Source organism: Apostichopus japonicus, chromosome 5, assembly GCF_037975245.1.
Source record: "Apostichopus japonicus isolate 1M-3 chromosome 5, ASM3797524v1, whole genome shotgun sequence".
NCBI lineage: Eukaryota > Metazoa > Echinodermata > Holothuroidea > Aspidochirotida > Stichopodidae > Apostichopus > Apostichopus japonicus.
In genome coordinates this window covers 10,958,273-11,096,617 of record NC_092565.1, presented here as the reverse complement: position 1 = coordinate 11,096,617, position 138,345 = coordinate 10,958,273, and the positions used below count along the sequence as shown (strand labels likewise).

General features: G+C 38.0%; 2 protein-coding genes, 1 long non-coding RNA gene and 8 pseudogenes across 8 annotated transcripts in view; 1 reads left to right on the top strand and 10 right to left on the bottom strand.

Annotated features, from left to right (window-relative positions):
• Nucleotides 1–29,300: 29,300 nt before the first annotated feature.
• LOC139967640 (uncharacterized) lies at nucleotides 29,301–57,077 on the bottom strand. Its single transcript, XR_011793061.1, has 9 exons — nucleotides 56,714–57,077; nucleotides 53,076–53,167; nucleotides 50,063–50,154; nucleotides 46,293–46,384; nucleotides 42,559–42,650; nucleotides 39,299–39,390; nucleotides 36,394–36,485; nucleotides 32,246–32,337; nucleotides 29,301–29,593 (listed from the first exon to the last, which is right to left on the bottom strand). It is a non-coding gene; the product is annotated as an uncharacterized lncRNA (long non-coding RNA).
• On the bottom strand, nucleotides 30,574–30,663 carry LOC139968280 (U2 spliceosomal RNA; annotated as a pseudogene).
• Nucleotides 33,318–33,407, bottom strand: LOC139968279 (U2 spliceosomal RNA; annotated as a pseudogene).
• On the bottom strand, nucleotides 37,465–37,554 carry LOC139968278 (U2 spliceosomal RNA; annotated as a pseudogene).
• LOC139968281 (U2 spliceosomal RNA) lies at nucleotides 40,371–40,460 on the bottom strand (annotated as a pseudogene).
• Nucleotides 43,631–43,720, bottom strand: LOC139968277 (U2 spliceosomal RNA; annotated as a pseudogene).
• On the bottom strand, nucleotides 47,365–47,454 carry LOC139968276 (U2 spliceosomal RNA; annotated as a pseudogene).
• Nucleotides 51,135–51,224, bottom strand: LOC139968275 (U2 spliceosomal RNA; annotated as a pseudogene).
• Nucleotides 54,148–54,237, bottom strand: LOC139968274 (U2 spliceosomal RNA; annotated as a pseudogene).
• A 2,948-nt stretch (nucleotides 57,078–60,025) lies between the features above and the next one.
• On the bottom strand, nucleotides 60,026–132,222 carry LOC139967631 (dedicator of cytokinesis protein 1-like). Of its 6 annotated transcripts, none has more exons than XM_071971601.1 (48): nucleotides 132,052–132,222; nucleotides 119,353–119,436; nucleotides 117,320–117,360; nucleotides 115,643–115,698; nucleotides 112,286–112,379; nucleotides 110,695–110,843; nucleotides 109,365–109,491; nucleotides 108,490–108,638; nucleotides 106,761–106,842; nucleotides 105,464–105,527; nucleotides 104,424–104,583; nucleotides 101,737–101,857; nucleotides 100,630–100,711; nucleotides 100,087–100,211; nucleotides 99,551–99,649; nucleotides 98,879–98,957; nucleotides 98,333–98,436; nucleotides 97,846–98,017; nucleotides 96,869–96,966; nucleotides 96,101–96,190; nucleotides 94,412–94,512; nucleotides 93,558–93,707; nucleotides 92,513–92,624; nucleotides 91,972–92,149; nucleotides 91,079–91,206; nucleotides 90,819–90,917; nucleotides 90,012–90,205; nucleotides 89,158–89,337; nucleotides 88,062–88,272; nucleotides 87,377–87,462; nucleotides 86,475–86,631; nucleotides 85,776–85,907; nucleotides 84,662–84,775; nucleotides 83,952–84,146; nucleotides 83,302–83,443; nucleotides 82,663–82,744; nucleotides 82,214–82,298; nucleotides 81,277–81,363; nucleotides 80,234–80,410; nucleotides 79,531–79,614; nucleotides 77,352–77,483; nucleotides 76,064–76,242; nucleotides 75,250–75,342; nucleotides 68,765–68,948; nucleotides 66,677–66,715; nucleotides 65,509–65,608; nucleotides 64,796–65,004; nucleotides 60,026–64,506 (listed from the first exon to the last, which is right to left on the bottom strand). In XM_071971601.1, exons 1-48 carry the CDS (start codon nucleotides 132,092–132,094, stop codon nucleotides 64,414–64,416), a joined length of 5,742 nt encoding a protein of 1,913 aa, XP_071827702.1. In that variant the 5' UTR covers nucleotides 132,095–132,222; the 3' UTR covers nucleotides 60,026–64,413. The 6 variants fall into 6 exon arrangements, with proteins under 6 accessions (XP_071827702.1, XP_071827705.1, XP_071827703.1 ...); XM_071971604.1 differs by having other exon boundaries at nucleotides 75,295–75,342; XM_071971602.1 differs by having other exon boundaries at nucleotides 75,250–75,339.
• Nucleotides 132,223–134,702: 2,480 nt separating this feature from the next.
• The window catches only part of LOC139967638 (BLOC-1-related complex subunit 7-like), a 4,557-nt gene continuing 914 nt past the window's right edge, over nucleotides 134,703–138,345 (top strand). The window contains exons 1-4 of the mRNA XM_071971618.1: nucleotides 134,703–134,858; nucleotides 136,227–136,289; nucleotides 137,135–137,178; nucleotides 137,772–137,792. Coding sequence (XP_071827719.1) covers nucleotides 134,727–134,858; nucleotides 136,227–136,289; nucleotides 137,135–137,178; nucleotides 137,772–137,792 — 260 coding nt within the window. The 5' untranslated portion in view covers nucleotides 134,703–134,726. The remainder of the gene's footprint in view (nucleotides 134,859–136,226; nucleotides 136,290–137,134; nucleotides 137,179–137,771; nucleotides 137,793–138,345) is intronic.

The following is a 138,345-nucleotide window of genomic DNA, read 5'->3' as shown; positions in this document are numbered from 1 at the left end:
ATCGATTTAGCCCAAAAGACGTAATAGGGAGTAATCGATGCTCAGGAGCCCAAATCTGCAACTCCCAGGTCCATATCTGCTTCCGTTCGGGAGATACGTGGTCCCAAAGTACAAGATAGAAATACCTGTTCTTTTATAAGTGCACCATTTGGAAAACCCCCTCTTTTCAGCCCCCTCTCTTGTCCTCTCTGAAACACCCATCGACATTAAAATTAGACGTGGAGTAGAAGACACCCTTGTCTTTGTTATACACCAATTTCGTGTAATTATATGACCGGGAAAGGGTTTTTGTACATATTATTTCTATTTGCACCAAAAATAGGTGTTTTGTCTTGAAAAGTTAAAAAAGTACCTCTTTTTGGTACCCAATTCGAAAATAAACTTCAGATTCGTAATCAGCGTGTCACGAACTACCAGAAAAGATACACATTTATCGCCTTTGCGCCCTCTTATGACACTTTTACCGCTCAGTTTGCAACTTCATAGGGACAATAGAAAAGCGAAAAACTTTTAGGGACAACAAAAGATTTTAATCCTTTGTTCGTCGTAAAAGTTTTTCGGTCTTACTTTTTTTGAGATGAAAAAACTTGTAGTCGCAAAGGCGATAAATGTGTATCTTTTCTGGTAGTTCGCGACACGCTGATTACGAATCTGAAATTTATTTCCGAATTGGGTGTTGTGTGAGGTCGTGGGAGGCAAAAAACCTGATTTAAAAAAACCCGTAAGGGTACCTATCCCTTGCAATTTTTGCCAAAATTGACCCAAACTCGATTTCGCCCAAATTACGTAACAGGAGTTAATCGATGCTCAGGAGCCCAAATCTGCAACTCCCAGGTCCATATCTGCTTCCGTTCGGGAGATACGTGGTCCCAAAGTTCAAGATAGAAATACGTGTTCTTTATAAGTGCACAATTTGGAAAACCCCCTCTTTTCAGTCCCTCTCTTGTCCTCTCTGAAACACCCATCGACATTAAAATTAGACGTGGAGTAGAAGACACCCTTGTCTTTGTTATACACCAACAGACAAACACATTGTCATGAGTTCGATCCCCAGACAACATTTTGATATTTTGCAATTTCCTACTTCCATTCTGAAGTTGAAATATTAGAAACGAGCATTATTTCTCAACAGTTGCTGTGGTGCAGTGGTTAGTGCTCTGGACTGAGAGAGACAGACAAACGCACAGTCATGAGTTCGATCCCCAGACAACATTTTGATCTTTTGCAATTTCCTCCATCCATTCTGAGGTTGAAATATTAGAAACGAGCATTATTTCTCAACAGTTGCTGTGGTGCAGTGGTTAGTGCTCTGGACTGAGAGAGACAGACAAACGCACTGTCATGAGTTCGATCCCCAAACAACATTTTGATCTTTTGCAATTTCCTACTTCCATTCTGAAGTTGAAATATTAGAAACAAGCAGTATTTCTCAACAGTTGCTGTGGTGCAGTGGTTAGTGCTCTGGACTGAGAGAGACAGACAAACACACAGTCATGAGTTCGATCCCCAGACAACATTTTGATCTTTTGCAATTTCCTCCATCCATTCTGAGGTTGAAATATTAGAAACGAGCATTATTTCTCAACAGTTGCTGTGGTGCAGTGGTTAGTGCTCTGGACTGAGAGAGACAGACAAACGTACAGTCATGAGTTCGATCCCCAGACAACATTTTGATCTTTTGCAATTTCCTACTTCCATTCTGAAGTTGAAATATTAGAAACGAGCAGTATTTCTCAACAGTTGCTGTGGTGCAGTGGTTAGTGCTCTGGACTGAGAGAGACAGACAAACGCACTGTCATGAGTTCGATCCCCAAACAACATTTTGATCTTTTGCAATTTCCTACTTCCATTCTGAAGTTGAAATATTAGAAACGAGCATTATTTCTCAACAGTTGCTGTGGTGCAGTGGTTAGTGCTCTGGACTGAGAGAGACAGACAAACACACTGTCATGAGTTCAAGACCCAACCAGAGCCTTTTACTTTTCTGTTCTTTGGAGCAGGTGGAAGTATAAAGGTAAGAAACAAAGGTTATTTCATTGGGAACCAAAATGGTGTAATGGGTAGTGTCGTCTGCAATGGTACTGAGCAGCTCGGTTCAAGCCCTGGATGGGCGAGTGAGTGAATTCTGTAAAAGGAGTTTGCCGGCACCCCTCCCCCTGACAAGGTTCCCAAGCAGCCTTGGAGCTGCACAGCCTCCCTCTATCTGACAAGGTTCCCAAGCAGTACCCGAGTTGGCTGCCACCCCTCTCCCTGACAAGGTTCCCAAGCGGGTGAAGCGAGTTGGCTACTACCTCTCTCCCTGACAAGGTTCAGTGGAGGAGAAAATATTTTATAAAACACCTAAGTCCCAACAACTGGATCTTTATATATTTGGAATGCATCTTGCTGAAGCATCTCACCATATGGTCTAGTGGTAGATAAAAAAAATTAGGCATTACAAGGTTCCTGGTTCAATTTCAACTCATGTTCTCTTTTTATTCTTCCAGTGAAAGCACAAGTAAAAAAAAAAAAACTTACCACCGATTTTTCACATTTTCTTTTAATACTTTAATAGCTTTAAATGCTTTAATACAAGTAAAAAAAACTTAACCAAAACTTACAAATAAACAAAATATGTCCACTTAGTGCCAACCAAATATTGCATATACATCAAACCACCCAAAGAATGGAGTTTTAGCATTCTCTAGACAGGGGGCAAAGAATAGTGATTCCTTGCAATATAATTTGCATAAAATCCCACTTGACTATCTGACTGATGTAGAGTCTAGTGAGTTAACATTTGTTCAAGAAATTAAGTGATAACCAGAAATGTTCAGACATTCCAAACTCCCTAGACCACAACAAGTGTACTAACGCACTCTTTGGACATCAACCTATTCAGTCACTGATAACGTTTTTACAGTACATAAGTTTTATGGCCAAAAAAGGTTTAAAATCCAGAAAGAACAGTCTTCCTTTTATGTGAAATATAGACCCATAGATGTTGAATATGTATGAGCAAATGGACATGACCTTTTACCTTTTTTTGAGCTAGCAAATCAGCTCTGCCACCAACCTACCCCTTCAATAAACTAACATATTTTTAAAACCAAAGCCATCTAGTATATATGGACTACACAGAAGAAGGCAACTTTTCAGACAACCTGTTTACCACCTTGAGACTCAACTAGTGACAACTGCCAGGGATCACTTGAGGTGTGTTTTCAGACCATCCAACACATGATTATCACTTCTGAAGCAGATATCATTTACCTGATTGATTGTTTATGCATTGTTTTAGGTTACTTCAGACCTATCTGTAAATTGGGCCACTTCACAAACTAAAACTGAAGTTGACCAAATTATGTTCACCAAAAGGAAATGATTGCAATGGAGAACTCGCAGTGGGGGCACCATCATACCAGGTGTGCGATTCATCCAACCTTAACTTTTGGAGTTATCAAGGTGGTCAGAATTTGACCTTAAGTAACCTTTGACCTCTTCCTAGAACATTCAGTTCTTGTACATTTCTGAGCATGAGGATAATCGCAGCTTTGATTTTGAAGCTATGTCGACAAGGATTTCAGGCTTTTGGCAGCTGATGACTCCAATTAACATTTGACCTCTTAACAGAACTGCTCAAAGTGTAATGCTCAGTGAGGGAGACCTACCACCTAACTATGACATTTTACCGATGCTACAGATGCCGCTGATGACCTCAATTGACTTTTGACTCCGCTCAATAACTGGAGCAGCCAAAGAATTCAGTGCTGTAAATTTACATCCTAATTTTCACGAAATTAATGCAAGATATGCTTGGTGAGTCATCCCATTTACAAGTTGGAACATCACATATACATACGTTTACCTGCATACATACACGCCTAGATTCCTTTTGCACTTTGGCTAGAATCAATCGAAGATTCCCGGCATAGAATACTTATGAATTCCTCTCTTCTGAATTTACAGACTCTTTATGCATTAGATTATCTTTTAGCACATCACATGACCATCCTTAACGAAAAAACTTTCATACATTCCATCTGTAAATCTGAGAAAATTTTCAACACAATACCCTTGTGAAGAGCACTTTGAAAGCATGCAAGAGAGAAAAAAACACCGGTATTTTCAGGTGCAGGGCAGAGATGGTCTTATGGTATTGCAGAAGTATTCAAGACTATGCATGAAATGTAGATAGATTTCACCAGAAAAAATCTGCCAAAATGTTCCTTAAATTTAGGAAAGCAATTTTTCAAGCGTTTTAAGTACAGCTTTCATAACAGTATTCTCCATTTTAGCTCTTGCTATTTCAAGGAAAAAAACTGCATATCATATATACATATATACATATATCACTTTCCGATTCTTCTTCAACTTTAGTCCTATTTCTAATGCCTTTGGAGGAAACTTCCATCGGCTTGTCTCTTTGGATTGATGAAGCGTTCGGCACGTCGCTACCAGAATTGGAACGAACTTTTCTGTCTTCTTCAGCCTTCAGGAGGTTATCGCATAGTAAGCCTTTCCTGATCTGGTTCGAGTGAGACCGTACTTTACTCGCAGATGAGATGGAGGATTTCAAGTCCATAATGAGACTAGAGAAGGGATCTGAATTGGCTAAAGGGGCTTGGGATTCCAATTTATTGTCTCTGTCTGATGTTTCGTCATCTTCCAAAGTCTCTTCCAAATTTAAGTCTTCTGGAGGTCTCTCGGGGAGCTGTTCCATGGTGCACACCATAGGTGGTTCTGTCAAAAAAAGAGTATGAGAGAAAATTACTAGATAGGAATACACAAGCCATGTAGAAAAAGTACTCTGCATAAAGTGTAGATCATGCATATTACATTTGAAGACTCGAATGAGTCAATTTAACCAATAATTTTAAGGGCGAACACGGACTGCTTTGGGTGAAGGGAGGGGGTGGGGGGAGTAACACTTTCTTGGTGGGAGGGGGTCAGAGCCACAGAAAGATATGTAAGAACATTTAATGATTTCCCTAACTTATGTTTTGTCAGAAATGTCAATATTTTTTCTTCATTTATAACCCATCTACTAGTAAAATGTCTAGTATTGTTGTATCAACTACAGTAGCTACAGAATATTATTATAAAATGTAAAAATAAAAATCTAAAAAAAAAGAAGGAATATATTAAAACATGAAGGCCAAAAGTATTTGATTTGCAATAGATTTAAAAGCTATATTACAATGGAAAGACATGAAGGAAAACTTTATAAAAAAGATGAGGTTAATTTGTTGTGAACTGTTGAAAAACAGTGTTTACAGGCCAGGCTGGATTTTTTATGCCCCTCTTAATTTTGAGGGAATGACCCTTTTATTTGCCGAGGTTCATGTTCAGGTTTAGAGTGACAAGACTATTTAGTCTAATACTTTAACCATTTAGCTCAGTTCCTCAGATCCAACACAAGATCACTAATATAGTTTTACCTGTCTCAAATGACATGTTTACAGTGGTAGTACAAATTTGTCAACTTTTGAACAGATGGTGTTTGTCAACTTTTGAACAGATGGTGTTTAATTTTCATTCAATGGGTGCAAGGGTGTTGTTGTTTTAATATCAAGTTAAAGGAACATGCTTTGGTTGAATGAGTTATTAGAATTTATGTAAAGCAATGGGTTAACATTAACATTAAAGCCTGTACTAGAAGAGCTGATAACATCATCAAGTTAGCCTTTAAAGGAACATACCAGAGGTTTAGCATATTTTAAAGGTGAATAGCTTGAAACTGGATCAGCAGTGTATGAGTATAAAACCTCAAATTAACCTTGTTCTGGTGGACTACGACATAATTGTGTCTAAAATTCAGCCTACATTTGTCATTTAGGTAGATACTGAAGATGTGAGGGATATGAAGTCATGCTGTCGAAGAAGGAAACATTTCTTTTACAATTTTATTAATTCTGATTCTCATATCATTATCTGACAATAACACGGATGGAGAAATGTACTACATCTCACATCTGACCATAATCAGAAAGCAAAGCAAGAATATTAAAGTGGAGAGTGGAGTGGAGGCAATAAGTGTTTACTATTTTGAATACATGTGCTGAAAGTTTCTCCATTTTGTTTATCATTATATTGATGATAATACTAGAGTTTCTGTTAATTGGAAAAAAAAGGGCCAAATATCTTTGCACCTGTGTAGCAAGTCAGTCAATTTCATAGCAAGATTCTCTCAGGTAAATGGAGCAACAGAGTTCGGAGTGGGTTTAGTGGTACTGGATATGTGTTTTAGTGGGGATACAGACTAAATCTAATAGATGGGGAATCTAGGTCCCACCGCTGGCTGCATCCAAAACAGCAATATACTAAGTAACTGGGTGTTTATTTACAAATAAATTACAGGTCTTTAATTGAGATGGAGAACAACACACAATAACTACAATGTCCCTAAATATTCCACCAAGATCCCCCCCCCCTCTCCTATCCTCCCTGACCAATTCTCTCCTAGTCTCTTTATGTGTAGGGTTTCCAGAAAGATCTGACCCGACCCGACGATAATATTGTTACACCAGCCTTTTCAAGATTTTCCTCTAAAAAAATTAAAATAATTCAGTTTCATATGGCAAAACTAATGGCAGGTAAAATATTGTTTCCAATACACTAGTAACTGCACAGCTAATTTCATGATGGGTAAAAGAGCAATTTTGCTTTGCGTTAATACTTATTCAATTCTAGGAAAAAAGGAACAAGCTTGTTATCCTTACAATATTCACCAAATGTATTTTACACTGAATCTGAGGACGAAGGAAATAAACTTGATGTATTCTTTAACGTTCGGAAAATTCCACTCTCCTCAACTCTGTTGTACTCCATCGCCTTCGGTAAGCCTGAATATGACTAAGTGATATTTCATCACAGTTAGGGATACTTCTTTCCAGGAGTGGGGTGGGGGTGGGACATAACATTTAACAACTGCACTCATTCAATACAAATGTTTGTCTCACATTATGTGACTTGATTAAAATGTGTGCAGCCCCCATTGTATAACATTATGTAACCCGATTAAAATGTTTGCAGCCCCCATTGTATCACATTATGTGACTTGATTAAAGTGTGTGAAGCCCCCATTGTATCACATTATGTGACTTTATTAAAATGTGTGCAGCCCCCATTGTATTACATTATGTAACTTGATTTGAATGTGTGCAGCCCCATTGTGTTACATTATGTGACTTGATTACAATATGTGCAGACCCCATTGTATTACATTATGTGGCTTGATTCAAAAATGTGTGCAGCCCCCATTGTATTAAATTAGGTGACTTGATTAAAATGTGTGCAGACCCCACTGTATAACATTATCTGACTTGATTAAAATGTGTGCAAACCCCATTGTATCACATTATGTGATTTGATGTGTGCAGCCCCCATTGTATCACATTATGTGACTTGATTATAATGTGTGCAGCCCCCATTGTATCACATTATGTAACTCGATTAAAATGTGTGCAGCCCCCATTGTATTACATTATGTAACTTGATTTGAATGTGTGCAGACCCCATTGTATTACATTATGTGACTTGATTCAAATGTGTGCAGCCCCCCTTGTATTAAATTATGTGACTTGATTAAAATGTGTGCAGACCCCATTGTATAACATTTTGTGACTTGAATGTGCAGCCCCCACTATATCACATTATGTGACTTGATTATAATGTGTGCAGCCCCCATTGTATTACATTATGTAACTTGATTAAAATGTGTGCAGCCCCCATTGTATTACATTATGTAACTTGATTTGAATGTGTGCAGACCCCATTGTATTACATTATGTGACTTGATTCAAATGTGTGCAGCCCCCCTTGTATTAAATTATGTGACTTGATTAAAATGTGTGCAGACCCCATTGTATAACATTATCTGACTTGATTGTGCAGCCCCCATTGTATCACATTATGTGACTTGATTATAATGTGTGCAGCCCCCATTGTATTACATTATGTAACTTGATTAAAATGTGTGCAGCCCCCATTGTATTACATTATGTAACTTGATTTGAATGTGTGCAGACCCCATTGTATTACATTATGTGACTTGATTCAAATGTGTGCAGCCCCCCTTGTATTAAATTACGTGACTTGATTAAAATGTGTGCAGACCCCATTGTATAACATTATCTGACTTGATTAAAATGTGTGCAAACCCCATTGTATCACATTATGTGACTTGATTGTGCAGCCCCCACTGTATCACATTATGTGACTTGATTATAATGTGTGCAGCCCCCATTGTATTACATTATGTAACTCGATTAAAATGTGTGCAGCCCCCATTGTATTACATTATGTAACTTGATTTGAATGTGTGCAGACCCCATTGTATTACATTATGTGACTTGATTCAAATGTGTGCAGCCCCCCTTGTATTAAATTATGTGACCTGATTAAAATGTGTGCAGACCCCATTGTATAACATTATCTTACTTGATTAAAATGTGTGCAGACCCCATTGTATCACATTATGTGACTTTATTAAAATGTGTGCAGCCCCCATTGTATTACATTATGTAACTTGATTTGAATGTGTGCAGCCCCCATTGTATTACATTATGTGACTTGATTAAAATATGTGCAGACCCCATTGTATTACATTATGTGGCTTGATTCAAAAATGTGCAGCCCCCGTTGTATTAAATTATGTGACTTGATTAAAATGTGTGCAGACCCCATTGTATAACATTATGTGACTTGATTAAAATGTGTGCAGACCCCATTGAATCACATTATGTCACTTGATTATAATGTGTGCAGACCCCATTGTATCACATTATGTGATTTGATTATGTGTGCAGCCCCCATTGTATCACATTATGTGATTTGATTATAATGTGTGCAGCCCCCATTGTATTACATTATGTGATTTGATTATAATGTGTGCAGCCCCCATTGTATTACATTATGTGACTTGATTAAAATGTGTGCAGCCCCCATTGTATTACATTATGTGACTTGATTAAAATGTGTGCAGCCCCCATTGTATCACATTATGTGACCTGATTAAAATGTGTGCAGACCCCATTGTATAACATTATCTTACTTGATTAAAATGTGTGCAGACCCCATTGTATCACATTATGTGACTTTATTAAAATGTGTGCAGCCCCCATTGTATTACATTATGTAACTTGATTTGAATGTGTGCAGCCCCCATTGTATTACATTATGTGACTTGATTATAATGTGTGCAGACCCCATTGTATTACATTATGTGGCTTGATTCAAAAATGTGCAGCCCCCGTTGTATTAAATTATGTGACTTGATTAAAATGTGTGCAGACCCCATTGTATAACATTATCTGACTTGATTAAAATGTGTGCAGACCCCATTGAATCACATTATGTCACTTGATTATAATGTGTGCAGACCCCATTGTATCACATTATGTGATTTGATTATGTGTGCAGCCCCCATTGTATCACATTATGTGATTTGATTATAATGTGTGCAGCCCCCATTGTATTACATTATGTGATTTGATTATAATGTGTGCAGCCCCCATTGTATTACATTATGTGACTTGATTAAAATGTGTGCAGCCCCCATTGTATTACATTATGTGACTTGATTAAAATGTGTGCAGCCCCCATTGTATCACATTATGTGATTTGATTATAATGTGTGCAGCCCCCATTGTATTACATTATGTGATTTGATTATAATGTGTGCAGCCCCCATTGTATTACATTATGTGACTTGATTAAAATGTGTGCAGCCTCCACTGTATCACATTATGTGACTTGATTAAAATATGTGCAGCCCCCGTTGTATTACATTATGTGATTTGATTATAATGTGTGCAGCCCCCATTGTATTACATTATGTGACTTGATTAAAATGTGTGCAGCCTCCACTGTATCACATTATGTGACTTGATTAAAATATGTGCAGCTCCCATTGTATCACATTATGTGACTTGATTAAAATGTGTGCAGCCCCCACTGTATCACATTATGTGTCTTGATTATAATGTGTGCAGCCCCCATTGTATCACATTATGTGACTTGATTAAAATATGTGCAGCTCCCATTGTATCACATTATGTGATTTGATTAAAATGTGTGCAGCCCCCATTGTATTACATTATGTGACTTGATTAAAATATGTGCAGCTCCCATTGTATCAGATTATGTGACTTGATTAAAATGTGTGCAGCTCCCATTGTATCACATTATGTGACTTGATTATAATGTGTGCAGCCCCCATTGTATCACATGTGACTTGATTATAATGTGTGCAGCTCCCATTGTATCACATTATGTGACTTGATTATAATGTGTGCAGCCTCCATTGTATCACATGTGACTTGATTATAATGTGTGCAGCCCCCATTGTATTATATTATGTGACTTGATCTTTCACCAGCTTTAATAGGATTTGGTATACCAAGTATGACTTTCATCCAAATGGTTTGCAATCTTTCAATATCAACAGATGGCATTTTTCTTTAATTACTGAACTACAAAAGTTACCTTGTATCGTCCAAGTCCCTCACTCTCTTCAATGACGTCTTTCAGGTCCTCATCACTAGCATATGAAGCATCGTCAGGCTCCATGATATCAATGTCATCTGACATATATCTAGAATTAAATGAACCAAGACAAACATAACAATTTTTGTAACTATTCACTATAGAAAAAGGTTTTTGCTTTCACAACAGTTAATTGGGTTTCCAAAATAAGTTTGTAACATTGTGGTCTTGCTAGATTTTTGAAATGGCCTACATTTCACTTGCCTTAGTCATATCACCATCATATTTTAGTTCATTTGTTACTGATCATCATTACCCAATCAACCTAGTTTTGAATTCTTTCCTTAACATAGAGCTGTAGAACATGTTATTAGTATTCACAGTCACATCAGAATTCTAAAACTTTCACAATAGAAATTGAAAAATCCTCTCCTCCTGGTGGGGGGGGGGGGGGAGAGAGAGGGGTGGCTGGCTGGCATAGAAGTTGTGCATCGCTTCAGCTGGGACATTTGAATTATTTTTGTGTGAAAGTAAATACTCTGGAAGGACATCTGGAAATTCTGATGTTTTGTATCAAAATGACCATTCCGTATATTTGAGGAAATTTCAACCCCCCCCCCCTCCCTTACATTTTCCTACCCATAAACTCCCAACATATCTAATATTGGTGTACTTAATGGACATGATTAGCCATTAAAAGGTTTAGTTTTCCACACCCTCCACAATGATTAATAATCACATAATTGTCAGTCACCTCATGACTTTATCATGCACCGCTATACCAGATGAACTTTACTTGGATTTATATATGAGATAAAAGCACAACATGTAGTCAAACATTTAGACATGCACCATTGATGTAGACCAGTGCATAAAGGATTCATTAGATGTCTTTATTAATTAGTAGTCAAACACCTTTTAGACATGCACCGTTGATGTAGACCAGTGTATTTCGAATTCACTTCATTAAGTAGTAGTCAAACATTTTACACTCTCAATCCTGGGCATTGGTAGTTTTTTTTATACTCATATCTGGACTAGGAACCTTCCAGAGTTATTGCATCTACTTATTTAGTAATACTTACCTGTCAGCAGAAATCACTGATGAAGATGTGTATGGCCCTGGCATCTGGTTTACACCACTGTCAATTTAAAGATATTTAAATTAGTCATATGATAGATCTCAAACATCACAGGCCCTTAAAGCCCACAGATTTTGACAAACATTATTTAAACAACTTAAAATAAGATGGTTTCATTCTTCGTTTAATATTCTGTTTACTATTTCTGTATTGCAATTACTACATAATGTACAATTTGTCCAGGAGCATACATGAAAATGTGAATTAAAGCAGCATTTTGCGTCCTTTTCTATGATTTTTCTCAACCTCACTGACTCCACTATGCCATAACGACATACATAACTAGCTTATCTATTTAAATTTTACTTCAAATGGTGGCATAAAATTCGAAAAATTTGCAACTTTCAACTTTGTTGTTCTCCAAGATATTTTCCGTTGGGATCCCAATAAACCTCGCCCATCATATGAATATTTAAACACTACGAACGTCATTGACAAATACGTAATATAACACCACGCTTGATTTGTGTACAGTCTATATGACAGTTGTACCAGGGAGTTGCATAACAACTCCCTGGTTGTACCAACGCAAAGTCTTGAATCTATTTTTAGCAATGACTCATAACTAAACCTGCATCTCTGATTGGTGAATTCAAACTAGTGGGTTTGGGGGAACTGAATGCGATTAATTTTGTATGTGGAATTTGTCGTGGACACTCTTCTCATTATCTGCAAATATCCTTAATTACTCGCCAATTAACGTTGTTGGCAGGGAAAAACTTGGCTAATATCTTAGTTTGCTGTTTTGTGATTGATATATGTAAAAAACTTGCTGGACATGTCAAAAAAGTAGAAAACGGCGACCAAACGCAAAATGCTGCTTTAATGAGGAAACTAATTTGCAATTAGTGACAAGGTTTATGCAATGCTACATCTTTTTGACTGCCAACAAAAATAGAAATGTTTTTTTTTCTAGTCAATGTGGGACATACATGTGCTACAACGGAGGTCCATCACAGTTACCATTCTTAAAATAAATGTTAACACTATTTGCAGACTTTGACCTCAAATGACCTTGACCTTCATGATGAACAATAGATATCTCCTAAATCTGGTGCAGCCATGTGTCAAAAATTGCAGCAAACCTTCTTGAGATATCTCGTGTATAAGATTTTTAGGCCTTAACTCTGCTGACCTTAAGTGACCTTTGACCTCTACAGAATCAGAATATTTTTCTAATCATAGTGCATCCACATGAAAGAAGTAAAAGCTTCCCTCCTTGAGATTTTTCTGCAATTTTTTAACCATATCAATGTACATGTTTTGAAGCTTTACAGTCAGAGAAAGAATAATAATAAAGAAATATTTTGATTTCAAGACCTAGACAATTTAGGGTAAGTATCTTTATTCCAAGGTAGAGTATATAAATGATGGTTGTTCCAATGAAACTGTTGCACCAGTGAGGGAAAATATGTGGTGTAAACGCGCTCACACGATGTGTTGTTTGTGTATTGTTACGAAGTGTGCGTCATGTAAAGTTGCAGTGCTACTGCGCGTGTGCGTGTTTGTGCGAGTGTGCGTGCGTGCGTGAGTATGTGTTTGAAATTTGTTGTTTTCGTTGGTTCTGTCTTTACGTTCATTTACCGTAATTTGAGTTCAGTCGATATCAAGAACGTATTGAAGCAAGAAGTATTTTCCAGTGTTAAACCAAAGATTTTATGTAAGTTGTGTTTTTATTGATATAACGTTGTATATTTGTTGCATACATGATTATTTATTCTGTATGATTTGGATTTATGTATTTATTCTTCAATAATTGACTTATTCATTAATCGATTTCCTGATTGTTTAAATACAAACGTATGTTTCGTTTTTATTTATTTAGTTACCAGACTGACAGATTAACAGACTGACAGATTGACAGATTAGCAGATTAACAGATTAAAAGATTACCAGATAGTTACAAGATATCAAAGCTAATAAACCACGAATCGACTCAACATTTCTTCTGCGTTGAATAATCTTTGGATTACAGGAATACGGCATAAAGAAATCTATATTAATTTACAGTAAATAAAATCTATAATTGAAGATGTCAACAGACGAGGCCCTTACGATGAAGACGCTGTTAATACGGCGCAGGAATAAGAAGGGGATCTTGACTAGAGCAATTAATTCTATTTCTACTCTCATTAGAGAGGACGCAGGAATAGACTCTGTGAAGGAACTCTTAGAGAAAGCGAATACAAATTTAGAAGCAATAGAAGAGGCCCACCAAGCTGTGATTGAAAAGCTTTTGGAAGAAGATAAGTTTATTTTGGAAGAAGAATGGATGGCGGACGTAGTCAGCAAGTTCATCACCGTAAAGATCGAAGTCGAGAGGTATGTAGACCTCAGCAGAAAAGGGCCCGAGAGGATCTCAGAAGCTCCCGAAGGCGACGAGGAAAAGAGGTTAACCGACAATGATGATAACGGTATTTTTACTAAGCATAGTAACGTTAGTCATTGTGTTAGCTCTAAGGAAGTTAATGATATTACCGATGGTAATAATAGTAACGTAGACATGAAGAATGGTGAAGGTCTTCCACATTTAAGTTCAAATAGGTATAGTTCTAGTTGTGATTCCAACTATGTATTCGGGTTTAACGAACTCAAATTGGCATTAGAGTTACCGAAGGCTGAGGTATTTGTGTTTAATGGAGACCCCACAGATTATTGGTACTTCATAACCAATTTCGAAGTTAACGTGGCAAGTAAATTGAGCGGTGATGCCGCGCGTTTGCAGTATTTGCTGCAGCTATGTAAAGGTAAAGCGCGTTTCTGCATCGAAAGTTGCGCGCTTCTAGGTGACGAAGGTTACGAAAGCGCGAAGGCAATTTTGAAACGTCAATTTGGTCAACCGCATCTGATTCTGAATTCTTTGATGAGTAAATTGGTTAGTCGCAAATCGATTAAGGCTAATGACGGAGAAAGCTTGTGGAAGCTCATATCCGAAATGCAGAGGTGTTACGTTACCTTAACTCAGATGGGGTATGTAAATGACCTAAATTCAACAAGTAACCTTCTTAAGATTCACAGTTTGTTACCTGTTTATCTTCAAACTGGGTGGGCAAATGTCGCCCAAAAGATACATGAGAGTAGAGAACCAGAATTTAATGACCTTCTATCGTATCTGACAGGTCAAGCTGAAATTTCGTCTAACATGTTTGGTAGGAATATAGGCAAGTCGAGTAGCGTAGTGAGTGACGAGAAACCTCGCGTGAAATCTAATTTTATGAAAGGTAGATCTCTTAAGTGTTTTGCCTGTGATGATGATCATAGGATTTTTGACTGTGAGTCGTTCTGCAACATGAGTTACAACCAGAGGCTAGACATTGTTAGGACAAAGAGGTTGTGTTTTAGGTGTCTATTTCCTGGTCATTCGGTGGCTAAATGTAGAAGGGATACCGTTTGCACTTTTTGTCAGTCTAACAAACACAATGATCTACTTCATCCTCCACCCAATCAAGAGAATATCTCTGTTATGTCAAACACTGCTGTTTGTGGTAGTAACGTTTTCTTGAGAATTCTGCCGGTTACAGTGACCGGTAACAATGGTAATCGGGTGCATACCCTGGCTATTTTGGACAGTGGGTCAGACACTACTCTGTGTTCAGAATCCCTTAGGAAGAAGTTGGGTGTTAAGGGTAAACCGACGTCTTACACGTCTTCGACGGTTAACGGAGTCGAACCTAAGATCGGTTCAACATTTGATATTAGCGTCAAAGGGGAGAATGAAAGTAACGATTTGTCAATAACTGCTCTTTCTGTTCCAAAACTACCCAATAGTGATGATAGTGTCCCCTCTGCTCGTGACCTCAACCGGTGGCAACATTTGAAACTTATTCCCTGGGGGGATATCTCAAGATACAACCTTGAGCTACTAATAGGGGCGGATGTTCCCGAAGCATTTTGGGTTATGGATGAGAGGCGTGGTGGAACGGGGGATCCGTATGGAGTAAAGACACCCCTTGGTTGGTCTGTTATGGGTCCTACAGGTTTCAGTGGTCGTAGCGATAGAAAGAACATCCATCGTATATCTTGTTGCTCGAATGGAAAGATCTTAAGTTTACTTAAAAGTTCTTGGTCTGTAGACGATGCGAGTATTGGTGAAGGTGATTCTGTCCAAGACAAGAGAGCCAAAGGTATATTAGAATCTACTGCCTCACTTACTAGTGAAGGTCACTACCAGATAGGACTTTTGTGGAAGGACGATTACCATTTCTTGCCTTCCAATAAACCGTTAGCTGAATCACGTCTAAGAAACATAAAACGTAAGCTATTAAGAGACAATGTAATGTGTCAAAAGTATACAGAAACCGTAGAAGGTTACATTGCGAAAGGTTATGCCGAACGGGTTCAAGGTGAAGGTAAGGCTGGTAATGTTTGGTATCTGCCTCACCATCCAGTTGTTCACAAGGTCAGAGTAGTCTATGATTGTGCAGCGAAGTGGAGGGATACTTCATTAAACTCGTGTTTATTGAAAGGCCCAGACACGATAAACAGTCTCGTGGGTGTTCTCCACAGATTTAGGCAACAGCGAATTGCACTAGTTGCTGACGTAGAGGCAATGTTTCACCAAGTGCAGGTGATAAGCGAAGACCGCGATGTCTTCAGGTTCTTGTGGTGGCCTGGCGGTAATCTAGAAAGTGAACCGCTCGAATATAGAATGACGGTGCATCTCTTTGGTGCCACGTCAAGACCAGCTTGCGCCGGCTATGCGTTACAGCGCACGGCCAGGGACAACGAGTTACATAATCAGGACATTGTAGGTAAGAAAGCCATTCAGTTCATAAGGAACAACTTCTATGTAGACGATCTTCTGGCTTCAGTCGATGATCCAACTGTTGCAATAGAAGTTGTGGAACGCCTTAGAAGTATTTTAAGTAAGGGCGGCTTTAGACTCACGAAGTGGGTTAGTAACGATCGTGCCGTTCTCCAAAGCATCCCAGAGTCCGAAAGAGCTCCAAATTTACGTAATAGCCTGGAGACTCTTCCAACTGAGCGAACACTGGGAGTGAGTTGGAATGCCGAAAATGACAATTTCCTATTCAACGTGTCGTTGCCCGACAAACCCTTTACAAGGCGAGGGTTATTGTCAATATCAAGCTCGATCTTTGACCCATTGGGTTTTGCTGCTCCCTTTGTTGTCATTGCTCGGTACCTCTTACAAGATATTTGTCGCAAAGGGTCTGATTGGGACAAACCCTTGACGGACGAAGAACTTGTGACATGGAAGAAGTGGCTTCAAAATGTTCCTCTTCTTTCATCTATACAGATCCCTCGTTGGCTACAGTTAGATAACGCACAGCGCGTCCAGCTTCACGTGTTTTGTGACGCATCTCAGAGAGGATATGCTGCAGTGACATATCTCCGCGTGATAGGTGCTGACAGTGAAGCAAGCTGCTCATTCATTCAAGGAAAGGCCAAAGTCAGCCCAATGAAGCCCGTGTCTATTCCTAGGCTCGAGTTAATGGGCGCGGTTCTTGCAGTGACGTTGTACACGTCGATCAAACAAGAGATTAGGTTTGATCTCGATGATGTTATATTTTGGACGGACTCAATGATTGTCCTTGGGTACATTCGCAACGAGGATAAGCGATTTAAAACCTTCGTTGCGAACCGAGTGTCCAAGATTCATGAGTTCTCCTCTCCAAATCAATGGAGACATGTAGGCTCCAAAGAAAACCCAGCCGATGATGGCTCGAGGGGTACGTATGATTTAGGAACGTGGCTCTCCGGCCCAAGTTTCCTTTCGAAGAAAGAAAGTGCATGGCCTTCACTGAAACATGATGATATTGATTTGTCTGGAGACACAGAAATAGGAAAGTCTGTTTTTCTTAATGTAACTACTTTAGTTAATGATAATTTTTCTGAGCAGTTAATCTCCAGGTTTTCATCGTGGACCAAGTTAGTCAAGGTGTTAGCTTGGGTCTTTCGCTTTGTTAATAAGTGTAGAGGTTCATTGGCAGCAAGTGGCATAAATCTGTCTGTATCAGAAATCGAAGCGAGTGAAACTACCATAATTTCATGGGTCCAAAAATCGGCGTTTAAATCCTGGCAGGGTGACCAGCGATTATTTAAACTCAAACCCATTCTTCTTGGAAATGTACTTAAAGCAGGGGGTCGTCTCGACAATGCTGATTTGGGAAATGACGTTAAGCACCCAATTATCTTGCCCCCTAGGGGAGCAGTAGTCACACTCATTATTAGATATTATCATGAGTCGGTAGGTCATGGTGGTTTGGCCATGACGTTAAGTGCCATTCGGCAAAAGTTTTGGCTACTGAATGGTCGAACAGCAGTGAAGAGTGTAGTGAGTAAGTGCGTTGTTTGTCGTAAGATCCTTGCACGGCCTTCTTGTCAGATAATGGCCGCATTGCCTTTGGAGAGAGTCTCCTCTGACAAACCTCTTTTTAGTTTTGTCGGCATGGACTATTTTGGGCCATTCGAAGCGAAAAGAGGTCGCTCGACCGTAAAGAGGTTCGGTTGCATTTTTACTTGCTTGTCCTCCAGAGCTGTTCATTTGGAAGTTTGTGAATCTCTGGATGCTGATTCCTTCCTTAATGCTTTCAGACGTTTTGTAGCAAGAAGAGGTCAGCCAGTTAAGATTTTTAGCGACAACGGCTCTAATTTCCAAGCTGGCGAGAAAGAGCTGAGAAATGCCTTTAAAGCTATGAATAAAGATGACGTAGAAGCCTTTCTTCATAATAAAGGTTGTGAGTGGCACTTTAACCCTCCTACAGCCAGCCATTTCGGAGGAGCATGGGAAAGGCTTATAAGGTCGGTTAGAAGGATTCTAAGAGGCGTCCTGAGGCAGCAAACGGTCACTGATGAGGTTCTTACTACTGTTCTAGCTGAGGTTGAATCTATTCTCAACTCAAGACCTCTCACTGACTTCTCCTCAGATCCAAAAGATGAGGAGCCTCTTACTCCAAACCACCTGCTTTTGATGAGACATGGGCCTGACACCCCAGTTGACGCAGGAGTCTCTTACGGCCGTAAAAGGTGGCTTCAAGTACAGTACCTTGCTTCTTTGTTTTGGAAGACTGATGGCGGAAAGAATATCTGCCTCTCCTCCAAAAACGCCATAAGTGGAATGTTCCGAAAGAAAATGTTGTCGTTGGGGACATAGTTCTCCTCACCGACGAAACAATTCCACGCGGAAAATGGCCTTTAGCTAGAATCATTACAGTTTTCAAGAGTAGCGATGGGAAAGTAAGAAGCGTTGAGGTTAAGGTTCGTAATAAAATACTCAAAAGACCGATTACGAAATTGTGTATTGTAAAGAGAATGTCTGATTAGTCTCATTGTTGATTTTTCTTTGAATATATATTACTTTGTCTCAGTGTACTAAATTGTTTGATTGGTTGTAAATGTGTGTAAAATCCATATGATTTAACAGGGGGGAGTGTAAACGCGCTCACACGATGTGTTGTTTGTGTATTGTTACGAAGTGTGCGTCATGTAAAGTTGCAGTGCTACTGCGCGTGTGCGTGTTTGTGCGAGTGTGCGTGCGTGCGTGAGTATGTGTTTGAAATTTGTTGTTTTCGTTGGTTCTGTCTTTACGTTCATTTACCGTAATTTGAGTTCAGTCGATATCAAGAACGTATTGAAGCAAGAAGTATTTTCCAGTGTTAAACCAAAGATTTTATGTAAGTTGTGTTTTTATTTAATAACGTTGTATATTTGTTGCATACATGATTATTTATTCTGTATGATTTGGATTTATGTATTTATTCTTCAATAATTGACTTATTCATTAATCGATTTCCTGATTGTTTAAATACAAACGTATGTTTCGTTTTTATTTATTTAGTTACCAGACTGACAGATTAACAGACTGACAGATTGACAGATTAGCAGATTAACAGATTAAAAGATTACCAGATAGTTACAAGATATCAAAGCTAATAAACCACGAATCGACTCAACATTTCTTCTGCGTTGAATAATCTTTGGATTACAGGAATACGGCATAAAGAAATCTATATTGATTTACATGTGGAACCCAGGGTGTTAATGGAAAATGTCATGATGAACTAACTGTAAGCATACTAAGCAGAAAGATAAAAGATGAAGCTATGTATAAAATGATGTATCTCAATTGAATAGCACAAAACTCACAAAGATTTGGCTGTTGAGGTAGTCATTGCAAAGGATCGCATTGACAACGAAGCTGCTGTTGCCGACACAGACACAGACGCTGATCAAGAGGAGCTAGAAGGATGAAGAATGAAACTTGCTGTTATAACAACACTTTCTACTTTTAAACCTTCCACATTTAGTCCGTTTGTTAGTAAATAGTATGGGTAAAGTCCTGACTATGTCAGAGACTACTGTATCTGTAAAATTCAAACAGTGCATTGATCAGATGAAGTCAAAATATTCAGAGAAATAGACTGGAATTAATGACCCTAACTGGTCATCCTAAAGACAGTATTAATATTCATCATTTGAATTTTTTATAAAAGACAGTTTCCTTTTTTTAATTTTTTCCCCCCAAATATTTCTTTCCTCCTTCAAATCATTATTTAGCAATGCAAATTTGGAGAAAAAAAATACCTGTCAGTTTTGCACTGTTCCACATGCTTCCGCAATTCTGTTTGTGGAAAAAAGATGGCGGCAGAGCAAGCACTTCTCTTGGAGATGATTCAAATCTGCCATTGATGTCTGTTAAGTGAAATGAACACAAATTAAATTCATCCTGTTTGGGTGTCACACACCAATAACATCATGGTATATGTACAGTTCAGTGTGTACTGTTACTTGGACGGGATTGTCCTGAACATAGCATAGTCAATTAAGTACTTTTGATCCTGGTATATCACTAAAATCACTAACATTTGTAAAGGAGCATCTGAAAATATTGATGGCTATTAGTTCAGTCATTAATCCTATTGTTCAGATGTTAAGTGATCAAGTTTACATATGCGAAGTGGCTATACATCAAATGTTTGACATATTTATGACTCTAACTTTATATAGACTTACATCAGGTTGAGTCAGTATGCATCTTCAGAACATTTAGGGACACTAATGTTCTTCTTTTGTACATTTGGGACAACACTTACAGTCACAGTGTCCTTACTTACACTTTCCTCTTATTTTAACATCAATTTTCTTCTTCAGTACATCAATGCCATTCGGACTCTTAGCAATATACTCCTCCAAAACATTCTCCTATGTCTCTTGACCCTCGTATCAGCCCTTTATATGTACACTTCACTTTTTTCTCTGCCTCAGTAATGGTTTTGCCTTGTCATTGCCTGCTTTCTAACCATAGGCGTACGAGGCGGGGGGGGGGGGGCAGACTGCCCCCCAAATTTCCAGAGGACAAGAAATTCGGGCAAAAGTCCTGAAAAATTCAGGCAGCCTAAGAGGAGAAAACAAATATATATATAAATATGCAGTAGCTTGCCCGAATCTTTTTCATATTTTTGCCCGACAATTCCGTGGAGAGCCTTCTGTGTTATTTGTTTTGTGACATTAATATTAATATAGGCCTAATGATTTTCTTTATTTAGCATCATGATGCCCGAATATTTCCGTGTAACACCACCGTAAGCGCAGCTCATCTGGGCTACCACGCTTTTTGCACTATCGCCCAAAATTATTAACAGGGAACGCCGCTCACAATCGTGGTGACAAGCATGCATGGAGATTAGCAGTCTCTGAAGTGAAAAAACCGCAGTAACATTTTTTCTAACTAGTCAACTGTATACCTGGACATCCCCGACATGAGTGTATATAAGAAACATTTTCTTTTTCATGGATGGTGGGGGGGAGGGAGTGCCTACAAGCCTTAAAGTACAGGTTTATCATATTCTTTGTTATATTTTATACTTTTTTTGTGAGACAAATTGCAGTCTCACCCGACACAGCGACATTTTCCCGCCTACAATGTATATTTTTCTGGAGGTAGCTGAGTACTGTGTTAAAATAATAAATACCGTAACTAAATAGGGGCTTAAAAAATATACTGTCCTATTTTCCCTTCAAAGGGATTTTACCATTTTTTCTTCTTCTAATTTACCAAATTTTTGGGGAAGTGTAAATTTCTAAACGTGAGATTATTAAATAAAGAATGTTTAGATGCAACTTGCAAGGCCTCAGAAGTGCCATTTCCGGCAATCTGAGAGGCATATTTTGCCAAAAAATTTCTTGTACGCTACGTGCCAACCAATGGTGGCGCTCCGCTTAGATAGTGTCACAGGCACTTTCGGGCACAAAAGTTTCTGCCCCCCCCAAACCGAAATGGTCCCGTACGCCTATGTTTCTAACTCTACTTCTAAAATTTGACCATTGTTGTAAATTTCCTTACACATTTTATTCTCAATTAAACTAATAAAGACTGCGGCTTGTTTCCTATATCACCCTATGTTATATGTATGATACTGTGTACAGAAATTTCTCTATTGTTATTTTCTTATGTTCAATCTAGGAAGAGGAAGAAGAAAGGTGGTAATATGAATTTGTTAGGAGGTGGTGAGTCAAATGTATTGAAGAATGTAGTGCCATACCTACAGTTGCTGCTCAACCGTTATATATAGCTACAGAAAACATGCATAACTCACATTTGATAATTTAAATTATGTTTGAGCACTGATAATAATGTTAATGGAACCATTATATCCATCCTTATGATCCACCCATGGATGGACTCGCCTGGACTTAAACTTAATTCAGAGTCCAGGGATCCCCAGTGTTAGACAATACCGGGTCAAAGACATACTGAGTCTGGATTCTGGTCTCAGTCTGGACTCAAGTACTACAAAATAGTGTTACACGATAATCAGAACAGCTGTTTCAATTTCATATATTCCACTATGATGATTACATTTAACACAAACATTTGATATAATCTGTCCCTGTTCTCCTAACATCAATACTATTTACTCACATCCACTTTTTCAAGGCTCAGGTCACGCTGGATTGGTCTTAGATAGATAGGTGCCTTTCCACAGATTGACTTCATTTGCTGTTTACCAGATCCCCTCGCTGGATATGGAATAGCATCCAGCAGTGTGTTGGGAGCATTAGCTTTCAGGTATTCAAAGCCTCCACCATCTCATAATTTTGGATAGGCCTGTAACACCTTCTCCCATAATTCATGAGGACTATATCATCAGAGTTGAGAAGACCTTTCTTTTCCACCAGCCTCACCTAAGAAGGTCTTACCTATAGTGGATAGTGTTTTTTATCTGAAATAAAAAACAATATTGTTTTTTCTTCTTTATACTTCTTCAAAGTATGATCAACTTAAGCCAAACGAATGATAGATATTGCAGGGCCATTCTCTGGAAAATGAAACTGGCATGAAGAAACTAAAGTGTTCATCAGGGTCAAATGTTACACTTTTTGTTTTAGAGGGATGCCTCAAGTTTGCTGTTTCATATTTTTTTCATTAAAATTACAACCATAACATACTAATTTGCATAAATTTGCATTATTGTAAGTTTTAGCCAAAATTTGTAGTTTTTAACTGTATATTTGTTTTTTCTACATGAGTACTGTATCTAGAAATAACATTTCAGTTATCAACTATCACATGGAGGCAGGTATAGGGTTAATTTATTTCATTCCTAAAGCAAATGTTCCTGATCTTCAATTCTGCTTTAATAATGGCTGCTAATTAGCATAATTTTGATGTCACACACGTGACCAAAATAGGGCAAAAGTTTTCATAAAAAGTAACTAATGTGCCTTATGATGTCCACACTTGATATGCAACCGTTCTTGGTACAGACTGTTAGTTCTGCAAAATATCCAGTCAAATAATTATTCCTACGATTAATTACTAGCCTTTAATTAGTCGTCACACACGTGACCGATGGTCACGTGTGTGACATTTATCCATGAAAATGCAGAATGTCACCCACGTGACCCAACAATATCACACACGTGACCCTCCAAATCATGGCAGTAAAACTGTTTTAAAGTAATTACTATGTAATATCAACATCAGTGCTGTTCTGTGGTTATTACTAGAGTCAACATAAGCACTGCAAAAATTGCACACTATTGACTGAAAATCAGAATGTCACACACGTGACCCAACAATGTCACACACGTGACCGGATTTTTTTTATGTAGTATTATGCTAATTTTAAGAAGTGAAATATTGAGGTAAAATGTCTTGTTAGAATGGAAACACATTAAGGTAGAAATTAACATGAGAAATTAGTGTTATCCAGCCCTGCTAGAAACTGAGGAATTTGCCAATGTTTTTTTGTGCAAAAAAGCCAGTTTCATTTCACGTCACACACGTGACCGACCTTTATATGACCTCTGCCAGCACATGAATGTTCTGATTTTGGCTAAGCTATATGGTTTTTTAAAAGAATCCCCTAGTGCATACTTAAGTACTACAATCAACCCAACTTTCTTTACCTAAAAGTAGTTACTTAGTGGTAAAGTGCAAATCTCCCCATTTTTCCGTCACACACGTGACCGAGAATGGCCCTACAAATGAAACCAGATCAGCCCATTATATAATCAAATCAAAACCAAATCATACAACAGTAAGTTTGTAGTCATGACACACTGCATAAAATATTGATTTTATATACCACACATTAATCAATTCATATTTGCTAAATAACCTCTTAATAATACAGGTCTGATATTTTGGGTTTTGATGAAAATCGTAACTTTTGCATTCATGATGGATTATGTATATATGTGTGCGTTTGTGACATCCAGCTTGTAAACATGATATCTTATGAAGGGAAGGTCAGGTCAATTTCATGTTTGGTGTGTAGAAGTACCACATTGAGTACAAGAAGCCTTTTATTTTTTGTGAAAGGTCATTCGACCAGTGGTCGAATTGTAACAATGTGTAAACAGGATATCTCAAGTAGGGAAGCTTGGGCAGACCTCATACTTGGTATGAAGGCGTTTGGAAATGTACGATATCAAATTTAAGGTGCCTATTATTGCTTTTGGTGGAGGTCAAAGGTCATTTGTAGTCAACATATGCCAAACATTTTCTTCACTCCCCTCTGACCTGTCTCCTTACACTAATACACCTTCCTTAGTTTAACATCACAAGGGAAGCTTGTACAGATTGCATATTTGGTATGTGATTGTACCACATTGAGTACAAGAAGCCTGATGTTGTGGGCGGATGTCAATGGTTCTTTGAGCTCACCAGGGTCAAATTGTGGAAACCATGTTTTACACAATATTTCAACAAGGACAGATGTCATATTTAATATGCTGATGTTTCTATCACATTTAGTGCAAGAAGACCGTTGTTGAGGTCGATGGTGATTTCAGGACAGCCTGTGTCAAAGTGAATTTATTTATTGTCACATCACACTGCTTTTCACATTGCACCCATCACTATATTCCAATCGCTCTTACCAAATAATAGTTTATAACATTTTCAATTCAAAATATAAGATGTTTCAAATTCTACCTGTGAATACATCCTCCTGCATGACTATAAATATGTGAAACCTGCATATGTCGTTGATGATTATTAATTGGTTGCTAAACAGCAGAGATAAAGCATTTGCAAGATTTGAAAAACTGATGTCGTTATGTTGTGTTTTTCACATTCCCTGTGGAATCAGTCAGATTAGTGACGTGTTTAGACCTTAACAGTAATGTATAATTGACTGATTGAGATTTTGTAATGCCTGGCAGGTCCACAATAAACTCTGATTCACATATTAAAACATGTCAAGAACAAAGATATGCCAGTTTTTACAGCCTCTTTCATAGTCAGGTCACATAAGGCCACATTAGGTCGCATTAGGTCACATCAGGTCGCATAAGGTCACATTAAGTTGCATACAATAAAATGATTTCTTCATACAAAAGTTATATAACAGAGATGACAGCCTAAGTGATGCTAATAAGAGAAAGAAATTCTATAGAATCATTAAACAAAGCAAATGAAACTTTAAGGCACATAGTAATAAACAGTAACAACAATGTTTGGGTGATGTTGCAAAGATTACAAATATATAGTCACTAAGTCATCATTACACAAATTCACCAAGCATTCATCACAATTGATTAATACCCTCTTTATTCAATAACTTTTAATTTCAACAAAAAAGAGGTGCTCTTAATTAATGACCACATAACTTTAAATGAAATGAACGTTTTTGTATACCACCAAGCCCTCCGCTGGAAAGATGAGAATGAAACCATTCAAATCACAATTAGAAATGCTTCATAAAGTACATTGGCTAAGCACTGTTTAATATTATTTGTTGATATTCCCCCCCCCCCCTTTGTTACATTAACATAGCTTTTGAAAGATGGGGTGTCTGACTGACACTGACCGTATTGTTGATGAGTAGCGCAGGGGGGGGGGGGGAGGGGGGTACAAGGCAGCAGTCGGAATTTTCTGGCTTCAAAACCCATCCAGTTGGAATTTCCGCCACTGCACCCCCCCCCCCCCCAAATCATCAGGCCTTTGCTACGTCCCTGTCTGCATGTTAGTGTTACTGTTAGCCAATGGTAGACCTGTTTAGTATGACTATAAGCTAACAAAGTAACAGATATGATGGCATGCAATCACTTTGCCATGTTTAAGGTCTTTTTCTTCCAATTAAATCATTGGATCAAGCTAGTCTTTCTGTTTCTTATTGATTATTCCACACAGGGCTAGCCTATAGGCCCCATAATCCATATATAGAATATATAGAATACATTGACAATTTTAAAAGAACACACCAGGGTAGCCTAGTAATACTGTAGTAGTATAGTATTACTAGTATGGATGAACTGGGCTGCAATTCTTAAAATAATGCCTAACTTTATTGATCCTTTTGGTCTTAGACCATTTCAATTCATGACATTGACAAAAAACATATACATGCAGGCACAGTAGGCATAAATTTGTTTCACACGGCTAGGGCCTCACTAATGCTAAAGGTAAAACTAACTTAGGTCTGAGCTAGGCTTTAAAAGTTAATACATAAGCATAGCTCAGCCTAGGCCTAAATAAGGCAGCTACCCTAAACAGGAGGTGCTACTTCCCTAAACAGGGGGTGCTACTACTCTTATTAGGAGTGTGCTACTACTCTAAACAGGAGGTGCTACTACTCTTAACAGGAGGTGCTACTACTCCTAAGTAACGATGCTGCTGTAAAAAGGTGGTGCTACTACTCTAAATAGGCGATGCTACTACTACTACAGGCGGCGATGCTACTACTACTACAGGCGGCGATGCTACTGTCAATTAGTGGCGCTACTACCCTAAACGGAAGGTGCTACTACTCCAAAATGGAGACGCTACCACCCTGTATCCAAGGCATGTTTCCAAGGCGTGTTTGCAAAACAATATGCATAGAGGGTCATCATGAAGGTCTATCTCCACGCCGCGTGTGGTTATTGCATAATCAAACCACATTTTTTGCAGACAACACCGACAAATTGCAAGTCATCTATTATGTGTTTCGAGGGGGACAGTTCTATTACAAGAGTCTTCAGCTGTTGACACATCCGCTTCGTAAACCTTTCTCGTGCCATACACACGTTTGCAATAACTTTATTTTATCGTTACATTTAGCAACGGAAAAAAAGGAAGGATGGATGAAATTGTAGACTCCCTCTGCATTGCGAATGCAACGGAAGTAAATAACAACTTCAGGAGGGAACAGGTCGGCTTTATTTTCATAATTTATGTGTTTCATTGGAGGGAATGTAAATTAATAAGCTAGGCCTTACATATACAAACAATAACTTTGAAAACCTTTTTACTAAAACAGAAGTGCCGCACTTAAGTTACGATTGGGCGTTACTTGTTACAGTAATCAGTCTTTTTATAAACCAGTAATCAAAGCTAATATTATGCCCGTCATAAAGTTGGAGGTAACAGTTGTAAATTTTTATCTTCATAAATGATGGTCAAAATTACTTAATGCTGATAGTTAAAGTAGAGTAGCCCAGTATTACAATTTCCACGTCATATCATTGTTCCTTGGGGAAAATATTTACACATTGTAATTACTTAAAATCTGTTCATTTTTGTCAATAGAGACCCAAGTACTGACAGATTGGTATTGAAATGAGATTTTAATTTTTATAATTTTTTTTTATAATTGAGCTAATTAGATATGTAAATATGCAAATCAGTTATGATACAAACACTGTACATTTTTTGCCCATTTGAAATTATTTTGATGAAATCTGCTGGACTTTTGATAGATTGATGAGTTCAAGACATGTTATTTCATAAGTAAAATATAATTTGATGTTTGAATGTGAGGAATATGACTGATTTTTCCCCCCTCTCTCCAAACTACTTGACCTACATGTATTATGTAATACAATGGTAGTCAAGCGTAACGGTAAGTCATATATACCAATTGCGCTACGACAGTACATGTATACACAATACATAGTACATACAGTGTGGCTTACCATATCAGGATTTCATAGTCAGAATCTTCTTCCTCCAACGGCTGGATGGTCAAATTGCCCATAAAAAGAAGGTCTAACGCCTCTTAGAAGTATTTAGCCATGATAATATGTGCTAAATAGTTACCGTTTCAATTACGTGAGTCCGTTCATCACACACTACACGAAGCATATCAACTGTGGTTGACCGAAATTCTACCGTAGAAATGCTCGAGTTGAATTGCTAGGGATTACTCACAAAGTGGAGGCGCTATTGCTAAATCGTTTCCAAGGCTCTGATCGTTTCTATATAGCCAGGCGTTTCAGTGTGGCGCTTCTGGAGAGCTAAAAATCTACTCTGTAGGGTGAGGCTTTCTGGAGAAATAATATCGGAAATTTGACCGTGTTTTGGCCCTAACTTAGACAGAAAAACGTCATTTTTTGACATATTTTCCCCAAATATAGAGCCATCTCTATACATATGTCTGTGAGGCTCCTGATTTGATTCTTTGTATGTCTTAGCTAGTTGTATGAGATAGGGTCAGTTGACTTGAAAGTTTTCACTGTTCTCACGATTTTTTTGAAAAAAAGCTCAAAACGACCGGTTTTTTGAATGTAAACAAATCTTTATAGACAAAAAAAAAAAAAAGGTCCATGTGACCCCCTCGGAAAATGTTGTTTGTTGATGCAGGCTGTCTTATGTGCAAAATAAAGCTATGGGAAGCTATTTAGTGTATTCCTATCTCGAGTAATGATTTTCTAAACACATGGGGTTTTCAGTGCTCAAATCTGTACAAACTGTACCGTTAGGGGTTAGGGTTAGGGTTAGGGGTGTATTGAAGCCTACATGGGTGCCACTTGGTCCACAGTGTACTGAAGCATACAGGGGGCCACTTGGTCCCAAGTGTACTGAAGCATACATAAGTGCCACTTGGTCCCCAGTGTACTGAAGCATTCAGGGGGCCACTTCGTCCCCATTGTACTGAAGCATACAAGGGGGCCACTTGGTCCCCAGTGTACTGAAGCATACATGGGTGCCACTTGGTCCGCAGTGTACTGAGGCATTCATGGGTTTCACTTGGTCCCTAGTGTACTGAAGCATACAGGGGGCCACTTGGTCTCCAGTGTACTGAAGCATACATGGGTGTCACTTGGTCCACAGTGTACTGAAGCCTACAGGGGGCCACTTGGTCCCCAGTGTACTGAAGCATACATAAGTGCCACTTGGTCCCCAGTGTACTGAAGCATTCAGGGTGCCACTTCCTCCCCATTGTACTGAGGCATACATGGGTGTCACTTGGTCCCCAGTGTACTGAAGCATACATGGGTGCCACTTGGTCCCCTGAAACAAGTAAAATTCAACTAATGCGAGGGTACACCATTTACATTTATGCACATGATCTTAGCCAGAAGGCCGAAAAGCGAACCGACTGATCTGCTCTTAACCCCAGTTCCCTTGTGTCAAGACTGTGACTTTGTGATCATCGTCTCGTGTGTACCTCGATTCCACCTAGAATGGGAACATAATAATATACTTTTAAGAAAACTCACCAGGAAAAGAACCAGGGCACCAAGCAAAGAACCGACTGACCCGTTCTCAACCCCAGTCCCCTTGTCTCAAGGCTGTGATCCCCGTCAGGTATCTACCACGAAATATAACAGAAGGAGAACATGATGCTACACATGATGCTTGTTAATAACAGTCACCCAGTACTCTCATCCAGCCTGTATTGTCACGTAACCAGTCACAGTAAATTGTACCACAAAAATAGCTTAATATAAGTAAAATTCTTCCTCAAAATGCTTGTTTCAACTATTTGAGATGGTTTATTATGACATTTACGATAAATGTTATCATTTTAAATCGGAAACATTTAGAAATACCAAGTTATCCGTCAAGATTGCTATTTCGTGATTGGTTCTTTTCTAACATTACGTCATATCACAATTCAATCTACGTTCGTCGCATCTTTGAAACGGGGTATACACGTCATTAATTGTTACGTGATATCATGAGACACAGAAATATTTACTACTACAAACCGTGAGAAACAAGTAAAATTCAACTAATGCGAGGGTACACGTTTAACGTGACATTTATGCAAATTGGGCAAATTCCCGTAGACACAGATTCTACACATAATCTAAGCCAGAAGGCCGAAAAGCGATCGCCATCAAACAACTAATTACCGACTGATCCGCTCTCGTCCCCAGTTCCCTTGTATCAAGACTGTGACTGTGTGATCATCGATGTCAGGTGTGTTTCACGGTTCCAAAGAAGGATTCCCCTAGAAACATAATGCTATTTTTGTAAGAAAAGCCACCCAGGAAAAAACCTGGCCAATAAAAGCCAACTTCGAACCGACTGATCTGCTCTTAACCCCAGTCATTTTACATTAAGACTGACTGTGTGATACTTTTAAGAAAAGTCACCCAGGAAAGAATCTGGGCACGAAACCCAAACAACCGAACGACTGATCCGCTCTCAACACCAGTCCCCTTGCATCGAGACTGTGTGATACTGTTTAATAAAAAGTCACCCAGGAGAGAACATGGACACGAAAACCAAACTACCCAACGACTGATCCTCTTTCAACCCAAGTCACCTTGCATCGGGACTGTGATTGTGTGATCATCGTCAGGTGTGCATCACCATTCCCCTCGAAAGGGAACAGATACTACACATGATCTTAGCCAAAGGCCGAGAAGCGATGTGTGATCATCGTCAGGTGGTTATGATGGTTCCCTAGAAGGGGATCATAATGATACTTTGATCCAGCCTATATTGTCTCGTAACAACATACAGTAACATGTGCCACAAAAATAGCTTACTAAGTAAAACCTTCGTCAAGATGGTTATTTTGACTATTTGCGAAGGTTTATTCAGAACATTTACGATAACTTTTAGAATTCTAAAATTAGATACATTAAAAAAATATATTAACAGGTATAAGATATGTTTAGCTCATTAAAAAAAGATTGCTGTTTTGTGATTGGTTGTTTTCTTCGTTTATAATAAACCGCTTAGAGTATACATTTGCTTAAAACAGTGGCTGCTCAAAGAACCCTGTTGACAGGCTCGTATATTCATTATGATTAAATGGGGTGCACGTCGACTTCGAGAACTTACAGTTTGCGCATTATAATTAAGACTATATACTCAGAGGCGTATAAAAGGTTTTCCGATTGTGTGCACTGTATAGAATTAGGTACATGGAAGTGCGTGAAAGGGGTATATCATTATCCCTGTTTAGGATAGTAACACCTGGTTAGGGTTAGGGTTAGGGTTAGGGTTAGGGTTAGGGTTAGGGTTAGGGTTAGGGTTAGGGTTAGGGTTAGGGTTAGGGTTAGGGTTAGGGTTAGGGTTAGGGTTAGGGTTAGGGTTAGGGTTAGGGTTAGGGTTAGGGTTAGGGTTAGGGTTAGGGTTAGGGTTAGGGTTAGGGTTAGGGTTAGGGTTAGGGTTAGGGTTAGGGTTAGGGTTAGGGTTAGGGTTAGGGTTAGGGTTAGGGTTAGGGTTAGGGTTAGGGTTAGGGTTAGGGTTAGGGTTAGGGTTAGGGTTAGGGTTAGGGTTAGGGTTAGGGTTAGGGTTAGGGTTAGGGTTAGGGTTAGGGTTAGGGTTAGGGTTAGGGTTAGGGTTAGGGTTAGGGGTGTATTGAAGCATACATAAGTGCCACTTGGTCCCCAGTGTACTGAAGCATTCAGGGGGCCACTTCCTCCCCATTGTACTGAAGCATACAAGGGGGCCACTTGGTCCCCAGTGTACTGAAGCATACATGGGTGCCACTTGGTCCGCAGTGTACTGAGGCATTCATGGGTTTCACTTGGTCCCTAGTGTACTGAAGCATACACGGGGCCACTTGGTCTCCAGTGTACTGAAGCATACATGGGTGTCACTTGGTCCACAGTGTACTGAAGCATACAGGGGGCCACTTGGTCCCCAGTTTACTGAAGCATACATGGGTGTCACTTGTTCCCCAGTGTACTGAAGCGTACCAGGGTGCCACTTCGTCCCCAGTGTACTGAGGCATACATGGGTGTCACTTGGTCCCCAGTGTACTGAAGCATACATGGGTGCCACTTGGTCCCCTGAAACAAGTAAAATTCAACTAATGCGAGGGTACACCATTTACATTTATGCACATGATCTTAGCCAGAAGGCCGAAAAGCGAACCGACTGATCTGCTCTTAACCCCAGTTCCCTTGTGTCAAGACTGTGACTTTGTGATCATCGTCTCGTGTGTACCTCGATTCCACCTAGAATGGGAACATAATAATATACTTTTAAGAAAACTCACCAGGAAAAGAACCAGGGCACCAAGCAAAGAACCGACTGACCCGTTCTCAACCCCAGTCCCCTTGTCTCAAGGCTGTGATCCCCGTCAGGTATCTACCACGAAATATAACAGAAGGAGAACATGATGCTACACATGATGCTTGTTAATAACAGTCACCCAGTACTCTCATCCAGCCTGTATTGTCACGTAACCAGTCACAGTAAATTGTACCACAAAAATAGCTTAATATAAGTAAAATTCTTCCTCAAAATGCTTGTTTCAACTATTTGAGATGGTTTATTATGACATTTACGATAAATGTTATCATTTTAAATCGGAAACATTTAGAAATACCAAGTTATCCGTCAAGATTGCTATTTCGTGATTGGTTCTTTTCTAACATTACGTCATATCACAATTCAATCTACGTTCGTCGCATCTTTGAAACGGGGTATACACGTCATTAATTGTTACGTGATATCATGAGACACAGAAATATTTACTACTACAAACCGTGAGAAACAAGTAAAATTCAACTAATGCGAGGGTACACGTTTAACGTGACATTTATGCAAATTGGGCAAATTCCCGTAGACACAGATTCTACACATAATCTAAGCCAGAAGGCCGAAAAGCGATCGCCATCAAACAACTAATTACCGACTGATCCGCTCTCGTCCCCAGTTCCCTTGTATCAAGACTGTGACTGTGTGATCATCGATGTCAGGTGTGTTTCACGGTTCCAAAGAAGGATTCCCCTAGAAACATAATGCTATTTTTGTAAGAAAAGCCACCCAGGAAAAAACCTGGCCAATAAAAGCCAACTTCGAACCGACTGATCTGCTCTTAACCCCAGTCATTTTACATTAAGACTGACTGTGTGATACTTTTAAGAAAAGTCACCCAGGAAAGAATCTGGGCACGAAACCCAAACAACCGAACGACTGATCCGCTCTCAACACCAGTCCCCTTGCATCGAGACTGTGTGATACTGTTTAATAAAAAGTCACCCAGGAGAGAACATGGACACGAAAACCAAACTACCCAACGACTGATCCTCTTTCAACCCAAGTCACCTTGCATCGGGACTGTGATTGTGTGATCATCGTCAGGTGTGCATCACCATTCCCCTCGAAAGGGAACAGATACTACACATGATCTTAGCCAAAGGCCGAGAAGCGATGTGTGATCATCGTCAGGTGGTTATGATGGTTCCCTAGAAGGGGATCATAATGATACTTTGATCCAGCCTATATTGTCTCGTAACAACATACAGTAACATGTGCCACAAAAATAGCTTAATAAGTAAAACCTTCGTCAAGATGGTTATTTTGACTATTTGCGAAGGTTTATTCAGAACATTTACGATAATTTTTAGAATTCTAAAATTAGATACATTAAAAAAATATATTAACAGGTATAAGATATGTTTAGCTCATTAAAAAAAGATTGCTGTTTTGTGATTGGTTGTTTTCTTCGTTTATAATAAACCGCTTAGAGTATACATTTGCTTAAAACAGTGGCTGCTCAAAGAACCCTGTTGACAGGCTCGTATATTCATTATGATTAAATGCGGTGCACGTCGACTTCGAGAACTTACAGTTTGCGCATTATAATTAAGACTATATACTCAGAGGCGTATAAAAGGTTTTCCGATTGTGTGCACTGTATAGAATTAGGTACATGGAAGTGCGTGAAAGGGGTATATCATTATCCCTGTTTAGGATAGTAACACCTGGTTAGGGTTAGGGTTAGGGTTAGGGTTAGGGTTAGGGTTAGGGTTAGGGTTAGGGTTAGGGTTAGGGTTAGGGTTAGGGTTAGGGTTAGGGTTAGGGTTAGGGTTAGGGTTAGGGTTAGGGTTAGGGTTAGGGTTAGGGTTAGGGTTAGGGTTAGGGTTAGGGTTAGGGTTAGGGTTAGGGTTAGGGTTAGGGTTAGGGTTAGGGTTAGGGTTAGGGTTAGGGTTAGGGTTAGGGTTAGGGTTAGGGTTAGGGTTAGGGTTAGGGTTAGGGTTAGGGTTAGGGTTAGGGTTAGGGTTAGGGTTAGGGTTAGGGTTAGGGTTAGGGTTAGGGTTAGGGTTAGGGTTAGGGTTAGGGTTAGGGTTAGGGTTAGGGTTAGGGTTAGGGTTAGGGTTAGGGTTAGGGTTAGGGTTAGGGTTAGGGTTAGGGTTAGGGTTAGGGTTAGGGTTAGGGTTAGGGTTAGGGTTAGGGTTAGGGTTAGGGTTAGGGTTAGGGTTAGGGTTAGGGTTAGGGTTAGGGTTAGGGTTAGGGTTAGGGTTAGGGTTAGGGTTAGGGTTAGGGTTAGGGTTAGGGTTAGGGTTAGGGTTAGGGTTAGGGTTAGGGTTAGGGTTAGGGTTAGGGTTAGGGTTAGGGTTAGGGTTAGGGTTAGGGTTAGGGTTAGGGTTAGGGTTAGGGTTAGGGTTAGGGTTAGGGTTAGGGTTAGGGTTAGGGTTAGGGTTAGGGTTAGGGTTAGGGTTAGGGTTAGGGTTAGGGTTAGGGTTAGGGTTAGGGTTAGGGTTAGGGTTAGGGTTAGGGTTAGGGTTAGGGTTAGGGTTAGGGTTAGGGTTAGGGTTAGGGTTAGGGTTAGGGTTAGGGTTAGGGTTAGGGTTAGGGTTAGGGTTAGGGTTAGGGTTAGGGTTAGGGTTAGGGTTAGGGTTAGGGTTAGGGTTAGGGTTAGGGTTAGGGTTAGGGTTAGGGTTAGGGTTAGGGTTAGGGTTAGGGTTAGGGTTAGGGTTAGGGTTAGGGTTAGGGTTAGGGTTAGGGTTAGGGTTAGGGTTAGGGTTAGGGTTAGGGTTAGGGTTAGGGTTAGGGTTAGGGTTAGGGTTAGGGTTAGGGTTAGGGTTAGGGTTAGGGTTAGGGTTAGGGTTAGGGTTAGGGTTAGGGTTAGGGTTAGGGTTAGGGTTAGGGTTAGGGTTAGGGTTAGGGTTAGGGTTAGGGTTAGGGTTAGGGTTAGGGTTAGGGTTAGGGTTAGGGTTAGGGTTAGGGTTAGGGTTAGGGTTAGGGTTAGGGTTAGGGTTAGGGTTAGGGTTAGGGTTAGGGTTAGGGTTAGGGTTAGGGTTAGGGTTAGGGTTAGGGTTAGGGTTAGGGTTAGGGTTAGGGTTAGGGTTAGGGTTAGGGTTAGGGTTAGGGTTAGGGTTAGGGTTAGGGTTAGGGTTAGGGTTAGGGTTAGGGTTAGGGTTAGGGTTAGGGTTAGGGTTAGGGTTAGGGTTAGGGTTAGGGTTAGGGTTAGGGTTAGGGTTAGGGTTAGGGTTAGGGTTAGGGTTAGGGTTAGGGTTAGGGTTAGGGTTAGGGTTAGGGTTAGGGTTAGGGTTAGGGTTAGGGTTAGGGTTAGGGTTAGGGTTAGGGTTAGGGTTAGGGTTAGGGTTAGGGTTAGGGTTAGGGTTAGGGTTAGGGTTAGGGTTAGGGTTAGGGTTAGGGTTAGGGTTAGGGTTAGGGTTAGGGTTAGGGTTAGGGTTAGGGTTAGGGTTAGGGTTAGGGTTAGGGTTAGGGTTAGGGTTAGGGTTAGGGTTAGGGTTAGGGTTAGGGGTGTATTGAAGCATACATAAGTGCCACTTGGTCCCCAGTGTACTGAAGCATTCAGGGGGCCACTTCCTCCCCATTGTACTGAAGCATACAAGGGGGCCACTTGGTCCCCAGTGTACTGAAGCATACATGGGTGCCACTTGGTCCGCAGTGTACTGAGGCATTCATGGGTTTCACTTGGTCCCTAGTGTACTGAAGCATACACGGGGCCACTTGGTCTCCAGTGTACTGAAGCATACATGGGTGTCACTTGGTCCACAGTGTACTGAAGCATACAGGGGGCCACTTGGTCCCCAGTTTACTGAAGCATACATGGGTGTCACTTGTTCCCCAGTGTACTGAAGCGTACCAGGGTGCCACTTCGTCCCCAGTGTACTGAGGCATACATGGGTGTCACTTGGTCCCCAGTGTACTGAAGCATACATGGGTGCCACTTGGTCCCCTGAAACAAGTAAAATTCAACTAATGCGAGGGTACACCATTTACATTTATGCACATGATCTTAGCCAGAAGGCCGAAAAGCGAACCGACTGATCTGCTCTTAACCCCAGTTCCCTTGTGTCAAGACTGTGACTTTGTGATCATCGTCTCGTGTGTACCTCGATTCCACCTAGAATGGGAACATAATAATATACTTTTAAGAAAACTCACCAGGAAAAGAACCAGGGCACCAAGCAAAGAACCGACTGACCCGTTCTCAACCCCAGTCCCCTTGTCTCAAGGCTGTGATCCCCGTCAGGTATCTACCACGAAATATAACAGAAGGAGAACATGATGCTACACATGATGCTTGTTAATAACAGTCACCCAGTACTCTCATCCAGCCTGTATTGTCACGTAACCAGTCACAGTAAATTGTACCACAAAAATAGCTTAATATAAGTAAAATTCTTCCTCAAAATGCTTGTTTCAACTATTTGAGATGGTTTATTATGACATTTACGATAAATGTTATCATTTTAAATCGGAAACATTTAGAAATACCAAGTTATCCGTCAAGATTGCTATTTCGTGATTGGTTCTTTTCTAACATTACGTCATATCACAATTCAATCTACGTTCGTCGCATCTTTGAAACGGGGTATACACGTCATTAATTGTTACGTGATATCATGAGACACAGAAATATTTACTACTACAAACCGTGAGAAACAAGTAAAATTCAACTAATGCGAGGGTACACGTTTAACGTGACATTTATGCAAATTGGGCAAATTCCCGTAGACACAGATTCTACACATAATCTAAGCCAGAAGGCCGAAAAGCGATCGCCATCAAACAACTAATTACCGACTGATCCGCTCTCGTCCCCAGTTCCCTTGTATCAAGACTGTGACTGTGTGATCATCGATGTCAGGTGTGTTTCACGGTTCCAAAGAAGGATTCCCCTAGAACATAATGCTATTTTTGTAAGAAAAGCCACCCAGGAAAAAACCTGGCCAATAAAAGCCAACTTCGAACCGACTGATCTGCTCTTAACCCCAGTCATTTTACATTAAGACTGACTGTGTGATACTTTTAAGAAAAGTCACCCAGGAAAGAATCTGGGCACGAAACCCAAACAACCGAACGACTGATCCGCTCTCAACACCAGTCCCCTTGCATCGAGACTGTGTGATACTGTTTAATAAAAAGTCACCCAGGAGAGAACATGGACACGAAAACCAAACTACCCAACGACTGATCCTCTTTCAACCCAAGTCACCTTGCATCGGGACTGTGATTGTGTGATCATCGTCAGGTGTGCATCACCATTCCCCTCGAAAGGGAACAGATACTACACATGATCTTAGCCAAAGGCCGAGAAGCGATGTGTGATCATCGTCAGGTGGTTATGATGGTTCCCTAGAAGGGGATCATAATGATACTTTGATCCAGCCTATATTGTCTCGTAACAACATACAGTAACATGTGCCACAAAAATAGCTTACTAAGTAAAACCTTCGTCAAGATGGTTATTTTGACTATTTGCGAAGGTTTATTCAGAACATTTACGATAATTTTTAGAATTCTAAAATTAGATACATTAAAAAAATATATTAACAGGTATAAGATATGTTTAGCTCATTAAAAAAAGATTGCTGTTTTGTGATTGGTTGTTTTCTTCGTTTATAATAAACCGCTTAGAGTATACATTTGCTTAAAACAGTGGCTGCTCAAAGAACCCTGTTGACAGGCTCGTATATTCATTATGATTAAATGGGGTGCACGTCGACTTCGAGAACTTACAGTTTGCGCATTATAATTAAGACTATATACTCAGAGGCGTATAAAAGGTTTTCCGATTGTGTGCACTGTATAGAATTAGGTACATGGAAGTGCGTGAAAGGGGTATATCATTATCCCTGTTTAGGATAGTAACACCTGGTTAGGGTTAGGGTTAGGGTTAGGGTTAGGGTTAGGGTTAGGGTTAGGGTTAGGGTTAGGGTTAGGGTTAGGGTTAGGGTTAGGGTTAGGGTTAGGGTTAGGGTTAGGGTTAGGGTTAGGGTTAGGGTTAGGGTTAGGGTTAGGGTTAGGGTTAGGGTTAGGGTTAGGGTTAGGGTTAGGGTTAGGGTTAGGGTTAGGGTTAGGGTTAGGGTTAGGGTTAGGGTTAGGGTTAGGGTTAGGGTTAGGGTTAGGGTTAGGGTTAGGGTTAGGGTTAGGGTTAGGGTTAGGGTTAGGGTTAGGGTTAGGGTTAGGGTTAGGGTTAGGGTTAGGGTTAGGGTTAGGGTTAGGGTTAGGGTTAGGGTTAGGGTTAGGGTTAGGGTTAGGGTTAGGGTTAGGGTTAGGGTTAGGGTTAGGGTTAGGGTTAGGGTTAGGGTTAGGGTTAGGGTTAGGGTTAGGGTTAGGGTTAGGGTTAGGGTTAGGGTTAGGGTTAGGGTTAGGGTTAGGGTTAGGGTTAGGGTTAGGGTTAGGGTTAGGGTTAGGGGTGTATTGAAGCATACATAAGTGCCACTTGGTCCCCAGTGTACTGAAGCATTCAGGGGGCCACTTCCTCCCCATTGTACTGAAGCATACAAGGGGGCCACTTGGTCCCCAGTGTACTGAAGCATACATGGGTGCCACTTGGTCCGCAGTGTACTGAGGCATTCATGGGTTTCACTTGGTCCCTAGTGTACTGAAGCATACACGGGGCCACTTGGTCTCCAGTGTACTGAAGCATACATGGGTGTCACTTGGTCCACAGTGTACTGAAGCATACAGGGGGCCACTTGGTCCCCAGTTTACTGAAGCATACATGGGTGTCACTTGTTCCCCAGTGTACTGAAGCGTACCAGGGTGCCACTTCGTCCCCAGTGTACTGAGGCATACATGGGTGTCACTTGGTCCCCAGTGTACTGAAGCATACATGGGTGCCACTTGGTCCCCTGAAACAAGTAAAATTCAACTAATGCGAGGGTACACCATTTACATTTATGCACATGATCTTAGCCAGAAGGCCGAAAAGCGAACCGACTGATCTGCTCTTAACCCCAGTTCCCTTGTGTCAAGACTGTGACTTTGTGATCATCGTCTCGTGTGTACCTCGATTCCACCTAGAATGGGAACATAATAATATACTTTTAAGAAAACTCACCAGGAAAAGAACCAGGGCACCAAGCAAAGAACCGACTGACCCGTTCTCAACCCCAGTCCCCTTGTCTCAAGGCTGTGATCCCCGTCAGGTATCTACCACGAAATATAACAGAAGGAGAACATGATGCTACACATGATGCTTGTTAATAACAGTCACCCAGTACTCTCATCCAGCCTGTATTGTCACGTAACCAGTCACAGTAAATTGTACCACAAAAATAGCTTAATATAAGTAAAATTCTTCCTCAAAATGCTTGTTTCAACTATTTGAGATGGTTTATTATGACATTTACGATAAATGTTATCATTTTAAATCGGAAACATTTAGAAATACCAAGTTATCCGTCAAGATTGCTATTTCGTGATTGGTTCTTTTCTAACATTACGTCATATCACAATTCAATCTACGTTCGTCGCATCTTTGAAACGGGGTATACACGTCATTAATTGTTACGTGATATCATGAGACACAGAAATATTTACTACTACAAACCGTGAGAAACAAGTAAAATTCAACTAATGCGAGGGTACACGTTTAACGTGACATTTATGCAAATTGGGCAAATTCCCGTAGACACAGATTCTACACATAATCTAAGCCAGAAGGCCGAAAAGCGATCGCCATCAAACAACTAATTACCGACTGATCCGCTCTCGTCCCCAGTTCCCTTGTATCAAGACTGTGACTGTGTGATCATCGATGTCAGGTGTGTTTCACGGTTCCAAAGAAGGATTCCCCTAGAAACATAATGCTATTTTTGTAAGAAAAGCCACCCAGGAAAAAACCTGGCCAATAAAAGCCAACTTCGAACCGACTGATCTGCTCTTAACCCCAGTCATTTTACATTAAGACTGACTGTGTGATACTTTTAAGAAAAGTCACCCAGGAAAGAATCTGGGCACGAAACCCAAACAACCGAACGACTGATCCGCTCTCAACACCTGTCCCCTTGCATCGAGACTGTGTGATACTGTTTAATAAAAAGTCACCCAGGAGAGAACATGGACACGAAAACCAAACTACCCAACGACTGATCCTCTTTCAACCCAAGTCACCTTGCATCGGGACTGTGATTGTGTGATCATCGTCAGGTGTGCATCACCATTCCCCTCGAAAGGGAACAGATACTACACATGATCTTAGCCAAAGGCCGAGAAGCGATGTGTGATCATCGTCAGGTGGTTATGATGGTTCCCTAGAAGGGGATCATAATGATACTTTGATCCAGCCTATATTGTCTCGTAACAACATACAGTAACATGTGCCACAAAAATAGCTTACTAAGTAAAACCTTCGTCAAGATGGTTATTTTGACTATTTGCGAAGGTTTATTCAGAACATTTACGATAATTTTTAGAATTCTAAAATTAGATACATTAAAAAAATATATTAACAGGTATAAGATATGTTTAGCTCATTAAAAAAAGATTGCTGTTTTGTGATTGGTTGTTTTCTTCGTTTATAATAAACCGCTTAGAGTATACATTTGCTTAAAACAGTGGCTGCTCAAAGAACCCTGTTGACAGGCTCGTATATTCATTATGATTAAATGGGGTGCACGTCGACTTCGAGAACTTACAGTTTGCGCATTATAATTAAGACTATATACTCAGAGGCGTATAAAAGGTTTTCCGATTGTGTGCACTGTATAGAATTAGGTACATGGAAGTGCGTGAAAGGGGTATATCATTATCCCTGTTTAGGATAGTAACACCTGGTTAGGGTTAGGGTTAGGGTTAGGGTTAGGGTTAGGGTTAGGGTTAGGGTTAGGGTTAGGGTTAGGGTTAGGGTTAGGGTTAGGGTTAGGGTTAGGGTTAGGGTTAGGGTTAGGGTTAGGGTTAGGGTTAGGGTTAGGGTTAGGGTTAGGGTTAGGGTTAGGGTTAGGGTTAGGGTTAGGGTTAGGGTTAGGGTTAGGGTTAGGGTTAGGGTTAGGGTTAGGGTTAGGGTTAGGGTTAGGGTTAGGGTTAGGGTTAGGGTTAGGGTTAGGGTTAGGGTTAGGGTTAGGGTTAGGGTTAGGGTTAGGGTTAGGGTTAGGGTTAGGGTTAGGGTTAGGGTTAGGGTTAGGGTTAGGGTTAGGGTTAGGGTTAGGGTTAGGGTTAGGGTTAGGGTTAGGGTTAGGGTTAGGGTTAGGGTTAGGGTTAGGGTTAGGGTTAGGGTTAGGGTTAGGGTTAGGGTTAGGGTTAGGGTTAGGGTTAGGGTTAGGGTTAGGGTTAGGGTTAGGGTTAGGGTTAGGGTTAGGGTTAGGGTTAGGGTTAGGGTTAGGGTTAGGGTTAGGGTTAGGGTTAGGGTTAGGGTTAGGGTTAGGGTTAGGGTTAGGGTTAGGGTTAGGGTTAGGGTTAGGGTTAGGGTTAGGGTTAGGGTTAGGGTTAGGGTTAGGGTTAGGGTTAGGGTTAGGGTTAGGGTTAGGGTTAGGGTTAGGGTTAGGGTTAGGGTTAGGGTTAGGGTTAGGGTTAGGGTTAGGGTTAGGGTTAGGGTTAGGGTTAGGGTTAGGGTTAGGGTTAGGGTTAGGGTTAGGGTTAGGGTTAGGGTTAGGGTTAGGGTTAGGGTTAGGGTTAGGGTTAGGGTTAGGGTTAGGGTTAGGGTTAGGGTTAGGGTTAGGGTTAGGGTTAGGGGTGTATTGAAGCATACATAAGTGCCACTTGGTCCCCAGTGTACTGAAGCATTCAGGGGGCCACTTCCTCTCCATTGTACTGAAGCATACAAGGGGGCCACTTGGTCCCCAGTGTACTGAAGCATACATGGGTGCCACTTGGTCCGCAGTGTACTGAGGCATTCATGGGTTTCACTTGGTCCCTAGTGTACTGAAGCATACACGGGGCCACTTGGTCTCCAGTGTACTGAAGCATACATGGGTGTCACTTGGTCCACAGTGTACTGAAGCATACAGGGGGCCACTTGGTCCCCAGTTTACTGAAGCATACATGGGTGTCACTTGTTCCCCAGTGTACTGAAGCGTACCAGGGTGCCACTTCGTCCCCAGTGTACTGAGGCATACATGGGTGTCACTTGGTCCCCAGTGTACTGAAGCATACATGGGTGCCACTTGGTCCCCTGAAACAAGTAAAATTCAACTAATGCGAGGGTACACCATTTACATTTATGCACATGATCTTAGCCAGAAGGCCGAAAAGCGAACCGACTGATCTGCTCTTAACCCCAGTTCCCTTGTGTCAAGACTGTGACTTTGTGATCATCGTCTCGTGTGTACCTCGATTCCACCTAGAATGGGAACATAATAATATACTTTTAAGAAAACTCACCAGGAAAAGAACCAGGGCACCAAGCAAAGAACCGACTGACCCGTTCTCAACCCCAGTCCCCTTGTCTCAAGGCTGTGATCCCCGTCAGGTATCTACCACGAAATATAACAGAAGGAGAACATGATGCTACACATGATGCTTGTTAATAACAGTCACCCAGTACTCTCATCCAGCCTGTATTGTCACGTAACCAGTCACAGTAAATTGTACCACAAAAATAGCTTAATATAAGTAAAATTCTTCCTCAAAATGCTTGTTTCAACTATTTGAGATGGTTTATTATGACATTTACGATAAATGTTATCATTTTAAATCGGAAACATTTAGAAATACCAAGTTATCCGTCAAGATTGCTATTTCGTGATTGGTTCTTTTCTAACATTACGTCATATCACAATTCAATCTACGTTCGTCGCATCTTTGAAACGGGGTATACACGTCATTAATTGTTACGTGATATCATGAGACACAGAAATATTTACTACTACAAACCGTGAGAAACAAGTAAAATTCAACTAATGCGAGGGTACACGTTTAACGTGACATTTATGCAAATTGGGCAAATTCCCGTAGACACAGATTCTACACATAATCTAAGCCAGAAGGCCGAAAAGCGATCGCCATCAAACAACTAATTACCGACTGATCCGCTCTCGTCCCCAGTTCCCTTGTATCAAGACTGTGACTGTGTGATCATCGATGTCAGGTGTGTTTCACGGTTCCAAAGAAGGATTCCCCTAGAAACATAATGCTATTTTTGTAAGAAAAGCCACCCAGGAAAAAACCTGGCCAATAAAAGCCAACTTCGAACCGACTGATCTGCTCTTAACCCCAGTCATTTTACATTAAGACTGACTGTGTGATACTTTTAAGAAAAGTCACCCAGGAAAGAATCTGGGCACGAAACCCAAACAACCGAACGACTGATCCGCTCTCAACACCAGTCCCCTTGCATCGAGACTGTGTGATACTGTTTAATAAAAAGTCACCCAGGAGAGAACATGGACACGAAAACCAAACTACCCAACGACTGATCCTCTTTCAACCCAAGTCACCTTGCATCGGGACTGTGATTGTGTGATCATCGTCAGGTGTGCATCACCATTCCCCTCGAAAGGGAACAGATACTACACATGATCTTAGCCAAAGGCCGAGAAGCGATGTGTGATCATCGTCAGGTGGTTATGATGGTTCCCTAGAAGGGGATCATAATGATACTTTGATCCAGCCTATATTGTCTCGTAACAACATACAGTAACATGTGCCACAAAAATAGCTTACTAAGTAAAACCTTCGTCAAGATGGTTATTTTGACTATTTGCGAAGGTTTATTCAGAACATTTACGATAATTTTTAGAATTCTAAAATTAGATACATTAAAAAAATATATTAACAGGTATAAGATATGTTTAGCTCATTAAAAAAAGATTGCTGTTTTGTGATTGGTTGTTTTCTTCGTTTATAATAAACCGCTTAGAGTATACATTTGCTTAAAACAGTGGCTGCTCAAAGAACCCTGTTGACAGGCTCGTATATTCATTATGATTAAATGGGGTGCACGTCGACTTCGAGAACTTACAGTTTGCGCATTATAATTAAGACTATATACTCAGAGGCGTATAAAAGGTTTTCCGATTGTGTGCACTGTATAGAATTAGGTACATGGAAGTGCGTGAAAGGGGTATATCATTATCCCTGTTTAGGATAGTAACACCTGGTTAGGGTTAGGGTTAGGGTTAGGGTTAGGGTTAGGGTTAGGGTTAGGGTTAGGGTTAGGGTTAGGGTTAGGGTTAGGGTTAGGGTTAGGGTTAGGGTTAGGGTTAGGGTTAGGGTTAGGGTTAGGGTTAGGGTTAGGGTTAGGGTTAGGGTTAGGGTTAGGGTTAGGGTTAGGGTTAGGGTTAGGGTTAGGGTTAGGGTTAGGGTTAGGGTTAGGGTTAGGGTTAGGGTTAGGGTTAGGGTTAGGGTTAGGGTTAGGGTTAGGGTTAGGGTTAGGGTTAGGGTTAGGGTTAGGGTTAGGGTTAGGGTTAGGGTTAGGGTTAGGGTTAGGGTTAGGGTTAGGGTTAGGGTTAGGGTTAGGGTTAGGGTTAGGGTTAGGGTTAGGGTTAGGGTTAGGGTTAGGGTTAGGGTTAGGGTTAGGGTTAGGGTTAGGGTTAGGGTTAGGGTTAGGGTTAGGGTTAGGGTTAGGGTTAGGGTTAGGGTTAGGGTTAGGGTTAGGGTTAGGGTTAGGGTTAGGGTTAGGGTTAGGGTTAGGGTTAGGGTTAGGGTTAGGGTTAGGGTTAGGGTTAGGGTTAGGGTTAGGGTTAGGGTTAGGGTTAGGGTTAGGGTTAGGGTTAGGGTTAGGGTTAGGGTTAGGGTTAGGGTTAGGGTTAGGGTTAGGGTTAGGGTTAGGGTTAGGGTTAGGGTTAGGGTTAGGGTTAGGGTTAGGGTTAGGGTTAGGGTTAGGGTTAGGGTTAGGGTTAGGGTTAGGGTTAGGGTTAGGGTTAGGGTTAGGGTTAGGGTTAGGGTTAGGGTTAGGGTTAGGGTTAGGGTTAGGGTTAGGGTTAGGGTTAGGGTTAGGGTTAGGGTTAGGGTTAGGGTTAGGGTTAGGGTTAGGGTTAGGGTTAGGGTTAGGGTTAGGGTTAGGGTTAGGGTTAGGGTTAGGGTTAGGGTTAGGGTTAGGGTTAGGGTTAGGGTTAGGGTTAGGGTTAGGGTTAGGGTTAGGGTTAGGGTTAGGGTTAGGGTTAGGGTTAGGGTTAGGGTTAGGGTTAGGGTTAGGGTTAGGGTTAGGGTTAGGGTTAGGGTTAGGGTTAGGGTTAGGGTTAGGGTTAGGGTTAGGGTTAGGGTTAGGGTTAGGGTTAGGGTTAGGGTTAGGGTTAGGGTTAGGGTTAGGGTTAGGGTTAGGGTTAGGGTTAGGGTTAGGGTTAGGGTTAGGGTTAGGGTTAGGGTTAGGGTTAGGGTTAGGGTTAGGGTTAGGGTTAGGGTTAGGGTTAGGGTTAGGGTTAGGGTTAGGGTTAGGGTTAGGGTTAGGGTTAGGGTTAGGGTTAGGGTTAGGGTTAGGGTTAGGGTTAGGGTTAGGGTTAGGGTTAGGGTTAGGGTTAGGGTTAGGGGTGTATTGAAGCATACATAAGTGCCACTTGGTCCCCAGTGTACTGAAGCATTCAGGGGGCCACTTCCTCCCCATTGTACTGAAGCATACAAGGGGGCCACTTGGTCCCCAGTGTACTGAAGCATACATGGGTGCCACTTGGTCCGCAGTGTACTGAGGCATTCATGGGTTTCACTTGGTCCCTAGTGTACTGAAGCATACACGGGGCCACTTGGTCTCCAGTGTACTGAAGCATACATGGGTGTCACTTGGTCCACAGTGTACTGAAGCATACAGGGGGCCACTTGGTCCCCAGTTTACTGAAGCATACATGGGTGTCACTTGTTCCCCAGTGTACTGAAGCGTACCAGGGTGCCACTTCGTCCCCAGTGTACTGAGGCATACATGGGTGTCACTTGGTCCCCAGTGTACTGAAGCATACATGGGTGCCACTTGGTCCCCTGAAACAAGTAAAATTCAACTAATGCGAGGGTACACCATTTACATTTATGCACATGATCTTAGCCAGAAGGCCGAAAAGCGAACCGACTGATCTGCTCTTAACCCCAGTTCCCTTGTGTCAAGACTGTGACTTTGTGATCATCGTCTCGTGTGTACCTCGATTCCACCTAGAATGGGAACATAATAATATACTTTTAAGAAAACTCACCAGGAAAAGAACCAGGGCACCAAGCAAAGAACCGACTGACCCGTTCTCAACCCCAGTCCCCTTGTCTCAAGGCTGTGATCCCCGTCAGGTATCTACCACGAAATATAACAGAAGGAGAACATGATGCTACACATGATGCTTGTTAATAACAGTCACCCAGTACTCTCATCCAGCCTGTATTGTCACGTAACCAGTCACAGTAAATTGTACCACAAAAATAGCTTAATATAAGTAAAATTCTTCCTCAAAATGCTTGTTTCAACTATTTGAGATGGTTTATTATGACATTTACGATAAATGTTATCATTTTAAATCGGAAACATTTAGAAATACCAAGTTATCCGTCAAGATTGCTATTTCGTGATTGGTTCTTTTCTAACATTACGTCATATCACAATTCAATCTACGTTCGTCGCATCTTTGAAACGGGGTATACACGTCATTAATTGTTACGTGATATCATGAGACACAGAAATATTTACTACTACAAACCGTGAGAAACAAGTAAAATTCAACTAATGCGAGGGTACACGTTTAACGTGACATTTATGCAAATTGGGCAAATTCCCGTAGACACAGATTCTACACATAATCTAAGCCAGAAGGCCGAAAAGCGATCGCCATCAAACAACTAATTACCGACTGATCCGCTCTCGTCCCCAGTTCCCTTGTATCAAGACTGTGACTGTGTGATCATCGATGTCAGGTGTGTTTCACGGTTCCAAAGAAGGATTCCCCTAGAAACATAATGCTATTTTTGTAAGAAAAGCCACCCAGGAAAAAACCTGGCCAATAAAAGCCAACTTCGAACCGACTGATCTGCTCTTAACCCCAGTCATTTTACATTAAGACTGACTGTGTGATACTTTTAAGAAAAGTCACCCAGGAAAGAATCTGGGCACGAAACCCAAACAACCGAACGACTGATCCGCTCTCAACACCAGTCCCCTTGCATCGAGACTGTGTGATACTGTTTAATAAAAAGTCACCCAGGAGAGAACATGGACACGAAAACCAAACTACCCAACGACTGATCCTCTTTCAACCCAAGTCACCTTGCATCGGGACTGTGATTGTGTGATCATCGTCAGGTGTGCATCACCATTCCCCTCGAAAGGGAACAGATACTACACATGATCTTAGCCAAAGGCCGAGAAGCGATGTGTGATCATCGTCAGGTGGTTATGATGGTTCCCTAGAAGGGGATCATAATGATACTTTGATCCAGCCTATATTGTCTCGTAACAACATACAGTAACATGTGCCACAAAAATAGCTTACTAAGTAAAACCTTCGTCAAGATGGTTATTTTGACTATTTGCGAAGGTTTATTCAGAACATTTACGATAATTTTTAGAATTCTAAAATTAGATACATTAAAAAAATATATTAACAGGTATAAGATATGTTTAGCTCATTAAAAAAAGATTGCTGTTTTGTGATTGGTTGTTTTCTTCGTTTATAATAAACCGCTTAGAGTATACATTTGCTTAAAACAGTGGCTGCTCAAAGAACCCTGTTGACAGGCTCGTATATTCATTATGATTAAATGGGGTGCACGTCGACTTCGAGAACTTACAGTTTGCGCATTATAATTAAGACTATATACTCAGAGGCGTATAAAAGGTTTTCCGATTGTGTGCACTGTATAGAATTAGGTACATGGAAGTGCGTGAAAGGGGTATATCATTATCCCTGTTTAGGATAGTAACACCTGGTTAGGGTTAGGGTTAGGGTTAGGGTTAGGGTTAGGGTTAGGGTTAGGGTTAGGGTTAGGGTTAGGGTTAGGGTTAGGGTTAGGGTTAGGGTTAGGGTTAGGGTTAGGGTTAGGGTTAGGGTTAGGGTTAGGGTTAGGGTTAGGGTTAGGGTTAGGGTTAGGGTTAGGGTTAGGGTTAGGGTTAGGGTTAGGGTTAGGGTTAGGGTTAGGGTTAGGGTTAGGGTTAGGGTTAGGGTTAGGGTTAGGGTTAGGGTTAGGGTTAGGGTTAGGGTTAGGGTTAGGGTTAGGGTTAGGGTTAGGGTTAGGGTTAGGGTTAGGGTTAGGGTTAGGGTTAGGGTTAGGGTTAGGGTTAGGGTTAGGGTTAGGGTTAGGGTTAGGGTTAGGGTTAGGGTTAGGGTTAGGGTTAGGGTTAGGGTTAGGGTTAGGGTTAGGGTTAGGGTTAGGGTTAGGGTTAGGGTTAGGGTTAGGGTTAGGGTTAGGGTTAGGGTTAGGGTTAGGGTTAGGGTTAGGGTTAGGGTTAGGGTTAGGGTTAGGGTTAGGGTTAGGGTTAGGGTTAGGGTTAGGGTTAGGGTTAGGGTTAGGGTTAGGGTTAGGGTTAGGGTTAGGGTTAGGGTTAGGGTTAGGGTTAGGGTTAGGGTTAGGGTTAGGGTTAGGGTTAGGGTTAGGGTTAGGGTTAGGGTTAGGGTTAGGGTTAGGGTTAGGGTTAGGGTTAGGGTTAGGGTTAGGGTTAGGGTTAGGGTTAGGGTTAGGGTTAGGGTTAGGGTTAGGGTTAGGGTTAGGGTTAGGGTTAGGGTTAGGGTTAGGGTTAGGGTTAGGGTTAGGGTTAGGGTTAGGGTTAGGGTTAGGGTTAGGGTTAGGGTTAGGGTTAGGGTTAGGGTTAGGGTTAGGGTTAGGGTTAGGGTTAGGGTTAGGGTTAGGGTTAGGGTTAGGGTTAGGGTTAGGGTTAGGGTTAGGGTTAGGGTTAGGGTTAGGGTTAGGGTTAGGGTTAGGGTTAGGGTTAGGGTTAGGGTTAGGGTTAGGGTTAGGGTTAGGGTTAGGGTTAGGGTTAGGGTTAGGGTTAGGGTTAGGGTTAGGGTTAGGGTTAGGGTTAGGGTTAGGGTTAGGGTTAGGGTTAGGGTTAGGGTTAGGGTTAGGGTTAGGGTTAGGGTTAGGGTTAGGGTTAGGGTTAGGGTTAGGGTTAGGGTTAGGGTTAGGGTTAGGGTTAGGGTTAGGGTTAGGGTTAGGGTTAGGGTTAGGGTTAGGGTTAGGGTTAGGGTTAGGGTTAGGGTTAGGGTTAGGGTTAGGGTTAGGGTTAGGGTTAGGGTTAGGGTTAGGGTTAGGGTTAGGGTTAGGGTTAGGGTTAGGGTTAGGGTTAGGGTTAGGGTTAGGGTTAGGGTTAGGGTTAGGGTTAGGGTTAGGGTTAGGGGTGTATTGAAGCATACATAAGTGCCACTTGGTCCCCAGTGTACTGAAGCATTCAGGGGGCCACTTCCTCCCCATTGTACTGAAGCATACAAGGGGGCCACTTGGTCCCCAGTGTACTGAAGCATACATGGGTGCCACTTGGTCCGCAGTGTACTGAGGCATTCATGGGTTTCACTTGGTCCCTAGTGTACTGAAGCATACACGGGGCCACTTGGTCTCCAGTGTACTGAAGCATACATGGGTGTCACTTGGTCCACAGTGTACTGAAGCATACAGGGGGCCACTTGGTCCCCAGTTTACTGAAGCATACATGGGTGTCACTTGTTCCCCAGTGTACTGAAGCGTACCAGGGTGCCACTTCGTCCCCAGTGTACTGAGGCATACATGGGTGTCACTTGGTCCCCAGTGTACTGAAGCATACATGGGTGCCACTTGGTCCCCTGAAACAAGTAAAATTCAACTAATGCGAGGGTACACCATTTACATTTATGCACATGATCTTAGCCAGAAGGCCGAAAAGCGAACCGACTGATCTGCTCTTAACCCCAGTTCCCTTGTGTCAAGACTGTGACTTTGTGATCATCGTCTCGTGTGTACCTCGATTCCACCTAGAATGGGAACATAATAATATACTTTTAAGAAAACTCACCAGGAAAAGAACCAGGGCACCAAGCAAAGAACCGACTGACCCGTTCTCAACCCCAGTCCCCTTGTCTCAAGGCTGTGATCCCCGTCAGGTATCTACCACGAAATATAACAGAAGGAGAACATGATGCTACACATGATGCTTGTTAATAACAGTCACCCAGTACTCTCATCCAGCCTGTATTGTCACGTAACCAGTCACAGTAAATTGTACCACAAAAATAGCTTAATATAAGTAAAATTCTTCCTCAAAATGCTTGTTTCAACTATTTGAGATGGTTTATTATGACATTTACGATAAATGTTATCATTTTAAATCGGAAACATTTAGAAATACCAAGTTATCCGTCAAGATTGCTATTTCGTGATTGGTTCTTTTCTAACATTACGTCATATCACAATTCAATCTACGTTCGTCGCATCTTTGAAACGGGGTATACACGTCATTAATTGTTACGTGATATCATGAGACACAGAAATATTTACTACTACAAACCGTGAGAAACAAGTAAAATTCAACTAATGCGAGGGTACACGTTTAACGTGACATTTATGCAAATTGGGCAAATTCCCGTAGACACAGATTCTACACATAATCTAAGCCAGAAGGCCGAAAAGCGATCGCCATCAAACAACTAATTACCGACTGATCCGCTCTCGTCCCCAGTTCCCTTGTATCAAGACTGTGACTGTGTGATCATCGATGTCAGGTGTGTTTCACGGTTCCAAAGAAGGATTCCCCTAGAAACATAATGCTATTTTTGTAAGAAAAGCCACCCAGGAAAAAACCTGGCCAATAAAAGCCAACTTCGAACCGACTGATCTGCTCTTAACCCCAGTCATTTTACATTAAGACTGACTGTGTGATACTTTTAAGAAAAGTCACCCAGGAAAGAATCTGGGCACGAAACCCAAACAACCGAACGACTGATCCGCTCTCAACACCAGTCCCCTTGCATCGAGACTGTGTGATACTGTTTAATAAAAAGTCACCCAGGAGAGAACATGGACACGAAAACCAAACTACCCAACGACTGATCCTCTTTCAACCCAAGTCACCTTGCATCGGGACTGTGATTGTGTGATCATCGTCAGGTGTGCATCACCATTCCCCTCGAAAGGGAACAGATACTACACATGATCTTAGCCAAAGGCCGAGAAGCGATGTGTGATCATCGTCAGGTGGTTATGATGGTTCCCTAGAAGGGGATCATAATGATACTTTGATCCAGCCTATATTGTCTCGTAACAACATACAGTAACATGTGCCACAAAAATAGCTTACTAAGTAAAACCTTCGTCAAGATGGTTATTTTGACTATTTGCGAAGGTTTATTCAGAACATTTACGATAATTTTTAGAATTCTAAAATTAGATACATTAAAAAAATATATTAACAGGTATAAGATATGTTTAGCTCATTAAAAAAAGATTGCTGTTTTGTGATTGGTTGTTTTCTTCGTTTATAATAAACCGCTTAGAGTATACATTTGCTTAAAACAGTGGCTGCTCAAAGAACCCTGTTGACAGGCTCGTATATTCATTATGATTAAATGGGGTGCACGTCGACTTCGAGAACTTACAGTTTGCGCATTATAATTAAGACTATATACTCAGAGGCGTATAAAAGGTTTTCCGATTGTGTGCACTGTATAGAATTAGGTACATGGAAGTGCGTGAAAGGGGTATATCATTATCCCTGTTTAGGATAGTAACACCTGGTTAGGGTTAGGGTTAGGGTTAGGGTTAGGGTTAGGGTTAGGGTTAGGGTTAGGGTTAGGGTTAGGGTTAGGGTTAGGGTTAGGGTTAGGGTTAGGGTTAGGGTTAGGGTTAGGGTTAGGGTTAGGGTTAGGGTTAGGGTTAGGGTTAGGGTTAGGGTTAGGGTTAGGGTTAGGGTTAGGGTTAGGGTTAGGGTTAGGGTTAGGGTTAGGGTTAGGGTTAGGGTTAGGGTTAGGGTTAGGGTTAGGGTTAGGGTTAGGGTTAGGGTTAGGGTTAGGGTTAGGGTTAGGGTTAGGGTTAGGGTTAGGGTTAGGGTTAGGGTTAGGGTTAGGGTTAGGGTTAGGGTTAGGGTTAGGGTTAGGGTTAGGGTTAGGGTTAGGGTTAGGGTTAGGGTTAGGGTTAGGGTTAGGGTTAGGGTTAGGGTTAGGGTTAGGGTTAGGGTTAGGGTTAGGGTTAGGGTTAGGGTTAGGGTTAGGGTTAGGGTTAGGGTTAGGGTTAGGGTTAGGGTTAGGGTTAGGGTTAGGGTTAGGGTTAGGGTTAGGGTTAGGGTTAGGGTTAGGGTTAGGGTTAGGGTTAGGGTTAGGGTTAGGGTTAGGGTTAGGGTTAGGGTTAGGGTTAGGGTTAGGGTTAGGGTTAGGGTTAGGGTTAGGGTTAGGGTTAGGGTTAGGGTTAGGGTTAGGGTTAGGGTTAGGGTTAGGGTTAGGGTTAGGGTTAGGGTTAGGGGTGTATTGAAGCATACATAAGTGCCACTTGGTCCCCAGTGTACTGAAGCATACATGGGTGCCACTTGGTCCGCAGTGTACTGAGGCATTCATGGGTTTCACTTGGTCCCTAGTGTACTGAAGCATACACGGGGCCACTTGGTCTCCAGTGTACTGAAGCATACATGGGTGTCACTTGGTCCACAGTGTACTGAAGCATACAGGGGGCCACTTGGTCCCCAGTTTACTGAAGCATACATGGGTGTCACTTGTTCCCCAGTGTACTGAAGCGTACCAGGGTGCCACTTCGTCCCCAGTGTACTGAGGCATACATGGGTGTCACTTGGTCCCCAGTGTACTGAAGCATACATGGGTGCCACTTGGTCCCCTGAAACAAGTAAAATTCAACTAATGCGAGGGTACACCATTTACATTTATGCACATGATCTTAGCCAGAAGGCCGAAAAGCGAACCGACTGATCTGCTCTTAACCCCAGTTCCCTTGTGTCAAGACTGTGACTTTGTGATCATCGTCTCGTGTGTACCTCGATTCCACCTAGAATGGGAACATAATAATATACTTTTAAGAAAACTCACCAGGAAAAGAACCAGGGCACCAAGCAAAGAACCGACTGACCCGTTCTCAACCCCAGTCCCCTTGTCTCAAGGCTGTGATCCCCGTCAGGTATCTACCACGAAATATAACAGAAGGAGAACATGATGCTACACATGATGCTTGTTAATAACAGTCACCCAGTACTCTCATCCAGCCTGTATTGTCACGTAACCAGTCACAGTAAATTGTACCACAAAAATAGCTTAATATAAGTAAAATTCTTCCTCAAAATGCTTGTTTCAACTATTTGAGATGGTTTATTATGACATTTACGATAAATGTTATCATTTTAAATCGGAAACATTTAGAAATACCAAGTTATCCGTCAAGATTGCTATTTCGTGATTGGTTCTTTTCTAACATTACGTCATATCACAATTCAATCTACGTTCGTCGCATCTTTGAAACGGGGTATACACGTCATTAATTGTTACGTGATATCATGAGACACAGAAATATTTACTACTACAAACCGTGAGAAACAAGTAAAATTCAACTAATGCGAGGGTACACGTTTAACGTGACATTTATGCAAATTGGGCAAATTCCCGTAGACACAGATTCTACACATAATCTAAGCCAGAAGGCCGAAAAGCGATCGCCATCAAACAACTAATTACCGACTGATCCGCTCTCGTCCCCAGTTCCCTTGTATCAAGACTGTGACTGTGTGATCATCGATGTCAGGTGTGTTTCACGGTTCCAAAGAAGGATTCCCCTAGAAACATAATGCTATTTTTGTAAGAAAAGCCACCCAGGAAAAAACCTGGCCAATAAAAGCCAACTTCGAACCGACTGATCTGCTCTTAACCCCAGTCATTTTACATTAAGACTGACTGTGTGATACTTTTAAGAAAAGTCACCCAGGAAAGAATCTGGGCACGAAACCCAAACAACCGAACGACTGATCCGCTCTCAACACCAGTCCCCTTGCATCGAGACTGTGTGATACTGTTTAATAAAAAGTCACCCAGGAGAGAACATGGACACGAAAACCAAACTACCCAACGACTGATCCTCTTTCAACCCAAGTCACCTTGCATCGGGACTGTGATTGTGTGATCATCGTCAGGTGTGCATCACCATTCCCCTCGAAAGGGAACAGATACTACACATGATCTTAGCCAAAGGCCGAGAAGCGATGTGTGATCATCGTCAGGTGGTTATGATGGTTCCCTAGAAGGGGATCATAATGATACTTTGATCCAGCCTATATTGTCTCGTAACAACATACAGTAACATGTGCCACAAAAATAGCTTACTAAGTAAAACCTTCGTCAAGATGGTTATTTTGACTATTTGCGAAGGTTTATTCAGAACATTTACGATAATTTTTAGAATTCTAAAATTAGATACATTAAAAAAATATATTAACAGGTATAAGATATGTTTAGCTCATTAAAAAAAGATTGCTGTTTTGTGATTGGTTGTTTTCTTCGTTTATAATAAACCGCTTAGAGTATACATTTGCTTAAAACAGTGGCTGCTCAAAGAACCCTGTTGACAGGCTCGTATATTCATTATGATTAAATGGGGTGCACGTCGACTTCGAGAACTTACAGTTTGCGCATTATAATTAAGACTATATACTCAGAGGCGTATAAAAGGTTTTCCGATTGTGTGCACTGTATAGAATTAGGTACATGGAAGTGCGTGAAAGGGGTATATCATTATCCCTGTTTAGGATAGTAACACCTGGTTAGGGTTAGGGTTAGGGTTAGGGTTAGGGTTAGGGTTAGGGTTAGGGTTAGGGTTAGGGTTAGGGTTAGGGTTAGGGTTAGGGTTAGGGTTAGGGTTAGGGTTAGGGTTAGGGTTAGGGTTAGGGTTAGGGTTAGGGTTAGGGTTAGGGTTAGGGTTAGGGTTAGGGTTAGGGTTAGGGTTAGGGTTAGGGTTAGGGTTAGGGTTAGGGTTAGGGTTAGGGTTAGGGTTAGGGTTAGGGTTAGGGTTAGGGTTAGGGTTAGGGTTAGGGTTAGGGTTAGGGTTAGGGTTAGGGTTAGGGTTAGGGTTAGGGTTAGGGTTAGGGTTAGGGTTAGGGTTAGGGTTAGGGTTAGGGTTAGGGTTAGGGTTAGGGTTAGGGTTAGGGTTAGGGTTAGGGTTAGGGTTAGGGTTAGGGTTAGGGTTAGGGTTAGGGTTAGGGTTAGGGTTAGGGTTAGGGTTAGGGTTAGGGTTAGGGTTAGGGTTAGGGTTAGGGTTAGGGTTAGGGTTAGGGTTAGGGTTAGGGTTAGGGTTAGGGTTAGGGTTAGGGTTAGGGTTAGGGTTAGGGTTAGGGTTAGGGTTAGGGTTAGGGTTAGGGTTAGGGTTAGGGTTAGGGTTAGGGTTAGGGTTAGGGTTAGGGTTAGGGTTAGGGTTAGGGTTAGGGTTAGGGTTAGGGTTAGGGTTAGGGTTAGGGTTAGGGTTAGGGTTAGGGTTAGGGTTAGGGTTAGGGTTAGGGTTAGGGTTAGGGTTAGGGTTAGGGTTAGGGTTAGGGTTAGGGTTAGGGTTAGGGTTAGGGTTAGGGTTAGGGTTAGGGTTAGGGTTAGGGTTAGGGTTAGGGTTAGGGTTAGGGTTAGGGTTAGGGTTAGGGTTAGGGTTAGGGTTAGGGTTAGGGTTAGGGTTAGGGTTAGGGTTAGGGTTAGGGTTAGGGTTAGGGTTAGGGTTAGGGTTAGGGTTAGGGTTAGGGTTAGGGTTAGGGTTAGGGTTAGGGTTAGGGTTAGGGTTAGGGTTAGGGTTAGGGTTAGGGTTAGGGTTAGGGTTAGGGTTAGGGTTAGGGTTAGGGTTAGGGTTAGGGTTAGGGTTAGGGTTAGGGTTAGGGTTAGGGTTAGGGTTAGGGTTAGGGTTAGGGTTAGGGTTAGGGTTAGGGTTAGGGTTAGGGTTAGGGTTAGGGTTAGGGTTAGGGTTAGGGTTAGGGTTAGGGTTAGGGTTAGGGTTAGGGTTAGGGTTAGGGTTAGGGTTAGGGTTAGGGTTAGGGTTAGGGTTAGGGTTAGGGTTAGGGGTGTATTGAAGCATACATAAGTGCCACTTGGTCCCCAGTGTACTGAAGCATTCAGGGGGCCACTTCCTCCCCATTGTACTGAAGCATACAAGGGGGCCACTTGGTCCCCAGTGTACTGAAGCATACATGGGTGCCACTTGGTCCGCAGTGTACTGAGGCATTCATGGGTTTCACTTGGTCCCTAGTGTACTGAAGCATACACGGGGCCACTTGGTCTCCAGTGTACTGAAGCATACATGGGTGTCACTTGGTCCACAGTGTACTGAAGCATACAGGGGGCCACTTGGTCCCCAGTTTACTGAAGCATACATGGGTGTCACTTGTTCCCCAGTGTACTGAAGCGTACCAGGGTGCCACTTCGTCCCCAGTGTACTGAGGCATACATGGGTGTCACTTGGTCCCCAGTGTACTGAAGCATACATGGGTGCCACTTGGTCCCCTGAAACAAGTAAAATTCAACTAATGCGAGGGTACACCATTTACATTTATGCACATGATCTTAGCCAGAAGGCCGAAAAGCGAACCGACTGATCTGCTCTTAACCCCAGTTCCCTTGTGTCAAGACTGTGACTTTGTGATCATCGTCTCGTGTGTACCTCGATTCCACCTAGAATGGGAACATAATAATATACTTTTAAGAAAACTCACCAGGAAAAGAACCAGGGCACCAAGCAAAGAACCGACTGACCCGTTCTCAACCCCAGTCCCCTTGTCTCAAGGCTGTGATCCCCGTCAGGTATCTACCACGAAATATAACAGAAGGAGAACATGATGCTACACATGATGCTTGTTAATAACAGTCACCCAGTACTCTCATCCAGCCTGTATTGTCACGTAACCAGTCACAGTAAATTGTACCACAAAAATAGCTTAATATAAGTAAAATTCTTCCTCAAAATGCTTGTTTCAACTATTTGAGATGGTTTATTATGACATTTACGATAAATGTTATCATTTTAAATCGGAAACATTTAGAAATACCAAGTTATCCGTCAAGATTGCTATTTCGTGATTGGTTCTTTTCTAACATTACGTCATATCACAATTCAATCTACGTTCGTCGCATCTTTGAAACGGGGTATACACGTCATTAATTGTTACGTGATATCATGAGACACAGAAATATTTACTACTACAAACCGTGAGAAACAAGTAAAATTCAACTAATGCGAGGGTACACGTTTAACGTGACATTTATGCAAATTGGGCAAATTCCCGTAGACACAGATTCTACACATAATCTAAGCCAGAAGGCCGAAAAGCGATCGCCATCAAACAGGTGGCGCTGATACCCTAAATAGGAGGTGCTACTACCCTGACCTCGAGATGCTACTACCCTAAGCAGGAGGTGCTACTACTCTAAACAGAAGGTGCTACTACTCCTAAGAGACGATGCTGCTGTAAATTAGTGGCGCTACTACCCTAGACGGGTAGCTAATTATGGAACGCCAAAAGGACCACAGGTGGCATTGCTACCCTAAACAGGTGGTGCTACTACCCTAAACAAGAGGTGCTACTACCCTAAACAGGAGGTGCTATTACTCTAAACAGGCGATGCTACTACCCTAAACAGGTGTTACTATCATAATCAGGGGTCGATCTATTTGTAACTACGAACCGTTCCCGGCAAAAGAAAACCGCAGTGCCGAAGGATAATGCAGCTCTTACAAATCTGCTGGTTATTCTTTTGCGGATACGTACACCTGCCATCAATTTTCTGTACCATGACCATGTAGATCTTTTGCTATCCGAGCCGGAACTTTTCGTCACTTGTAAACAAACCTCCTCACTCAGTGGTAAACAAATTTCCTACGCTGCTCCCGGGAGGCCTAAAGGGGTTTAAAATTGCCTCAATTGATCCAATTTTCTCACCACATGTACTTCCATTCATGCTCTTCAACATGCAAGCCACAAAAAATAGATTATGATTGATAACAGGTCACAAAAGATGTTCTCCCGCTGCTTTTTGGCACTTTTCCTGAAGGAGAACAATCGAGCGGATTGATATAGACTCTAATAGGAGTATGCCACTTTAAGACACTAGTGTAGGCCTACAGTCACTACATACAGCTGCGGTCAATACCCACAGCACAGTATACAAACGATACAGCGATGGACATCTCAGGTCCAGCTAAAGATAACAAGGTATCACGTTTCATTACTGTCTGCATTTTGTAGCGACACGAACAAAACGTCACTTGCAAGCAATTAAACAGAAAGTTAACTTTTTCAGACGGCCGCACGCGGATTGGGGCTAGTAGTCTTCAATGCCTTTAAGATCCAAAAAGTTTCGCCCTTTGTACTGCACAAAACCCTTTATGTGATTCCCGTGCACAATGTCAACATCTTTGGATATTAAACTCAGTAAGGCAGTATCATCTGCAAACTTGACCGATGAGCAGTTTTTATTATTTGACCTTGCCCCCGATGTGTACAGTAGGAATGGTGCTAAAACCGCCTTAAGTTGCGGTGCGCCAGTGTTTGGGGAAATGCCATTGTTGGATAAGCTGTTAGATGTTCTGATGTTAACACATTGTGATCTCTTTGGTATTGTAAATTAGAATTCCACAGAATAAAATCATGGCATACACTAAACATGATTTAGAATACGTCATACAATTTGGTAAAAATGTTGCAGTTATACGGCTTCATTAGAAAAATCATGGAAATCAAACCTAATGTAAAACACATTTAGTGGATTTGTGTCATCATCGGATGAATGAGGTAATTTAGATGTTTTACTAATACCATTTGTATAGTCAAACATCATTCGCATGCCAGCGTAGACTTGCTTCATGTTCTCAGTAACGTTTCTCTCTAGTTTTGCGTCTCTACAACTTCTTGTCCTTCTTTATAACCTTTATTTAACCAAATTCAGCCACCAGAAAATCCTTTCAAACGACAAAGATAATGTTAAATAGGTCGAATGTTTGACCTCGGCTGCGGCTGTAAGCCCTTATTAAACCTTTTAGAGTCTACTTCTGTCGGTTGTGGTATACAGATGTCTCCCAACATAAATTGAAATATTATGCCATTAGAAAACCGTTGCATGCTATTTTTTTCAAGACGATTTACTTAACAAACGCATGTCAAGCATAGATCAAAACAATTCTGATTAGGTAGGTATAAAGCAAAATAATGATTGTGTAGTACTTAAATGCTCCAAAGTAATCTACCATACATTCCATGTGTTTTTAATTATGGGAAAGGCGTAGGCTAATCAATCCAGCTGTCCGACGAGAACCATGATGCACTGGAATAATACAGAGACATATTACCCTGGCACGCCGGCATACAGGCATGTCGCTGGGTACAAGCTGCAGTCATATTGATGTGCCCATTTCCTGTTGATTGTGAAATGTGATGTTTCGTCTGATGTGAAAAAGTCGTCGTTTGTTTGAAGGTCCCATCAGTGCCTTAGACTGGATCAGTGGGACGGGTTTTGATGTGTATGTCCCATGGTCTGAGTCACCATAGCTTGATACTATGTGCATCTCACACACTTTGGGTCGAGATGTGGTTAGAAATGAGTCAGGTGTGGTATAAAATCTCAGTCTATTACCTTTCCTCGAAAAAACTACATGAGACAACATTCAACGTTCTTGGTGGTGTGTGCAAAGCGGTGGAGGCGGGAGGGAGGGAATGTGCCCACTTTCCATCATCAGTCGGAGGGATATGGTTAGGTCAAGGGAGCTTTTACATTTAACTGGGACAGAATTAGACCACTCCTCCGGGGAACACTCCCTTTTTCAACTCCACACAAAGAATATTTGTCAGCAGAATCTTGCATTTAGACAGAATTTAGTCTAAATATGCCCAGAATGCACACTTCTTGGGTGCCTGCTGACTATACTGCAATTGAATAGTCACAAAGCATTCGTATGGTGAAGCAGAGGGGTGCATGGGTGGGGTGATAGGTTTGCATAATCATCTCAAAAACAATAAAGAGAAACAAAGAGATTGTAACTTTCAAAGCCCCTTTTCTCACTAAATGAACATATCAATCACTGTAGACAAATTAGATATCACATATAATGTGAGTAACAAAAACACAGTATTTTTAAACAAACTGTTGGTTTAAATATTACATAAAGACCAATACATATCCTCCATGCATAATAATATTAATAATATTGACAAGAATATTGCAAATGATTCGAAACAAATTTACCAAAGGGAACAAAAAAACCTGTACAAAAATATGTCTTTATGTAACAAAGGTTAAGAAATAGATATTTACAGCCAAAAATCAAGCCATAATCACAAAACTGTGGGGTTAATACTTGCTTAGTTGATTTTAAATGCTAAATAGGCATAATTAGTTCATAAAAGATAAACACATACCAAACATATCGATTTTAGATTTTAATACTAACTGTTTCATTGTTGTAATGAAACTGCAAAAAGCCCTTAACCATTAACTGAAGAAATTGGTTGATAAAATTCCAAAGGTTGGAATCATGATATGAATATTCAATAGGACTAAATAAATTATAAATAAATTTGCTATCATTATGCAGCAAATTTTTTTTAGACTACTTAAGACACCAAGAATCAGAGCCATTTGAAAATACATTTACTGTACTGTTCTTTAATGCCATGCTTCAAAGCACTCGTACTGACAGTATGAATATCCTGTTGCTATCTGAGAAATGGTTACGAACTGTTCCTACTGTCAGTACTAGTGCTTTGCAGCATGATATGCGAGGCCAGTATACAGTGGTATTACCATTGGCAATTTGTCCCGACTGGCTGTATACTCTTTTATGAATTCATGAGAATATTCAACTTACTTGCACTACTCGCATATTCATAGTTTGAATAAACATTAGCTACGATGAATAAACATTGCATACTATGAATAAACATTGCATACTATGAATAAACATTAGCTACGATCTATTTCCATAACAGGAACCAATACACCATTGCTTGGCACCGTTTGATTTTTCTTAGGTACACTATGCAATATGTTGAATGTCAAGGTGAAATCATTAGATTAAATTTTGGCTATGTCATATTGGTGGTATTTAGTACTCGCTATAAAAGAGACAGTTCTGAGGATGAAATGTCCTTCAAATATAATGACTGTCCCTCATATTTTAGTACCTGAACGTAAAAAGTACTCGCTTTTTGGCAACACAGACAAAATTATTTGAAGTTTTGAATATTCCTTTTCAAGTATCAAGGAGGAAACAGGTTACACTGAAGACCAAACACAACTAAATCTAAAACAGAGGACAGATAGCATGAAAAGATGTCTGAAATATTTGATTTGACTCATTTTAGTCCAAAAAAGGCTCACCAAAAGGAACGCCAGGGAGAGGTACATACCCTTCAATTCTTTACAACTGCCTTGGTTGCTAGGGCAACATGTATGTTACTTTATAACATAAATGGGAATAGCATAACAGCTGAAAAAAATGAAGCAACCCCAAAATAACTCTATGACAGACTAACAAACACAGCTTTAACTTAAGTGAAAAATAGCAGTTTAAGATAGACTATCTTTCCCCAATATCAACCGGTTCAATTCCTTCTTATTATAATATTATAGCATACAATTTTACATTTATACTGTCCCATTTGGATCACTTATACAATTAATAAACAAATTAAATAATACCTATAATTTGATAATGCTCTGTTAAAGAGATCACTAATAGTTCCTTAAACAAGTCTTCCACATAGTTCCCTTCTGATAGTAAAACACAGCATGATTTTTATTATTTTTTTTGCCCTTTCTTGAAAGCAACCTTTCATATTTCATCACCAGATCCCTGCAAAAATTTACCAAACCCACCGAGTATTACACACAGTAAGATTACAACAGTTATAACTAAAGAAATTACTTTTCAGATTTCTCTTTTACCATTGAGAGAAATTTAATAAGGGAGTAATTCATTTAATTAATTAGATTCTTGTTCTTTTATGTTTGTCAGCCAAACATTGTTTCCTTTTAACGCTGACGACATACTAATAACAAATTGGAATTTTGTACTCTTTCATTTCCATATAAATTGGAACTACATTTGACTGGGTATGTTAATATTCACCACAACAAATTTTGTAGTACCAATTTCTTCAACGATTTTCTATAATCAGTGCAAACAGGTGCTACAATTTTTCTAACAAGATTTTTCTAAGACAGTAAGAAATGTTTTGTAATCATTTGTGGATAATCAAACAGTATAAACTTAATGATTTAATGTATGAGTATCAAGTACCAGGATTAGGTGGACAAGACTACACTGATAAGCAGTAGTACTGCTTAGCTCAAGGCACCTTGCAATACCACACAGCTATATTTTTATATAGAAAGCACATATAGCTGTATAAATAACTAGCTGCACCACAAGCTAGCTGGACAGATGTCTATCTTTAGAAGTATGTAGCTGCAAATACTAAGCTATGTCACCAGCTAGCTGCATAGTTATTTAAGTGTAGTAGCATAAAGCTGTAGAAATAACTAGCAGCACCATTAGCTAGCTGCACAGATGTCTACCTTTACCAGTGTGTAGCTACAAAATAGTTGGCTATACCACCAGCTATCTGTATAGTTATTTAAGTATACAAATGGCTGTATCTAAATGTACAGCTGGTTAGCTGGCTATTCAACAGCTGCACAAGGAGCTATACTACACTATAATCTAGTTGTTTGTTAGCTAGTTACAGCACTATCTACCTGAAGGTGTACCAATCCATGGTGATGGTTAATACACTACCTACCTACCTACCTACCTACCTACCTTACAAAGCTTCTAGGAAATATAATTAAACAGCAAATAAAGAAACTAAACAGGTGGGTAGCTTTTCATCTATAGCACCTGCTGGCACCAAATGGTGGTGGGGTTAGGAAAAGGAAAAATAAACAATATGGTAAGCCAATAGACATGAAAGCTTTAACGATACTGGAGGAATGTACAAATAATGATTGGCCAGTCAGTTTGAAACTACAATAACCTCTCTCTATCTCTGATATTCATAGTAGTTCATCCAACAAGCCAGATGGAAGAGTAAACTTAATAGAACAAAAAAATATTTTACTGAAAGATTTTGATTAATTTTACACAAAAAAAAATAGATATAGCATCAACATACAGAAAGAGAAAAAAATCATATAATAATGGTGATGTGGATTAAATGTAGATTATTACAGCAGGGAACATCAATATTAAGCTGAAGGTTATAATATTATCAACTATGTAGCTATTAGCTAAGCAGGGGGGGGGGGGGTGGGGACCATAGAGGTACAATGTTGTTGCAGATGTCATTCGGGCAAGACGTGTATGACATAACATTGCCCAACTGCAGGAGACTCACCCAGAAAGATATCGACAACTGTTCTACTGCAAGAATCATAAATTCCAGCTAAATACCACGGAAAAAAAAAAAAAAATATTGCTTTCAGTGACATTAAAGGCATCCAGACTTACTATGTGTTAACATAGACAAAGGTAAAAAACTGATCCTCTATATGGAAATGAGATTTTTGACCTTAAAACAATGAGTGCAATTACTTACTTGGAAATCATATTTCTAATTAGGCCACTCATTTCATAGACAAATTTTTGTGAATGAATATTAAATTTGAAACAAACGTGAATTTTTAGATCTGCACAAAGATCCGTACTGACATGACATAATCATGACAGGACATGAAATTATAAAAGAAAGCTGAGCAGATAAGAAGACCACAAGATTTCAAAACATTTTTTTCTTTACTTATTTTTTTTTCTAAGAAAACTTCAAATTCCAGCTGCGGTTCTTTAATATTTAATAATAAAAAAAAAGAAGAAGAGGAAAATCATTAAAAAAATTAAGCACCAGGTGAATCTTTACAATTACAAATTACCCTCAGTGACAAAAATGTCACACATTTTCAATTTCCAGGCACCAATTTTCCCCCACTGAAAACCATCACAGTTTTTAGCCTAAGGAAACTCCAGCTATATTATCTAGTTTACTAAAATCATTTAACTTTTGAAGAATGTCTAGAGTAAGCAGAATCAATTTTTTATCTGTTTGAATTCTGCTTGACTGATTTGTATAGTCATTGGTTACCTTCAAAGTCTCCTTCCTTCATTCCAGTCTCTAATACTCTTCCACAAGAGTAAGGGAGAGGAGTGGGAGGGGTTAGGAGGGTCTATTCTTCCTTCGAAGGAAGCAAAAGGAAGAGTATCTTTCCCAGGAAATTCCAGTATGACCAGGTAAGAAAAAGCTCAGCAAATTCAGCATCCTCCTTAGCAACATGGTAAATATGGGCGGGGGGTGGGGGTGGGGGGGACACAGTTGGCCCTATAATACCCCATCTACTCCATCAATCATCTCTGTCCTCCTCTTCATTGTTAAGGTTTTGGGCTGGTATCATCCGAGTTCTTTCTCTCCAAGGAACTTCTTCTTTTGTGAGGATTCCCTTTCTTAGGCAGAGGGGGTGGTTCCTGACAAGCAATTAAAAAGAGGAGTCCATTGAACATCTTGAAACTTTAAATAGCCACATAACTTTCAAAAATGTTTAATCCAACTCCTTTATAGAACTCAAATAATTCCAATCCTTTAAAAAAATTAATAGAATTTAAATTCAGGGAATTAATTGCTTTTACTTATTTTTTTTCCTTATTCAGAGCTCTCTTATTCCTGGCAAGACAGATGCATTCAATGCCCCAGAATTCTTCTCCTTTTTTTTGAGGGGGGGGGGGGAGGGGGGCATCAAATTGGTGGGATACTTACATCATCTTGATTGATCCTTAAGATGGGGTACCCAGCTGGTTTAGGGGGCGGAACTGGATCTAGGTCAGGGCTTCCAGCATCACCCTGAGGAACGGCCATTTCCAGATTTGACTGCTTCGGGGGCAGCTTGGGGGGTATATCCGGGTCAAGGTCCGTTGGAGTGGAAGTCGCTGAAGAGGAAGACGATGGAGGGGTTGAGGTGGAGGCAGCTGCAATGACAAAAACATCATAATATTAAAAAACATGCAAAAGTATCTTGATTTAATGTTTGAAACATCTTTTCTAATTTATCTTAAATACCTCCTTACTTGTCCTGAACTATCCATTATCTATGTGAATATTTAATCTTATCCATACCGAGCAGATCTATGTGATATTCAATCTATCCATACCGAGCAGATTAAACGATACTATTTTACACTTAGGATCCATTTCACCATTTATATGAAATGATAAGCTAACATAGGCACGGGTGGGAGGGGGGTGGGAGAGGGGAGGGGAGGTGATTGAAAGGTACAAGATTGAAAGGGGTAAAGGAAAGAGTGAAAGATGGGAGGGGGGAACAATAGGGGGAAGCATCTTTGTGACTTTCTAAGTCCAAATCTCAATGGCTCATATTCTAAAATGTCTCATACAAGAAACACTTTCTTCAAGAAAAAGAATAAAGAATACAGCCAAAAATATAATCATAAAAAACAATCCAATCTACTAACTCATTCCCTGTAAGGTCAGAGCCCTCATCGGTCGCTGCATATTAATCGGAGAGTGATTGGCTTTCTTAATGTCCTTCCTTAATGGCCTTGCACTTGATAGCTGTAGTTGTTGGAAATAAAAAACAAAACAAAAATCACAGGGGTTTACAAGTCATCAGAGACGATTTTACTTTATAATTTGATTTGATTTTAAATGATAAGGGCGGAAGCAACAGCACTGGAAAAAAAATAATTGTAAAGCAAATCATAAACAATGAGAAATTGCACCAATAAAATTACCCATAAACTGAGAAGAGTGAGTAAAAATGATGAAACAGAAAATATCCCGACCGAAGCGTAACTGAAATGGGGTGAGTTTTGCATTATAGCTGTAATCTCCTTTATAGAGTGTAACATAAAAATCTATTTTGCATTTTAATATTACCCTTTAATGGGAATACAATCTCTTTTTTTTTGGTCTTTTTAAAATTAGTTCAAACTTTGATAAAAGAAACCAATCAACTTTTTTCATCAAAGCATTTCTTTTTTTTTTTTTTTTTTCAATTTTATATTATTATATTAATTTTTAATTTTATATTTGTATAATTATTATCATTATTCATTTCTTATAGTTAATTTTTTTTATTTGTTTTGGGATTTGCTTGAATTTTCATACAAAAGCTGAAACTTAAAAACTGGAGATTATAAAAAATTTATACAGAAAAATATTTGATGAAAAAACGAATACAAAACACAAACCAAGAAAAGTTAATAGCATACATGGATTATTCCAAACATCTCAACAGCCATCTCTTTCTTCTCTGTTCACTCGTTTTGTTTTCTTCTTTTTTTTTGAAAGGAGGATTGGGCAGAGAAGGTCGGAGTCAATTTGAAACAGAATTTCTATAAAGATGTCGTTTTGTATATAGTCGAAACAAAGGCTTTTTTTATTGCAGCTGAACAATTTCTGGGGGTACTGCAGTGCAGGTATAGAGGTGAGAGTGTTAAAAGAAACAAATATATATATATATATATGTATATATTGTTTTTAAGCTGATGTAGCTGAACAGAAAGGAGGACAAACAAATTTCTGAGAGAAGCAGAAATTTGTTATGAGTAAATAATAATTATTAACATGCCAGAGTTCTACTCTACTGCATTACAGCTGATTGTCTCGGGGAGGACTTACACTAGTGGTCGTGGTGTTGCGTCGCTTTTTCTTTTTTTCCTTTGGAGAAAATATTGACAGCTAAAACACATCTTTAAATCTCAAAATTTCTTCAAAACTTCAATTGAAAAGCAGTGCCTAAGAAAAAATATTGCCTTGTTAAGAGCAACATCAAAAAGAGGGTACAATTTTTTTTTCCAAGTGATGCTGTGTTCGAACTATTTTTAAAGATTGCAAGAATTCGTTCACATTATCTTCTCAATTCTTTAAACCATTTTTAATAATGGAATAGTGACAGATGTGGAGATTATTTTCAGTGGATTTGAAGAGTGTGTTTATATGCATTCTTTGAAGAAGAAAAAACCTTAATAAAAATTCACAAATTTCTTGTTGCATTTTAAAGTTTGATATTTTGAAATTTTGCAGTGACTAGGAAAGTCACAGAGACTTTCCACTTCAATCGATAACGGACATCTTGTTTTGGCTCTTGTGCAGAATTTTTACAGACCTTTAATAAAAACAAAATTTTGACATTCAGCTTTTTCTTGTAAAAGTAGAAGATGACATGTCAACTGCTCTAGCTTTAAACTTTGAATAACTGTTTCAGAACTTTCTTAGTTTACAACTTTACTATTCTTGTCAAACAGAAGGTAATTCTATTAGTCAAGAAATTCTTTCCAAGTTGCCTGTACTAAATGAATCATCAATCAACATGCACTGGGTTGTTAGGAAAAAATGCCCACAACTGTGTCAATTTATAAACAGGTAGGTGGTGGGGGAAGGGGCTCTTGTTTCTTGTGTACAGGGGAAGGGAGGGCCATTGTGTTTCTTTATGTACAAGTGGTTTGTGGGGGAAGGAGGGGAACTAGTACCAAAAGTGTAGAGAAACATACAGGGAAGCTCAATCATGAAGAACAAAGGGTAAGGCTAGAGAGATAGTGTCTTTACTATTCCTAAAAAGAAACCTGCCCCAGATATCATGGATAGTCATTGGTATTAACCTTATAATAAGTCTGTTAGTAGTCCCAACCAACCCTGTGGATAGCGGGCTTGTGAGTAAAACTCTGGAAGTTAAGTTTACCTCAGCCACTAGGAAGGGACCATGCCCTGTTAATTATGGCTAGTTAGTCCTGAATTGTATAGCCAGGGGGGGGGGGGGGGCAGCCAATCTGCCAGTGAAGTCAGTTTTCCCCTTCCTCTGGCTGGCTCTAGTTCATTTTTAATTTAATCTGAATTTAATCTGAAAAATGATTTGTTTGTCTACTTTAAGCCTTATACTAGTCTGCTTTTTATTTTCTTGCTGACCTGCAGCAGCTGCAGCTCAAACAGGTTTGTCTCCACCCCCCCACCACCACCCCACCAGCCCCCCCCCCCCCCTCCTGTCACTAGTTCTAATAGGTGCTTACAGAGCTAAACAGAATGGCATAAAATCAATAAACTAGAATCTATTTGTCTGAACTCCTATCTGTAGCAGTAGCCTTAAGCCTTAAACGAAACATTTCAGATCAAGTACCACATTGTTTTGTATTGATAATTAAAAGCAATTTTTTTTAAGGCTGCTAGAAAATCACAGTTTCCAATGCTTTTAAGCAAGTGAGAATCCAGAACTTTTCAAGACTGAAACATGTCTTACATTCAACTATGAAGCCTATACATTGATGATGACCTAATGTTGGGATACCTTAAGTTAAGCCTTACCATTGTAAAATTTATACTATAACCCCACTATCAATAAAAAAATTTTTTAGCTATTAACCCCCCTCCCCCCCCCCCAAACATGACATGACAACCATTTCTATGGTATTTATATTATCAAGTTGTCTTCTGTGGTACAAATCTTTTTCTTGTGGACAAGGCATTGAAACATGTTACTTTTAGGTTAATCCTGGGAAGGGAACCTAAAGTTTACTCTGTGACTCAAACATCTATTAGAACTTCATGTATGAAGAAAACAAAACAAAACCACATCAAGCAGATGGACCATCACACGTGCTATAAACTTTCTGGATTTATTGTTCTCCGTACTGTAGGAGAAAGGAGGGGAGGGGAAAATGACAAGGCTGGCAATGACAAGGTTGGCAATGAAGAATAAAGACAATGGATGTTTACCTTTTCATCGAGAATGATTGGTTTATGGCTTTCCTTGGCTGGAGTACTGTTGGTGATACTAGATACATCCTCATTGGACATATCTTTACTGTTTCGATGAGCCTTGTTGCTGGGAGTCTTTACAGGACTGCCTGCTGCTTTCTCCTTTAATTGACTACCGGAAGAGCGACTGGACAAGCTAGGCCTGTGGAAAGGCGAGATAAAACAGCAGTTTGATAAACAACATTATATTTAGCTGTTTACTGGTCAGTGTTAACCCTTTGTCAGCTTTCCATTTCCAAGTTCACTTAATGTTTCCTTTAAAGAAAAGAATTACATTTTTTTTTTTTAAACTATATATTTTGCCCTGAATCTGCTGGTACTTTACTCTTTATCTGAAACCATAACATCACCTTAAGCACAGAACACTTTGAAATTGGAAAAATGAACATGTAATTAATTTGTGATTGTACAAGTTTTTCTGTTTTAATCTAGGTAATATAGGGGTTGCCCAATGATTGTCATCATAGAGACCTGCAAGTAAAACGGAGAGGTATCCCATTATGAATTATAGGAAGCTGGAATTAGATGCAAAACACAGTTTTGACATGTGTTAAATGAATATTCATGACACACCACAGATAATATGTATCGTTTATTGAAATACTGTTTCGGGTCAACTTTGCAGATCAATTCTATTTAGAGGTCCATCAGTATTTACCTAAAAATACTCTACAAAATCAGAAAATGTACATTCATATATAACCGCAATAATAACTCTCATAATACTGCCATCCCAAGAGCATTTTACTGCAGTGAGATGTGAAATTGTCTAATTTTAAATCCTCCGCAACATCTTGGATAGATTTGCAGGGTCAAAAAAACTTGTGAAAAATACTTAAAATTGCAGCCATTTTTTAGCATGATAAAGTTGTACCTTGTTATACCAATCATGTCTTAAAAGTTAAGCATTGATTGAGAAGGAAGAGATGTGTAAAAGCATCCATACTACTGTGAAGCTCTAGTCTAGACCTACACATCTAGGCTAAGAAATGACGTCCATCTCTTCAGTACAAAACGTGTAGTTGAGAACGGAAACATGGATCTATCAGCCATCTCCCAGCCGATGAAGTTAAACCATTTATGTTAAATGTTAAAGCAACCTACTTTTAACAGAGATGTAAGAATGGAAAGAAGTTGATGACGCTACTTGCAACTCTTTTTCGAATATTGATGTTTTCTAAAGTTTCAAAAGTGTAATTTATTTTAGAATGATCAAAAAAAAAAATTAACTGCTTGATATTTCTTTCTTGCTAACCCTCACCCTTCATTGCAATGAATTTTTGAGAAGTGACAAAATGGAAGCTGAAATGTTTCTCAGTGACTTACTTACCCAAAAATATTTAGAGGTATTTCTATAACCTTACCACAAAATTATCACCAAATGATACAAAAATTAATAAAGCAGCATACATCAAAATTTAAGTTTATCAATAGCAAACAAAGAAATCAAAACTATCATCAGTAAAGATAGCATACCGTATCAAACTAGCATGATAACAAAATAAGGATTGCTACCAAATAAGGAGAGGGTAGCTCAGTTGCATTTATATTAACTATAGCTCACTCTGTTGGTTTGAATCCCACATTTTAATCAAAAATATCTTTGGTCCATTAAAAAAAATTTGTAATCCAAGGATGATTAAACTTGCAAAATTAGTATTAAAAAAATTGAATTGCATGAAAGCATTTCACTGTGCAGGGGACTGCAAAAATACAAAAAGTTAGCAATGTACTACCCCTTTTTATTTTCACATATTATTGCTTTCACATATATAGCTTTCATGTGTATTAAATGAAACACACAATTACTGAAATTAAAGTAAAAAACAACAACAAAAAACCACCAGTGTTAAAGAAGACCACTTAAATATACATTGCATATACAGGGCAAGAACAAAATATTTTATCTTTATTATTTATATTTAGTTGCAAAATGCAAATTAAATGGAAACAATTGCTACACAAATGTAAAATCGGTGAAGAATTATAACAAAGAACTTTGCAGAATTTTTTAGTATTTTATGCAAAACAGAATCGACTTCAGAGCCTTTGACATCAAATTTGCTTATCTAGTGCTTTGACCAATGAGAATGTTTCAATGGTCCATCAATGAATTATTCCAAATTCTTACACCTCACAACCGTTTACACCCAAATGTGAACACTCAAAACACTCCCTTGAACAAGTTGTTTTCACCAATGAGAATGTTTCAATGGTTCATCAATGAATTATTCCAAATTATTACACCTTGCAACCGTTTACACCCAAATGTGAACACTCAAAAAATTCCCTGAATGAACTGTTTTCACCAATGAGAATGTTTCAATGGTCCATCAATGAATTATTCCAAATTCTTAAACCTCACCAAGGGACGAAATAGTTTTAGAGAATTGATTAGCAATATTTGCTCGACAATTCTTGGAAATAGCAATTAGCATTAGCAGGTACTGCATCTTTTGCTAATCAAAAGTAATATTGATTAGCAACTGGCAATTCTTGGGTAGCAAATTGCTATGCGAACCCAGTTATTTCGTCCCTTGCTCACAACCGTTTACACCCAAATGTGAACACTCAAAACACTCCCTGAACAAACTGTTTTGACCAATGAGGATGTTTTGATGATCCATCAATGAATTATTCCAAATTCTTACACCTCACAACCGTTTTCACCCAAATGTGAACACTCAAAACATTCCCTGAACAAACTGTTTTGACCAATGAGAATGTTTTGATGGTCCACCAATGAAAATTAAATTCAAATTCACAACTGTTTACACCCAAATGTGAACACTAAATTATTAATTGATCCTATGAGAATTATTAATTGATCCAATGAGAATGTTTTGTGTTCCATAAGTGACATTATTTCCCTTTTCTGTTCACATATTACCTACAAACCATTAAATACTAATTTTGGCGAAATGGTGTTGCTCCTGTATATCATAAAGTACTACCATAACATGCTGGTTTATTTGAGAAGATTGAGGCTTGAAAAGAAATCCTGTCAGACCTTGCATATTTGGCTGTAATAATTTGTGCAACAATTTCCTTTTTTATGTTTCTATGAGATACTTTGTAGAATGTTTACCCATCATATAAAGTCTGAACATTGATGATCTAATGAAACATTTCTAGACAAAAGACGATGTGTTTGAAAGTTTCCCTGCCATGTAATATATCAGTACAAGGTAAAGCCATAGTATTATTGCCAACCAGCCATTCTTTAGTTCACAGGTGACCATATTTCAGGGCAGTCTGGGAGGTAGTAGATTTGTGTTGTAGGCTATGAGGACTGCAGGAGAGATAAGTTAAGGGGGAGGTTGGGGGGGGGGGGAAGGAGGGATGCCTGAGGGTCACATCAATTGGAAAAACTCAAAGGACAGTAAAATAACTTGCCACTGGTGATGTCAGTAACATCAAGCCATGAAACCTAATGATCCAAGCAAAACAGCAACAGGATGGGGGAGAGGGGGTGAAAGGGGGAGGGTGGGGGACCAGATTAATTATTGGAACAACATGACCACTAAATGTAAAAGACACCTAGACAATCTAGGAGCATGTATACCATCATAATTATTCAAGGTCCCAGCACCATAAAGAAATGGAGAAGAAAGATGCCCCTGGAGAATCACAGTGATACAAACGGAGAGGGTGACAGAGATACTCTCGTCCAATCAGAACCCCATGTTCATAGGAGGAATGTTAATGACAGTGTAATTGCAACACACCAAACGTGTATCTTAGTGTGAATCAATACGTGTTAGTATCTGTTCTTTCGCAGAGGAATCTAGATTTGTGCAGCGCTAGACTACCAACCAACATTAACGTAGTTCCAATATATACAAACTGCGGCTAAGCGTTTATCAATTATCAATTCCACAATTATAATTCCTTTTGTCTAGGCTGTAATAATGGGGTGATTTTTCTAAATATAATATAAAATGTAATATAAAATAAAAATAACATCACTCACTGTTCAGGGTTTAAATCCTATGAAATGTTTAGACTCTTGTACTTTCCTTTATCATTACCACACAAAACTACAAGCTGACAATAAGAGAAAGGTCAAATGTTTAAATATTGTAACAGCTTTTTTAACATTTTCTTAATCCTATTTGATTAACTATCTCACAACCATACTGTTCCAATAGTTTGACCCTTTAACGTTTCTTGTCAGAATCGTTACCGATCAATCGAAGGTGCCGTACCGATCAATCGAATGTGCAGTTCCAATCAATCTAATATGCATTACCAATCAGTCGAATGTGCGGTACCAATCAATGGAAAGTGCGGTACCGATCAATCGAATGTGCAGTACGGATCAATGGAATGAGTGGTATCGATCAATCGAATGTGCGGTACCGATCAATCGAATGTGCAGTACGGATCAATGGAACGAGTGGTATCGATCAATCGAATGTGCAGTACCGATCAATCGAATGTGCAGTACCGATCAATCGAATGTGCAGTACCGATCAATCGAATGTGCAGTACGGATCAATTGAATGTGTCAAAACTTTACAAAAGAGTCTCAGTTCAATTCTCAGAATGCAGAACTTGTGCTCATGAGTTCAAAGGTTCCCCTCTAGTTCCACCTAAAATCTCCTTTGCATTTTTCAAATTAAGTTTCATATCATCCTATTTTCTATATTTTCTATATTGCTTCATATCTCTAGACTGCGTTCTAATCTGTTCTATATATTCCATTATAACATGAATTTTGTATCAGTTTTCAAAAAATTATGATCATAAAAAAAAGGAGAAAAGATATCTCCATATATTACAGGCATCATCTTTGAAGATAACGAGAAATAAAGTAGGATTATGGACAACATTTCATATATATCGTGAGTATTGGTATAAAACACCATAAACAAGCTACGTTACCTGAGGTATTGAAAGGCAGCACAATAATGCTTCACGACTGAAAGCTCTAGAAAACACAGATGATCAATCTGGTGGTATGTGAGTTTTGATCTGATTGCCATGTCTTACATTTGATCAATAGTGTAGTTTGATGTATTGGCTGTGACTGTACAGAATGTATGGAATATGTCATTTACTTTGTTACCAGTACAGATAGAATTTAACTTAAATTGGAGATTGTAGAAGCCAAGGGTGTTTGTCTGAAGGCATCACCACCCAGAAAATGCTGTTTTTTATATTTTTCGTAGCTTTTCTTAAAGAATTAAGGGAACTCAATTTATTAACAAATATATATTTATATCACCGTATATTTAAATAAAGGTCTTGTGAGACAAAGAGGATGTCCTAAAGGTCGCCTTTAACACTGTGAGAACAAAACAAATTTGAGTTATTTGAGAAAGAGAGTAGAGAAACAGAATGGCAAGAAACTGCTTAGTAGGCCATTATTATCTTCATTAATTCCTACAGTCTTGGTGTTATCCCAAGGAACTAACGCTAACTCGTAATGTATTCCATGTTATACAGTTGTATTCCCCAATGGCCTTGAGGCCCTACATCGTTTTTACTAATTAAAATTCTGGTTCTGTAAAATAAATCACAGACAGCCTAGAATGAATCCCATAGAACTGAGAAGGTACAGAAATAATTTTGCCAATTGGGATGTAGAAGACCCTAGAGATGAAATGGACGTCTATGTTAGGTCTTTTGGATTGCCAATCGATATAAGAAATGAGAAAAGGGCCACAAAATTTACATTTAAAACGCAACAAGTTTCAAGTTGTTTTGAGTTGGGCTGTGTGACCCAAAAGCGTCACAAAGTGAATTAAATTAATAATAAGTTAGGACCACAACTGCAAAATCAAGCAAGGTAAATGTATGGTTTTGCTTACTGTATGTGTTGTGCGCAATGGAAGAAGAAACTGTATGTAAGTCTAGTTTAACCTCATTTGGGTTAGATTGTGTGACACAAAGTGCAATAAAGTAAGGACTGCAACTGTTAAATCAAGCAAGGAAAATATCAGTTTGACATCGTGTCACGAGCAAGGGAAACAGAAAATGGCTGGCTGGGGAAGACCCTCAATTTGATTCCTTTAATAGCATGTGTCAGTTAATGGAATGAAAATGTCTATAGAGAATGTTACCGCACTCAAGAGAGTACAATCTCTGAATGCCTTTTGCTGCGGGTATGAGAGCAGAAAATATCCAGATATGGGGATGGGGATGAGGGTGGGCGCTGGTGAGGGATGAACTTCAGTATGAAGCAGCGAAGGGTACCTGCTACATCCACATCCAAGTGCAAAAAGGGAAACGGTGACATATTTGATATTCTGTTAAGTCAACAATCCTGTGAAATCCTGTGAAATCCTGTGACTGTTTGGATAATGCTTTGCTGCTGCATGATGAGACTTCATGTAGATGGTTTTGATGATTATCAAAAAAAAAGATGACCAAAACAAAAGCAGAAGGAAAATGAAATCAATGATGGTGAGGAAACGAACTAAAAGTGTGCGAATTACCAAGACCGTTTGTAGAGTGTATTAGTTTCATCAGATTGTACATACGGAAATAAAGAATGTCTGCGGACTGGTGGTTCTCTAGAAGTAGGGCTACTTTAAATGGAGAAGAATCAAAGTAGAGACAGCATTAGTAACATTCCTCAAGGCATAACAAGGATTTATTAATGAGATATCCTGCATATCGAGTCAGCTGTTTGCTGGTAGAGAAGGGGTATGAAAATGAAATAAATACCAGTGACATCAGCCACTATCTGTATGTGGAGATTGTAGGTAGGACAATCGCACACTGTGCCATGTACTACAGGCATTATGCATTACGACACTGGACACTCAATTGCCAAACGTCCCAGGTAAACACTTCTGAAATACTTGAAGGTGGAAGAGGGTGGGAAATGTGTTTTTGGAGTGGGGGCAAGGGGGGGGGTTGGAGCGAAGAAGGAGATATTATAAAATTCATCATTGTTGGGCTGTTCATTGCTTTATTGCATTAGACTATGAGAAATCAAGAAACAGCAAATGCGACAAAATCCAATTGCATTATCCACAGTCAAGCGGATATTTCAGATTATTATGTCAACCCATCACATTTTTGGAAAAATTGTTGCCGAAGGGCGAAAAGAAATGAAGGAGGCAGTTACCACACATTGGATCTTCTGCTGCTTTTGAATTAATGCTGTAACTAGAAGAGAGGGGGGAGGGGGACGGGGAGGGAGTCATGAATATGCAACATGGGACAGAACGAGCTGGCTTTGTCCTAAACTGGTATAATTTGTATACTTTCTTAGAGATTTATGTCTCCGATGTTGATACTTACACACTGTCAGTGACGGATATGACACTGCTCCTGGAACCCGTCCCGGGGGTGTCCGAGGAGGAGGAAGAGCTAGACATGGTGGAGATTGGTCTCCCTGAGATGGTATTGCCACGGGAACGCCTTCTGGCAAACGATTGCACCAGCTTGTCATGAGCGGAGAGTGAGAATGCTTCCACCAACTAACAAAGCAAAGTTTCAATATGAAAGAAGTACTTAGTGCAAGTTAGGTAAAATGACTGAATTATACAAAGTTTTAAGCATCCATTTTTTTCTTCTATTTTTTTTAATACAGAATATGGTGTTACCTTTAAGACACACTTGACATACAGAGTCTTGCAAAGTTTATGCCAAAGACATGAAAAAAAATTTCCAATGAAAAGAGGATTTTGTCCATCAAACAGATGATAAACTACAAAAGGTATGTATAAAGGGATTCATAGTGTCAACTTACAACTTCATACATTGTTCTGTTGCTGACATTTGAAAATACTTAAATTTGGAAGAAAACAATTATTCAGAAAGGTGCAATAATCTGCAACATAATTTTGTGGTGGTAAGAAAACAAGTTGCTTTCGTTTTCTTTTAACATTGAACTAATGTCTGGATGTCACCTAATAAAAACTTTAAAATTCACAAATTACAGAAGATAAATGGAAGAATCCCAAATTGATGTGTCGGTAACAGGTTTATGCAAAACATCTTTCCAATTAAAGTGAATAGTGAATATTAAATGTCTCTACTGGTGTTTTTTCTCACACCTCAAAACAGTAACAATAAAAGACAACAACAATAAAACAATCTATGGAAGCTGGAAATTGGACCAATGATTTTATCTTGTCATTCTCTGCTCTTAATTTCTCTTCCTTTAAATCTTATTAACTTGCGATTTTTATTCCACCTTTAATACCTTCCTTATCTTTGCTTCATGACAAAGACGTATTGTTCTTAAATCCCTAAAACACTAGTAAATGTATTTAAGATCAAAGTTTTCATTCCATTTCAGACACAGACAAATTGATAGCTACCTTTATCAGGGCAAATTACCTTGTCTATGACTACTAAGGTATGACTAAAATAACAATATTACAATGTCATACTTTTTTTGCTCTTTTTCTCAAATTTATGGAATTTGTTTTGGAAAGAAAAAGCAAAATTAAAGCAAGGATACAAAGACAAATTATTGCAATGGTACAAAGACTAACAATGACTGTAGAGACACACTGCAAGCCATTGTATTTCAGATCAACAATCTCTATCCATAAGCAAAATAATCAAGAAATATCCAAACCTTCTTGCCGTATTTCTCTTCCACTAAAGATTTCCTTCGTTGGAACATCTCTTCCATTTTATTTTGAAGTGGTTTCAACATTTCCGTTGCTTTGCGTCTATGGATACCGAGCCCAACTTCAACAAGAGGAATCTGGAGAAAGACAAGAAAACCAAGAGGTTTTGAGATTCCTTGGCATCTACAGTAAATATTACTGTAGGTTCATTGTGTACACTTGGTTCCGACCTTTTATGAATATTAATGTAGCATCAACACAAATGTTGTTCCTTGCTATCAGCTCAAGTTTGATGAACAAATTGATATTTTAAAGAATTTGCTTTAAGCTCTACCACTCATTAATATTCATGCCCCCTCATTAATAGTATTGGGGTAGAATTCCGACTTGCAGCTGGAAGGTTAGGGGGTTCGACTCCTGGCCGGGTCATACTGAAGATTTGTTGAAAATCACTCTAAGCCCCGCCCTCTCTCATTAATATTCATGATATTAGCACCAAAATAAATAGGGATCGTCTACTCATGATGGGTAACCTATGTACCAAGAATGAGATCAATCCACCTTGGGATTGCTGAGAAAACCTAATTTCAAGCTTTTTTGCGAAAAACAACACTTAGCCCCGCCCCTCATGAATAATAATGAGATTGGACAAACTGTCACCATATTCATATAGAGGACTTTCCTCTTGTACCACCAAACCAAGTTCCATGAAAATTTAACTTACGGTTGCGAAGATATTGACATTTGTTGAAAATCACTCTAAGCCCCGCCCACTCATTAATATTCATGATATTAGCACCAAAATAAATAGGGATCGTCTACTCATGATGGGTAACCTATGTACCAAGAATGAGATCAATCCACCTTGGGATTGCTGAGAAAACCTAATTTCAAGCTTTTTTGCGAAAAACAACACTTAGCCCCGCCCCTCATGAATAATAATGAGATTGGACAAACTGTCACCATATTCATATAGAGGACTTTCCTCTTGTACCACCAAACCAAGTTCCATGAAAATTTAACTTACGGTTGCGAAGATATTGACATTTGTTGAAAATCACTCTAAGCCCCGCCCACTCATTAATATTCATGATATTAGCACCAAAATAAATAGGGATCGTCTACTCATGATGGGTAACCTATGTACCAAGAATGAGATCAATCTACTTTGGGATTGCTGAGAAAACCTAATTTCAAGCTTGGCGTCACACACACACAGACACGCACACACACATACGCACACACACACACACATACACACATACACACGCAGTCATGACCGCATAGATTCCTACGGCTACCGCCAAGGAATCAATAAAAATATGCTTTAGTGAACTACATAAGGTGATGAAGGTTATTGTGATATTCCATTGATACCCATTCCCCCTCCTCCTCCCCCCCCCCCAAACGGATGAGTCATCTTTAAGATTTAGGACTAATTTGAAGATGTCACTTGTCCTAGGCAATAACTGATTTTTAATACAAAATACAAGAACGACAATCATAGAAAAGTTGCAGAAATTGTGTTAAAGACTATTTCTGTTAATCATATCTATATACAATCACATATAAAAATGTCCTAGTTAGTATAGTTAACATTGAACCCAGTTAACTTAACAAGCTTACAAAACATAAACGAAATGAAAATGTCATGGTTATTTCAACAACCAAACATCTAACACCAAACACAACTATTCACAAATACAAATAATTCTTATGACTAGATAAATAATATCACTTAAATGCCACCATTTTTTTTTCTTCAAAAAGAGCAAATGTTATGATTGAAGTTGTGATCATGATTGATTCCAAAAAAAAAATGATTTTATACTTTCTTTTTATAAAGTTGAAAACATTTAAGGAGCAATCAAATGCTTAATTTCCAATTACATTACCAACACTTTCCCACAGAGTTGTTTACACCATAGATATATCAATAGACAGTTTGCAAGGTAACCTTCACCTGCACCACTAAGTGATATTGTTGCCCACTTTGGACCCTTCCCCTTAGCCCTTCCCCTCAGCCATCCCAGACCAACCGAGCACCATATATATAATGCCACTGTAAATTCTACCAAATTCTTTTCATTTTCTGACATACCGTATGACTTTAAACTTCCAGTCTAAATTCTAAAAGCAGATCTACATTAGATCTGAGGTTACCATTTGTTTTTTGCAACATACCTGTTCAGCAAACAGTTCCTTCAGCCTTGAAATATGGATCTGGTCCCCTGAATGTGTCTGCGCATATTCATTACTACAAAATGCCTGTGAAATATTAAACAAGTAACAAAATAATATTTAAGTAACCAGCTGCTTAACATCAGGACATATGTTTGAAATCCTGAGAACAGTTTGTTACTTTTCAAAATAAACATCAAGAACTTGACATAGTAGAGGCCCAAGACCTTTTATAGCAGAGGTACATACAGCTTAGCCTACTTTGCATATAAGGATCTGGGCTGATGCCAGTAGAAGCATTAATCATGGAGGCTAACTACCAACTACCTCTGCCTTTTGGAAAGTATCTGATGTAGAAAATTGATGGGTGCCATGAATGGCCAGCTTATCAGCTATCCAGTGATGTTGTGGTGTTTAGCTAGTGAGAACTTTTATCTGCACTGAGACCACATTACATTTGTGATTTAGTGTGTTAGTCAATGGGTTAGGCTTTTAATATGCTATGCTACCTTGTGCAATTGCTGCTAAATTTATAATGTACAATTTATTACCTTTAGGTTTTATTCCTTTTTCACACTTTTAAAACTTTAGCCTTGGTCCACATCTGCCACTACAGGAGGCAGTTTCTTTCTTCTTTTGTGAAAGAGACAAAGAAGTCTTTGTATTTCAATAGAAGAGCTCCTCTCGTAGACCTGTTGGGTCTTACCTGCTCATAGATGACGGGTCCTCCCATCACAGCTGAATCGATAACGCTGTTCAGTAGACCACTCAGAGGATTCACCTGCAAAGCGGGTTCTTCTTGGTGTTGAATTATGATGTTCTTCAGCTTGCGATTGATGTCTTCCATATTCTCAATCGCAGTCTGGATAGGACTCAGTTCTTCCTGTGTGACAACAGGAAAGGCAAGCGAACAATATTGAATTGTTATTACATGTACTAAAGGGAGAGTACTTTTAAAAAAAAATAAAAAAATGATAATTTTTTTTTTTTTTGGGTGGCTGAAGTTGATTGCTTTAATAGCCAAATTGCTGAAACTTTTCTGAATTTTCAGGTGAAAACCACATCCTCATAGCATGTTGTATCGTGAAGATATGAATTTTCACACTTTTGTGATATTTTGTTAAATGCATCTGGCAACAGTAGAATGGATGGTGTCATGGAGGCAGTTCTTCAGAAAATGTCTTTGTTTTTCATTTCTATTTGTCAATCTTTCATCCACAGAGGAAAAGCATATTTCTACAAATAAGAAACACTTTGATGATACACTTTTGATGAAATTCTAAGTACAGAAAACTTTCACAGCTAAGCAAACATTGCAAAATGTAAAGGTTTCAAGGATGAATAAAAAAAAAGATTATAATAGCCTTAGTGAAGCTTCCAAAGAGCATTTGTCTAGATGACATCACAGACCCCCTACTGTGATTCAACTTCTTGGAGTAGTTGAGGGCTTAAGCCAGTGTAAAATGGTCACATTCAATCAAACATATTTCAAGTTAGGGGCATGATATTAAGATGGGGTTTTCAACTAGTAGCATGGAATATCTTTCTCTTCAATTTAAGTTTCACATTGTTTGTCACCATGAAATCATGTTAAGTATTCCATAGATAATCCATAACTCAATATTTACTACAGAACGAAGCAAAAGAAAGTAGTGCACAAAATATTCCTCCTACATTGAATACATTAAAGATAATAGTATAATATTTCAAGCTACAAGGCTTCTTTGTTTTTTTGTTGTAAGATCTTACCGTCGTGGAAGTGATGACCTCAAACCACCTCAAGGTTCCCGGCAGTTTTTCTGATATAATATAGTACGTCCTCTCAACCCACATTGTCTGCAACCAAACAAAAAGAGACAATTAACCTTTTTTTCCCAAATAAATATTAGTTGTTGCAATTATAATTTGCTGTAAAACTCATCGATAAAAATGTTTTTTCTCTCACTAGTTTGTGGGAGTTGGGGGGTGGGGGAGGTTGTTTGTGTTTAATAAATGCTGTAGCTACCATAAATCCAATGTGGACATAATATGGTTCTGCTTTCTCCTAGTAAACATACATCCAGTGGAATCTTAACATGATGTAATGATTATCATTAAAAACATCATGTATTCAAACTGTTGGGGAATTTCGTGCACATGTACTTTAAACAAGGTTCTTCTCTGTATATCTGTTACTTCTGTTTTGTCGATATCAGAATCAAGGGTATGACTTTAAGAACTTGATTTCACATTAACTTATTTTGATTTGCGATTTAGATTTGTGATCTTGATTTGTGATCATGATTTGTGTTCATGATTTTTCATGAAATTATTTTTTTCTTAATGATAAAAGTGAATATTTGCAACAAGTGTTGCTGTACTCAAACTAAAATATAGGTTTAAAAATTGAAAATGAGGGTCTCAAAATTGATACAAGTTTTCAAAGTTACAATTAGGTATCCAAAATGAGTATTAGGTCTCAAACTTTAAATTTGGGCTCAATTATTTTAAAGTAATCTTCTTTTGCTATGCCTGTTTATATTCATATCTTATAGCACAAGGAGGACGAAGCAGTGATACAATCAAACGTTAGGGATGAGGGTTACAATACTGTTTCCTCCGCATCTCCCGCAACTGCCAAAGTCAACTTCAAATTAATTTAATCACTTTCTTTGCTGGTAAACTTTCTACACTGTGAAACACTCACCTTGAATTCATTTTCTTTGTCTTTCTGTTCTTTATGAAACGGTCGAGAATAGGTAAATTTTTGTACTTCGTTGACAGAATAGTAACTGAAAGTTAGGAAGATAGAGAGAGAGAAAACAGCTGATGAAGATTCTAGGGTAACAGAACGATGATTAACATTTGATGAACCCAACCCCTTACTAAGAAAACAAGTTCATCTTTACTCTGTATCACTATTTATTAGGTTATTGGTATCCTGGTTAATACAAAACATGCTTTGTGGAAAACAAATCATTTGCCATCTTTCCAAACTATTGACTTCTTCCCTTTGTACTTCTTTGATTGGTTTATTAATTGCACTTATTCTATACTACCTATTATGCAATAATAATTAACAAGTACTGGCCAAATAATTCACAAATATTGCTAAATATTGCTCCCCCCCCCCAAAAAAAATAAAAATATGCTAACTTCATAATCTGTTCACTGATCATCTTTCCTCTGAACTCCTTCCTCTCTTCTCTGACTGGCTGGACCGGAACAATTTGTAGTGCTTTGGGGTATCCGTTAAGGAAACATTGCAAAAGAGAAGGCATCACTGAAAATCAACTGACATAACAAGGGGCATCACTCAAAAAAAAGGATCACATAAGAGAAGGCATCATTCAATATCAACTGACATAAGAAGCCGGTATGACAATTATGCATATTAATGAGATGAAATATCAGCAGTGACTTGGCAAAAAAATACTCAGTGCATAGAGACTTAAGTTAGTGTGAATACTAAAGACCTACTAATCCTGTAACATGTAGTGCAATTACGAATAGCAGTGCAGTTGTTTTTCCCCATTCCCCTCCTTTGCCCCTTTCTTCCCCCTCCCCACAGCAAGATTACTGACTTGATATGAGTTAGTGACTTTTATAGTCATCACACCCCCCTCAATGTTTTCTTTTGACTTTCAAGTATGGGTGATTTCAGTTATCCAGAAAATTGTGTATTTTTATTTTTGTTGATATCTTTTAATAAGAGGAGAGCCTAGATCACTTATAAACGAGTCTCAATGTTTCTGATTTGATTTTAATTAAATTAATTTTGTTGTAAAAGGATACTTTGTCCCTTTGATTCAAAGAGTTCTTTGTCTGGCGTGGTAGTTTTGTTCATGAGATGGGCACTGGGATATAGCTGTTGCATACGGGCTACAAAGTCTGTCAGCCTCTCATAGTCCTTGCCACGATAGATGAATGTCTTATTCTAATGAGAGAGAAAAAAAACAAGACAAATATGTCTCATTAAAGAATCATCCTAAAATGCTAAAAACAAAAACACCTTCATGATAAGACAGACTACCCTGAGAATATTTATTCAATCCTGGCTCGTGGACTTACTCTTATCAGACCAAGGCTTATACCATCAAGCACTTTCATTATTGCACACTTTATCTTAAGCCGTTTATTAAAAATACAAGAGCTTGCAAAATCTACTGGCTAAATAACGTTCTCATAAACGTTTCTCTGAAATTATAGCTGAAATCAGTTACTGCACTGGCTCATAGGAACAGAAATCAGGCGTTTCTTTGACTGACGATTGTTAATCCACTGATCACGTGCTACTGTTCTTAATGTCTACTGGCCAAAAAAATGCAACTGCAATTTTCGGCTACTGGCAAATGGCAAAGTCCAATGGCATTTTAGCCAGTAAATAGCCCAAATTTTGAAGCGTGAACAGAGGAATAAAGAGATATAGAAAAGATGGGACTCACCCTGAGAAAAGTGGGAAAGCCGAGACCAATGAAAGAGACCTTGAAGTATTCTGGGGCAGGACGGGGTACCTTCATGATGTTATTGTATAGAAGTGCCTGTTGGGTCAGAAGCTCTCCGAGCTGAATGTAATCAAATGTCTCTTTCTCATACTGCTCTGCAAGCTCCTTGCAAAGTATAATGCCCTTCTCCCAAAGCTAGGGTCAAAATGAGACATTAACAGGTTGCATGATGAACTGAATAAGAATGACAATGATCAAAGCAGTGGTGTGGGAGGAGAGGATGGTGGTAGGAGGTATGTTTGATTGAACGTTTGATTACTAGAGAAACCTAAATTTGTGAACAAATAGTTTAACCCAAGATTTATATTCAAAGGACTTTTAATTGGATGGAAATGGTAACTATTCAGTGGAATGGTGTGTGGAGGGTGTGGGGGAAGGGGGGGGGGAATGATAGGAAGGCTTCACTCCCCTTTGGTTACACTTCTCAGGTAGATGATTGTCAAGCAGTCAAGATAAAAAAGGGCAAACTTTTACTCAAGACACAGCAATCAAATCAAAAGTTGAAATGGTCAAACTTAAATGTTGGCTATTTGAAGTTATTTAAGTGGAATTTTTTATTCATCAAAGTTTTCAAAAGTAAACAATAAAATATAACATAGAAAAATGAAATAAAACTGCAGCATCTTGAGTAGTGAAGTATGAATACTTACCTTTCCTTTGTCAAAGAGTTCAACAATTTCATAGTAGAGAACTTCTTTGAGCTGTCTTTCAGTTTTGGCATCTGGACATTGTTGGTTGGTGGTGAGTAGAGGTGTGTCTGACCACTGGAATGAATCATAAAACAAGTTAAAAACTTCATAATGAATGGTTAAATGAGTAGATCATAATTTTGTGAAATGAATCAACAAAGGTTATGGTGATATGAATATATTTATATCACTACCAAAGCTGAATACCTCAAAATTCTTGTCATTTGAACACACGGAGCTCTTTGCGATTGGTCAACGTTTTACTGTATTCATCGATTGGTACTAGATATAAACCTGCAGTTCATCACACTATAGCAACTCTCTCACATTATCACATCAGGTTAACTAAATAAGTGAGTGATTCATGAAGGTTGATTAAGATTTCTTAACAGTCATAACCCAGACACTTTTCCATATCACTATAATACTTTGCATACAAAAAACAACTTCCAAAACTTCAAAATGCTAATCTTTGACTTCGTTAGTTGAAAAGAAACATGAAAGTTAAGACAATGAACTATATACTATATACTTTACTATATACTATTGGTATCAAATAGCTTGAGGAAAGTTATCAGAATCAACAAAAGTCGCTGCTTAAAATGAGATTATATACAAATTTCAAAATAGGCTAAAGAAGCATTCATTCCAATATTTTAGTTAATCACTGCCCTATTTCATTATACTTATAGTTGTATCAGCTTACAGTCTTGTATCAAAGCCCCAAGGCCTTCTCACATGACTTTACAACTGTTAACCCCTGGTCACTCCCTCACTGTTATCTTTTCACACCCAGATACCCAACTGTGCACAATTCAAACAGTGTACTAACGTGCACCAAATTCATCCATCCCCTGGGGGACATCCAATAGGCTACAGCCATTATTTGACATGCTCAACTACATAAATTACAGATTACCTCACAGTTCACCCTAAATTTTACACACCTGGATGAAAAGAGGCAATTAAAATTTGAGTCTCTTGCCCAAGGACACAATGTAAACATATTTGGTAATCATAGGATCGCAAATCCATCGCCTTTTCATAACCACTAGGTGACGAAATAATTCCCTACCTTCAGTCTATTAGCTCTTAGTTGTAGAGAGTAGGCTGCTTCAATGTAGTTCTCACATTCCAGGTGTAGATCTCGCAGTTTATATAAATACCGTATGTACATATCCTGTCGGTCAATCTCTTTGTAGAAATTCTGGATGGGAGGATAGGAAGAAGATGGATACGAAGTGACTTCCTTAAACTATATTCACATCCCCGATCATTTTGAATAAACTCTCAAGAGGGGACTGAAACCTTAGGTCAAGTTAGCCCTTGATTACGATGATTTTATCAAGTACACATTTTGGATCAAGTTGGTAAGAATGACCTCTATCAAAATAAAACAAAAACTGTTAGCAAACTGCTTATCCACTAAAGAACCTGTGTGAGCAAATGTGTAAAAGAAAGTGGGCCTGACATTTCGATCCTAGCAGGATCTTCTTCAGAGGCTGAATGACAAGTAACAGAAAACTTGTCATTCAGCTCTGAAGTAGATCCTGCTAGGATCAAAACGTCAGGCCCATTTATACTATTACACAAGAATGACCTCTGTTAGTTTATGCTTGTACAATCATGTTTAGAAAAGACACCCAAGGAGGCAGTTGGTAATAGCTTTCTATCTGTTCAGAAGTAGCAACCATTGGCTATTCATGGTTAACCTAGTGGCATGTCAAAAGTGGCAAGTTGAAAGTGGCAAGTCAATTGTGGCATGTCCTCTTACCAATAAGTTAACTGTGCAACTCATCTTGTTTTCTCTGTTTTCTTCGTGGATAATGTTCCTGTAATCCAAGAGTCGTTCTAACAACTTTGTGATCAGACTCACAAAATGCAAACCATCTCGGTGGAGAATCTGGTGCTTTTGACAATAGTCTGCAATTCTGCAAAAAAAAGACATACAAGAAAGAAAGTTTGTTATATATTTGACAATTTTATACGGATACAGATGGGTTTTTCTTGTAATAAATCAAATTTTTAGCAATTCATATATCATAGATAAACTTAAAAAGCAGTGCAATAGTGATAGAAGCCCTGTCAAGACTTCTTAACTGGAATACACTGGCTGGGTGGCCAATGGCACGGACTTCAAAATGGTGGACATGATGGACTCAGGCAGAGACAGAATGTCAGTGATAGGTCATAGATCGCTGACAATGCACTGAATTGCCTGATGTAAGGTCACCCTTTTAAAACACTGGCAGTAGACAATTTTGACACTTTCAAGGGTGTTCTCGTTGCAGAGAATGTAACCCTCATAGGAGAGACACAAACATTCCACTATGTCATTTGAAAGTCTTTAACAGACCTGTATGGTTTTTGGAAATCAAACTTATGTTTGCAAGGATAATTCATTGCTACGTCAAGAAATGAAAAAAAATAGGGGTTATGTGTGATGTCTTCAAAACAGTTCCTTTCCTCTAACAATCTTGTTCCTTATTTCTCCATGAAAAATGATGTTATTAGCATTGTGCTATATACTTTAAAGAACCTTCCTTCCATAGCCATCAAGTACCAAGAATTATCTGCCATTCAAAGATCAAGGAATTTTTATAAAAGGATTGTCCAAATTTTGAAGAAGACATGCTACAGACAGATTTATAGAGCAGAACATAAACATTTCCTTACATTGACTTGAAGAGAACCTTGTACTCCTCATCACCTCCTCCGCATTCTACCAAAGAGTCCAACTTGGTAATGATTTCACATTCAAACTAAAAAAAAAACATAAAAATAAATGTACCATTAAATGCAGGTTTATTCACTCAGCTTTCATTTAGCTTCCAAAATCTTGCATTATTTATGGCATAAAGTTATTGACCATATCAAAATGGAAAACAAAATTCCTTGTTCCCATACCAGAGATCTCGAATAAATTTCTGAACGATGCGTCGTGTCCCCTTCATTCCTGTGAAACACAAAGCATTTTCAAGCAAGGATCGAGAATGACATCTCGATTTCCTTAGACCTCAAATTTCCTGAATGCTCTAAATGAGCCGCTACACAACAATAGTTATGAAACAACTTTGGACAACATTTCTGCATATCTGTTTTAGTGTAGCATTTAGTACATTATGAAACATTGATGTAAAAATGCCCCGAAATGAGAATTAAACTACAAGCATCAAAAATCCAATTGTTTTTAAAACAGGGCTTGTATACCAAAGTTTCAACAAAATCAATGAAGGAGAGTACTAGTAGAAGCATGTTGTAAATTGTTTGTCGATGGATGGACAGACGGATGGACGGACAGACAGACAAAGATGAAAGGGGAGGTAATGAAGATCTGACTATTGCTTTATTAGTTTCCTACCGTCTTGAAGCTTTTGTTGATGTTGTATTCACACTGCATCATGTCAAAGAATATAGGTATGGTCTCCTTGCGTAGTTCTTCCTCTGGGACCAGGGTGACCTCTAGGAATGGACCCACCATCCCTGGTATAAATTTAATCTTATTCTTGCCAAGGTAGTTCCACATAGTCCTGATAATATCAAAAGCAACCTCCCTTCTCATATCTTTATACCTGAAAAGGAAAAGCAAATGTTAAGAAGTGTAGATGGAGTCCACATGTATCAAAGCTATTATAAATAGTTTTACTATCGTCTCTATTGTTAACATAAGAGATTATATAATGCAATATGAAAATTTTTCAAGCATTCTTCCTCCAATAAAAAACAAAACCTAACTACACATGAGAAACAACAGTAATGTACTTAGGGTAGAAAGGCTTACATATTTATAGAATTAATATTCATGACATAAATTGCAAAGGAAGCTTTTACTTTGTCTCACAACTGCCTGACCAAGAGATTGGCATAATGCAATATGAACAATTAGAGGCATTATTCCTCAAACAAAACAACTCTTGTACCCAAGAGAAACATCACAAGCATACAAAGGGTAGACAGGAATAACGTATACATAATGACTTACATTGTTGAGCATATTCTGCCTTGTTTCACCATCGTTTAAACCAAAATGAATAATATGCCCCGCCCCTTTCCTTCTACCCCTTCCGCCCCCCTGCCTTCTCTCATTTCCCTACCACCTTCCAAAGAAAGAAGGTGTGATCAGCTGGTGGCTAGTCTTATGACTTGACCATAAATAATAATGTTCTCCTATAATCTTTAATACCAACTAGGCTACCAATTGGTGGAAAGTCTGTTTGAAAAGTGTTGCAGACTCTAGACTACATGTTGGTATTAGTTTAATAACACACAATCTTTTAAAGATGGTAATATGGGTGTCTCAAAATATTGAAAAGTCTGTTGCAAAGCTAGCATTAAAATGGACATTTTGTAGTAAAGTCTTTGCATGGTTGGAGACATAGCTTTGCAAAGACAACAAAACTCCAGGAAAGCCAAAGATGAGCATTTGCGTATTGCGATATAAAATTAAAAAAACTCACGTTTCTAGGATGGAGTTTCTCTTGCCAGGGCTAAACTGTTCCAACTGTAGGGATTCTTGTGTGACAAATGCCACAGCCAGATGGAAGATATTATTCCAGAGTTGGTATTCAAAGTCATCGATGGTCACAAAGGACCTGGCAAGCACCCTAGCAAACTGCTTCATGGCAAACAAAACAACGCTGCAACAGTGAAAACAAATAGAAAAGAAAACATATCAATTTAGAGGGCTTCAATTATTTTTTGTTTTGAGCAGTTGCAGTATACATACGCCCTGTAACACAAACAAATGATTTTGATGATCTATGTTTACATAGTCATCCATTTAGTGGCACCATTTATGTCAACTATGCTCATCTTGTCCATACGACTTGAATAGGAAAATCGCTGCAGTGTTTAACGGAAATTCTGCTACAATGGATCCCTATGAAAAACATAAATTTTTGAAAACTCTGTTGTGATGCTTGTGCTAAAAAGTACAGCTAATAGTAAAGTCTTTACATGGTGGGAAACACAGAATTGCAAAAGCAACAAACTTCAATAAATAGTCCGAGACAACTGTTTTTTTTCATTGCTTCCATGCTAGATATAGACTGTCTTCAACAATTCTTCAACAATTATATTGAGTTGTAAAGTCCATGTTACAACTGCCATTAATTTAGGTTGCTAGTTTTTATGGCGTTCTGAGGAGATAATAATGGCGCTGAATAATTGGCAGCTAATTAATTTCTTTATATCTATTACTGCCATTGTAGGGCATACGTAGCAATTCACATGAAAGTCTACTGCACTGTAGAGCACATGATAATTAATACGACAGACTATAGTACAGGGTTAATCACAAGACAGGACTCACCTGTTGACCTGCATGATCATCACAGACCAGTCATTTGGATAGACATTTTTGGAAACCAAGTTTCTGAAGACCAGAAATATTTTCATGAGGAAGTCTATGAGCTCCATCCTGGATGAAAAGGCGTTGAGGTACTCCTGGTAATGGTACTCGGTCATCTGGCGTAGCAGTGATATCATACAAGCCACATATTTACCCTGGGTACAAAAACAGAAATGTCATTACAATGAGAGAAGAGCATGAAAGATTTCTGAAGTCTAGAAATGTTTTCATAATAATTTCTTTGTATGCTTTACTATATGAGAAGGAATTTGAGGCCCTCCTGGATATGGTACTATGTAATCTGGTGCAGAAGTGATATATCATACAAGCCACATATTTATCCTGGGTAAACAAATATTATAACAATGATAGAAGGGGGGTTTTGAGGAATTTCTGAGGACTAGATAGTCCATCATAAGAGAGTCTCTTAGCTCTATACTATATGAGATTGAGGCCTCCTTGTAACGGCACTCTGTGATCTGGTGTAGAAGTGATATGTCACACAAGCTTCATATTTATGATGAGAAGCAAACCAAACATATCATGTAAATCATTCAAAAAACAGAAAGTGGTTGAGAAAATTTCTCTGGAGAATAAGCCACATTGTAACTTTAGAAGAAAAGCAGAACATAATCATAAAAATGGCAGAAACTGTCATAGAAAGACTCTTCAGTTTTACTGTCACCTTCTTGTAGTTTTCTAGGCACAATTCTTGAAGCTCAAGAAATTTCCAAAATATCTTTATCTTGAAAAGGGTCGCCAACTTACCAAGAGTTGATTGTCATCTGAATTGGACTGTATTGCAGACTGAATGACAGTCTGTAGAAGAGTGTGCATCAGCTGAGAAATATCACCGTGTGTTGTACCCTATAAGAAGTATTAAAAGATAAACAACAGAGTATTAAGGGTCTGTATTGCAGACTGAATGACGGTCTGTAGAAGAGTGCGCATCAGCTGAGAAATGTCACCGTGTGTTGTAAGCTATAAAAAGTATTAAACAATAAAAACGATAAAAACAAAGGACTTACCACCTCCTTTTGCCATAGTACATCTAGAATGTCGGTTAGTACATCAGCACACATAGACATCTCTTCAGATTTAGACATATGACTCTCAAGCTGTTCGGCCATCATTGGCAACAAAATGGTACGGCATTCTGGAAAGAAGGAACAACGAAATTCAAATTGAGATGGGATATTTCATTGGAAGGATGATGCTACCAAAACAGCAAAGTAACTTTGCTTCACACACTTACAATGTCATGAACTCCAATCTTTATAGGGGGAGTATGTGACAAACCCATAAACTGCAATGAACATTAAACTGACAGCAAATGCATGAAACAAAATGTTCATTGTTAGCTTTCACATCTTCTTGTGAAAGAAGAATTAATCTTCACAAGAAAACTACATCCCTATACATCAAACTAAGGGCTAAGCACAACAGGTATGATAGTGTGATGGCATAGGCTATGTGTAAAGTAGGTTTGATAAGCACAGCTGCAATGACAGATTAGTAGTTTTAGGTTATCAGCAAAGTAGGCTAGGCACATCTGTTATAATATTGTCATAATGCCTATTTGTCTTCTTTGTCTACGCTATACGGAAGAAGGCTAGGCACATCTGTCACGTCATATTGGTAGCTCTAGGCTGTATGCAAAGTAGCATAGGCAGACCTGCTACTACAGAGTAGTAATTTTAGGCTAATTGCAAATAAGGCTAAGCACATCTGCTAGGTTATTATGGTAGGTTCAGGCAAGGTTTCTACATTTGTGGTCAACACAAGACTTTCTTATATGTTGAACTATAGATTGTGACATTAATGTAACACATTAAGAACAGGCTTCTGTTCAAGCTTTTGAAAATGCAAAATTGCAGCTTCACGTATCAACACCCACCACATTCTCAATAATTTATCTTACCTCGCCACCTAAATATATCACTGTGCACGAAATCCCTGATGCATTCGAGTTTTGGTCTGACCAGCCGGTCCGGTGGAAGCTTAATAATGAACTCTTTAAGTAATTCTGCTAATTCTTTTCGACTGAAAAGAAACATGGTGTCTGATATGACTGTGGGGATGTACCTCATAGCAGCTCCCTGAAATTTGAATGACAATGTATATTTGAATATTCTTGACATTTGCATATTCCTCTTGAATAATTATCATATTTTAAAGCAATTGTAGGATCTAACTGTAGGGATATACCTTCATAGCAACTCCTTGACTTTTCTTCAAAGATTTTCATCTCCATTGTAAAGTTAATTACTTTGAGTTATGCATAAAATAATGGTGTAAATATAACAGTCAGGATATTAAAATGGGGATGACTACTTTATTAACTTTCTGAAATTGAAGAGACGAACAAAAACACAAGACTACTAATTGGGAGATTCTATATCCACGAAGGGATAACCAGGGTGTGTTAACATTCTCGATCACAAAATGAGCCTCGCACTGACCTGGCAAGTGAGTATTGTATCAGAAGTGATTGTCATTAACCAGCTGAGAGAATGGAACACCTCCCTCACCGATGTCTCAAAGTGTTGTTTACCCGTGCTCTCACCGTGCAGGCTAGAATAATGACGAATGGAAAGATTGGTTGATGAAAGAGTTGTGCAGATAAATGCTCTTGCTTTCATGTAAGTCATTATCAACCACAATTAAAGCAAAGAGGTGTATTTATGCAAAAAAGCATGAACTGACCAGGCATGATTGTGCATTCAAACCTGAAAAATGCATTTTTGTAAATACAAAACTGCATATTATATGAGCTAGACTTAAGTTTGTTATCTTCATGCACTTCTCCACCGTCAGTGAAGTTAAGTTTTAAGATCAGAGTTGCATGTAACAAATAACAAACAATTACAAGGAATCAGAATCAGGAAATGCAAACATTATTGATATGAATAACCAGTGCTTATACCGTACCCTAAAAAAAACCCTTCATTTGTAAATATCAGTAAAACTGGAATATGAATATTCTACAATATCTAGTGCAAAACCAACAAAATCCCAGGGGATTGCAACTTACCCTAGAACTATAGTTTGTAAGCCTGAGGAATGGTTCATTTGGAAGGGAGAGGAACTGTACATTGACCCTGAAGTAGGTCAGGCTTAAATGTTACACACTTTTGTAGGATTCTTAGAGTGGAGTGCAAATGTAGAATCGAGACAGGTAGAAAATGTAGTGAATTAAATATAAATATTCTACAATATCTAGCACAATAAGGAAATCTTCATCCTTTTATTTTCTATAAGAAGACCCTGCTCTTACTTTTAGCATGGTTTATGTGGAAAATGGCGCACTCAAGACTGTATGATATGTATGTGAAATCAATGCTTAAATTGGGTACCACCACTATAATCACTACTCTGTCATTTTTACAATATTATTAAATTAGCCAAATACAAACCGGGAATGAACTTTAAATGAAAGTCAAAAAGGGTTGCACATTCTGTCAACGACTCGATGTGATATTCAAGCAAAAAAAAACCTTGACTTACTCAACGAATAAAACTCTGGATCTCAGTACAAATTTGAAAAGATACTCCGCTGACTTTAGGGCCTTGTAAAGCGGCTCGTGAGCTGTCGATTCCTCTTCAGAAATGTCGCTGGAATTATCTAGATAGGTCTTGAGGATTTTCATCATTTTCCTGGAAAAAATATTAGAATGTGATTGGGATGATGAGCCAGGCAATAATAAGATTTTTTTAAAACATACCAAAAAAAATAAGCATATCATATGCAATAAAAAATAAATTAAAAAAGTAAACCTTGATGGCTGTTTCCATACAATTTTTACACTATAAAAACTTAAAGCAAGCAGTGCCATGGTCAAAGTGGATGAAAATGGAAAAAAGAAGAAATTTCTTCGAAGCAACGAAAACCAGCATCTTGGAGGTTTGCGGGTTCGACACCTGGCCAGTCAAGGAAATTTTTTTCTATCCTGGAGAAAATCAAGAGTTTTCCCAACTGAAACCAATTTTGCAAATTGAAATAAAGTTAATCCAAAAATGAGCTATAATTGTAAGTTGGGTGGCCACTTATCATTAAGTGAAGGGTTATAACCACAAGCATATTCAGTTCCTTAGTGTCGTAAAATAACTTCCAGGATCACTACAGAACGATAGATCATTGGGGTTACACAGAATTAATCAATGTGTTCTGCACTCGCAATATTTCGTCCAAACTTTAACGGTAGCTAGTCAAAGGTAAGCCGATTTCCAGAGATTTCTCATACTACGGAACTGAACTAGCAAACATTCACAGTAAAAGCTCGAACGATTTGACAAAAAAATGTTTGGTTGACGTTAACCATTGAATCACATACAAGAGAGGTAAGGGGCAAAAGCTTTACCTATCTGCAAACGTTATACTGTAATGTTCCCTGATGTACGTGTCCAAAACAGGCCGGAACTGCTGGTACTTCCTGTCTGCTATCAAACCAATTATGAAAACCTGAAACCGGAAGGAAAGAATAAACAACGAGTTACAATCACAGAGCAAGAAATGAAACCATGTTGCAGGGCAACTATGTTAAACTGTAAATATTTATGATTAGTAATTACAATAACTAAATAATGAAGAGAAAACTGACAGAGAACTTTTAAAGAGAATCTTGAAAGTACAAGTACATTCAAAGACAAGAGATTTATGTTACTATGTTATGTTACAATCTGCTACGACACAAGGATTTTAACTCTTGTTAAAAACTAGACACTGGAATAATATCTCAATTTCTATTAAAATGGCAGTTTTTCAAAATGTTTTTTAAAGAGATGACTTTTAAGCAGAATGTCAGTCCTTATATGTCCTAGTACAAGAAGGTAAGTAAAGATTTAATTGCTAAGAGTGCTTTTTACGGCTATTCTGGTTTATAAGATTAGTCACCTTTAAAGTATGGTCAATCACCTCTAAAATGCTCCTTTAAGGTTAAGTTTAATTGATGATAAATGTCAGTTTCTTTACTGCAGGAATAAACCTTAATGTTAATTAATTGCTCATTCAATTATAACAAAACACTCTACCAAAACATGTTCTGTTTAATACATATTAAGAAATAGAGCACAACTGGACGTCATTCAACGCCATTTGTCCAAGACCAATTTAAACTAAAATTTAAACAAATCACTTGAGGCTATGAAATTCTTATGGTTTCCTGTGAGTATTGTGTTGCATCAGAAGAAACTGACCTAAGGTCTTTGTATTAGACTATGGTAATCCAGTCACTTCAATTGATGAGCCTCAGCCGTCGCTCAAAAAAAAGTATTCAATATTTCGACAGAGCGGTTATTCCTAGAAGTGGAAGGATGTGGCTACCACCGTCTCATACGAATCGACATTCTTCCTCATTCATTCCACAATGCATCAAACTTTATAATGAAAACTATCAACGTTAGATCTTGTCTGGCTGTTTCTTCTGTTCCGACTGTACTCTCTTGCCATTGTCATGAGCTTTGTATATTGTTTTACTGCATGTTTTAAAATGTCTTATGTTTTCATATTCTTACAATTGTTTGATAATGTACGTTAAGGTTTTCATATTTTAATGTTTGTATCTCATATCCTGTTTTAAAATGTCTCATGTTTTCATATTCTTACAATTGTTTGATACTGTACGTTAAGGTTTTCATATTTTAATGTTTGTATCTCATATCCTGTTTTAAAATGTCTTATGTTTTCATATTCTTACAATTGTTTGATACTGTACGTTAAGGTTTTCATATTTTAATATTTGTATCTCATATCCTGTTTTATACGAGCATGCAATTACCCTTGTGGTTTAATAAACTTGATTGAATCTAAGCTTAAGACCTGGACTGATAGTAGAAGTGTTTGCAAAAAGTCTACAACTTATCAAAATATGAAAAGCTTTGTGCCTAAAGGAATCCTTTAATTAAAAAAAAAAAAACATTGCTGCATTCTATTTCACATGTTACATCTTAAACAGTTTATGTGTTAGGTGATTAACAGATCGTGTGTTATCATGTCCCACCCTTAGACAGACAGATATGTTACAGAGGAGTAGAAATGGACTGTTACTCACAAGAGCATTGAAGACAGGTTCATCGTAGGCCTCAGACTGGGGGTTCTCGGCCATGATACCACATAGTGCATCCAGGGTGTCTTGTAAAAACTGAAAATATAAATAAACGAAATCCCACTTGACAACAAAAACAAGTTTAATTGAATTAAGTTAAGTAGAGTCTTTTTAGTAGGTAACACAGTCTTCATATAGTTCTCATGCTACTTCAAGGTTTCATGTAATTATCTACATTCTTATGTAGAAAGACCCTTCTCAACAACTTGACCCTAACTCAAGATATGGTTGATTGAAAGTAGCCATTTTCCTCTAAACTCTCCAAACTTTATGCCAGGAGGATCATGTTAGGTCATCTATGTTGTCGTCACAGTATTCAAAAATGCTTTTACTTTCTTATCATAATCTGCTTTATATCGATTAGTGCTGGACATATGAGACATGAAGATTGTTTGCTTAGCTGTCAATTATCTCTACACTCTAAATTTGTATCAAAATACAACTCTTTTGGGTCCATATATTTTCTTTTCCACTGATCTAACTATTATACAGGAAACCAACACATTTTTAGCAACATTGCCATGATGACATTCACTCTGCAAAACAATATCACTAAAAATTGAAAACTCAAATCTTCACCATCAAAAAAAGTTATGAGGATTTGGTTTTGACCTACAGATGCAGAAAATGTTGTCAAGCAATTAACTTCAGCCGCTGGAATATGCCATATAGGTGGTAATTTGTGTTGTTTGAAAACTTGAGCAAACCACTTACTTTAACAACCTCTTCACCGTCTACCTTCATCAACGATTCTAAACTCTCTCTGATGTGGTCCTGATCAGATCTCCACTTTAGAAGACCCAGTAGATCAACTGCAAAATTGCAATAAAATATCAATACTAAGGGGATTAAAAAAAAGGACAGTTTAGACCAAACTCATTGTGATATGTGATCTAAGGAGATCATTTGAAAGAATAATCCATTTTTACAGGAAAGAGGTTCACATCTGGTGATTAGACCCTCCCTGGTTTAAGATTTCACATGAAATATTCATCCATTCAAGTAAGGAATTCATATCTGATGATATATTATTCCAGTCAATGCCATGTACAGATGACACATACTAACTATATGAGTGTAAAACTTTGTCTACTCAGTGGAGAAAAATCAAAAATAAAATCCTGAACTGTATAAGTTCAGTAATAAAATTCTTTAATCTGTATTTTGTTTTTGTTTTTGCAAATTTTTCCCAAAATTTTCAAATATCTCTAAATCTCTGTAGTCATTGAAACATGTTAGAGATACATTTTTTTTTCCTTCAAATTTTCAACTTATTATTAGTAGGGCTTATTTGAATGGTAGCCTATGCTCGACAAGTGAGAGATTTACTTTAGATTTCCAATGTGTTTTATCCATTTCCAGTTCAACAGGATATTCATAATGGCTAAATGTATCCTTCATCTTTACCACATCCTGGATAGAATCACTAACTAAAACAGACGCTGTTATAAGCAAAATGTTAAAACGGAAGTAACAACAAAGCTTTTGTTTCTCCTCTAGACATAGTGCATTGGACTTTGAGTTAAAGACTTCATGCCAAATGCAGGCTTAGCAAATGGTAGGAGGGGTGGGGAGTGGGATTGAGCCCATCTCCCTCTCCTGGTATTAAACACTGGTATCCATGTTGTATCATGTTGGCTGTGCATTCAAATTGGGGACCCCCAAAGAGAAAAATCTCAAGGTTTAAATACCATTTTGTGTCAGCTTTGTGGAACAGACGACTGTCGATATTTGGAAGGCATGATTTGAATTGATGTAAAATCCTTTCTTTGTATTTTGACTGCTGTGATTTCCTGATTCCAGATCCTGCTTGGTGTTTGGGAGTTCCAAGTAACCCGTGGACTGATCTTGTGACTTGTCACCCTGTGAAGATACGACAAAGGTTGAACAAAGCATTAGGACCCTATTGTTTAACTCTTCAAAACAATAGATACAACATTTGCATTAAGAAAATTATCCTCCCCCCCAATCCCCCATCACCCAAGAAACACAGGTATTAAGATAAAGATTTGATGAAATAAGTTGTTGAATCACTTGACACTCAGACATCTACAATTTCTCCTCTTCTTTTGTATCACACTTTAATGAAGCACTGAAGCAATCATTTCTCTTTCCTTTCCATTTAACATTGTGTCCATCTTTACTTTACAAAATAAAATAAAAATTGATGATTTTTACCTTAAAAACCAGTAAGTCATGATTGCCATTTGGAACTGTTGTGCCAATGTCTGTCATCAACCTTAGATATGAGAGCCCAAAGGGTTTCTCTTGTTTGTCTTTAGCTGGGGTAAAGAGAGAAAGGAAGAAAAATACATTAAACTAAAATGATGCTTCACCTACCTATCTAGTATTAACTCCCAGTTTGCCACTCTGCTAGAGGCAATATACCTCCTCATCATTCAACACTGATTAATCTTAGTTACTTAAACTTTCAAGAAATTTTGGTTGCCAAACCGACCGTTGAATGATTTCAGCTCCTTACGAAAAGAATCTCTCTTGCACTGCTTAACGGTTTCCTAAATTGCTCAAAAAAGTAAGACCCAGGTTTTCCATGGTTGCTACTTCATACCTCTTCCATCCTTACATGAGTTAGGATTTTAATAGTGTGACATCATGCAGATCCCTGGGGGGGGGGGACACTAGACAAAGAAAAACCAAACAGAGCAAAACAAAATAAAACAAAATGGCAGAAGTGTATCATATCATAAGCCTACAATAACTTACCCTCTGTGGACGATCTGTGTCTGAATGTTAATCGCACATGGGTGTTTGGCTGGCAGAACTCTTCTATTGGAATTGCGACCTACAAGGCAATCAAATAAAACAAATTTTTACTATCAGAAGTCACCTCCTTCCCGTATTTCAGTCAACTGAACTTCGAGGGATTTTATCTATCTGGTAGAGAGACAGCTTGATGGGAGTTCATAGTTCTGTTTTTACAAGCATGACTGTAAAACATGCAGAGGATTCGTCCATTTGTAGCTTTGCTTGGACGGCCTTCGTCTCTTCAACCTGAGTATTCTTGCTTCCATCTGACCATTCACAAACCATATGTTACAGAAATGCCTACTAAAAGGTAAGGATTGGTATCACTGTTTGAAAGATATCATGTTTTATGTACACCTTTCATATTTTATAATGAAGACTTTAAGTAAGTCTGAAAATGACATCACAATGTCACTGCTGCTTGGTGGGTGGCCAGTATTTCCACATACTGTAACTAAACTGATGAAGTTTTCTTAACGTTAATCATAAAAAAACTACAAAGATGTCAGTTATAACACTGCATATAATTTCACCATGAAATTAAGCAAAGGGGAACAAGGGGATATTCAAGAGAATATCACACAGTATGACATCACACATCAACAAAATGGCAGCCAGCCAGATTCTGACCTTGAATGTTTCTTGATATTTTGGTGCCTTGACCTGATAATAGACCACAGAATGGTAGACATCCCCAGGTTTCTCTCCTGAGGCGTGATATATTGCATTCTGATGATGAAAAAAAAAACACGAGAGAGAATCGTGAACAGTGAGGAAAACCATCCTTAAAACAGAACATTATCTTTATGATTTTGTGAAAATGTATACCTACACAGGCTGCTTTCACAGCAGATATTAAAGTAGTTGTAAACACTTTTGTATTTTTTCTCTTTGATATCGTGAACAGTGAGAGCAAACTTCAGGATTGAGTTATCAGTTCATGTGACATGACAGTTTTGTTGCATTGTTGTGCATGGATTACTACAAGTACACAATACATTTTTATATAATTCCCCTGCCCCCAAACCCCCCCCCTTCCCCCATTTCTCTTTCCATCTAGCCAGTGTAGCTAAACTGTTTCAGACTGAAGATCCCATTCAGGGTGCCTGACAAAAGGCATAGTGTTAGACAGAAAAGGGGTAAAGGGACTAGAAGGAGATACTTACAGGAATAATGTTTCCTTTGCCATTGCAGACGGAAACGGCTACCTCCACATTTCTGGTTTTGGGCCTTGTACCTCTGTCAAAATCGCCCTGCACCAGAGTGATGTACACATCGTTTCTTACATCACCTAAGAATATTGAAAGAAAAAGAGCAACTATGAATTCAGTTTTCAAGTTATAAAGCTCCTTGCTCATCTTACATAGGTTACTGACATAATAGAAACTAATTTTTCTTTAATCTCTATCTCATCTCTGATCATAATTTTACAATTCAATTTTAGATAGGGGGCAGGGAAGGCTTGTGGGGGGGGGTAGGTATATAATATAATGGCCTGACGTTTCAATCCTAGCAGGATCTTCTTCAGAGGCTGAATGACAAGTTACAGTAACAGAAGGGACAAATACACATGCACAGAATACAGACAAGTTAATGAGCAGGGTGAACACAAAAGAGAAAGATGTAAGAGGATTAGTAAACAAGGGATGGAGAGAAGGAAATATATCGGTAGATAAAGAACGATAAAAACGGAGACATTTTCACCATACCTGGCATGATGACCTCTGGGAATCCCATTTTCCTTGCTATTGCAGTCTTGGTATCCACCAGATGAGGGTATTCTTTGAAAACCTATGATGAAAATAATCATCCAACAAAAATTTGGAATATATACTATCATCTTAAAGTGATACATTTCACCACTGAAAATATTCAACATATTAATTATCAAATGAAAACAATCCTTAATATATTGACTGGTATTTCATGTTTATACCACCACTTAACTTTGATCAGATATAATAACCAGAAAGTAGAAAATTTTGGAAATTTTACCAATTCAAGGCATCCTTTTTTTTCTCGCTTCTGCCAATTGCATAAACCTTCAGAGTATTACTGGAAACAAGATTTTAATTGTTCAAAACTAAGACATCCTGCTATTTTTTCCCTCATCAAATGAATAATATTACTCTCCAGTAAAAAAGGAATTTGATTTGAACCTCAACATTTTGTTGTACAAATGTTTAGTCATGTTTGTATCATAAATCACATGTAAAATTAAGTTGCAAACTTTAAAAAAAAATTGAACTTTTCGTTCATTCTTTGAAATGCAAGTTGACTAAAATGAAACTAGCGACTTGCATTTTTGTGGGATGTTAGAATATATAAGCCAAACCCTCCATAAAAATGAGGCCATAAAAACTTTCTTTAAGTCAATATTTCATTAAAAATGTAATTACCTTACTCGTTTGCCTTTGAAAGACACTAAAATATCAACATACTCATCAAGATGCTACTACACATAATACAGAAAACACAGGAAATTTGGAAGAATTTATTCTCATTAGAATGGACTGTCTTGGTATTAATTAATAAATTAATTAATGTTTATAGAAAGAAAATAGTGGAACAGAACAAAAGCTCAATCCAGTGCAGCTTGAGAAAGCACACTTGATTTGCCTTTATAAAACCAAACTCTTGTCTGTTGCTATGAAAACAAAGCTCAATTTCCTCCACACACACTGAACTCAATCCAGCTTCTCAAAACACAAGTTGATCCTCTGTTTTTTTTTACATATAAACATTTCACTCACTGACTGTAAGAACCAGTAACTGTGCTAAAGAGCACTTTGAGCTTAAAAGTAACTATACCTCACCTGTTTTGCCTCTCCAGGGATCATTTTTAATGCCACCCAAATCCCTTGTCCTTTGTGGTTAACTTCCTTCCCCACTAAGACTTTCTTTACCACACTGTCCAGGCAGTCATCACTTGAGCACCTGTCGGTACAGGGAAACAAATGTGAAAACTGTGCTTTGACAAATCGTTTATTCTATTGGTGATGAAGGAAGCATAACCCTCTTTGCCAAATCAGTGTTATTAATTTAAGTTTTTGACCCTTAAGGATATGAGGCACTATATATTTTCTTTGATTGATTGAATAAACAAAGAACAAAAAAATACTTGACTCCCTCTTACTCACTCATACCTGTTTACCTATGAGTAAGTTAAAGGGGCACATAAAATGTGATGACTGATGGTACCAACATTATTCAGTGGGGTCTGCCTTGCTCATTTTATTTCACCACGATGAAAAATTCTCAACACAAAGCTGTCCCACAAGATTATGAATAATTAGCAAATATATATTCCAAACTTTTTAAGGAACATACTGAAATGATACATGTTGTGACGTTTTTCAAACCTTGCGGTTGTTTTAAGTACATCTAGCATAGTTTTTTCCCCCTATATCATCCCCTTAAGATCACAGTTAACAAAACCACACATTGGGTAAAAATAAAATGAAGTAAAAACTTTCTCAAAGACGGATGAATGATGTGAATCACAGGCATAGCCATAGAGCAGCTTTCTGTAAAACCACAACCAGCTGACACCTCATTTCCTGTTGTTTTAAACTTTGTACAGAATGAAACCATGTTTCATGAATTCCGGTAAAAAAGATTATAATATTTATGAAAACCATCCCTTACGCATGCACTGATACTGTAGGCTAATGCCTTGCAAAACCCGTACAGTATTAAGAGCTTCTTTTGCCTGTTACTGTGAGGTTTTACCCATTATGAATAGATTCAGTAAATTTCACACGACTACAGGTGAAGAAACTACTCTGTGTTGTCTTTTGGATCTAATGATCATAATGATAACAGTAATGATCATAATTTATTGATGTTAAGTGGACAATATCAACATTACTGTAATCACAGGCAGTATCATACAAACAATGGGTAACAGGAAAGCAATATACTCGTTGACTTTCGGTATGCATCCAAGAAAACAGTTTTCATTATTCAACCTGGCGATGTTAAAAATGTTTGTTTGTTCTTCACTATGGGTACCTTAGCAAGAAATATTATTAGGGTCATCAAATACATTGACAAAGATCACGTGCCAGGTTCATTGAAAGGTACTCAAGGTCATAATAAAGATGAAGCAATGACCTCTGTTTGTGTCCACTTTTTCAATCATTTAACAATTCAGACTTATGAAGTTCAACCTTTCCGTTTTGGAGCCCTGGGTCAAAATTTGAGTTTGAACAGAGTCTTTTAATACTGATGAACACATTCTTTCTTTCCTTTTTTCCTATTTTTTTATTGCTAATAGAAAGGATGGAATATTTTTCAAATTTATGGGAACTTTTCCTAAAAGGTACAGACTATATACATGGAGCTTAACTAGACTGTTTGGAGGAGGGAGGAGATTACCAGTCGATCAAATCTAGTGTACTAATGAAGATCATTGGAAGTGATTATAAAACACTCACAGAAACCACCCCTCTCCTTCACTGGTACACCTAACATGTGATGATAGATCACTGTAAACAACTTCATACAGTTGCAAAGTGCAAACCATTCCCTAAACACAGGCGTATTGTTCAGTGGTTCAAGAGAATCAAGACATACGAAACTGGATTGGACAGGAAGTAATCGAGGAAGTGAGTGTTATTAACGGATATTCATGACATGCTCTGCTGACACATAGCAATATGCAGCACAATAATGCCTCGTATAGTTGAACGTTAACCATAGCTGTACTCATCACAAAATTGTTCTTCAATGTTGCACATTAGGGTTAGTTCACCTGTCATAACCCCCCTGCCCCCTGCACCCCTTGCCATATCCCACTTCTCTACCATCTTCTACAGAAAAGCAAAAAAAAAAACCATGCTTTCATCAAGCTATGATATCAAAACGTTACTTTCTTGAGGGTTTGAACACCTCTTTTGTTACTATTGATTGAAGAGGGTCACAAGTAACCCTATTAAAACACCTTTGTATGCATGCTGCCTTGTGTATAATATGAAAATGACAAACATAGTAAATGGACCTTGTTGAACAATCTTTGGGGGGTGTTTCCCCTTATCTGTACCATAATCAAAGAAATCAATTTTAATTGTTGAATGGTTAAAGACAACAAAGTATTACAGGTTTTATTTTCCACATATTTTTTGATAATTCTTGGCAGACACAAGATGACCTTGTTTTACCAAGGCCATTGTTTAATATGTATTATCATAAATTATGAATCCAAAAATACGTCCTTATTTGAGACTGTCAATATTTTGCACACCTGTAAGTAGGAATAAGGAATACACTGTTCGCGCTTGTCTGATTTTATTTTAATGTTGTAAAACATTCCTTAACATGGTTAGAAGATACGACCGAATTTTACCTATTTCCATATTTGAATACAGACAATGTTGTGTTCGCCTCTGTGCAAGATGGTTGGCATCTATTTGAATTTTGTTTTAATTCCTTTTAACAAACGATGTACATAAATTTTGCAAATCACCATTCTATGTAGTGTAGTGTAATGGTTCTCACTTACGGTTGGAATGGTATAAAATAGTGTTTTTCGACGTCTGTGTCTGCTTGGCCCGAGACTATATCTGTAATCTCCATCACAGCTACTCCGCAAGGTCTTTTAAGACCGACGGTGTATTTCTTGTTATTGTCCTTTTGTTCACCTTCTTTTAGTTCCATTCTCCCTTTACAGAGAGAAATCATTACATGAATAAAGACATAATAGAAGTTATCAACTTCTACATAACAGTAGTAGTCTGGAATTTCAACTCTTAGAGGAAAAAAAGAAGAAACTAAAATTATTTGATTCAACGATTAATTATACTAGCATGGCACACCTTGAGTTTTCAAATTTAGTTACAAAATATTTTTATTTTACATATTTCCTTTTGTTTTCTTATTATGTGACATCAAGTATACTGCCTGCAAAGATAATTCTTCTCAGGATAAGATCAGTGGTTCTGGGGGCATCAAGGCGGACGTAAAGGGGTAAGGAAATTAGAGGAGGGCCAAACCTTGGAAGTTTGCAAACTAGCTTTATGCTGTGAGGGGGGAAATGTTGTTCTCAGAGGATCTGCTAACAAGTTGGGGTCTGTTAGAGCAAGGGGCCTGATAACACTTAACTGAATGATATATGCTGTCATGACTGTCAGAACAAGTCAGAAGGTGCCAGCAGCAGCAAAATAAATCTTTTCTGACCCCAGACCCAACCATGGTGAGGCTGAAGTCATTAGTTTATTAACCCTTATGTTGGGGAGTCCATGGATGGAAAAAATGATTGGAAACCTAGGACATACACACACACCAAGTCCACCAAAGTTACTTTCTAAACAACAACATAACAGCAACGTAACATATTGTAGCTTCTGAGATCTTGAGACACAAAAAAAATCATGTAAGTGAAGATTCCAAACACGATAATGGAAGATGAACTTTGAATATTGTATGTGGTAATACAGAAAACAGGTATCATGTTATCAATTTTAATTGAGTTTTCACAAAGGGATTAGTACAGAATGAGTAAGTACTTAATATGGTTTCCAGACTATTTTCATATGACCTTACCAATTCTGATAATTTGACACACTAAATATATCTTCTCTCTTTGGAGATCCTTAGCACCAAGGTCCTGTTAAATAAAACAAAATTTAAACGTGAAACAAGCAATGCAAACATTTTCCATTTAATTAACACAATACTCATCAAATTTAGGGGTTCTAATATCACAACAATATTCAGAGAATAAAAGGAAATGACCTCAACTTTGAAGGAAACAGAATATCTATGTTTCTTTTTTAATTTTTTTTTTATAAGTTTCACAATTGCAGGTATTGCTCTTTTGTTTAGCTTCTTCCCTTTCCTTGTTGCTACTTGAAAGTAAAAGTAATACAATTGCATCTTTATTAGTCAGTAATGGCAAATCATAAAATTAAACAACTAATAATACTGAAGGATATCACACTGAATTAGCAAAACCCTGCATCAAACAAAGAGGCATTCTGACAACAACCACCATACTGATCTTAGACAGGCCTGAAAAAAAAGATGGGAGGGGGTGGGAGGGGTCAGAGGGGCTATAGCCCTTAATATATTTCTCTATGTTTTCATTTGCAAAGTAGTACAAGTTTATTTTATGCCTATTATCCCCTATAATATGTCTATAATCGACTTCATTATTAAACAGATTATACTTCTTGGTATATTGTCTCTCCTTTAAGTCCTCTGTGTGGTATCACCGAATTGTAGTGTGAAATCAAACGCAGCTTTAACAGTGCTATATTTACTACCCTCAAAATTACCCAGCAGGGAATATCCAGTGAATCATCTCATATCAACTGGTCTCAACCAACAGAAGACAGTCCAGGTTGAATTCCTAACCTGTAGTTATCACAATAAAGTTACTTTGGAAATCTTTCTGTACACCAACCATACAAACTGGTGCGTATCATACTGATGCTTTAAATATTACAGACAAATGAAAAGAGACCCAAAAAATTATTGCATAAAATCTTTTTCATTTCATACGGCTTTCTTGGTTGTATCGAATAAACGGGGGTGTGATTCCTGGTAACACAGTATGCAAGATACTGTGTTTTCTGACTGGCGCCCCCACCCCCCCCCCCCCCAGCAAAGAAATGGTCATGTAGGGATCACCACTAAGTGCTAGATAACTCAGTTGGTTTGTAACCCAGAAGTCACTTGCTTTGAATCCCATTCAAGCCATCAATTTCTTTCCTCTTTTCATTTCATCTATAATTTTCCAGTCAGTTTTCTGTTATTCATTTGCTTTAAATATCATTTCAGCTGACATCTTACTTGCACTTTGATGACAAGGAGAAGGACAAACCAAATAGCAACTCACTGTGAATAAAACTTTCAAGTTATTAAAAAGCGATAAATCCTTCGGTGTTCCCTTGCTTGTCCACTTTACGACATAATATTCACTAAAAAGAAGGAAAGTGAAAAAAAGGGAAAATAATTAGTTGTAAACTTTGGGTGGAGATGACTTAAATCAAAGACAACAAAACTGAATTGACACTTATTTCTCAAAATTTACAAGCCGTCACCTATTAGACGTGTAAATTATTAACGTCCCTGTCACTACTGTTTGGACTCTATTTGAAAGAAATTAAGGATAAAACTTAAAGAACTTTATATTAATATCGAAAGTGAAATACAACTTGGATATTAGAAAGAGCTTACATGTATATTTTATGCAACCATATAATGATGTATAAAAAAAAGTCTCAAACATCATCATAACGTTCTTGAACTAGAGAGATTTTGAGGAAGTTTGCAAACAAAGGAATCCAACTTTTCACAAATTTTGTATGTTATGTCCACACTAAAATCATGATAAAAGATCCAAATCTTCAGTCATTATACTACATCGCAAGTTCTGAATCACCATCACATCTAGCACCTTCCTAGTCATCTCAACAATGAAAGTAATCAAAATGTGTGTTGTAGATAGATATCCTCTGGGTAACAAACTAGTTTGCATGCTACTGAGCCTAATGAATATTCATGACAGAACTGAAAGTTTTCCAATGATCACAAATAACAAAACTTTCTAACTGGAGACCCCCAAAACAATCCTCGAAACTGCTAGAAAGGGCGAACCCAGTTTATTTTCAGCGAAACGCTTAGCAATTGTATGTTAGAGAGATAACTGTCGTGGAAAAACTTCACCAAAGAGACAAAGAAATATCTTATTCCATACGGAAGATATCACAGATTTAATGTTTCTTCACTCACAAGGTTGAAGACTTGATCAAGTCTAAATATGACATCAATTAGTCACATGTGCTTCAGTCTTTTATCTATTACAAAGTTTCTTTTTCTGTTATGTAGGTGGGTTCTGTAAATGCTGAATCTCAAATTTTGATTTTCATAACATGAAGTATTGATGGCAGTGGTTAATTTTCCACACTGTTTAAAATTCTATCTTGGAAATATGAAAAGAATAACAAAGCGAAAGTAAAATATTTCAGATCCTAGTGACACTACGACATCACAGATCCAAGACAGAATGTTTGAACTAGGCTATCTCTTAACAGAACAACCTTTATCTCAGCTATTTTTGAGAGACTTGTTCTTCACAAAGATCTTTGTAATATAGGCCAAAGACGATGGCAGAGTTTGTTTCACCTTTAAGGAATGTATAGGTCGTCTGACAGACAAAAAACCAGCAAAAGTTCCTACCTACGACTGTCACACACCAAACATTTTCTATATACTCTTGGGACAAAAAGCCATGATACTTCTTGACAATCACCAATGTTGCTACTGAATATTCAAGTTTGAAGTGTCAATCAACTTTACCGTCATACCACTCTATACTGTCTCCTCATACAATGCTTCAAAGCAATAAAACTGACAGTATGAACAGTTCCTAACCTTCCACCTGACAGAAACAAGATATTCATACTATTCAAAATGTCATTGCAAGTGCATTGAATCATGAATGAAAATACAGAATGAAAAAAAGGAAGAACCACATCCAAACTGATCTTAAATCACCGATTTGAGTGGTCGCTACTTTCTGACGAGCGAAAAGCATACAAACTGATTTCTCTTCGGTGACCTACCTGATGTAGTTTCCTTCCTTTGCGTCATACAATGTCATCAGTACATCAGCATCTTCTCCGATCTTACATACAATGTTCTTAACAAAGACAAAGAGATTGTACGTGTATGACACAATGGTCTTCTTCTGTTGTCTAAGGCCATCACTTTGCTGTAGTAAAAAATGAGTGTTGACAAGAATTTTAAGTTTTTGTAAAATCAAACACTTACTGGCATTCTGCCAGTGAAAGGGAAGGGGGAGTAGGTCTTGAGGGGAGGTGAGAAGAGGGAGGACATGGATTAACTTTTGCCACCACTACACAGTTCCTATGAAATTTGCAGTCCTTTTCAGTCTTTCCAGACAGTTTCAATAATATTTGTAACACCGCACTGGTATTACAGTTTTCACAAAATTAGTGGGATCTGCTGGTGATCGGGGAAAACTGTATCCAGTCCACAATAACACATGGCCAAGAAAAGTCATTACCTTTTCCCTTCAAATTTAAAAAACTAATTATAAAGTAATTGACAATCATTTCCATGTTTCATCCTCTTTCATCCATTACAGGCTGCTAGTCTTGGCCAAAAGCCTCGTACCCCTAGTCTCTAGCCCGACCCTTCTGCCTCCAAGTGTCTACATCATCTCACTGATGTAACATCAAACATTCACGTCTTATATCTAAGGAGCCTGTGATTGCCCAATACACACTGACATCAGGTATGTAACCTCTTAGAAATGCCAGCCATGCATAATCGCTCTTTAAAACAAATATACAGTACTATTTCATTTCAAATGCCAAGGTGTTCTGTTTCAAAAACTCACAGAGATGGTTTATAAACAATTATCATCGGGCATACTGTTTTCGTTCATACAATGAAGACGAGGTTTGCAGCTCACCTTGTCTTGTTGGCCTATCCTCTGCATAGCTGTTTCGTGTTTGTTATAGAGAGCTACTGTACTCAGCAGGTTAGGGTTCTGTATACTGCCTTCTTCATCTCGAATAACCAAATCAAGACCAAGTTTTCTAAACAAAGGAGTAAATGGTATGAAATGGAAATAAATAAATTGTGGTGTCAAAAACTCACTTTTCAAATGTTTGTGTTTTTATACACTAAAGCACCTGAGAAAAAAATATTAAGACATGTATAACAGCCATTTCAAACCATATTTTCTGAGTTAACATTAGAAAAGGGACACTATTATAGGAACTATATTGCTTCACCATTCTTAAATAAATATTTGTCAGATTCGAGTTTCAAAGTTTGTATTTGACATACCACAAAACCTGAGCGAAGAGGTAAGACATACATCCCACAGGTATTTCAAACCATATTTACAGAGGTAACATTGGAAACGAGATATAATATAATATTGGAACTATATTGGTTCAAGTTTGTTTTTGATATATATACCAATTGGAAAAAAAAACATTTGCACGATTGAATTCACCCTAGGACACCTTCAATGTCATCATTTTCATCATCAAATATTTTGATAGAAAACAACTGATACATCAATGATTGTCAACACAACATGAAACAGATGTTTCCTGTTTCGATGTGTTGACATTTTGATGTTTTTATTTTGCGTGAGAGTTGCCACTTGACCATCCCATATTAGATATCACTCAAGTTTTAAAGAAGAGTATAAATAAGCATGGTTACAACAGTTTGGCAGCTCCTAATATGAAGTGTTTAACCCAACACAACTTTTATGCCGGAACAAATTAAATGTTATGCTTTATTTATGCTGAATCTTAAGTAACAAACTTTTATGGTAATTTTAGATATGGAAAATTTACCAAAATAAATCCAAATGCTGCAATTCATGCACCCAAATTATTTACATTATTACACCACGATTTATCAAAATTACAACAAAATTATACAAGAGCCACTGGTCATACTTGGAGTAGCCAGATAGTTGTTTGCTATGCCTTACCATCTCGAATGCTACATATATAAGTGTTACATCAGTATTACATCATGTGAAACCCACTTCAAGTGTTAAATACCAAGTTCACAAATTTTGCAAATGCACAACATTTAGGGAAGGGGCTTGGGTAGAAATTTGATTAATTACTTCAAACTCAAAACAAAACCTACTCTGAGAAGAAAATATTCTATTGAGCCTAAATATGGAGAAGGTTCTTCCACCCTTTCCACCCCTTCTTGGCTAGACACACGCCTAGATATTGAATCTGTTGTATGTATTTAACTTTATTTACCTATTGCCCCAATCAACTTTTGATGTAACTATTTGTTTGATATCCTTGAGCTCATCTACTGGTAATGTCTCTGACAGAATCTGTTTCCGCCATTCTATAAGGTCGTACATCAACTTGTGTGTTAGTTCAACTTTTTCTTTCTCTCCTGCCTGTGGATGCAACCAAAATATCATCGTGTTAAAGAAACAAAATTAATTCTGTTCCTGTTAAAGCAAATCAACAACAGAAAACTGACAATAAAATTATCAACACATTTTTAAGAGCTTATTGATGTACAAAAATTTCAAACCAGCATGCCCTTGCAACTAAAATATTTAATGAAATTATCAAAAACATTTTTTAAGAGCAACAACATTTATTGATGAACAAGATTCAAACCAGTGACCACACAGTCACAAATTCTATGCCCTAACAATTGAGTTATTCAGCTCTTACTGTAGTTGGTGGTGATCACTTCTAACCCCCCAAAAATTCTTAGCTCTTTTCACAGTATAATTTAATTCTTGTTGTGTAAACTCAAGTATTTACAGATCAAATATTGTTAAAATAATTGAATACTTGAAATACAAATTTAAACAAATCTGATTTTCTTAATGCAAATAACAACAAATATTCTTATTTTATTTTAGAGGTTAGCATTTCAAACCAGTATCATAATAAGTTGTAACAAGTTGATATTCAGTACATATAATGTGAGCAATATCCAACCTCACTGACATACAATAAGTATAATTTTACATAATAATATCATACAACAAGTTTATTTTTACAAAACAATATTATGCGAATTGTAATGAAACTACTAGTATAATCAACAATCCAGTGCAGTGTGGCTAGGGTTCCTCAGGGCTTGAATATAGCCTGGTGCCCTTTTGGCTAAGCATGGCTAAGCACTATGAGGGCAAAGCTAAATTTAGGATCGCTCTGCTATTGAGAATAGTACTAGGTTGTTTCAATAGCCAGGCTATTAATCCCCCCCCCCCCCAAACGGCCCAGTGTAGGAAACTTGTGAGAATTCTGAGGGTGACAGATAACAAAGCCTTATGTTTTTGCCGTACAATGTGGAAACAAGGTTACAGAAAAGACGATTCAAGATGTAACTGCTGGTGACAGTTTGGCAGTTACAGTTGATATAGTTACTGTACAGACCATCTTGAAATTGCTTTAGAGATTCTCAAATGTTCTCAGAATTGTTTTGTTTTTCCATTCTCGGTTCAGATTTAGGGGAAGTTACGTTTGAGTCAAGCGGTTAATAGCTTGTAATTTTGATATGGCAAAACAGATTTGATACAAACAAAGATCTATCCTACAATACAGTCTGAGCACTTCTTGCTAATGTAAATTGTCATCCTACAATGTGGTCATTTTTTAGAAAGGATGGCAAAACAGAACCAACACACTACCATTTCCTTAGTCTTAGCTCTTTAATCTTAAAACTAACAATTTAGTATCTTCCACCCCTCTGTGTTAAGCTCAGTTTGAGTATTGTAATGAGCCTTTTTACAATTTACCAAAACCTTAATGTATATATTCCCCTCCCTTCGTTTCCTCCAATACACTCATATCCTTTGAATTGTTTGTTTAAACCAACCGTATATAGCTGTTTGGATATGTCACACCATTCTCTGAGCACTGTGGTGATTTCCTGTACCACAGGAGTTTCTTTCGCCGGTATTTTTTCATCTCTGTGGAGACAGAAATGTTGATATCAAACATTTTAGAAAATAGAAGAAAAAATTGTGATAATAGCAATTTTGTTGTTGGAAACTTAATCTAGATAAATATAGGGGATATTATGACCCTGTTAATTCAAACTTATTTGCAATTTATGCTATATTTTGTTTGTTATACTCTAGGTTACCAGGGTAACTCTAGGCACATTAGAGCTAGTGTGTGTTGTTGTATGGAATCATTCCATTCAATTTATCTTGTAACTTCCTTTCAGACTGCTTGAAGAAAACTTTCTAACAAATATAATTTAACAACAACTGCCAGGCTTTCATTCAATTTTCAGAACAACATAGACAACATACCTGTGTCAACTATCTCACCAGTAAACTTTCTATAGAAAATCAGCCAAGGACAACACTTTTTTACCATATTGTTTATCTTTCATGTACAGTACTAGTGTCAACAAGAGGTGAAAGTTTCAGATAACTTCCTCACCTTTCTCTCTACTAAGGTTTTTCTGATAACCAGGGAATAATCTAAGTACTCAAAGATTTGTTTATATAGCAGTTAGAAGGCTCTGAACATCCTTTTACAAGATACTGTATGATTCCTGTATACAAAAATTGCTAGATATACATCTTTGCACCTGTATAGCAATTTGTCCATTTTACATACTGTAGCAGTTTGCTATGCGTTAAAATATTCCCTGTATTACATGTATGAAAGACACAAATTTATTTATGTTTATGAAAAAGCTCAATTGGCATGATGTTTTTGTTTGCTCTACTGTCACCAGTTTACATTCATTAAACACTAAACTTTGACAGTAGTTATTCTAAAGATTAGTACCTCTGAGATCAGATCTGTTGCTATCAGGATGGAGTTTCTATCTAATTTATGTAGTAGTATACAGGCTACATACTGCACACTGCTAAAAGCTCAAATGTGTCATCTATTCCTTCCTGCATTTAGAAATCTCCTAAACATCAGGATGTACTTTACATGTCACACTACAGTACTACAGGATGACAGCAACGCAGTTAAAGCATGTTACACCCAACACTTACTGTCAAAACAAAGAAGTCCCATTCATAGGTTAACATTCTCCTTATTAACCCACTCTCCATTTCCCTAACTCCTCCATTAAGAAATGATTAATAAATACATTATTTTATATGCTAAGCTTTCACAGCAAATTATCATCATAATCAGCATCAACATAAAAATACTCAACTAGTAAGCAAATTCAGCTAGGCCTAAGTACACACACGCAATGAAAGTATTGCTTACCCAAACTGAGAGTCGATGTTTGTATAGAAAAATTAAAGACTTGCTCATAGTATTAAAGCATTTTTTATTAATGCAACATGTTAATACTTAATATAAGCATGTCCTGCCTGAGCTGTGATATTGCACTCAGAAACTGGTCACTAAAATACAAATTTTGCAAACCCCTAACATCGTTATTATTTTCAATATATGGATCATAGCAACAATCAATGACGATAGTGAAAGTAATTTTTCTTTTTATTTACCAAATGGGTTCATTAAAGAGAGATAATTAAAAATAAATTGTTTCAGGAAGTATTAAAGAGAAATATCATGCAAATTATCCTGAAGGTCCCTATACCCAAAAGAGCAGGAAAAATGTCTTTCTTTTAGCATTTCATACTCTGCAAAGGTCAACTGTATCAAGGACTAATCAAGCATTATCAGACTACAAAATGGATTGATCCCATTGGTCTATTTTGCATATATAAACAGGATCAATGAGAGCCAAATGGGACACAATATTCAATGATAACAGAAAACAGCACATGGAAGGAAAATTGTACATTGATCCTGGAGATGAAATTTAATATCGCTTGCAAATAAAGTTGAGAATCCGAATGAAATTGATACAATTTGTCAAATGTTTTCTTATTTTTGGAGTAATTTTAGGTGTCGCTATTGATCTAAATCTGCATCACCGTCAGACTCGACTTCCACTCAATCAACGCCACATTATATCTTGAAGCTTTGTTAGACTTGACAACAATTTGATGATGAAAGTAATTAACTATGTACTATAGCTTGATTCAACACTAATGACTCATACATGATCATGATCTCTAACAGTTAGAGAAAAGAAGAACAGTTCTAATACAATAAACAACTAGGAATAGCTCACAGTGCCAACTCTTTGAGGAAGATCCTAATATTAAAGGAACACTATCAAATATATCCAACAAAACAAGTGTAATGTCCAAGGATAAGATATTACATCCAAGGATCCAGAATATGAAATGCTATTAACCAACCCCTTAGAAACCCACAATACTCACCATACAACAAAAAACTTCTGTGATATCCATAGGCTGAAGTACTTGCTAACATTTTTTTATTTTTTATTACAGAGCCTCTAAGGTTTCATGTTGATCAATTAATTAAGGAATTTAATTCGAGAAGAATAATAGAATGAGGAAGTCACTACAAGCCATTCAAGAAACCCCTCTTCCCTTGTTAAAGTCACATTGAGATAAGGTACCATCTTTGGAGTATATAATAGTACTTAGTAAAATATCAAACAATTCACATCAGGATTATGGACTAATTGATTGAAATCCATACAGAGGTAGATAGTAACATGCCAGCATATGCAGTAAATGTGTACGTCAAAGACTTACTGCTCAAAAATAGCTGATTCTACTCCGTTACTAACATCACTATACAACCCTGATGTATTTTTCCATCATACTCACTGTTTTACACTATAACAGACTTATGTAGTACATTGTCCTAGATAAAAATGCTACTAACTTGTAATTCATATGACTCAAGAGAGTGAAGTCAACAAGCTGATCAAAAAAAATCATTTGATGGTAATAGTAACCACTTAAGCTGCAAGTGTCATATGAACCTAGGTCTAAACTCATCTGTTGTGAAAGTGTTGTAGGCCCAGACTTAGGTTTCCATATTTGTTTTGAAATGGCTTCCTTCAGTTATGAAATAATACTCTTCAGATGGTCAGAGAGTATGGTGCAGCAAACTGACTCACTTGATGACAACATTATGATTATCACTTAAGCTTCAAGGTTTTCAAGCTTCAAAGTGTTGAAGGCCTGATATTGAACAAGAGTAATATTTTGGCAAATAAGTGGGAAAAGGTTACAAGCTTTCAGATCATCAAACCAGGTACGTTTAATTCCATACAAAAGTTAGAAATAATCACATTTAAAGTGACATTCAAGATTTTCATACACAGGCTGTTTTATTTATGATTTCTATGAGGGCTCACCCTTGTGATGTCTGTACCGTTTCCTTGACATGGACGTACGATTTCGGGAAGATACCCTGAAAATAAAGAGAAGAATAAAATAAGGACAACATGCATAATTTATTGGCTGCTTTAAATAACTATTATGGTGGTATAAAATAACTTTGCATGTTTCCTAACTTTGCATACCACAGTATGTTCCACATATATGGCTGCACTGATAGACAATGTTGTTGCCATATTTGAAAGTCAATCCACTTTTGCAAATGCAAATTTTATCTACACGACCTCACAGAAGAAAGGCTATAATTTATAAACATTGAAAGAAGGAAATATCAATTTTGTTTACAGCAAGCTAAAAGCACTTACATGAATTATTTCACCCAATTATCTGAATCATACAGTAAAACTCAAACATGTGCAAATTTAGGGGAATATTTCTGTGCTTCGAGCAGTTTGTCTCCGGAACTTGACAAGCATTAACTTATTCTCATTCTGGTGATATCAAAACAAACAATCGTTAAAATCGCATCTAGCTAAAGGATGGAACTTAACCACAGAGCAACATCAGAGAGGTCTCCATTCCTGTTGTTTTCTAAAGGCACGTTTGTGCTCTTAGCATCCCAAAGTTACCACATACCACCCTAACTACCATTAGATCCCATTTTAAGCTGAAACATGCACAATATTGACTATGAGAACCATGTACCAGCAAATTTACTACTCACCAGGTATCACTTTTCAGTGTCCTGTACAAACATGTACATAACCATACCATATAAATATTGTGCTATTAATTAGCAAGTCTGTGTGTGGGAGTATTTACAGCAAATCAGCACTATTGAGAATGTCACCACATATCTCAACTGCACATCAACAAGGCTCACTCCAACAGTTTAAACTGCTTGTTAAACGTAGTTCATTTTAAATAAAACTGTATGGCACGCAGACAGATTCGCTGATTCAATAGATAAATCTGCCAAAATTCAAACTCTTTTATCAGTTTATTGTGTGCTTTGTTTAATTGAATGATACTATATACATATAATAACCCCAGTTTGATTAATAAAATGCTCTGCATTTAATGTGGACTCCATGTCTACTTTTCACCAGTCCATTCAGAAGGCAATATTCAAATGGCAATATGTAATGGTAGGGGATACCAATACCTGTACATATACACATGTAAAATGATAACCAGTTCAGGGCTGGAAAGAACATATTTGAGAATGTAGATAAGTTCTTGGTCGATTTATGTCAATTTATTGGAAAACATTGTCAGAAAATGCGCCTTAAGTGGCAGCTTTGTAGATGTTGTCCATTATTTGACCTTTGACCTCCAAACTTTGTTCACACTATGCCTATGTACAGGGTAAGCTCTACTACAAAAATATTGCAACTGATCAAAACTGAGACAAACTAATACCAAGATCATTGGTTGTTTCACGGAAGTACTGTAGAGGTTGATTAGCTTGTCATGATTCCATTCAATTAAGAAAACGTTGGTCTCCAAGATACTTTGGTTTTCTTCCCAGGTTTATATTCAACTATCAATCATTACATATTGTATCACTACATAACCACATGAGACAGTAACAATACATGAGAGCCACATATGTAAATGATAAATTGGTAATCCTTTCATTACTCACATCTTCAAACACAAAAACACTTATAAAGATCCTTGAATCAACCTACCTTCTGTGTCTTTTGCTTTACATTGAAACCTTTGTACCAACCTGTAAAGATATGAGAAAGATGAGCAGGATTGAGAACTAAAATGATATCATGCAATGTCATTTCATAATATTGGAGCTCATTAGTACAGTAGTACACAGAGGACATGAATAGTAAAATAAAGTGCTTAATGTTTTTATTTATTTCACTCATTTGTGCATCGCTGCAAAATGAGTAGACTCTTTTAATAGCATGGAACTCTTAAGAATGAAAGTACAGTATATTGAACTACAACTGATAAATTGACAGAGTGCTATCAGAAATATTGAACTTATGTACATACTGTAATACATCTATATGTAATATGCATTTAATACATTTCATATCTTCTTTATGAGTATCCCACAAAGATCGGTTTCCTCTACATATTTCATGGTAGTCCGGTCGTCCCAGACGACCAAATTTCAGTTTGAATAAGCAAAATCAGCTGTGGAGGTTGTCCTGTGGATGGACAACAAGTTGTTGACATCAAATTCAGACTGCATTGTAACTAAATACCTCCAAATAGGTAAAATGATAAATTGGTATCACACAGAAATGTGAGTGCCATTCACCCACCTTCACTTATTTCCTACAGTGCTACATTGCACATATTGGCCATTGTCATTTTTCTGACTAGTTACCAAATTTGCTAGTTTGGACTTACCAAAATGTAGGCCTAGTATTCCGGGGGAAGGGGGGGGGATAACAAGAAAATAATTAGTAAAGTAATATTAACTGAAGCAACAGATAGCACTAGCTATATATGGTTACAGCTAGTGCATAAAAAGTAGATATATAGGGACAGGTAAGTATTGTAAGATGTATAAAAGAAATTTGGATTTGCAAGCCTTGGTTTGTGACTCTGAAAATGTCACCTGATCAAGCATGTTCCATTACATACATTGTGTTTTGAGTGTGTTATCACTGAGGACTATAGATGCTGTATGAATGTAACGGCAATTAGAAACGTCTACCATCTGATGGTAATTAAGTTAAGAAATAAACTTGCCTGCTGAAATCCCTGCTTAAGTTCCTTTCCATAATAATTTTTATTTATGTTTTAAGATAGTGCCTCTTGTCTTAACTTTAAACAGATTATTATGTTTAAAAAACTTTGTAACCACATTATATCAATGAACTATAGAAATAAATTACAACCACCTGTTGTAATGTTCTATAGACAATAAAAAATACATAAAATAGACTGGAACCTTGCCTACAAACACTTTTTAAAACTAGTTTATGGAAGGAAGTAAAACATGCTGATAAACTTATAAAGTCTTGTTGTTTTGGCAGAACATATTTGTGGATGTCCCTGGAAAGATTGAAGCACTAATGCACAAAAGATGTGTAACATAACTGTAGTTAAGCAAAAAAATGATACACACTTTAACCTTCGATTAATATCAGTTAAGTGAGAGAAACATGCTGGCTTTACAAAATTTTGTGTCCCAGTTAAATCACAAGGCAGGTATAGTACTTTCAACTGCATTTCTAAATATAGAGCTGTTTTCAGAAACAAGATCGAATAAAACAACTTTATAATATATCTTGGTTTAACAAACAAAAATAAACAAAAAATCTTGATATTATGAAACAAACACATGGTGCTGATCTTTAAGTTTATTAGTTCATTTAAGGAATAATACTTTCTGAAGAATGAAGATGAACAATTAGATGGTTTATGGTTAAATATGAATGCCTTAGATATACAGAGCATTAGAATAATTGTTGAGAAAAACTGCTACTTCTATGTGGCATTAACGATAATGAGATGAGCTACGTAATAACCATCAACGACTCAGAGGCTAATTAAAATGGTAAAACACTCTCTGAGATTCGTAATTTCACATAGCAAAGAAATTTATATAAATTCAGGATGCTGACGAAATCAAAATGAGTCATGGTCTATATGAATTTATAATGAAAACACTCCAAAACACAGGGAATTTATATAATGTGTCTAATTCCTTCTGGGATTGTGTGTGAATTTTATCATGGCGTACACTAACCTGAAGATTCTTCCTCGAGATGAAGTGTGTCCCCGACACTGAGAGGAATTTGATGGGGTAAGGATGGCTCCAAATTGAAGATGGCTGAAGAAGGAAAAACAAAACATAATGATAACATGATAGATTTGTTTATTTGTTAATAGAATGGATCTCTATTCAATCTATCATACAGTTAAAGGATTTACAAAGGGAGTTGTACATGCAACTGGTTGTTTACATGATACTCTGCATAATATACTATCACAATTAATGGAAGCCGCCTTTAAAACATGTAACTTAAACAGACACTGAGATTTCAATCCAATATTGGCACTGGCAATGGAGATCACTTTAATGTCCATGGCATGATAATGCTTCCACATTGAGAGCAGTGCCAATGGGGAAATTGAAAACAGTTTCTTTCATTACTTAATGTACTGTAATCTGCAATCCACCTACCCACCAATGTAAAGCTGCAAGCCCACCTCCTGCCCCTCCATTCTTCATGTTTTAAATGATATTGACAATAAGAAAAGACATGTTCAATATTAAAATTTAAAAGTTAAGAATCATATATACCACATGATTAAATGACTTGTTAATTTCACATATTCCCCTTTCCTTCCTTCCATCCACCACATCAACTCTGTCTCACACCTTGACCCCGAGATAACATTAGACAACTGCATCTCTGCTTAAATGAAAAAGACTGATTGTGTACAAAATAAGACATCTAGACGCTTCGTTACTGTACAGTAAGTACAATGCAGTTGGTGACAGCAGTCAGAGACGGCACATTATTTATGATATTTTGGTCTTCTAGGGGATAAATGCTTTGCTTTAAACATTGCAAACAAGGAAAAGTTAGTAGGTCTAATGTCACATTTACCTATATGTATACTAAAAGTCTAATCAACTCTAATAAATTACTGGACCAAACATGGTTTGTCCCTCGGAAAACCTCATATCGGTGAGCTTTAGTTGTCAGTACCATATCGTACTATAATCATTTCAGTTGGACCCTCATGCTGCTTAAGCCAACCACTGCAGGAGGAGGGGAAGGGGACTTAACAAGTGGTTATACACTGGTTTAATACAATACATGTTTTACACTAATAAACAGCAGTACTGTATCAATGAAATAATTATACACGATCAGGAAGACCAACAGAGCTTCCCCGCACAACAGTTTGTTGTACTGTACAAACATCTGCACAAAGTGCAGTTCTTTTCATAACATACACAGTACAGTACAGCAGACATCAGTTTAAGTACAGACAGCAGTAAGTGATATAATAAATATATACTGTACAACTCAAGAAAGGTGCATTAAATAATAAAATATCCAGTCTAGGCTTCACACTGGGCTGGGTCAAGACAACTAAGGCAATTATGAAGCCATTTCTGAGGGTTCAGGCATTTTTGTTTTGACCTTAACAAGAAAGGTCACAAATATTCCCACAAAGTTAGAGCACAGTGCATAGCCATTGTGTGTGTGGGTGACCACAACAGGTAATACATATCAGATGTTATGAAATGCACAGCACAGATGTGTAGGTAGGTACTTAATAATGTTATGACTTTCTACCTTTGCAGAAATAATTTAATCCAAATTTCATAGGGTTCAACTTGAAATGGAAACAGTCCTGCACATACAGTAATGATGACTTTGTATTTCACCATTAACTGAGAATCACTTGACGAACAAAGAATCACTTGACGAACAAATGAAATGGCATTTAAATTTATGACATAACTTTAAAGGTGTTTTGAATACTTTGTTAAGGATTAGAAATTTGCAGTCAAAATGTATGGAACACTTTCAATGCTTCTGTTCAAGTTCCAAACACTGAAATTGAAGGAGACTATTTTATTAAATGGTTCTTGCAATTTGGATGGCTAATTTACTCCTGCTATCAGTTCTACAATTTAACAAGTCAAGTATAGCATAACAATATTCAAAATGATCAAAGTGCTTCACTCACTTCACAAACTATTACAGTATGCAAGATTTTGTAGCACTTTCATGATCACAACCTTATGTTAACAACTTTTTGCTAAATTACATTAAACACCTACAAATACAGTTTTTTATCATCATTTTCATACAAAATTGCCTAAAAGTAATATATTGTACAATATAGTATCGGTTGTATCCATTTTGTCTTTGTCCAAGCAGAATCACAGCCAAATCTGCCTTTAACTTGCAGTTCATTTGTTTTTATATGTTTATACTGAGTTGATACAGTATGAGGCATGATCATCCACTATAAGGTCAATAGCTTGAAAAGATCAATGTGCAGGTACTTTAGCAAATACAATGCAATCACTGAACAAAACAAAATGAAACAATTACGATTATGCAAACAAAAATCCCTCACTTCGTGAGCAATATATAAACACCAAACAATAAAACGGTGCACAGCCACAGTAATTGCTATGATTGACTGTGCTTGGTGACTGTTTGCATTACACATGGGGTGTACATACATGTACTATGCACATTATAACATATACAACCCACCAACCATTTGCTCTGTTAATTCTTTAATAACATACAGTATGACATTACACCACAGGCACAGCAGTATCTGTCTAATTATAAAAACAGCAGGGAGCCTAATTTTGAAGTCCCAGGTGGGGATAACTACAGCTGAAAGAACAACACTCGATTTACTAGAGACACACACTACATGTATGTCATCTACAGTGCCCACACACGTGCACAGACTCTCAACGCACCCAGGTTATGGCACCGTACGGAAGGACGGTACTTCTTAGCCTGTGGCATGACTTTGTCACTATGTAAAGCAATATAAATATCTGAGTCATTCTCATTTATTGTTGACATAAAACCCTAGACTAATTTTCATAGCACAGAGATTTGAAATTTGTAAGATGTGTTGAAGTTTAGCAGATGCTAACTGCCAGCCTACAGGCAGATCATAATGTCATTAGCAGGCATGGTGAATGATGAAGGAGAGTTCACATGATGACAAACACACAAACAGTAGGTCACATATATACTGCACTGTAACACTGTACAGTAAGTACAACATACCTGACATACTGTAATTTATAACCTTTAGATATGCATGACACATAAGTATATCATTTTTTTATAGGGAGAGAGAGAGAGAGAAACTGAAACAAATACAATTTTAAACTGCATCACAGGCAGGGAGTCTTGAATGATCATGAGTCACACATCTGCACTGGTATATTGATAATAAACAAGTGTGTCCCAGATTCTTGCATTATTATTTGAGAGGACATGTTACTTCCAACTTGCAAAAACAGATGAGTAGTACATAGTGCCTGTACATATATATGATTTTTATGCATGTATGTAACCTGAAAGATCACTAATTAAAGTAAGTACTCAACCATTTACACAAGCTGCTGGCTTCAATACAAGAATTGATATATATTTTTTACATATTATTTTCTTCTTTATAGTTATCACATTCATGTGTAATTACATTCCAAAGTAATAAACTTTTACTGTACACCCAGATCTGTAACCTTGTTCCTGTTCAGATGCTTTGCACAATTTAAAGGAAAAATTAAAGATGATTCTAAAACTTTGTAAAAATCCAGTTAATATTACAATACACAGTATTACTGTATTGTGATGGAAATGTATTGAAGGGGTGCTGCAAATTCCTCTTCTTCCCCCAACTCCCAGGGTTATACAAACTTATTATACCAACACACCATGTGCTTACCCTTAAACCTTGCTGGACAATTACAGTGATCAAGAATTATATTGTAGTAGATCTGTTGTGCCAAGAAAGCATTTTTCTGCAACCTGAAACTGCGGCCAAGTGTTTACTTCAAAAACACTGTGTTTAGTATAGGTACAGTACACGATTTAAGCGTTACAGTACTGTACATTCATTTGCAATGCAACATAATTATGTACCATTTCCTAATTGACTAAAAGATCCTGAAACTGTCAATGCAACACAGATGGCTATGATGCATCAACTGAACTTAGTTACTCAATAGTCCATAGCCTGCATGCATGATAACTTCTCAAGAAACCGACATGTAATACATGCCAAGATGAACCTAATTAAACATTATCCTTCAGTAAACCGTGTGCAGAGCAAAGAGCATTCAGGGAAATATCTCTTGACTATCTGCTTTGTCTAGTAATCAGGACATGTATCTGTTTCAGCAAATGCAGCCTACAGTAAAGTCTGATCCAAATCAGGTCTCGACCAACGATTGGGGGCAAAGTCTCAAGAATCATTAATTCTCTTTAAATCAAACTATTGAATCATTTTCACAGGACCAACCCATCCATACAGAGCTTAAAGCCTGTTTACACTTAAGTCCTAGGGTCGATTGCATTCAATATTACCATGGAAGTTTGTTCACATCATAGTACTATGTAATAAATGTCATAGTATATATACAGTAGTACAACTGAAAGAGGCAAATTGATTTAAAATGACAGTCCTCATCCTTTGGGTAGCAACCCAATGTTTTTGGGTCACAAAGGACTTTTGATGGGTCAGTGGCCATGGGTGCTCAAGTCAGAAAGGCACTGTATCCTATTCAAGCCCAGATCAATGAACTTGTGGCAAGGAAGCAGAGCCAACCATTATATTTTAAACCATATTTCTACTAATGGCATTGAGGTGATATATGTGGGGAGGGGAGGGGGGAGAGAGGGACTACTGGGTCGCAGCTGAATGCAAAACTTTTAGCTTGGTTGTAGCAAAAAAAGTTGTGTAATGTCACTCATTTAAAGCACTGGCTTCTTGAGTCGATATTTATCATTTTTCGGCTGTAGATTGATGCTAATTATCTCATAACAATTTAGTTCACTTGTTTGACTTGTCAGGATCATCTCAAATAATGAAGATGAAACTAAAAACAGAAAAGTTTGAAAATTATGAAAAAATTGGTACGAATGTGGGAATGTGTCTGGATGACAAAATGATGAGCATCATTTGAAACAAATAAATTCATTAGTCAAATTCATTTGTTGAATGTGGGATGGTGTCTAAGTTAGTATTATATTCTTATTTTGAGTAGGTTCAATAGTCAAATTGCCAACCAAATGCGAAAAGATGCTTCCCTTTGCAATATTGTGATTTTAGTTCTGAGGAAACAGTTCTATTGAACAGAGCTACTAAAGGAAGTATATTTGGGTAGGCTAAGTTACGTTTCAATCTAAATAAATATAATACTGACACATTCAAGACTTCTTCACTGATTTCTATTTTCCTTTTGAAATCCTCGTTAATTACCAACATTATTCAGGAAGAACCCTTTTCCGACTGTTTTTTCCCCGTTATTCATGAGCTAAGCATTATAAATGAAATGAAACTCACATGATTAACTCAATTGTTGTATTTTCTGTTTATACATGCCTTGCCACTCATAGTGCTGCTATACTTAAGATACCATAGGTATGTTTAATATGAAGAAGACTCCTATTGTAGACTGACAGAATGATGAACCTTTGACTTTAAATCTTAGATACAGTATGTAAGTCATCGTATACTGTAAGTGGTTGAAACTGCTGTATTTGCATTTGGAAGTATTGATACAGATCAATACAATTTGGATATTCTGTATTCTCATGGAATAATTTATACTTATTGCATCGCAAAATGCTGTAAAAATGGTCAAGTTTTTTAAACAAATGGAGAGATGTATAGCTGTTTTCTACAAGAATTTCAACACTTAAATTATTCCGACAAATTCCTCATTTAAAATTAATCATGTACAGTTCCCCAAACCCACTAGTTGTTTTCAACCAATCAGTGAAGAGCTAACATGTTTATTAATGAGCCGTTGCTTAAAATAGATCATTTGAAAATCCCCCCTTTTGTTAGACTGCCTCATTTTTCGCCACTGCTATATCTTCCCCTTTCAAGGTTATTAGTCTGAAATGTTAGCCTGTGTGTTATGTAATCAATTCGCCAATCCTACCAAAAGAAAATCAGCACGGAAAAGTCACTTGCACAGCTCAAATTTCCCACGATCTACAGCGAGAGCCTATTTAAATGTCGTTCATAGAATTGAAATATTCATATTATGGGCGGGGTTTATTGCGATCCTAACGGAAAATATCTTTGAGAAAAACAAAAGTCAAAGTTGTAATAGATTTAAGCTAGTTATAATGTATGTCTTTATGGCATCGTGGGATCAATAAGGTGGAGAAAATTATAGAAAAGGAAGGCAAAAAACTGCTTAATAGAGAATAGCAACAAATTTAGTAGTTTTAAAACTCTGGAATGCTACTTGATTGATACATGGAAAGTCCTTTGTTTTGCAACTGTACCTGTAGGTGTTTTTTTTTACGGAATCTTCGCTGTTCCACTCCAAGAACAAACCACTTCTTTGTAAGGCGCTCAATCAAATACACACATAGTACTTTGTTTTTTATGCTTTGTTATGTTTCTTCCATTCTCATTCATGCTATCAACATGGCACACTTGAACAGGCATATTGTTCTAGTGTACAAGTACTGTATATATTACCTACTGTAACATACAAAGTACAGCAGGAGACATGTACATTCACCCATTGACACTATACATTGAATATGCACACTGAATTGTTATTTATAGTTGCAACAGCTTCAATACCTTGACTGTCAGAGTTCCTGGTTAGTGTTCAGACCATTTCATGGTTGAAGGTACTTTGTTAAAGCAGTGCCTTTGTGGTGTGCCTTTGTGGTGGGTTTTGACTAACTAACTAACTAGCAATATGCTTGCATTTTGCTTTGGTTTGAAAATTTAAGTAACTCTGACCAAGCCCAAGAATATTTAAACATAATCATGTACAGTCTATACTGTCAGTAACACATTTGGTATCTAGCTTATCTTTGACTATAAGATCATGCAATTACAACCAGAGCTATACATACGTACCCACCCATAACATGCAAGTTATTAACAGACCTGTAACAGGTTTAACCAATCCTAGATGCAGAAAATTGTGCCTCTCATAATGTATATTGATGTTAACATTCTATAGTATCTCTTCAATGAGACCTTTGAAGTAAACCACTAGTTTCGTTACATCCATCTGGACTTCTGGAGCAAGTTTGGTGGACATTTAAGTCAAGGAATTGAGCATGATACCAACTAATAACAGCAAATCCAACTCAATATGCAGCTTGCAGTCTGTAATACACCTACTGTACAGTATTTGTCTATATTAATAGGATGACTGGTACTTAAAGAACTACAGAACACAGACACTTAGTTTTATGATACAAGGGCAAATTGTTTTAATGGTATATCCAGTCTTTTTCTGTTCCAACAACCAAACTCAGCTTTGAAGGTCATCTGACCACTAGATCGCATTGTAACTAACTATCCCCAAAACGATAAATTGGTATCACCCTCCACCACTCTGGACCCTCGTGGAGATACTGAAATTAAACACAGTAATAGTTGTAGGCCACAGTATGATCCAACTGATGGAGTTTCACCGGCCCAAAGCTTGCGTTATCTTCACCAATCTCTCCTACAGTGTACTACAATTTTGGGCATTCTTTGTCATTCTGCTACGAGTTATTGGACTTGTAACCAAATTTGCTGACAACCAAAAAGTGAGATCTTGTTGTCCAAGCCAATAAATCCTTGATAATTTGCCCTGTGGTAGGATTTTTTTATTGGGGGGGGGGGGTGTATTTAGAGTTATCGGTTAGGTCAAAATGCTTGAAAACTACATCACATTCAATTGCATTGAATCTCCAGAACTCAAACGGTTTGGGTATTTTACAAGCGAAGATACTTGGTGTCTCCGGTCTACATAAGCACTGTAATAATTTATGCTAAGTTGTAGGCAGATCACTACTTTTTCAATGGTAAATTTTTTTAAAGTTCTTTATAGTGGGAAGGAGAAACATGTTTTTTTTTATCAGTCAAAGAGTACACACATGACAAGCCATCACCATGTCATGTTAAGTTCTTCACTCTTCAGAATTTAAATCTTTTGACTGTCAAGTTTGGAATGAGTAACGATCCACAAGCTGAGTAGTAAAATGCTGGGAGTAATGTCTTCTACACACAGCAAATGCATGCCTAGAATACCAACATTTTTCAAGACATGAGGTACAACATGTTCATGCATACATTCAGTTGATGCAGACTATCATCAAGACTGTTTTGATGAGTCCGAGACCAAGTTCCAATAGATTATAGCATGAATAATGATTGACACTACTGTACAGAACCCTCCGCTATTCAAAGTATTGTACACTAAAATCATAATTTGTATAACTTTGAATACATTTGGAGAATTTCTGGACATTTCACCAAGCATTGCTTAAAATGTTATTGCACGATTGATTAAAAAGATTCAAAATAAGTAACAAACTTAACAAATCTACAATTTGTACAAATCAAGTTTAGTTACTAGTGAATTGTTAAATAAATTCATTCAATTGTAAACATTTTGTTGCTGAGCAACTTTGTATAGATTAGGACTAATGCAAAATTCAAATCTGACAGTTGCAAAATATCTGTGTATTTATCTTGCTCCTTGAATTAAAACTTCAGCCAGTTGAACTGTACTGTTATATGCTAAAAGTTATTGATATCAAATGCTATAAAAGATTTAACAAAACATACCAACAATGCTAAGTATATAAATGCTAAATTGCTGAACAATTTGACAAAATACAACTACAATAAGCACAGGTAGCACAAAACCAAAGCCTCCTTTCTAAATAATTCAAATTACTGTAAGTATGTACAGCAAATATAGAGCTTCAAACGGAATTTTCCTAAATGAATCAAATTCATGTGTGTATACTATTTAACTGTAAAAATCACCTGGTGTATTGATAATAGTTACTGTACAGTATCAATGGGTCTCAATATCCTAGTAATTAATGAAAAATCATAATAAAACTTCAATGCATCCTATCAGATAAAACTTTAGAATCTAATAGCATGTATGAACAATCCAGACTAAAGTCCTTGTTATGCAAACCAGTATTGACGATACATATTTATCATCCACAGAAATCATTCTGAAGAGACACACTGCACAATTTGAGTGTCAGATTTATGCATACTGTACCATACAGTAGATGTGTGGGTTGACCGGCTGGATATGGGACACACAAAAGAAAGACTATTTAGAAGTTAACAATAAAGAGACTTGACTTCAACAGAATGCCCTTGAAATCTCTCCAACACCTACACAGAAGGTGGGCAAACTTAACCACCTGTATACAGTAGATCTGGAAATATTGAGCACGGCATTGTTCTTTGTTAGTAATTGTTCATGCGGGTGAAATATTTTGGAGAAAAAAAATACTGTAACTTTCTTTAGATTTGAACAAGGATGAAATTAAAGGGTACTTCCAGTGTTAGACAAATGTGACACTTACAGTAAATGGCAGAGACAAATATTCTACACTTCTTAGTTCAAAACCCAATTTCATTAAAACGTAGATCATGTCTGCCTTCTGCTTTATGAGCATGAGTTACGTTGATGTTGAATCAAATGGCATGAAGACACTGCAAGACATCAAAATTTAAAGGAGCACTAAGTAGACAAAGCATAACAAGTTCTTTTTGTAAAAGTCCCTGGAAACATCCAACGTCTACAGTCATTATTCCATAAACCCACCGACCATCTCCCCTCCCCACCCCCCCTCCCCCACACACACATTCATGGGTCAATGCTCAGTATCCATGAAAGCTAGCTTGGACTATGGACTGCATAGTCTGAAAACTGTAGATACACTTTCTGGCATCTGTAAAGATTCAACAACCCACCCAAAACTGTTTGTGACCTACTGTTGGGTCTTGCCATTTAGTCTTGCATTCAGTTGGGCAAGATGTACCTGTACTGTACAAACAACCATACTGTATCTACAGACAAAAAAACTAATATTGAACAGAATGGGAGTTCAATGGAACCGGGAGGATCTCAAGTAAAACAGCCAGTAAACTTGTACAAAATGATCACATTTGTATTAAATTTACTTTAACACAATTGGAAGATGTTCCCTAAAAACTGATGATAAACAGGGGCGTATCCAGGGGGGGCGCAACAGGCGCGCGCCCCCCCTATTGGCCGTCACCAAAAAAAAAAAGATTAGCCAAAAAAAAAAAAAATTGATGACGACCTTTATGTGAGATGTCGGTGATCGCTCAACCCCCCCCCCCGCCCCTCCCGTATGCTTTATTTTTTGTTTGCCAAAAAAAAGGTTCTGGCGAAGTTTGGCGGCATAATAGTTTTAGAAACATAGATGGTAATTGTGTTTGTATTATCACTATAAACACTAAGTGACATGCCAGCCATACTAAATTGTGCATTTTGTGTCCATATTTACTGGAAATGTTGCTTATTATTAAGGTCGAAAAATGGATCACATATGGCCATGGGCGGCGATCCTGGGGGGGGGGGGGAAGGGGGGATATATCCCCCATGAAAATGTGGAGGGGATGTAATACACCATATCCCCCCACCAAATGCCAGGGATAAGAATATTTTCATGCCTACATTTATGCATCATCGTTAATGTACGGCTCTTTTTTAGCTTCCTTTCTCGCCTACCATAAACGCAGTGCGATCTTTTCAAATAAAGCGTCTTTATAAAGCAAGAATAGTTGACTGTAGGCTTCATTGGCCCTATAACAACAAAATGTATTATTGCACCCACGGTATTGATATAGTACATATATGCACCCTCATAGTATTCATATAGGCCCAATAGTAGGCCTACACACGTACATGTTCCCTCGAACAGCTGAGAATCTCATGTTACCAGGGTAATGCTTAATACACGTTTCACCTGGATGCCCTAGAAATCGGTACCTAGGAATGTAACTATGTGTAATTGTGTATTGCATGTGTATAGGCCTATAATAGCCTGCATGAGGCCATTTTCTTCATCGAATAATATAAAAGAGCTCTCGAACATTCTACCGTTGCGCCTGAAACAAGATTGACAGGGGCAATTTTCCCAAAATAACACCCGAAATTAAAAAAAAAGTATTTTGGATCCTGATTATGAGATATTTCGGACATGACATCCCTATTTTAAAGTTGGGTATATACCGCTTGGAAACCTCGGGAAGTGCCGTATCCGGCCATCTAGAGGGTTTGTTAATCCCAAAATTTTCTTGTACGCTTCGCGCCAACTCATGGTGGCGCTACGCTTAGATATTCAACAAGGTCATATCCCCCCCCCCACTCGGAAGTACGGATCGCCGCCCATGCATATGGCACCATTTTGCATTTCAGCCCTTCTTCGAAAGCAAAAATTGTCCACCCCTCCCCTTAGACCCATCCCCCAGGACGGCGATCATTCATGCCTGACGCCCCCCTATTGGAAAATCCTGGATACGCCCCTGATAAATATAGTAGTCTCTCAAAGGTTGGTAAGAATTCTATCTACATAGACACAATGAATGTTCTGCAATACTACGTATCAACATTAAAGTTACACATTCATTCTGTAGTGTGCTCAGATGAACTTGCTTTCTTCACATAATTTGAATTCTGTGTATATGTTAAGTACTTATGAGATCCATCCAAGATTCCTTTCATGCAATATGTTTATTTTTTAAAGTCTGACCTGTTGATAGTTGCTGATTGCAAATGACTGTTACTGAACTTCAAATACTGAAATAGTAAACATATTCAGTAAATTCAAGTATTGGTGTTGTAGTAAGATAAGGATCTCATAAGACAAGCAATAGGTCTCTTGAAGATGAGACTCATTATTTAACTAAGTAGTAAGTTTTTAAATAAATTATCCTTCTCAGCTAACTGAGCTAATTTATCATAATGTTAAAGGTTATTAGGGTTTGAACATGTACAACATGTGATAAAATAAATAACAGTTTATGATATTGGATAAAATATCACAAACACAGTTTGGGATATTACTTTGACAGAAGTGGTACAGCTTGAGAATTAAAACCACACCATTAAAGTATGTATACTCTCCTCTCTGAGTCCAACCATACAACACTGCCATACTCTAAAAATATCATGTGCTTGTGTTTGCCATACTTTCTTTTGTAAAGAAGGAATGTTACAATAAACCAAATTTTAAAAAAAACTAAAATATCACTCTAGGTTAGGATAACATGTATGGAAAAAGTAGCCTAGATTCTTTGCTAATATACTATAGCCCATAGACCACCCAGGGTTGAGAGAATAGTGAAGGCTCTGTGGGCCAAATCTGTACTAACTATTCAACCAAACAAATCTGTAAATTGCAAGTACAGATTGAATATGAAAATTCAACTTTAATATTGACATAACTTATAACAGCCTTTGAACAATGTGGTCAAACATCCTAGGCAACCGACAGCCAGGCAACCTAAGTAGGGTCTCAATAAGGTACAGTATTAAAGACAGGATCTGCCTTCACAATGAGACTTACTTTAGGAATGAAAAATATTGAACTACTTAAATAATGCAATTATTTACTCCATTGACTAGAACTATCAATTTGTACTTTAAACAGCATTAGATCAGGCATTATTACCCGACACCCTGTTGTCTTGAGTTAGGCAAGTTATTGTAACTTAGGCCTTATTCAGTGTGTGGTAGTTCCGGTAGTATGGTAAGCCTACTCTACATACCACCCAGTTTCACACTGGACTGGTTCAGACGGATCGCCAAGCAGACGAGGAGACCAACCCCATACTCACAGTCAGTTGGATTCGTAAGGCGTTTGCCGTGGTAGAAACTTAAAAAGACGAACGAACTTACCGACTGCATACTTATTCACACTGACAGGAACCCACGCAGTCATTTCTACAAATGGTTCAGATTCAACAAAATATTTACAAAATAGTCACGATTTGCAAGTTTTTGCGGTACTTGACAGGTCTCTAGCGGCCGACATGGGCGGCCATTTTGCCTTGATTGATGAAAATATCACATGGATCTTCCAAACCAATCATCGGTCCTTAATTTTGGGCTGCTTCATTAAAGTTGTAGGGATACCGGTGTGAAAGCGTATTCCGTCGAAAATTCCCCAGTTTGATACCGTTCCCTGTCCGGTCGGGCTGTACATTGATTGAAGAAACCAGTGCAAAGCGTCAATTTTCTAATAATTATTGTACGGGATGCCGTTCCCAAACACATTCGTTGATTTCCTCCCTTATTACTTGCTGTCTGGTTGACAATGGTATGGCAATATACGGGAGCTTTCGTAAATATTTCATTTCTTCCGGTTCACGATCGACAACCGTCCACTGATAATTTTAAGGATCAGTTGGGAGATCACCAGGGATGAGCCTATAGATTTTGCTGATATTAAATTGAATTAAGTCGACCTTACCGGAGAAGCAGAAAATACTTCAAATAATGACGCTTATGGTACGACAACACTGTCAATCATCAGCATCACTGAATACTCAATATGGTACACTTTCCATTTTCAGTTTGACCCTCCCTTAATGACGGTAAATTGATGTTTTTGATTTGTAGGTTTGACCCTATATTTGCGCAATTATGACTAGAAGGTGCTGTCAAATATAGAACATATATGCATTTTTTATAGCCTAAGAAATCGTTAGTTAGTTTTTTTTATCTGCTCTGTGCATTGTGTAAACTTCGAATTCATTATTCATACACGATCCCTTTATTTTCTACGAAACTTATTTTGTTCCCTGACAGTTCCGATGAGAGCGCGGAACATTAAACGTCATGAATCTCTGTCTGCGTGGAGACACGGGATCGAAATACTCTCGCGTGTCCCTGTAGTAAGGGAGGACAAGATTCGTTGTTACGCCGGAAATGGTACATGTTGGAATAGACTGGTTTTGCATGTGCTGAAGTAGCCTAAAGCTTCCCCTGACAAACATGGTGGTTGACCAACACATGTGGTTTAGTAATTTACTCAAGGTCCTTGGTCTACTGATTGTAGTGTGAGTGCAAATACAGAACTTGTACTCTCCGTTCCTAACTTCAGTATTCACTTTATATTACTATTCACATAGCTTATTTCTTTATCATTTCTTCTTCTTATATATGGTAGGACTATAGTATACATATCACACTGTGAAATGAATGGTCAAATTTATATAAATCCGCTGACACATTTCCAATTAAGCATTTTATTATCATGGCAATAAGTAATTGATTTGTAATTACAAGTTATAAATAAAATCCAAAAATATACGAGCGCTTGAATAATTGTTTGTATAAACCAATTTATAGCAAGTAGACCAAACTGACAATATATACGACTTGACTTCCAATTTTCATCGAACTATAGGCTAACAACAATAAGGCTCTATTTAAATCACGGGTCATGATACTTTACTTTGCTATGATTAATTTTTCAAATAAAATTAATAATATGTAATAAAAAAAAATGAAAATGAATAATTAGTAGTGACAGTTTATTAATTCGGGGCGGACTTAGTAAGACTTCCAACTATAACTTCAACATATCTGGGATTTCCTTGAAAATTGTTCCTCTTATAGTACAGCTAAATAATGTAAAATAGTCAAACAAAAAAGTCACATCTGCTTTGTTAAGGTTTCTGCAAGATGTCGTGCCTTTGTGAACTTGGAATAGACTATAGATCGAACCCCCTGTTCCAATTCCTTGCCTTTCATCACCCTTACCCCCACCCCTATCCTGTTATCCTGGTTACGCTGCTGTCTGTTCGAGAAAACGAATCGAAACTGTAACAAGCTAGAATACATCATATTTTAATTTATCAGTCGAACATCCAGTCCGTGACCTTAGGTCAAATTTGCAGCGAAGGTAGTGAAAACATGTATGCTAGTACTTGTGCATGAATGATTCCCGTTAAACTTCATAATTTTGCCTAAATATTGCGTATCAACTAGATTTTCTAATTATAGCCTACGCTTTCAGAACATATAAAGAAACGTGCAAAGAATGCCAGCAAAAAAGCGAGACACTTTCACGAACTAGAGGGTAGGTGTTGTAGCATTAACGTTAAGATTTGTCAAATTATATATATATATTTTGCTTGTATACCAATGAATCAACGATTTTGTGAGGCATTATCTGAGTTTTATACTAAAAACCATTGAACTTGAAGGAATTTCACGATCTTCGCGAAACTTATTGAATCATTTCGTATACATGTGCACATTTTCATTTTCACTCCACACAGTGTTTTCACTCCATGTACAATAATTTTACAGGATGTGATATGGTCCCATATGTGACGTCAATTCTGCACCAGTGTACGCACTTTCACGTTGATTATTACTTTTATTTGGTTTACTCACTTGTGGAAACGTTGTTTTGCAATAATCTTTATATTTTTGTTTAAAATCTTTACTTTTAAATTCAAATGTTATCTCGAAAGCCTCTTTCTTGTTTTCACGGTCCATTGTTACATTTTATTTGCAGCAGTTTTAGATTTTATACCTGACGCTACCCATTTTTGGCCTCGATGGCCATCTATAGCGACTTCACACTACGCAGACGAGCTATGGATCCAAGGCTTCCTCTAAAGATCCAAGAAAATATAAATGATTTGGGAAATCTCTCTAAGCAAATCTTGAGAGGATCAAAGTCAGGCGAGGTAGTTTTAATAGTACACGCTAAAATATAATTCATCCATCTCAAAAGAAACTCGATGAAGTATGACGTGATGCAGACCTAAGTTAGGACTACCTTAGGCTTTTGCCTAGGAAGTGTAACTGTGTTATCGTACTACTAGACCTAATACTGTAGAGACAACTCAAGAAAAACACAACTGCACACGGTGGTAGTGTATACTCTACTGATCTATTACTCTCATCTTAGACATTCCTTAGTGTACAGATTACATATATAGAATACAAAATATACTTAGGATTACATAGGCTAAGCTAGTCTTAGGATTACTTACATAGTGACTTTCTATTTACCCAGTATCATAGATATAGCAACTATTAACAATAGGCTACCCTGGATAAGGCCTTGGCATCTACCAAGAATGCATACAGTAGGTAATACAAATATGATTCACATCCATATACCCTACAATACTAGTAATAGTACTACATAATACATTAGCCTACGCCTAAGCCAGGACCTTGTCCGCGTAGAATGACAGTATGATACTTGGATTTACATAGCCTAGGCCTATTGATCACATTTTGCGAACTTTCACTAGTCTAGTGTTTCGAACTAGACTAACATAAACAGCTTATGGTGATTATCGATTGTGTTATTATTGTCAAACAATCTAATATTGTAGAGATGAGTAGCCTGCCCTTGTTGCGAGCTAGATATCACATGCGCTACCAGACTGATAATATATTATGAATGAAAAGGCATAGCACCAACATTGCCTTTCATTCTTCAAAAATGAGAGGTTTGAGCATGGTGGTCCATTAGACTTTAGAGTTATCGGATATATGTCTGTGGGTATGATAGATTTACAAAAGCTATTGAGTTTCTTTGTTTTCTTTATGGATGTCTTAAAGGTGGTCCAAGCATTATTATTCTAAAGTCATCAAGATCAAATTTTGTCAAAAAATGTCAAAGCAACTTTACTAATCACTCAATAAATGGCTACACTCATTACATGCTGTATTTCAGACTTGAAGCATCCATCAGTGAAATAGGGTTACTTACCAAGGTGTACAGTTTAGGATTGCATGACCCCTAAAATGTTCCCATAAAAGATCGATAAATGCCTAGTTCTGTAAAAAATTAAGTGAGTGCATTCATTAATCAACCCTGTCAATAATTGGCACATATCCATTCTCTTCATTAATAACATTAAAAAAGAAAAAAACGTCACAATTAACAGTGATGTGCCCTGTAATGAACAGTGGAGGTGGAGTATTTTTTGTACAGGCATAGTAGGAAAGTTTCAAGCTCCAAAAAATATTGGCTCAAAGTACCTCATCATATTTTATTTAAACTTTGCTCTCCTATTTTTTCTATTTCTTTGGCACAGATGTTATCGCAAGCTATTCGAAACTTTGCATCACAGGAACAGCACCTGGAAAACTCCTATCAGGTCAGTGCATTTCAAAAGTGTGGTGTGCCTATGCTTGGAATCATGACACTGAATATGACAAGGATGCAACATTGATCTTACTGTCATCAAGGCCTTCCAACATCCTTGTTTTTTTTTAACTATTGAAATAATGCCAAACTTGGATAGGATGTATTCTGTTGATACAGTAGAGGTGTTGTGTCTAGTTTCTTTCAATTTTTGAAACATGTAGCAATGTTTTTTGGTGCTCTTTTTTTTCTTCAAATAATTGAATATTCCATAACAGGCAATTTGTAACTTACAGAGGAAACTAAATATTTAAAACCAAAAGAACCCAGGGCCATGGGATAACCAAATCTCAGTTTCTTGTTCCTAATTGTAGATATGTTTGGTTTAAGTTGACTCTCCATTCTCTAGATAAATCCTTCATTACACCAGGAAATGTAGCACAGTAGTTGATCTGTGATATCCTCCTTGTTGACTTGGCCTGGAAATCGTATAATACAACTTGTTACCTTATGTTCAACATATGTTCAATACAACAATGTTCCCTTTGCTATCCAGATGCTGAATTGAAGGCTTCATCAAAATGCAACTTTCAAGAATATGTTTTGCTTCTGGAAAAAAAGGATTTTTACATTAATGAAGAAAAATGATCATGCCACTCTCTCTACTGTCGCATAATCTATTCTCAAAACATTTTTTGGTCTTTGTTACTATTAGGATGTTATTTCAACTACTGACTAAAAATTAAGTAAAAAGGAAAAGAAAACTTTTAATTTGTGAAACCAGAATGTGTTTCCTTATTTTTATCTTTTTCAGTAAAGCTTATTGTATACGCTCTCTTTTTCCTTTTTTTTTTATAGAACATGAAGAGATTGAGGGAGCTCAAGTCTCATCTACAGTTCCAGTAAGTTGAAGTCGAATGTTTTGCTTTGGAAGCCTTTATCTGACAAGTTGTTTTACTTTGACAAATTTGTTAATTTGAGTTAATTTTATTGTGGTTTAATAAACATGCATTAAACAATTACACACTAGTTAGTCAGTTTTGGTATTGATCTTATATACAGTAGTTCTTGTAGGAGAGATGTGTAAGTTGATGAATAGAGCACCAATATATATACTGCAGGAGAGTTGTGTAAGTTGGTGAATAGAACACCAACTTTGGGAGTGATACTGATTGGACATTTTACCTATTTGGAGGTTTTTAGTGAAAATTCAACTATTCGTCCACTGGACAACCTACACAGCTGATTTTCATTGTTGGAACAGAAATTTGGACATCTCAGATGACCGGAAAACCATTAAAACTTTGCCCTGTATTACACTTGTTTATTTGTTCCTGCTGTAACTTAATTTGTAAGTTTAAGATGTGCTTGAGTTTCTCTGTGAAATTGATGAATGACAGTGTCAGGGTTGAAACATTTGATGGTACAGAAACTTTGACCAATGTTCGTCACAAATCTTCATGCAGTTTCCTCTTTCCTTTTTCTTATTTTATAGAGAAGAAGCAATAGAGAGACGGTAGGTGCAATATCAAAACATCATTTAAATATTGATAGAAAAAATGAGCATTTTCAATATTGATGTAGCCATATGCTTTCTGTAGACAGAAAGGAATAAAAAACAATCAAGGTTACAACATTAAATTAGCTAAAACTTTTAAAAGCAAACATTGTTTTAATGTATGTAAACATTACCAAAATGAGTATCACACTGTAGGTCACATTTCAATATTGAACATGAAAAACAAACCTTAAAGCTGCAATCCGAATCTTTCAAAATTATGACCAAATCATGAAACATTGACATGTTGTTTAATACCGTTGTATTTAAGTTACACAGATCTATGTGGTTACAACCTTTTAACTGCTCATTTGTCTTGAGTTACAAACCAATTTGGTTCAATATAGAAAATTTGAGAGTTGTACAAATAAAATGTCCAGTCCTAGAATACACAATTTTAGCCACTTGCTAAAGAATGCCAGTGGTTAAACAAACAAGGGGGTGAATTTAAACTTCTCACTGGAATTTGCCCGAATTACAACATACATTAGGTACTGTACAGGCTTTTGAG

What these genes read in the sequence shown, in the direction of transcription:
- LOC139967631 (XM_071971601.1), bottom strand. Translation starts at nt 132,094, where the DNA reads ATGACTGCGTGGGTTCCTGTCAGTGTGAATAAGTATGCAGTCG. An exon ending in TGATATATTTAGGTGGCGAG is followed by an intron (nt 91,207 to 91,971) that starts GTAAGATAAATT and finishes CCTTCTTTCCAG; the next exon opens with AATGCCGTACCATTTTGTTG. An exon ending in CAATCATTCTCGATGAAAAG is followed by an intron (nt 66,716 to 68,764) that starts GTAAACATCCAT and finishes TTTTCTCCAAAG; the next exon opens with GAAAAAAAGAAAAAGCGACG.